This window comes from Saccostrea echinata, unplaced genomic scaffold (assembly GCF_033153115.1).
Source record: "Saccostrea echinata isolate AGI-Se365-2 ecotype Australia unplaced genomic scaffold, CSIRO_AGI_Sech_v1 ptg000002l, whole genome shotgun sequence".
Taxonomy (NCBI): Eukaryota; Metazoa; Mollusca; class Bivalvia; order Ostreida; family Ostreidae; genus Saccostrea; species Saccostrea echinata.
In genome coordinates, this window is record NW_026889751.1 from 20,243,120 (window position 1) to 20,387,298 (window position 144,179).

General features: G+C 33.9%; 5 protein-coding genes across 10 annotated transcripts; 2 read left to right on the forward strand and 3 right to left on the reverse strand.

Moving 5' to 3' along the window:
- Window positions 1-21,478: 21,478 nt before the first annotated feature.
- LOC133174100 (neurexin-1-like) lies at window positions 21,479-79,966 on the reverse strand. Of its 6 annotated transcripts, XM_061309143.1 has the most exons (21): window positions 79,868-79,966; window positions 76,627-76,832; window positions 74,218-75,345; window positions 67,173-67,322; window positions 65,006-65,166; window positions 64,523-64,549; window positions 58,208-58,369; window positions 53,442-54,231; window positions 48,223-48,440; window positions 47,853-47,964; window positions 47,414-47,491; window positions 45,541-46,296; window positions 44,446-44,565; window positions 43,491-43,678; window positions 42,384-42,558; window positions 28,809-28,910; window positions 26,806-26,905; window positions 26,677-26,710; window positions 25,860-26,519; window positions 24,799-24,980; window positions 21,479-23,574 (listed from the first exon to the last, which is right to left on the reverse strand). In XM_061309143.1, the coding sequence occupies exons 3-21, from the start codon at window positions 74,945-74,947 to the stop codon at window positions 23,145-23,147; spliced, it is 5,175 nt and encodes a 1,724-aa protein (XP_061165127.1). In that variant the 5' UTR covers window positions 74,948-75,345; window positions 76,627-76,832; window positions 79,868-79,966; the 3' UTR covers window positions 21,479-23,144. The 6 variants fall into 6 exon arrangements, with proteins under 6 accessions (XP_061165127.1, XP_061165135.1, XP_061165140.1 ...); XM_061309151.1 differs by lacking the exon at window positions 64,523-64,549; XM_061309156.1 differs by lacking the exon at window positions 47,414-47,491.
- An 18,811-nt stretch (window positions 79,967-98,777) lies between these two features.
- Window positions 98,778-102,392, reverse strand: LOC133178114 (complement C1q-like protein 2). Its single transcript, XM_061312870.1, has 3 exons — window positions 102,221-102,392; window positions 99,317-99,661; window positions 98,778-98,824 (listed from the first exon to the last, which is right to left on the reverse strand). Exons 1-3 carry the CDS (start codon window positions 102,321-102,323, stop codon window positions 98,778-98,780), a joined length of 495 nt encoding a protein of 164 aa, XP_061168854.1. The 5' UTR covers window positions 102,324-102,392.
- Window positions 102,393-107,211: 4,819 nt separating this feature from the next.
- Window positions 107,212-116,514, reverse strand: LOC133201243 (uncharacterized protein CXorf65 homolog). The gene is made up of 5 exons (XM_061337040.1): window positions 116,200-116,514; window positions 115,341-115,427; window positions 112,334-112,450; window positions 107,709-107,804; window positions 107,212-107,422 (listed from the first exon to the last, which is right to left on the reverse strand). The coding sequence occupies exons 1-5, from the start codon at window positions 116,222-116,224 to the stop codon at window positions 107,286-107,288; spliced, it is 462 nt and encodes a 153-aa protein (XP_061193024.1). The 5' UTR covers window positions 116,225-116,514; the 3' UTR covers window positions 107,212-107,285.
- A 2,661-nt stretch (window positions 116,515-119,175) lies between these two features.
- LOC133201254 (cdc42 homolog) lies at window positions 119,176-123,664 on the forward strand. Its single transcript, XM_061337052.1, has 4 exons — window positions 119,176-119,457; window positions 120,872-120,930; window positions 121,942-122,139; window positions 123,224-123,664. The coding sequence occupies exons 1-4, from the start codon at window positions 119,307-119,309 to the stop codon at window positions 123,422-123,424; spliced, it is 609 nt and encodes a 202-aa protein (XP_061193036.1). The 5' UTR covers window positions 119,176-119,306; the 3' UTR covers window positions 123,425-123,664.
- Window positions 123,665-142,352: 18,688 nt separating this feature from the next.
- On the forward strand, window positions 142,353-144,071 carry LOC133201264 (uncharacterized). The gene has a single exon (XM_061337062.1). It carries the CDS (start codon window positions 142,374-142,376, stop codon window positions 144,060-144,062), a length of 1,689 nt encoding a protein of 562 aa, XP_061193046.1. The 5' UTR covers window positions 142,353-142,373; the 3' UTR covers window positions 144,063-144,071.
- The last annotated feature ends 108 nt before the right edge of the window (window positions 144,072-144,179 follow it).

Below are 144,179 nucleotides of genomic sequence, written 5' to 3' on the forward strand. Positions count from 1 at the left end.
GACTGGATAGTACTTCGATATCTTAACGTTTGATTGACAGGATGTAAAATAGCAAGCCTGTCTGAGGCAACAGGATATAGAGCCACTTAAGAGTCGGGGATCCCTGTAAAAGTTTGATTTTATTCTTAAAACCAAATTTGAGGTAAGCTGTATCATTTTCTTTTCATATATTTCTGTCTCTTATCCCCTCCCTAATCTAACGAGAGAAATTAGAGAATGTAAATATGAGCATTGAATTCTTATTTTTTGATGTCGTCGGTCATATAACAGCACCTGTTAGTGCCGAAAAATTATCATGCCGCACAAACTCGCGGTATTCAATTTGTCGGCACAGACAGGTGCTGTTATAGGGCTGACAACATCCAAAAATAAGAATTCAATGCTTGAATATCTTTCTCACATGATAACTCTTCGTACCTTGTATAAATGACATATCCACATTTTGTGTCCAAAGATAGAGAGTTATGCTTTCCTGGAATCCATGTTCAAGAGCAGACTATCTTGCAGGATGACAAGTTTGAAGATACATGTAACAATCATTACGACCAAACCTGAAGTGAGCGTAAGACACAAGCTCTACTCCTTTCATCTAAAAAATTTTAAGCTTTGTCTCATTTGTTGAGTCTTGAGTACTCTTTTTTGTTTAACTTTTCCATATTCTGTGATATCAAGCAGATGTCTAGACTAGCCTAGATCCTATGTTGAAGAGCAGACCACCATCTTTCAACAGAGTGCCAAGAGAGAGTTTGATCTTTAACCTAACCTAGAAGTGATGATAAGACACAGACTCTTGTCTTTTTATGCCATTAATATGGACAGGGCATACATGTATGGTATTTGTCATCATGTCAATCTTCCATCATTCTGTCCTTCTGTCACACTTTTGCGTTTAGCACGGTTTCAAAGAAACTATTTACATTTTTATCAAACTTCATGTTAATACATAATGGTGAGAACCATTCATCTGAATCAATATTTTTTGACTTGCCCTTTCCTGTGACCTTGACTTTACTTTTCAAAGAGTTGTATTTAGTTCAGTTTCATTCAAAGAAACTATTCAAGATATTTTTATCAACCCTTATGTACTGATGCATGTTGATGAGAGCTATTCAACTGATCAGATGTTTTACATTGACCTTTCCTTTGACCCTGACTTCACTTTTCAAAACAATGTGTTTAGCTCAGTTTCAAAGAAACTATTCAAGTTATTTTTATCAAACCTTGTATGCTGATACAAACTGGTGAAACCTTGTCAACTTCATCAACATTTTTACCTGGACATTTCCTTTGACCTCGATCTCATTTTTCTTAAATATTTGTTTAACTAAGTTTCAAAGAAACTATTCAAAATATTTTTATCAAACTGCTGGTACATATGAATTAGAGTTATTCTACTGGAAAAAAATTACCTTGACCTTTCCTTTTATCTTGACCTCACTTTTCTTGAGTAGTGTTTGGCCCAGTTTCATAGCAACTATTTAAGATATTTTTATCAAACATTATATGCTGATACACGTTGATGAGAGCTATTCAATTTCATCAACTCAACATCTGCTAGAATTGCTCCTGATGCTGGATCTGACAAACAATAAGTAGGTAATAGTTTTTGAAGGAGGTTCATTCCAAGGTAACTATAAGCCCTTATATTGACCAAACTTGGAAGCATGCTACAACTTAAGATGTACACTACCAGACTTGCTTTAGATGCTGAATCTGACTTGCATTTTCCGGATAAGTGACCAGTTTAAAGTTTTTAGATCTGGTTCAATACCAAGGAACAGTAGGACCAAATGCATGCATGGATGATACATCAATAGATGCACATCACCGATCTACTTCGGATGGTTGATTTGACCTTCATTTTCTGAGTGATCAGGTTAAAGTATTTCGAGTACGTTCATTCCGGTTTAATTTTATGCCCTCCCTAGAGTAAGCATGCTTGGAGCTTGGATGATACATGTAGGGATGCACACTACCAGACTTTTTTTTGGGGGGGGGGGGATGCTGGATCTTATCTACATCTTCTGGTTTATTTCTCAGTTACTATAAGGCATGGGCCAGGAGTTTATGGGTCAGGGGACGCAAACTACCAGACTTGCTACCAGACTTGCTTTGGATGCTAAATCTGACCGGCATCTTCTGGATAAGTGATCAGGTTAAAGTTTTAAAAGCAAGTCCCACTATGCTTATATGATAACATAATCCAAAGGGGTTAAGAATCAAGCTGTAATTATGGCACATTTGGAATTTTATCTTTTACTGATGCTTAATCCAATTATTGCACTTGTTTGACCTCTTGACTCTATATTACCAGAAGAATGGTTAGGAAGGGCTTAATTCCACTGTGCGGAATGAATCTAATATTCACCCTGAAGGAGTCCGTAGAAGAGGGATCAACTGCAGTCAACAAGGAAAAAGAGTATGATATAAACAATCTTCATTGTCAGGACACGCTATTTTGTCAGGTTGGGAGGGGGGGGGGGCGTAAATTCCACAATAAAAGTGGTATATGACAATTATAGTGAGATTCCGCTATATTTTCAGCCTTATTACCCTCGATTTCATCAAACAACATGCTTGCTGTTTAAAGCACATGTACAAATCATGATGGGTATAAAAATGGACACTAAATTGGCACCCTTACATGTTATGAATTTTTAATTATTAAAATTTTCTGCCGATGCGTTTAATAAGGAAAGCACACTTTTAAAACTGAAGTTACATTTCTAACTTAGCACCAGTGATTTCGGTAGTATTCAAGAAAGACTGAATCTCAATTTCTCTCACACATGTGCACAAATTAATGCTTGTAATAACTTTCAACCAGCATTGAAAGAGGTACGTTTGTCGAATTTGCAGAAAAAAGGATGATTTTTGTCTGCATGGTAACTATGGTGGGACTACAATGGACGATTAAAGATTTACATATGAATACATAGGAAAAATATTTAACAATCTTCTCAAGAATATCAAAGCCATGATTTGTCTTATTTATATGGAAGCATCCTTGGGTATTGTTAATTCAAATTTTGTTAATTCAAATTTGTTCAAATCATGACCCCCTGGGGAAGGGAGGCGACACAACAGGTGATCAAAGTTTTAGTTAGGAATATATAGGAAAGATCATTTAAAAATTTTCTTCTCAAGAACAACAAAGCTATGATTAGTCATTTTAATACGGAAGCATCTTCAGGTATCAGTAGTGTAGATTCAAGTTTGTTCAAATCATGATCCCCGGGGTAGGGTGGGGTCAGAAAATAAAACTTATAGGGAAAAATCTAAATGGGGGACAAATTAGAACTTAAATTATGAGTTGTACTGAATACTTGACTATTTATTAATTAAATTTTTTTTTGTTATAATAAAGAGTGAAAAAAAATCTGATATAGAACAGTAGGGTCATGTTTACTCAGGTGAGCGGTGTAGCCTATGGGCCATTTATTTGTTTTTACCTGGTCTTAACTGGGTCTTACTAAGACCTTTTGACTTTCAATTTACAGAATGTTAATCAGCAGATCCCATCAGAAACAGCAGGATATGGAGCAACTTTGTTTGTTTGTTTAACGTCCCTTCGAGAATTTTTCACTCGCATTGAGACGCCAACACTTGCTGGTGGAGGGCTGCAAATTTAGACTTGTAGTTGGCACTTATGGCTTTTGAGCAATGAGGGATCTTTTTTGTGCCAAAACCTACCGAGACATGGGACATCGGTTTATACGGTGGCATCCGAAGGACCACTCTCCACGTTCAGTATTTGGATTCGAACCTGCGACGTTAGGATCAATTCCGCACTCCGCGACTCTAGAGCAAACGCTCTAACCACTTTGCCACGCGGGCGTTCGAGTCACTTAGGACCATACATGTAAATGTTATTAGTGAATTACATCTGTGTTGTTTTATTGTATACAGTTATTATTTTACATATTAATATGGGCAAAAAAAGCAAAACTTGCATATACCAAACTGACAACTAACTTTCACTCATGTCGTTTTTATTACTGTACACATTTACATGTAATTATTATGCATATTTATACATGCGACAGAACTTAGCAACAGTCAACATTGCGTGATGAAGGTAATATTCCAAAAAAATATATTGACTGCGCTTAAGCTTCACCTTATTTGTTTTTGTACAAAACTTTTAGTAAAATATAATAAATACTACATGTAGTTGAGAGTAACATTGACAGTTTTCACTCCTCGAAAACCATTGTCAACCTTGGCTGCACCTCCATTACAATTGTTTTCGTGGGGTGAAGGTTTTCCGTGTTACCCTCAACTACATGCTGTATTTATATATAGTTAACAGAATTTAACAGTGTGGCATTTATTAGAAATTTGCAGTTACCAAACTTGTAATTATATAAATTGTATACGGCATATAATTATTTGATGTTCTTATGAGTATTTTAACATTGCCTCTAACCCAACTTGCATTTACCAAACTTGCACTGAAACTGTCTAGTTACTGTCTTATAGTAATTTGTAACCTTAACAATAAACTTCCATTTCCCAGACTTGCAGTTAAATTATTTAGTCACTGTCTTTATGTAGCTATTTGGCATCTAATTTAAAATGTTCATTTACCAAAGTTGCACTAAATTATTTAGTTACTGTCTTAAATTATTGGTTATTGTAAGAACAATTTAATTTTCCAAACTTGCAATTTCTATTTACTATTTATTTCTATAGTTATTGTTAATTGTAATAATATTTAAACATCTTGCATCTTATCCAAACTGGCATTTTACAAACTTGGTCCTTTTTTGGTTTATCTTGTTACATGTATTTATAATTGTTAAGAGTATTTAAACAATTTGCATATAATCCAAACTTGCACGTACAAAACTTGCACTGAAATTGTTTATTTACTGTCTATATTTTTTTGGTATTGTTGTTAGTATTTAAACACATAAGGCATCGAATTCAAACTTACATTTACCAAACTTGAACTTGTATTGTTTATTTACTGTCTATAGTAATTGTTTATTTTAACATCCTACAACTCATTTTAACTTGCATTTACTGAACTTGCACTTCTATTTTTTATTTTTTACTTTCTTAAGTAAATTTAAATTTAATATTGTTATGGGTTTTAAAACTTGTGGTATCTAATACAAACTTGCATTAATTTTATTACTCTCTACAGTTCTTTGTTATTGTTATGGCTATTATAAATGTCTATAGTAATTTGAGATTGTGATTAGTGAACCATTTAGGATTTAATCCAAGGTCGTAAATACACTACCAAACTTGCACAGAAATTGTTAAGTTATTGTCTATAATAAATTGTATTATTATAAATATTTAAACATTAGTATTAAAACATTTGGCATCTTATATACAGAATTTGAGCTTCAATTGTTTATATAGTGTCTTTAGTTATTTAAATTGTTTGTTTAAACAGTTGTCATCTGATATAAATTGCATTTATCAAACGTGCACTTTTAATGGATATTTAATTACTTTCTATAACTATATAGTAAAAATTATGGTATTTCAACCCAAGCTTGCAAATACCAAACCTGTGATTATTTTGTTTATTTAGTCTATATGGTTGTTTATTATTGCTATGACTATATATTATAAATGGCAGTTAAAATAAACCTGCATTAACCGAAATTGTACATACATTTTATTACTTAAACTTAGTGTACATAGCAATAAGTAATTGTTAGATGTATATTTATGCAAGTGCCAATTTGAACCTCAATTGTTTGTTTACTGTATATAGTTATTTGATATTTTTACAAGTATTTAAACATGTGGCATAAAATCCTAAACTTGCACTTCAATTAATAAATTACTCTCTATAGTTTAATGTTATTGCTCTTAGTATTTAAACATGTTGAGTGTATTCAAAACTTGCAGTTACAAACCTGTAATTAGGCCATTTATATACGGTTTAATGTGAGTATTTTACCATGTAATCCAAACTTGCATTTACCAAAACTTGCTCTTAAAATGTTTAGCTACTGTCTATAGTAATTTGAAATTGTTATAATCATTGAACCATTTGGCATCTAATCCAAACTTGCAAGTACTTTATCAAGTTGCACTGAATTGTTCAGTTACATTGTACTGTCTCTGATTATTTGTTATTGTTATGAGTATTTAAACACAAGGCTTCTAATCCAAACTTGCAAGTACTTTATCAAGTTGCACTGAATTGTTCAGTTACATTGTACTGTCTCTGATTATTTGTTATTGTTATGAGTATTTAAACACAAGACTTCTAATCCAAACTTGCAAGTACTTTATCAAGTTGCACTGAATTGTTAAGTTACTGTCTCTGATTATTTGTTATGGTTATGAGTATTTAAACATAAGACATCTAATCCAAACTTGCAAGTACTTTATCAAGTTGCACTGAATTGTTAAGTTACTGTCTCTGATTATCTGTTATTAGTCCCCTACCGGTGAAACCGGATTGGGACTAGAGGTTTCCTCTGAGTCTGCCCGTCCGTCTGTCTGTCTGTCTGTCCCTCTGTTAATCTAACCCATTTGGTTTTCCGCACTTTTTTCCTTAAAGGCTTACAGATAATGAGCTGATTTCTGGTATGTGAGTGTATCTGGATGAGTTACAGATCAAGATTGCATTTCGTTTCGCTTCATTGATTTTTGACTTAATTATGACCTTTTCAATTTATTAGGGTTTTCCGCGATTTTTTCTCTAAACACTTGCAGATATTGAGCTGATTTTTGGTATGTGACTTTACTTTGATTACTTATAGATCAAGTTTGCATCAATGATTTTTGACGGAATTATGGCATTTTCAATTTTTAACGGGAACCAGATTACACTTGCCGGTAGGGGACTAGTATTGCTAATGCAATACTCTCAGAATGCTTGTTATGTGTTTTTAAACATAAGGCATTTAATCCAAACTTACACTCACAAATTTGAATTTATATTGTTTATTTAATTTAGTGTCTTTAGGTATATTAATTGTTTCTGATATAAACATGCATTTAATAAACTTTTATTGGATATTTACTTTCTATAGATATATGTTTTTGTTATGAATATTAAAAATTATGGTATTTTAACCCAAGCTTGCTATAGTACCAAACTTGTATTTATTTTATTTATTTACTCTATATGGTTATTTGTTATTATTATACTTTCATGTTAAATACTAAAATCTGATTGGTTTAGACGCATTTAACAATCCGTAATGTTACCCTCAGCGTTAGCAACACACTTGACAACGGGTAACATTACGAAAATATCACATGCGTTCAAATCATGCGCGTACGGTTCACCGTAGAATTCTCAAAGCGTCGGTTGTGCGTTTGAAAGAAGCCGAATAAACGACGTCAATAAAAGCTTGCGTCCGATGTAGCTTACTTGAAAACAACAAACGACAGACGAAACATCCCTGCGAGTGCAAACTTTAGATGACAAAGGACTTTTTGATAGCAAACAAACAATAAAGAGGTTGGTTAATCTTTTCCGAAGCTTTCTTATCGAGAAAAATAGAAGCGGGGAGTTTGAAAGCTTTCTAAGCGTGAACTTAACGACGATCTCCGAATTTTTTTATGACACCCGAAATCAATAAGACATTCAGTATAATAAAATAAATAGTGCACGTTTTTGAGGGTAACAGTTGAAATTGACACCCCTCGGAAAACCATTGTCAACCTCCGCTGACGCGTCGGTTGACAATGGTTTTCCTTGGGGTGTCAATTTCAACTGTTACCCTCAAAAACGTGCACTATTTATATATTGCTAAGAATGTTATAAATGGCAGCTTAACCAAACTTGCATTTTCCGAACTTGTACATACATTTTATTACTTAATAAATATTAATAAGTTATTGGTATGAGTATATAAGGTTTTTGTTTTTATACAAACTTGAATTTACCAAACTTATGATTATAATAATTCTTTATTTATTTATAAAGTGTAGATAGTCATTTGTTATTGCTATGAGTACGTCGGATATCTTATCCGAACCTGCCCTTACATTGTTTATTTAATATAAAGTTAATTGTTATTTTTATGAGTACATATTATATCCAATTCAAACTTGCAAAATTCACGTTTTATTCACTTGATATGGAACTTTATTGTGTAGCCTGTAGAGCAAGCTTCGGGGCCACCAACATATGAAAATCTCAGCTTAAATCTCAACCTCAAATCATAGATTTATGCCTCAGCTGAGATTTTCCCAAAACACCATGCCACCAACATTTCTAAGATTCGTCTCACGTAAGCTGAAATTTGAGAAATATCTTGGACTTATTCTTGTTATATGCGACTTTTTTTCTTATTATGCACGAAGTCGATGAATCAATGAGTGAATGTACCTTTCAGTTAATTTTTTATGCAATATTTTGATTTACATTCACGAAAATACACGTTCTCCACTTCGTCTTTTATGAGGCCACCTGAGTCACTTAACTGGCCTATTGTTATCTGTTTTTGTCCGGTGTCGTGCAACGTTCGTTACATCCGTCGTGCTTCATACCTTAATATTTGAACATTTTCATCTTCTCTGGAACCGGTAAACCTATTCCAACCAATTTTGGCATAAAGCATCTATGGGTGAAGGGGAAAAAAATTTGTGAATTTCATGGTCCCTGCCCCCTCCCTCCCCCCCGGTTTCTGTGGGATGGGGCTTTAACCACCAAAATTAACGCAATCTTTAAAAATCTTCTTTACTCCTGGACATCAAGCACTCAAACATTTGGCATGATTGTAATAAGCATTGAGTCCTCTACCCAAATAATGAAATTCATGGCCCCAGGATCAGGGGTTCTGTTGATAGGGCGGGGCTATATAGATCATTTAGTGAAAGTGCATTATTCCTTTGAAAATCTTTTCTTTTGGATATTTAAGAATCTAGCTAATAACATAGTTATGAGGAGCAAGGGTGCCTCTTCCAAAATTGTGACTTTCATGGCCCCTGGGTCATGAGTTCTGGTTTTAGGGCTGGGCTTGATTACTTAGTGAAAATGCATTAATTCTTTGAAAATCTTTTCTTCTGGATATTTAACAAACTAGCTAATAACATAGTTATGAGGAGCAAGGGTGCCTCTTCCAAAATTGTGACTTTCATGGCCCCTGGGTCATGGGTTCTGGTTTTAGGGCTGGGCTTGATTATTTAGTGAAAATGCATTAATTCTTTGAAAATCTTCTCTGCTCTTGGGTATGAAACAAACTAAGTACATAGTTATGATGAGCAAAGGTACATCTTCCTCAGGGGTTTTGGTGTTGAGGTGGGGCTCTATTGATTATATTTACATGTATATCGATCTCAGTCCTTTCAAAAATCGGTCGGAAGACCTACTGTTTATTATAATTGCATGTATTTTTTTTTTCAAAGTCACATTAGTTTCTCAACCTATTGCTAGCTGTTAATGTCCATGATCACCCGTCGTTTTAAGACTCCTGAGCCACTCAGGTAATATTGTACTATCTGTTTTGTCTGTCTGTTTTTGCGTGGTCCCACGGTTATAAACTTTTGAACATTTTCAGCATCTTCTCTGGAACTGCTGAACCAATTTCAACCAATTAATGGGTAAAGGGAAACCAAAATCATTTATTTCAGGGTCTTTGCCTCCTCGAGGCCTGAGAAGTGGGACCAAAATCATAAAAACTAATGCCAGATAATTATAAAAAGCTTTAAATCTTCTACCGAATTGTGAAAATCACGGCTCATGAGTACAGGGTTTTGGCTCCAAGATGGGGCTGAGTTGGTCGTATAATGAAAATGCATTATATCTTACAAAATTTTCTTTTTATGAACAGGTAGCTGAAAAACAATTTGCATGATTTTAATGAGTGCTCGATCCTGTACCATAATTGTGAAATTCTTAAGGGTGGGGCTTAGTTGTTTATTAATTGAAAACATGTAACAACTTTGAAAAGCTTCTCTACACATGGTTCTAAAATTAGGCAAACTGTTTACATGATAAATGAACACGTAGATCTCTAGATATACCAATATTGTGAAATTCATAGCCCTATACGGACCATGGTCAAGGCCCCAAGGGCTTAGTTGGTCATGTGTAAAATTAGAAATGTAAATATAAGTAAAATGAATAATTCTAGCCTAATTTCATTTTTCATTCTCAAAAATGCCCTATAAAGTGACAAAAAGGATTTATAAGGGAGTTGGCAAAACGGAAGAAATTTGACCATCATAGAATATACAATTTCTATATATTCAAGAGAATTTGATTTATGCAACATTTACAGCCAAAAAAAGTGCATAAATACATACCAATACAGACATCAGAATTTTTTTTGTAGCATGTGTCCTTAAAACGAAATAGTTGTATGCCCTTTAACAATGAACCTTTTTTACAGTAGCTTGCATTAGAGGCCGTGCCAGGTATGATATTTACTATTCAGGTACTCGGATGTCTGTGGTTTGTAAAATTGTTTCTTCCAGCTATATATTTCATCATCATTACAATGCATTGAGTTCATTGTGGTGACCAAGGATACTTCTTCCAAAATTGTGAAATTCGTGGTCTCAATGTTAAGGGTCCTGATGTTGGGGGGGGGGGGGGGTCTATTGATTATATAGTGAAAGTGCATTATTCCTTTGAAAACCTTCTTTTCTGCTCCTGGGTATTAAGCAAAAAGTAAGTGGATAGTAATAATGTGTAAGGGTGCCTCTTCCAAAATTATGAATTTCTTGCCCCTCGGTCAGCGGATCTGGTATTAGGGTAGGGCTCTACTGGTTATATAGTGAAATGAATTGATTCTTTGAAAATCTTCTCTGCTCCTGGGAATTAAGTGGTTAAACTATTTTCATGGTTATGATGAGCAAGGGTGCCTTTTTTTAAAATTGTGAATTTCTTGGCCCATGGGTCTAGGACCTCTGTTGCTAGGGTGAGGCTCTGTTTATTTTTAGTCTACTGAGAGAAGTTATTTCCCTTTGCTATTCATCTGTGATAATTAATCACTGTAAATAACGTAATTGAAAGCTTAATTGAATAAGAGAATTGTACATCAGGATTTTGAACATTTATAATACAAAACGTACTTTCGTAATTTTTAATGGTCAGATAAAGTTGTAAATATTAGATAAATGAAGAGACAAAAATGCCTTATCTTTGTACATCAAAACATGAGAGGCCAGTGTGAGAGGGAATGAAATTGGATTTCTAATAGTGCTCATACACTATTGATTTGTTTTGTCAGAATGGTGATAGTGACAAATGAGGCAAGTACAGTTTAGTGAGGGTATATATATAGGGATCAGCTTGTCCATCTGTCTGTGCAACATTATCTGGGCTATAATTTATCAATTAAGAATCGTTGAAAGCTCATACTTGGTACAGAAAATGTTTATGATCCCCAGATTATGTCATGACCTTGATGCAAGGTCATATTGGAAAGTTCAAGGTCAATTTCAGAAAAAGTATAGTATTCTAGTCTGAGCTATAACTTTGTAATAGAGAATCATTGGAAGATCATACGTGGTACAAAGATTATTCATGACCTGAGGATGTGCCATGACCTTGACCAAGTCTCATTCCGGAAAGTTCAACGTCACAGGCAGAAAAGTATAAAATTCTTGTTTAGGCTATAACTTTGTAATAGAGAATCATTGGAAGGTCATACTTGGTACAAAGATTGTTTATAACGTAAGTGTGTGACAAGACCTTGACCAAAGTTCATTGTGGCAAATTCAAGGTCACTGGTATAAAATGTAAAATTCATGACAGGACTATTATTTTCTACTGGAGAAACATTGGATATTAATATTTTACTAAAAGTTTACTTATGACCAGAGGATGTGTCATTTTTTTAACGAAGGTCTCTTTGGCAAGTTTAAGATCACATTTACCAAATTTGAGTGGGCACACTGAAAAAATTGTAGAGGGGTATTATTTTGTGATCTCGCTCACAGTACCCCCAGTTTTATATTTCTATGGATCATTTATAATATTTTATGAGCTCTACTGGTCAGAGACCAGAAGAGCTTATGCGATAGTAAGGTGTCCGTCCGTCTGTCTAGATGTCTGTAAAAATTTTTCAAAATACTACTCCTACAGTTTAGGTATGATTTTAATATAACTTGGCACACAAGTAGATTACACTAAGGTACATACTTCTGTTTATAGGGTTTTGAATTTGATAAACGATGTTGCCATGGTTACTAAAAATAGAAATTTCTGTGAAATACTTTCAAAATTCTACTTCTCCTACAGTTTTGGTCTGATTTAAATATAACTTGGCACACAAGTAGACTACACTAAGATACATAATTCTTATTCTCGGTTCTTGATTTCAATGAAAGGTGTTGCCATGGTTAATAAAAATAGAAATTTCTGTGAAATACTTTTAAAATCCTTCTCTTCCTACAGCTTGGTCTTACATTAATATAACTTGGCATGCAAGTAGCTATAGACTACACTGAGATACATTATCTTTATCGGTTTTTTTTTTATTTTGATAAATGATGATGCCATGGTTACAAAAATCGAAATTTCTGTAAAATACTTTCAAAACGCTACTCCTCCTACAGTTTTATTCTGATTGCAATCAATCTTGCCGCAAAAGAGACTAAAGAAGGATGATTATTCTATTTATTGCTGTTGCAAAGTGCTACTTTTCTCTTCCTTTGTTATAAGTTCAAACCAACAGAGTCGCCCGCGTGGCGCAGTGGTCAGAGCGTTTGCTCTAGAGTCGAGATTTGATCCGCTCTAAATGGATCGCTACACAAAGATCGATCTTTGTGTAGCGATTTAGTTGGAGCGGATCAAAGAGCTTATTTTGATTAGATTAAGCAATTGTAAGCCAGGGTTGCATCAAAATATCGTCAGAGGTGGGGTAAATTGAAAATGTACTCTCTACTCATGGACATGCAAACTCTTTAGGCCATCTTTAGCATGTTTAAAATAACGTTTGTTTGCCCTATCCCGACTTAGGATTTAAAAAGATGGGTCTGTAGATCGTTAGGATTTTTTTCCACAAATTTTCTACATCGATGCTGAATGTTCAAAATCTATTAAAAATTGAAGATATTTCTAAACTTGAGAATAGTTGTGGGGATGAGAAAATTCTGGAATTAATGAAAAAAAATCGTTTGCTGGAGGTTAAAGAGTTCTGAGTCGGGTCATTTTTAGCCAGTCGGTCGGGAAAGGGCAAACAATTTTTTAAAGATGGTCATACATGTACGTAGAGAATAATATAAGTCGAAATGATCGGGAAGTCCTAACGACGTATTTCTTAAGCATTTTACCCTCGACCTCTCGGATATTTCGAAGTTTTTTCCTCTTTCCAATCGAGTTCGAGAGAACAAGGTTTGACTTTACCTTATTATATTAACCCGAGGAACCAATATCAGCCAGAAGGCCGAGGACTGATATTGGTCAAAGGCTGATACTGGAAGTTGTTTTTTTTTTTTTTTGTTTAACGTCAATTGAATATGATTTTTATATATCTGAAGCTATAAGCATTCCTGCACGCCTTCTTCACCCATCTCCTTCATGGCTCCTTGGCCAAGGGTTCTGGAGTTAGGGTGGGGTTCTATAGATCATATAGTGAAAATGTATAATTTCTTTAAATATCTTCTTCTCTGCCCCTTAGTATGTAGCAAAGTAAGTGCATGGTTATGTTGAGCAAGGATGCTTATTCCGAAATTGTGATAATCATGGCCACAGGGTCAGGGGTTCTGGTGTTAGGTTGGGGCCCTATTAATTATACATGTATAGTGAAAATGCATAAAATCCTTGAAAATCTTATTCTCTGCCCCTGGGTATTTAGCAGATAAACTACATGTAAGTGCATGGTTAAGATAAGCAAGGATGACTCTTTCAAAACTCTGGAATTCATGGCCCCAGGGTCAGGGTTCTGGTCTTAAGGCGGGGTTCTGTTGATTTCATAGTGAAAATGCATAAATTCTTTGAAAGTCTTCTTCTCTGCTCCTCGGTATTAAGCAATCAAAATAAGTAAATGATTATGATAAGCAAGGGTGTCTTTTCTAAAATTGTGAAATTCATGGCCCTTAGGTCAGGGAATCTGGTGTTACGGTGGACGTTTATGGATGACGTTTACTCAAATGACAAAAACTCCACTAGTAAGAACATAAAACCACCTACTGCACATTGTACAGCTATGATTCTTGTGTTATTATTCACTTTCAAATAACTAGGTCAACGACCTACTTTTCATGCTAGTGGCCCCTGAGTATTTCTTGAAAAATACGGAATTTTTTATTCTATGACCCATATTTTCTTTAATGACAAAATATTGCAGGTAATAAAACTCTTGATAACAAATTATAAAAGGAACGGAAAAGTTTATTTACATATAAATAAACACTTAGAGTTTGAACCATAAACTAGCTAATTATTTCAGTCCGAATTTCCTCTGTCAATTTTCTAATTTTTATCCATTTTTAATCTATTATTACAAACATCTGAATGATAAGAAATCTGAATTATTTATAGCCTCAGTTAACTTTTGTTAATTGCCCTTATTCTGCTGGTATTAAGATTATATGAGGTCAATGATCAAATTATTGAGATATGTTGTCTGGAATGTTTTTTGTTCATATTTTTGAAATTCTTTAATCCATGTCATTCAATTATTTGAAATGATACATGAGCTTTAACACACATAAAATTTGCAAAATGATGTTTAAAAAGACATATAATCTTCACTTTAAGAATAATATTGCAAGAAAAAAAATGTGACAAAAATGAAAAAGTTTTAAAATTTAGTCCGAATTTTCTTTGCATCACAATATATTTACTTTTGTTCTTGAAAATTTTCCTCAAATGATAAAATATTAAATTTGTAAATTGATATTTAGTTATAACATGGTTATTTAGTTCATTTAGAGCAATCTTTGATTTTATATGTTGTACTTTATAGCATTCCGTTTTTGTCATCTAAAACCCTAAGTAAACGTCATCCTTGACGCACTTTGAAAAAATATGATTGTGTAAAATAAAAATTCTGGACTTAGATTTTAGCAATAGACAACTTTATTATACCACCCCGATTGAAAAACCCATATTGAAGGGTATCTATTTTTTAACCGAAACTCCTCCTATGCCACATAATAAATTTTTAATGGTACTTTCAAGGAATCTCTATTACATAGTGCCATTTTGCACCTCCTATTATACGTTTTGATCAAACACTTATTTCGGGTCTCCTATGGCAAAACATGGACTTTGCCATTATAATCATATGGATGGCCGAGGGGTATCATTTTGTGAGCTCAGTCAGTCAGTGCTCATAGGACCTCTAGTTTTGATTTATTTCTTTCGAAAAAAAACTGATGAATTGATCTACCCTCATCGAGAACGAGAAAACAGGTAGAAGGTCCCTCAGCCCACCTCTTTATTTACAGGGTAATAAAAACATGCTATTTGACATGTCTAACGTTTTTAGCTCACCTGATCTGAAAGCTCAAGTGAGTTTTTCTGATCACATTTTGTCTGTAGTCAGTCCGTCCGTCTGTCTGTAAACTTTTCACATTTTTCGACGACTTCTCGAGAACCTCTGAGCCAATTTCAACTAAACTTGCCGTAAAGGGAATTCAAGTTTGTTTAAATGAGGGGCCACGCCCTCTTTCAAGGGGAGATAATAAAGAATTAGTGAAAAATTAATAGCATCTTTTTAAAATCTTCTTCTCAAGAACCACAGGGCCAGGAAAGTTGAAACTGATCATGTGGAAGCATCCTCAGTGTAGATTCAAGTTTGTTCAAATCATGACCACCGGGGGTAGGGCGGGGCCACAATGGAGGATCAAAGTTTTACATAGAAATATATAGGAAAAACCTTTAAAAATCTTCTTCTCAAGAACAGCAAAACCATGATGAGTCATATTTATATGGAAGGATCCTCAGTTAGTGTAGATTCAAGTTTGTTCAAATCATGACCCCCGGGGGTAGGACAGGGCCACAATGGAGGATCAAATTTTTACATAGAAATATAGGAAAAACCTTTAAAATTCTTCTCATGAACAGCAAAGCCCTGATTGGTCATATTTATATGGAAGCATCCTCAAGTAGTGTAGATTCAAATTTATTCAAATCATGACCCCCGGGGGTAGGGCGGGGCCACAATGGAGGATCAAAGTCTTAAATAGAAATATATAGGAAAATATCTTCTGATGAAGAACTGCAAAGCCATGATTAGTCATTTTGATATGGAAGCATCCTCAGGTAGTGTAGATTCAAGTTTGTTCAAATTATGAACCCCAGGGGTAGGGCGGGGCCACAATGGAGGATCAAAGTTTGACTTAGAAATATAAAGGAAAAATCTTTAAAAATCTTCTCATGAACAGCAAAGCCATGATGAATCATATTTATATGGAAGCATCCTCAGGTAGTGTAGATTCAAGTTTGTTCAAATCGTGACCCCTGGGGGTAGGGCGGGGCCACAATGGAGGATCAAATTTTTACATAGAAATATATAGGAAAAATCTTTAAAAATCTTCTCAAGAACAGCAAAGCCATGATGCGTCATATTTATATGGAAGCATCCTCAGATAGTGTAGATTCAAGTTTGTTCAAATCATGACCCCCGGGGGTAGGGCGGGCCACAATGGACTATCAAACTTTTACATAGAAATATATTGGAAAAATCTTTAAAAATCTTTTTCTCAGGAACAACAAAGCCCTGATTGGTCATAATTATATGGAAGCATCCTCAGGTATGTAAATTCAAATTTATTCAAATCATGACCCCCGGAGGTAGGGTGGGGCCACAATGGAGGATCAAAGTTTTACATAGAAATATATATGAATTTTAAAAATCGTCTTCTTAGGAACAGCAAAGCCCTGACTGATCATATTTATGTGGGAGCATCCTCAGGTAGTGCAGATTCTATTTTGTTCAAATCATGACCCCCGGGGGTAGGACGGGGCCACAATGGAGGATCAAAGTCTTAAATAGAAATATTTTGGAAAATATCTTCTGGAGAACTGCAAATCGAAGATTTTACATAGGAACATATAGGAAATCTTCTTCTCAAGAACTGAAAATCATGTTTAGTCATTTTGATATGGAAGCATCCTCAGATAGTGTAAATTCAATTTTGTTCAAATGATGACCCCCCGAGGGTAGGGTGGGGCCCAATGGGGGATCAAAAGTTTTACATAAGAACATATAGAAAAAATATTTCTTCTCAAGAAGAGAAAAGCTATGTTTAGTCATATTGATATGGAAGCATCCTCAGGTAGACTAGTGTAGATTCAAGGTTGTTCAAATGATGACCCCTTGGATAGGGAGGAGTCACAAAGGGGGATCAAATTTTTACAAAGGAATATATTGGAAATTGTTTTAAAATCTTCTCAAGTACAACAAGGGCATTTGTTATATTAACATGGAAGCATCATCAGGTTTTTGTTTGTATGTTGTTTAATGTCCCTCTCGAGAGTTTTTCACTCATATGGAGATGCCACCACTTGCCGGTGGAGAGCTGCAAATTTTGTCCTATACTCGGCACTTACGGCCATTGAGCAGTGAGGGATCTTTTTCGTGCCAGCACCTACTACGACACGGGACCTCGGTTTATACTGTCTCATCCGAAGGACCGGTCTCCACGTCCCACAGTGGGATTCGAACCCGCGACGTAAGGATCAACTCCTTACTTCGCGACTCTAGAGCAGACGCAGCAGCATCAGGTAGTTTAAAATTCAAGCCCCCCCCCCCCCCCGTAATCTTTTCAATACTGAACTGATTTGTGCTTTTGCCTAGCCAATGTGCTCAGGTGAGCGATGTGGTCCATGGACCTCTTGTTTTGATATCAAATTACAGAATCAAAAGTAATCTGACTGCATAACTTTTGTTTATAAGATTTTTTTGAGAAAATTATTAGTAAACGAGGATAAGCTTTCAGTCGAGTGAGTAATTAATGTGGCTAAGGTTTATTTTTCTTACTATCGAATAAATGAGTCAACCATTGCTTCATATATGTTCAGAACAGATAGATTGATGAATATGATAGATAGATTGATTAGAGAGAGAGATTGATTAGAGAGAGAGAGAAATTTTCATGGTATGGAAAAATCATAATTGCCCCCTTTTCCCTAAGAAAAATGCGATGCTTTAAATGAGTCACATCTGAACTTATAACAAACTGGATGAAATTAAAAAAAAAAAGAAAGAAAAGAAACGAAATAGTGCTATTAAACAATCATTCCTCAATTATTTCTAAAAAGACCCATTTCCGTTTTATAAATTTACAAGAACCTTTTAGAACAAGACAACCCATAAAAGTCTTTAAAACGTCTGTATACAATGTACGTGTATATCTCAGACCCTGAAGTGACGTCATCACGGAAAAGTTATCCAAACAGGTTCTAATAATTATTTATCATTGTTAAAAGACGATGGGCGTGTTTGGCGTGTGATCTGCAGGAATTATGTGTACGAAACATTTATAGTTTAAATGTCCACGATTTGGTTGGCTGACCACAGCTGGACAGGCTTTAAAAAGCTACGCACATAGGAAAATGTTCTATTTAGTTTGAAATAACATGTCAAATTGTAATATTTAGGTCCGCTTATCTTAATAAACAAACTTTAACAAAGTAATGGTTCACATAAAAAATAAACACCTACAAGACAATAAGGGTATAGTTAAATGCAATAACAGGTACATGTGTATATTAAAGTATTAGTGGGTTGGAAGAATTGCTTTCGCTCTCGATGCAACAGAACCAGAATTTATCCATTTTTAAAATAAATCGGTACAAAAAATTAAACTGACAAAAGAATTGATTGTTTGCATTAAAAAAATTAACGCTTCATGCGAGGATCGAACCAAAAATTCTTCGACTCCATTGCACTGGACGGGTAACGCATATTACTGAGCTATCATCACTACACATACAACTTGGCTTTTGAAAAGACAATGAAGCACCGCATTAACACATTGGAATTTTTTGGGGAAAAAGTTCATTTTTTATGGTCTCTGAGTCTTCTCTCAATTTTTTACAAATGATTTTTTGTTTCTTTGAATAAGAATGCATACAATTAACGTTTGAAAATCATGGAGAGATGACCCAAAGATAGCAAATGTTTAAAAATACGTGTTTAAAAATGTGACATTTTGTACCATATGAATCATATAGCCTATTTTCAAGTTATTTTTTAGCAAAATGGTGGCACATTAATAGTCCAAATTAAGAGACTAATGATACTAAGATGACTGACTATCAAGGCACATAGGCCTCTTTAAGAAATTTGAGCATTATATTTTAGCTTTTCTAAAATAGCAGAATATCTATAGACAACGGGAGTAATACTTGGGTATTTCATTATTCATATAACAAGAGGCCCATTAGCCACAGTGCACATTTGAGTCGCACTGGCCCTGCTGTTCTTCATCACAAAATTAATGAATTCATTAAAATTCCATCAAATTCAACCCTATCCCCAAATGCCCAACTTGAATCAACACATCCTCGGGAGGCTTTAATATTGTTTTGACTAACATGGCCTTGCTGTTAAAAAGAAGTAAACATGAACTTGGTGAAAATTTCTCCCTGATTTAAGCCGTACTCTAACCGCAGGATCTATTATTTGAGGAAAAAAAAAGATCTCTGGAATGTTTCCATGTGGATACACTTTTGTGTGGCCCTGCTATTTAAAAAAAATGTTTAAAAATAAAATCCTCAGATTCCTTTTGAAATAATGATCCCCTATTGAACACAACCTTTAGTTACTCACATGATGGGGTTGGTGTAGGGGGTGCTGATTTGAACCAACTTAAATCTGCACTACATACGTATGATTGTTTGCATCTTATATCACTAATCATAGCCCTATTGTTCTGGAAAATATTCTAAAACATCTTCCCTTTATATTCCCATGTAAAACTTTGATCACCAATAATGACCCCACCCTACTCCAAGGGACCATGATTTGAACCAACTTAAATCTGCACTACCTATGAGTGATTGTATATTACCTATCATGGCCCTGTTTTTTGAAAAGATTTTAAAACATTTTATCTATAAATTCCCGTGTAACACAAAAGCCTTTAGCTTTTTTTGGCCCCACGCTACACCAAAGGGGCCATGATTTAAATTAAAATGGTCTGAAAATACTTGCAAATTTATATTACTAATCATGGTCCTGCGATTCTTGGGGGGGGGGGGGGGGGATAAACAAAAAATCCAATATATTCCCATCAAACTTGAATCTACACTTTGTCAGGAAGCTTCCACATAAGTTTCATCTTTTCTCTGGCGCAGTGGTTCTTGAGAACATTTTCAAATGACCCCACCCAGTTTTCACTATTTCTTAATTATCTCCCCCTTGAAAGAGGATTGCGTTAAACCCAAGGTTGCGTTGTGGCAAGTTTTGTTGAAATTAGCCTAGTGGACCACAGACAAGGGACAGATTTCGATGACCAGTGCGATAATACAAAACAGGTAAGTAACGGTTGACTACACAGTATATTTAGACATAATTTCCATTTATTACAATTAGTATGTACATGTATGAGCGGAATGTGTCATAATTTATGACTATGACCTGTCCTTAAAAAGTTATCTCTAATTGTTCAATAAAAATCGATTTTTAATCATGTATCCGGTAAAAAAAAGTTTTTAATTGTTATTCGATTTCTACTTATTAAAAAAAAAATTCCACCGCAGCATTTTTTGATATTCTTAGTATCTAATTTTTTTAATTTGAAAAATTTGCCTGTCCCCATTGACCCCAGAGCAATTGGCTACTGCTTCTAAAAGTAATAAAATTTATTAATTTTTCTTTTTGTAAAATCCTTTTCGACTCTAAAATGCTCTTACAAAATTAATATCAAAGAACTTAAAACGTGCTGAAGAAGACTTTCACATGTACAAAAGTTATTTCCCTTTGCGGGGTCAAACGGGGGTCAACCGGCGTAAGGCACTGTTTTCCCTCTATAACATTACCAACTTTATGTATAATGTCATACAATTTTAATCTGCATGAATATGTTCATTATGTTAATGATGTTGCCCCATGCTATGGCAATACAGGAACGGATCAAAATTGTCCTATAGCGTTTGAAGGTTGAAGATATTTACAGGCTAGTTACAAGGAATGTGTTACGCCGACAACGGGAGATAACTCTTTAAAAGAATATGAAATCGTCTATTGGGTTCTTTAGGGGATGAAATACCTTAAGTGGTCAAATGCAAGATATTCACAGTAGCCATATCCCAAATTTTGTTGAAAGGGGCCCTATCATTTCAGAGTTCAAAAGTTTACAAACGATGCAGAGCAAAAAAGATAGAATTAGGCAATAACATGCACTTCAGAAAAAATATGCAGTAAAAATAGGTAACTATTATTTTGCAAAAATAAAGACATTTTTAAATAAAACTAGACTGGATGTGTACAATGGATAAAATCTGACTACAGTTGGATTGCCCCTGACTGAAAAGAATCTTCTTAGTATGAAGTTCCTCTAGACTGGTTTTTCTCTATAATGGGTTGAACTTGCTGAAATGAATTTTGTTATTTTTTGTTTATTAAGACCAAAAAAAAAAAAATGTTTTTGTAAACAGTTTTATTTGCATTTATATACAACTTTGTTCACATTCTCTCAACAAAACGTATGGCACAAAAAACTCTATCATCAACAAAAACATTACGAAACAGTGGCCAAAAGACAGGTAAAATTATCACGCAAAGCAAATCAAATATTGCACTGGGAGCATTACGTCATGATTGTAACAATGACTCTATCATACACAGTGTTAACGATCCAGTATATAAAAAACACCTGCTGCAGCTACAATGATATAATAAAACAATTATTTCACACACCCCGGTACACATGGAAGGGAAACCTATTTACAATATTGAAATTTGTTCATTTCTGGTGTAACAATCAAATCACAAGATAATACATAATTTTTGGGGGTTCTGATGAAGGATAAAGTATTACAATTCTAAAATTACAATTTAAAAGAAAAAAACAAAAACTAGATGAGTTCAAATATGTGTAAATTATGAATAATATCTATACATGTAAATAAATGTACAAAATACGCTGAAAATGAGACTTCCTAATACTGAAAGTTATTACAGAGAGAATAAAGGTATGTAATCTCAATTGAAAGGTAAACTGTATCACTCTATAAAGGGAATAGGCAGTCTTTTAAAGAAAACTCAACACTACTCACTAGGAAGTTCTAATTACATGATAATTTAATGCAGTAAGAGTGATTTGCCTTTTGATGTAAATTATTTTTTACACCAAGATAAAGAAATTGAAATCATGAATGTACTTTCCCAATCAAGTAAACAGTGATTTATGTTCACTAATTGAAGGGAGAAATATTGCAGGTACCTAGGTGTAAAAAGAACTAGAAAAACTCAATATGTACATTTTTGCATGATAAAATTCTCTCAAAGTTCAAAAAACATTTTTCGTTTTTGGAGCTTCTTTCATGACATCTGTCTTAAAAAATTGAGAACAGCAAAGATGACTAATATACAGTTTAAAGACATATAATTGTTAAAGTTACGTAAATAACTTGTTAATAATATTTACACATCCTTTGGAGGTCAATCCATGTCAATTGATGGACTTTAATGTAAAAGCCTTTGATGTTTTACAAATAATGTGTTTGGAATGAATTTTGATCTCTCTCTCTCTTTACATATAAGCTAGGAATGCATGTTGTACATGGTCCAAAAACTATTTGGCAAAAGAATACTGAAAAAAAACTATCACTAACTTCATAGAAAAAATGTCGTCCAATCACAACATAGCTTAGAGCCGTGCTAGTCACACTTCACTGAAAGCACCGATATGGTCCACACGTCAAAGCTGAACTCGTCAGCTCACAGTGGCAGTCTCCAAATCACTAGGATCATCAGAAAAGCCAAAGCCTGTGTATATTAATTCTTATTCTCTGCTTAATATATATTTTCTCTTCAATCATTACAATCAAACTTTGCCAATGCTTCCAAACTGAATAAAGGAAGATCTGATTCACAGTATGGTACACAGTGTAATAAAACTGGAAGTCCACAATGACTGGAAATGTCCAGTTTCTGTAGAGCCATTATTGTATCTTTCAATTATTTCTAAGATTTTAAATGCACTGGTTAACTATACATATTTAATTTCTTTCACATCTGGTCATCCACGAGACCACCTTCTGATACAGATTCTGCAGAAATTCCAGGCTTTGGTCTTCTCTGACTTCACACATACCATTCTTTAACATCTTTCTTCTTCCCCGACTTTCCACCTCCACTGCTGTGGTTTCCTAGCAACGCTCCATGGCCATTACCCTGCTGCTGTTTCTTTTCCAGAAATGCAAAGTTCTGACTTTCGTCCACTTTATAAGAGCCTTCATCACGACTCCGGAATTTATACAAAGCTATAATTAGAATTATCAAAGCCACCAACACCCCACCCACAATGCCAATAATAAGGGCAAGGTTTGGTGTCTGTGTCACTTCCTGTTCACGATTTCTATTTGCAGGAATTAGAGGATATTCTGTTGAAGTTTTGCCATTCCCTTTCATAGGCACAGAAGAATTCTTTTTGTCCGTATTTATCAAATTAGTACTCTCTACTTGATTATCACAATTTAAGGAATCTTTTGGGGAACATGGTCCAACATCAGTGCTGTAAATAATTAAAAAAACCCAGTATTTTGAAGCAAACTCTCATGAGTAAATCTTCTGAACATGATTAATGTTTGTATGTGCATGTGTACAACTAGTGTGGGCTGAAAGAGATACACATGTATAGTCTCTCTTCTTGTATTGTATTAAGAATTGAAATAAATTATCCTCTGATAGATGACTTTACTGTGAATTTACATTTAGACTTCCATGTAGTAAACATCTTTTCTGAAGTTTTTTTTTCCCAGAAAAGTGAGTTTGTACTTGTATAGTACATGTGCTTAAGGCTTGTCTTTGTGGAGAATTATCCAAAAATTTACTTTTTCAGTTAAAGAGTGTAGGTTTCCATGCTTGGAGATATTACATGGTTTATGACAAGTTTACTTTTTGTGTGAATTTAACTGATGCAGAAATGTTTACCTTTTCAGTGGTGGTTTTGTGGTTGGTTTGTATGTAAATGTTACACTTGTGGAAATGCTATGAAGAATGGTTTACCTTTTCAGTGGTGGTTTGATTTTATGTAAATGTTACAATGGTGGAGATGACATTATCTGATGCTTTACTTCTTCAGTTATAATTTTATGGTTGATCTGCATATGTTACACATGCATGTGGAAATGTTTTTATTTGATTGTTTACCTTTTCAGTGGCAGTTTTGTGGTTGGTTTGTATGTAAATGGTACTGTTGTGGCGATGACATTATCAGACAGTTTACATTTTCAATGGTGGTTTTTTGGTTGGATTGTATGTAAAAGTTACATGTGGAAATGCTGTTATCTGACAGTTTACATTTTCGTTGGTGGTTTTGTGGTTGGTTTGTAAATGTTACACATTTGAAAATGTTGTTATCTGATGGTTTTCCCTTTCAGTGGTGGTTTCGTGGTTGGTTTGTATGTAAATGTAACAGTTGGTGAAATGTAATTTGATCGTTTACCTTTTCAGTGGTGGTTTTGTATTTCATTTGTATGTACATGTTACACTTGTAGAAATATTGTTTTTTGATGGTTAACCTTTTCAGTGGTGGTTTTGTGGTCGATCTGCCTATGTTACACATGTGGAAATGTTATCTGATGGTTTACCTTTTCAGTGGTGGTTTTGTGGTTGGTTTGTATGTAAATGTTACAGTTGTGGAAATGTTATTTGATGGTTTACCATATCAGTGGCAGTTTTGTGGTTGGTTTGTATGTAAGTGTTACAGTTGTAGAAATGTTATCTGATGGTTTACCTTTTCAGTGGTGGTTTTGTGGTTGGTTTGTATGTAAATGTTACAGTGGTGGAGATGATGTTATCTGATGCATCGTCTGAAGCACAATCATCCTCATCATCTACTGGACACTTGATTCCTCCATCCCCCGACCCTGCTGGGATAATTATGTCATCTGTCACGCCCTCCAGAGGAGTGCTGTGCTGTGAAATTAAATTGAATTCATTCATTGAATTGACTGCCCTATGTTTATTAAGGTAAAAGCAGGGAATTTGGTGTGCTGTAAATTTTCATTAACATATTCATATTCTGCATAAGGGTTGAAATTTACATATAATTTTTTTCCTTGGTATCTAAATAGCACATTTGAATTTGTGCAAATATAATGTTTGTCTTCAGCATAAATACTAAAAACTGGTACATATAATTTATTTGCAGTTTTTTTAATTTAAAGCACAAATATAGCAAAAATTTGTATAATGAGTTAATTTCCCCTTATACAGTAATTAATAGGATGAATTTATAATAATATAGTTGCATTCTCCCCTATTCTCACATAAACAAAATCTGATCACCTTATTACATGCAGTAGTTAAATGTACAAATTCACTACATTAACAAAAAAAACCTTTCAAATATCAATAGGCAAACTCTTCACATATGTATGGTTATGTCTACTCATGTTAATTTCTTTAATTGATTGCATAAGTTAGGACTGAAAAAAAACAAACAAAAATGTGCTGTATGAGAGAGAGAAAGAGTGAGAATATACTGGCATAAGCCCACGTACATCATGCATCAAAGAATGGATACTAGCTAACAAGATCTGATAAATTTACTAAAATGAAAAATTCATGAAGAGAGCAGCTGATGCTATAATAGGATGGTGATTATTGGCAATCCATTCCGTGTTATTGTGCACTAGAAAACATTAGTTCCTCATCTGCCTTCAGTCATCCAGGATTAGGCTACGTTATCAGTAGCTGACATCCAGTGTTAGTTTCCCAATCATCCTTTACAGTTATCCAGCATTAATGTTTGGTGTTAGTAAAAAACCCCATACCCAGGATCCTCCCACTTACTATTTCAGTGATGGGGATGTAAGTAACGTGAGACTCCCCTTTTCCCACAACTACCCTCTCACCCTCATCCCTGACAATTTTGTGGTTTGACAATGGCCTCAGATGGTTGGACCTGGATGATGCTTCAGGTAACTTTCTTGGAATCACATGATGGATGGAGTCTCCAAACTGACTCTTCATTTTCTCATATCCCGAATTCCCATCTTTCCATTTCTGGTTATTCTTTTGTGGGAGGAAGGAATTCCCATTATCCGATTTTGGGAAGAGGTTGATTTGATGACCAGATTGTGCATAGAGGAAAGGAAAATCTTCTTGACTAGTCCTTCCCTGGTTCCCGTGTCCTGATCCTTGGTAATCGGCAATGTTATCAAAGTCAGCATCATCACTCATGTAATCCATCAGAACATCCTTAGGTTCTTTTTTCACATCACCTGACAGTTTTAGTTCCACTGAGTTCATTAATGGAAACTTTACAACACTTTCTTTCAGGTAAATTTGTTTTTTTGTGACATCTCTTTGTTTTTGCTGGGGAAAATCTCTGTTAGTTTGATGAGATGGTGGTAGCAGTGTATTGTCTTTAGCAGAGGCTGGTTTCCCTTTAGCATTTCCTGATTTAGCACCATTTTTGTCAATTTTCTGTTCATTATTTTTACGATCTATCTTGAGAAAGTGACAAGAATGTTTTCAGATAACTCAAAATATAACGAAGCGACTTTAAAAAAAAAAAAACTTTAAAAAACTAAAAAAAATTATCAATTTTCCATCAATAAAACAAAATGTTTGGGAGACTTCCTTACGCAGATAGAATAAAACATACCCGTATTCCTTCTGTAGATTGCATTTCATGTTTCCTACAAAATACAACATCAGTGATTCAAATGAGCCTTAACTTTTTATACCAATTTGTAAATGACTTTGAAATGAGATAAATTTCTCATATCCTTACCTGGTACTTATAGGACAGAGCTGAACACTACCCCGAGTAACAACGAAAGGATCTAATTCACAGGCAAGGTCAATCACTCTTAAACCATTAAACACCAACCCTGGACAAGGGAAAAATCACTGGTAATTAAAAATTATGAAGCTCAATTAAAAATAAGTCTTGTTCCAATATGAAATGTTCCGTAAAATGCATTACTTTAAAATGTTATTGTTGTATGCCTTTCATTATAATCATAATACAGGTCAATAGCAGTACTCCAAGAATTAGTCTGTTATTTTACATCTCTAGCTGCATCATCTTTGCAAGTTTGGTATAATTAGAGTTTACATCCACTTAGCAAAAGACTTTAACCTGGTCACTCAAGTAAAAACAAGAGGCCCATGAGCCACATCGCTCACCTGAGCACATTGGCTAGGCAAGAGCACAAATCAGTTCAGTATTGAAAAGATTACTGGGGAGGGGGGGGGGGGCTTGAATTTTAAACTACCTGATGATGCTTCCATGTCAATATAACAAATGGCTTTGTTGTACTTGAGAAGATTTTTTAAAAAATTTCCCATATATTTTTTTGTAAAAATTTGATCCCCCATTGTGGCTCCTCCCTATCCCAGGGGTCATCATTTGAACAAACTTGAATCTACACTACCTGAGGATGCTTCCATATCAACATGACTAAATATAGCTTTTCTGTTCTTGAGAAGAAATATAATATTTTTTCTATATGTTCTTATGTAGAACTTTTGATCCCCCAATTGGGCCTCATCCTACCCCCTAGGGGTCATCATTTGAACAAAATTTAACTTACACTATCTGAGGATGCTTCCATACCAAAATGACTAAACATGATTTTCAGATCTTGAGAAGAAGATATTTTCCTATATGTTCCCATGTAAAATTTTCGATCCCCCATTGTGGGGTCATCATTTTAACAAACTTGAATCTACACTACCCGGGGATGCTTCTATATCAAAATGACTAATTATGGCTTTGCAGTTCTTCAGAAGAAGATATTTTCCTATATATTTCTTTTTAAGACTTTGATCCTCCATTGTGGCCCTGCCCTACCCCCAGGGGTCATGATTTGAACAAACTTGAATCTACACTATCTGAGGATGCTTCCATATAAATATGATTCATCATGGCTTTTCTGTTCTTGAGAAGAAGATTTTTAAAGGTTTTTCCTATATATTTCTATGTAAAACTTTGATCCTCCATTGTGGCCCCGCCCTACCCCTGGGGGTCATGATCTGAACAAACTTGAATCTACACTACCTGAGGATGCTAAAAAATTGTCAGATGCAGAATCAAAGGCAAGTTTGATAGTATGAAACCCTGAATGCATCATCTGTTATAGTTTGGTCAAGGCAGGGCTTATGGTCAAGACTTCCTGAGATAATTATCTCAGGTAAGCTATTGACTAAGTGCTTACCTGAGATAATCAAGTGCTAACCTGAGATTATCAAGAGCTTACCTAAGATAATCTATAGCTTACCTGAGATGATTCAATGCTTACCTGAGATAATCAAGTGCTAACCTGAGATTATCAAGAGCTTACCTAAGATAATCTATAGCTTACCTAAGATGATTAAGTGCTTACCTGAGATAATCAAGTGCTAACCTGAGATTATCAAGAGCTTACCTAAGATAATCTATAGCTTACCTAAGATGATTAAGTGCTTACCTGAGATAATCAAGAGCTTATCTGAAATAATCAAGAGCTGATCTGAGATAATCAAGAGCTTACCCAAGACACTCAATAGCATACCAGAGATACTCAAGAGCTTACCTGAGATAATCAAGAGCTTAAATGAGATAAATAAAAACTTACTGTAGATAATCAAGTACTTATCTGAAATAATAAAGAACTTACTTTAGATGATCAAGAACTTACCTGAGATCTGAGATAAACAAGAACTTACTTGAGATAATCATTAGCTTACCTAAGATAATCAAGGGCTTAAATGAGATAATTAAGAGCTTACTTAAGATACTTAAAGGCATACCTGAGATAGATCCAGTAAAGGCATTCTGCTGTCTTGCATTTCCATTCCCACCCACAAGAATCTTGGACTGATTATTGAAGACACTCCACTGTTGTTCATTTTCTAAAAAAGAAAACATCCTATAACTGTATACACTGTAATGTCTTGCTGAACATTTTGGATTTTGTTAGTTTTGTCAGAATTATCTCCCTTAACTATGTACCCAATGCAGTCTTCACTTTCCTTAACAATAAAAAAATCTTTAAAATGAAGGAAATGGGCAGACAAGGTGTGCAAAATGCCTATTATAGCTTCCAATGTATAAAAGTCATATTCATTTTTGTGAATTCAGTAGAGTTAAGTTCTTATAATTGAAAAAAAATTGTGGAAAATTCTGATGACAAAAAATCCTTCTAAGATTTTTAAAAAATGTGGTATTAGGGTTCCAACCCAACTAATAAAAATCATCAGTATCAGTTTTCTATTTGAGACCAACAAGCTAACCACTATACTATACCACTCCGAACAAATGCCAGCATTTAACTTAATGTTCGTGAATAAATTGACTTCAAATATTTCTCCGAAAGATGCAAATGTTGTGTCATAAAAGTGTATTTTTGAGGTAAAGTGGGTCTTTGCTCCATGTTTTTGTTAACTGAAGAATGTATATTTTTACACATACTTTGACAGAGTATAATCTTTCCAAAAAATGGAGCAAAGACCCACTCACATGGAAAAAGTGTGTTTCAGTATGAAGAATTGATCATTTTTGCTCTCTTTGCTGTATGTTTGCTATTTCCTAGACCAATAATTCCAATTTTTGTTACATTGTTGCGATTTGTGGAGATTTTACTTCAAGTATGCATTAATGTTAAATGAAATATGAAAGAAAATTTTGTGATAATTGAGATTTGATTTTTCTCTTTCTTGATTGAGGCACAATAAGCATTTTGCTTGCCTTGTTCGCCCATCTTCTTTGTTAGGAAATGTGCTTTTGACATTCAAAAGTGATTCCTTATCATAGAAATTTTCGGATAGTTTATTTACCTGCCAATTCATTCACTGAGAAAAGCTTGGACAAAAAACCTGATGCATTAAAAAAGAGGACGTATAATCAACAATAAGAAACAGCTGATATATCCATCAAACACTCTCACTCAATAACTTATGCTATAATCAATGTACAGCATTGTAAAACAAAATTGAAATACTGGTTATCTGCCAATCACACAAGAAGTTTAATTTGTTATCTTTTGACTGAATATTGCAACTGGTATAAAATTGGTTATTAAACTAAGAATGAGTGAATTTCCATTCTACTGCATAATCAAGAACAGTAACTTCAATATAAGGAATTCAGCCTGATAAGGGATAAACTGACATAGTCTTTCCTTCAATTTAAATCTAAGGAATAAAATGTTAAATTCACTGCATGTTTATATATCAACCATTTAAGTTGCCAAACTCTATTAATGAAAAATTCTTTCATTACCCAGCTTAAAAAAGAAAATTGAAGTGGATACTTTAAGTCACTTTTTGTGCACGAGAATATTATTTTTGCGTTAATATGGCCTTCCGTTTAAGAAAATTTCATTCTCGCATATATTGGTATTACTAAAGATTACCAAAAAAAAAAAAAAACCAATTAACAGAAATTGTCAAAATTTTGTCACGCATACAATATTACTGTCTTGTGAAAATTTGGTGATTTACAGTGTATCAGAGATTGTAAAGCATGCAAAACCTAAAACATGTCTGAAGATAGTCAGTGAGGTAGGTGAGACTGCTTTTTATTTGCAATGTTTCATTTCATGTATCACTATGGTACAGTACGTGGACTAATCAAAATTCCAGGGAGATTTTTGAAACAACAGAACATAGATCATACAGTGTATAAACATATGATCACCATGGTTTTAATGATCACCTAAATTATATCATTAAGTAATGAAAGAAAAAGTGAGCAAGCTCACATACCCCACGCTCCCCCAAAACTCGACAATGCAACATGTACTGAATAGCACAGTGCATTTTAAATACACAGTATAATTCAAAAAGGGGCATTACTTGCAAAAAATCATCACATCAAAACTTCTTGCATATAAGGACATTTAAATCTTTGTATGTTACAATTTAATTGGGCTGAAGTTTCTAGATAAATAATGGAATAAAAATTTCTTGGTAATATACAAATCTATACTTTATGTCTGAAATACCTACAAAGTTTCAGGAAATTCAGTGCAGGAGTTATGCTGACAAACTGTTATTTAAATTCCTCAGTGATTTCGATTTGTTAATGAGTGTAAGTCCATGTCCAACACATGACAACTCACACATTTAAATAATTGATGGAAACAAAATTATGATGTAGTCATATGAATTTGTTTATATACTGTACATATGAAATTATTTAAGGCAAAGTACCAATTTGACGGGTGGGGGGGTTGAGAACTATCCAAGATTCAAGATTTTGTGTGTGTGTTAAATCATTAATCTTTTGATCTCAAAATCAATAGCGGTCTTTTAAGGTCATTAAATATTTCACATAAAATGTCATTACAAAGGCTGATTCCAGTGTGGATTTCCTTTATTACCTAGCTGGAAAGTTTCTTCAATAATAGGCAAAACTCTTAGGGCAAAAATAATGGAATCGGAATTTCCTGGTAATATGCACATCTACACACTGTGTCCTAAATATCTGCAAAGTTTGACGAAATTCTGTGCGGCGGTTTAAAAGGAGTTGCGCTGACAAACTGTTCATCTCTATATTCAAGATATGGCCAAAAATCTAAGTTCAAAAGTGCCGAAATTCCCAGAAAAAATAAAGGAATCGGAATTTCCTGGTAATATGCACATCTACACATTGTGTCTTAAATATCTGCAAAAGTTGACGAAATTCTGTGCAGCGGTTTAAAAGGAGTTGTACTGACAAACTGTTCATCTCTATATTCAAGATATGGCCAAAAATCTAAGTTGAAAAGTGCCGAAATTCCCAGAAAAATAAAGGAATCAGAATTTCCTGGTAATATGCACATCTACACATTGTGTCCTAAATATCTGCAAAGTTTGACGAAATTCTGTGCAGCGGTTTAGGAGGAGTTGCGCTGACAAACTGTTCATATCTATATTCAAGATATGGCCAAAAATCTAAGTTCAAAAGTGCCGAAAATCCCAGAAAAAATAAAGGAATCGGAATTTCCTGGTAATGTGCACATCTACACATTGTGTCCTAAATATCTGCAAAGTTTGACGAAATTCTGTGCAGCGGTTTAGGAGGAGTTGCGCTGACAAACTGTTCATATCTATATTCAAGATATGGCCAAAAATCTAAGTTCAAAAGTGCCGAAAATCCCAGAAAAAATAAAGGAATCGGAATTTCCTGGTAATGTGCACATCTACACATTGTGTCCTAAATATCTGCAAAGTTTGACGAAATTCTGTGCAGCGGTTTAGGAGGAGTTGCGCTGACAAACTGTTCATCTCTATATTCAAGATATGGCCAAAAATCTAAGTTGAAAAGTGCCGAAATTCCCAGAAAAAAATAAAGGAATCGGAATTTCCTGGTAATATGCACATCTACACATTGTGTCCTAAATATCTGCAAAAGTTGACGAAATTCTGTGCAGTGGTTTAAAAGGAGTTGTACTGACAAACTGTTCATCTCTATATTCAAGATATGGCCAAAAATCTAAGTTGAAAAGTGCCGAAATTCCCAGAAAAATAAAGGAATCAGAATTTCCTGGTAATATGCACATCTACACATTGTGTCCTAAATATCTGCAAAGTTTGACGAAATTCTGTGCAGCGGTTTAGGAGGAGTTGCGCTGACAAACTGTTCATATCTATATTCAAGATATGGCCAAAAATCTAAGTTCAAAAGTGCCGAAAATCCCAGAAAAAATAAAGGAATCGGAATTTCCTGGTAATGTGCACATCTACACATTGTGTCCTAAATATCTGCAAAGTTTGACGAAATTCTGTGCAGCGGTTTAGGAGGAGTTGCGCTGACAAACTGTTCATCTCTATATTCAAGATATGGCCAAAAATCTAAGTTCAAAAGTGCCGAAAATCCCAGAAAAAATAAAGGAATCGGAATTTCCTGGTAATGTGCACATCTACACATTGTGTCCTAAATATCTGCAAAGTTTGACGAAATTCTGTGCAGCGGTTTAGGAGGAGTTGCGCTGACAAACTGTTCATCTCTATATTCAAGATATGGCCAAAAATCTAAGTTGAAAAGTGCCGAAATTCCCAGAAAAAAATAAAGGAATCGGAATTTCCTGGTAATATGCACATCTACACATTGTGTCCTAAATATCTGCAAAAGTTGACGAAATTCTGTGCAGCGGTTTAAAAGGAGTTGTACTGACAAACTGTTCATCTCTATATTCAAGATATGGCAAAAAATCTAAGTTGAAAAGTGCCGAAATTCCCAGAAAAATAAAGGAATCAGAATTTCCTGGTAATATGCACATCTACACATTGTGTCCTAAATATCTGCAAAGTTTGACGAAATTCTGTGCAGCGGTTTAGGAGGAGTTGCGCTGACAAACTGTTCATATCTATATTCAAGATATGGCCAAAAATCTAAGTTCAAAAGTGCCGAAAATCCCAGAAAAAATAAAGGAATCGGAATTTCCTGGTAATGTGCACATCTACACATTGTGTCCTAAATATCTGCAAAGTTTGACGAAATTCTGTGCAGCGGTTTAGGAGGAGTTGCGCTGACAAACTGTTCATATCTATATTCAAGATATGGCCAAAAATCTAAGTTCAAAAGTGCCGAAAATCCCAGAAAAAATAAAGGAATCGGAATTTCCTGGTAATGTGCACATCTACACATTGTGTCCTAAATATCTGCAAAGTTTGACGAAATTCTGTGCAGCGGTTTAGGAGGAGTTGCGCTGACAAACTGTTCATCTCTATATTCAAGATATGGCCAAAAATCTAAGTTCAAAAGTGCCGAAAATCCCAGAAAAAAATAAAGGAATCGGAATTTCCTGGTAATATGCACATCTACACATTGTGTCCTAAATATCTGCAAAAGTTGACGAAATTCTGTGCAGTGGTTTAAAAGGAGTTGTACTGACAAACTGTTCATCTCTATATTCAAGATATGGCCAAAAATCTAAGTTGAAAAGTGCCGAAATTCCCAGAAAAAATAAAGGAATCGGAATTTCCTGGTAATGTGCACATCTACACATTGTGTCCTAAATATCTGCAAAGTTTGACGAAATTCTGTGCAGCGGTTTAGGAGGAGTTGCGCTGACAAACTGTTCATCTCTATATTCAAGATATGGCCAAAAATCTAAGTTGAAAAGTGCCGAAATTCCCAGAAAAAAATAAAGGAATCGGAATTTCCTGGTAATATGCACATCTACACATTGTGTCCTAAATATCTGCAAAAGTTGACGAAATTCTGTGCAGCGGTTTAAAAGGAGTTGTACTGACAAACTGTTCATCTCTATATTCAAGATATGGCCAAAAATCTAAGTTGAAAAGTGCCGAAATTCCCAGAAAAATAAAGGAATCAGAATTTCCTGGTAATATGCACATCTACACATTGTGTCCTAAATATCTGCAAAGTTTGACGAAATTCTGTGCAGCGGTTTAGGAGGAGTTGCGCTGACAAACTGTTCATATCTATATTCAAGATATGGCCAAAAATCTAAGTTCAAAAGTGCCGAAAATCCCAGAAAAAATAAAGGAATCGGAATTTCCTGGTAATGTGCACATCTACACATTGTGTCCTAAATATCTGCAAAGTTTGACGAAATTCTGTGCAGCGGTTTAGGAGGAGTTGCGCTGACAAACTGTTCATATCTATATTCAAGATATGGCCAAAAATCTAAGTTCAAAAGTGCCGAAAATCCCAGAAAAAATAAAGGAATCGGAATTTCCTGGTAATGTGCACATCTACACATTGTGTCCTAAATATCTGCAAAGTTTGACGAAATTCTGTGCAGCGGTTTAGGAGGAGTTGCGCTGACAAACTGTTCATCTCTATATTCAAGATATGGCCAAAAATCTAAGTTCAAAAGTGCCGAAAATCCCAGAAAAAAATAAAGGAATCGGAATTTCCTGGTAATATGCACATCTACACATTGTGTCCTAAATATCTGCAAAAGTTGACGAAATTCTGTGCAGTGGTTTAAAAGGAGTTGTACTGACAAACTGTTCATCTCTATATTCAAGATATGGCCAAAAATCTAAGTTGAAAAGTGCCGAAATTCCCAGAAAAATAAAGGAATCAGAATTTCCTGGTAATATGCACATCTACACATTGTGTCCTAAATATCTGCAAAGTTTGACGAAATTCTGTGCAGCGGTTTAGGAGGAGTTGCGCTGACAAACTGTTCATATCTATATTCAAGATATGGCCAAAAATCTAAGTTCAAAAGTGCCGAAAATCCCAGAAAAAATAAAGGAATCGGAATTTCCTGGTAATGTGCACATCTACACATTGTGTCCTAAATATCTGCAAAGTTTGACGAAATTCTGTGCAGCGGTTTAGGAGGAGTTGTGCTGACAAACTGTTCATCTCTATATTCAAGATATGGCCAAAAATCTAAGTTCAAAAGTGCCGAAAATCCCAGAAAAAATAAAGGAATCGGAATTTCCTGGTAATGTGCACATCTACACATTGTGTCCTAAATATCTGCAAAGTTTGACGAAATTCTGTGCAGCGGTTTAGGAGGAGTTGCGCTGACAAACTGTTCATCTCTATATTCAAGATATGGCCAAAAATCTAAGTTGAAAAGTGCCGAAATTCCCAGAAAAAAATAAAGGAATCGGAATTTCCTGGTAATATGCACATCTACACATTGTGTCCTAAATATCTGCAAAAGTTGACGAAATTCTGTGCAGCGGTTTAAAAGGAGTTGTACTGACAAACTGTTCATCTCTATATTCAAGATATGGCCAAAAATCTAAGTTGAAAAGTGCCGAAATTCCCAGAAAAATAAAGGAATCAGAATTTCCTGGTAATATGCACATCTACACATTGTGTCCTAAATATCTGCAAAGTTTGACGAAATTCTGTGCAGCGGTTTAGGAGGAGTTGCGCTGACAAACTGTTCATATCTATATTCAATAGGGCTGGGACGATACAACTTTTTCTATATCGATACGTATCTCGATATTTGAGCCACGATACGATATGTATCACGATATGTTTAATTGGTTATAAATTCTTTTTTTTGTATTGAAATGAACAAAATATTTATTCACAAATAAGAATAATTTATTCAAAGAAGTTGTATATCTGTAGTAAAACTGAATTATTTTACACAAGTGGTGTTAATTATTATGTATTTCATATTTATATTTATATTAAGCATATTTATCTTATTTATCCAACCCAAAATGTTCAGTAAACAAAGAAAAACATAAGTCAGAATTTTAGGGGCGATATTTCGATATTTCTTCATATGTATCGATATCCGTATCATCCTCACATTGAATCGATATTATCGATATCTCGATATATCGTCCCAGCCCTAATATTCAAGATATGGCCAAAAATCTAAGTTCAAAAGTGCCGAAAATCCCAGAAAAAATAAAGGAATCGGAATTTCCTGGTAATGTGCACATCTACACATTGTGTCCTAAATATCTGCAAAGTTTGACGAAATTCTGTGCAGCGGTTTAGGAGGAGTTGCGCTGACAAACTGTTCATATCTATATTCAAGATATGGCCAAAAATCTAAGTTCAAAAGTGCCGAAAATCCCAGAAAAAATAAAGGAATCGGAATTTCCTGGTAATGTGCACATCTACACATTGTGTCCTAAATATCTGCAAAGTTTGACGAAATTCTGTGCAGCGGTTTAGGAGGAGTTGCGCTGACAAACTGTTCATCTCTATATTCAAGATATGGCCAAAAATCTAAGTTCAAAAGTGCCGAAATTCCCAGAAAAAAATAAAGGAATCGGAATTTCCTGGTAATATGCACATCTACACATTGTGTCCTAAATATCTGCAAAAGTTGACGAAATTCTGTGCAGTGGTTTAAAAGGAGTTGTACTGACAAACTGTTCATCTCTATATTCAAGATATGGCCAAAAATCTAAGTTGAAAAGTGCCGAAATTCCCAGAAAAATAAAGGAATCAGAATTTCCTGGTAATATGCACATCTACACATTGTGTCCTAAATATCTGCAAAGTTTGACGAAATTCTGTGCAGCGGTTTAGGAGGAGTTGCGCTGACAAACTGTTCATATCTATATTCAAGATATGGCCAAAAATCTAAGTTCAAAAGTGCCGAAAATCCCAGAAAAAATAAAGGAATCGGAATTTCCTGGTAATGTGCACATCTACACATTGTGTCCTAAATATCTGCAAAGTTTGACGAAATTCTGTGCAGCGGTTTAGGAGGAGTTGCGCTGACAAACTGTTCATCTCTATATTCAAGATATGGCCAAAAATCTAAGTTGAAAAGTGCCGAAATTCCCAGAAAAAAATAAAGGAATCGGAATTTCCTGGTAATATGCACATCTACACATTGTGTCCTAAATATCTGCAAAGTTTGACGAAATTCTGTGCAGTGGTTTAGGAGGAGTTGTGCTGACAAGAAAACAGGACTGACGGACTGACTGACTGACGGGTCAAAAACATTATACCCCCCGCAACTAGTTGCGTGGGGTATAATAAGTATAACATTAATTAATTTCCTCAATTCAAGCAAAGTCATTTACAATTTTTGAACTGTATCCAAACACTGCATGCAGCTAAATGAATATGGTTTGCCGTGTGCATTTAGAAATGAACCTTTGGCATACATGTATACATGGAAGTATTCTGGCATGCATTGAATCTTGCTAAATATACGCAATCACAATTTTTACTATTTATTCTCATTAGGCAAGTTAAAATGTGTTAACATGCTAGCACTGTGTAAAACAGAAATGACATGTGAACTGTTGAAATACAGAATGTGTTGCATGCAAAAAGGTGCGTGAGTCACAGTTTACTTTAAGTGATATTAAAGTATATATATGTGTTATAATGAGGTTGATAAATACCATTATAATTTATACACTGTCACATCCACTCTTGAACACATTTAGATATCTTAATTGAATACAAATCAATTTGTACTTCACTCTGTATTATCTGAGGGAAACTTGCAATTGGTCAGAATCAAAAAAAAATCTTTATGAATTCCTTATATGTAAGTTATACTGTACATGTACACAGAACAAAATGAAACTTTACAGCACTATGATATACTTTTGTAACAATTTCATTTCACCCACATGGAACACAAAGAAATATAGGGCATTGCCATTTGACACTTGAAAAAAAAAAATCTATACTAGTATGTCATATTATAATCACTGTATTTGATATTTCAAGTATACTACATAAAATAATTAATATATTTCACTTTCTGCCCCAAAAACAATACAAACAAATAACAAGAAGTCTGTGAGCCGATGCTACATGTAATTAGTAATACCCCTGAGGTGAATATACACTCTCGTGAATCCTATCATATGGCATGCTTAAACTAAGAGTTTGCTAAAATTTCAAGCATCTGCCTTGAGTAGTTACTGAGAAAACTGTGACAGAAATTTGGTACGGACGGACACGCAAAAAAAAGGAAGTTGACATCAGATTTGTAAAAAAATGAATCCCAGCATTTGGCATGACTATACAAAGATTGTGCTAAAATTTCAAGCACCTGCGATGAGTAGTTGCTTTGAAGACTGTGACATAAAATTTTTACTGACAGATGTACAGATAAACAGGAGGTTGAGATAAGATTTGTACAAAAATGATTCCCACCATGTGGCATGCCTAGAAAAAGAGTGGGCTAAAATTTCAAGCAAAAGCAATAAGTAGTAGCTAGAAAACTACACGGAAAATTTGGTACAGACAGACACACGAATAAACAGGAAGTTGACATTTGATTTGTACAAAAATGAATGCCACCATATGGCTTCAAGCGTATATGTGTTGTGTTGTTGCTGAGAAAACTGCACCAAAGAATTTGTTATGGACAGACACACAGACAGACACCAAGGGTAAAACAGTATAGTAACCCCCTCTCCTTCAGAGCGGGTGTAAAATTAGAAGTACATACTTCAATATACTTATTAAAAAATTTGATCAACTACTACCGGTGATCATTTTAATTTGATATTTCTACAACAAATGTTTTATTTTTATTAAGTTAACATGCCAGAAGAAAAAAGAAACTAACTTGAAGTCAATAAAAATATAATCAATCGATTTCAGCAGATACATTAAAAAAAGATTGGAAATTACAGTATAACTTCATAGTCTCTCTGTTCACTAATATAAAATTTTGCTTTCATGATAATGGTTATTCAAAAGAAATCTTAATCATAATTGAAATGCAAAAAATACTGTGCAAAATTTAACACCAAAATTGCTTTTTTAGATGCAATTTTTCAGGGAATAATAGTCATTAATCTCAGTGAGAGTTATCTCTCTTACTAAAGGGTCAAAGAACCTTGACTAATAAAAATAATGACATCTGAAATTTACTCCCAGATTTCCTTAAGTGAGAGCAATTAACCTTCTGCCTCCTACTATGTAATTGTTCTATGATAATGACAATTTTCTAAAAACATAGGTAATCAAAGATTACTAAGCTCACCTCGACAAATGTTATCAATAAGTAAGGCAAATCTCGCATCATATTTTTTCCTAGTTAGTGTACATCCCAAGATTAATATCCATCAATATTAGATTCAGAATCCAAAGCATTAGTCTGGAAGTGTCCATCTCTAGATACATCATCATCAATGCTAATTTGGTTAAAATATGGCTAAAATTCATTCATGTGGAAAATCTAGGTCAGATCCAGAATCCAAAGCAGGTTAGTTAGTGTACATCCCTAGATGCATCATCCATGCAAGTTTGGTCCAGGTAGGGCTTACAGTTCGATGGGAATGGACCTGCTCCAAAAACTTTAACCTGGTCACTCATCTGGAAAATCTAGGTCAGATCCAGCATCCGAAGCAAGTGTGGTAGTGTCCATCCCTAGATGCATCATCCATGCAAGTTTGGTCCAGGTAGGGCTTATAGTTACTTGGGAATGGACCTGCTCTAAAAACTTTAACCTAGTCAATCATCTGGAAAATCTAGGTCAGATCCAGCATCCAAAGCAAGTTTGGTAGTGTCCATCCCTAGATGCTTCATCCATGCAAGTTTGGTCCAGGTAGGGTTATAGTTACTTGGGAATGGGACTTGCCCCTAAAACTTGAACCAGGACGCCGACGCCAACGCCGGGGTTATAGCATAAGCTCATCTCGACTTTGTCGAGGTGAGCTAAAAAGGATAAAAATAAAAATGATCAAAATTCATTCAAATTCAGTTTACCATATGGGGTAAAATTTAACATAAAGACTTGTTGAAGACGAAAATCTTATGAAGGAAACAGTGGTTAATCAACTTTCAGAGTTATCTCTCATAGAAGAGGCTCAAAGCACCTTAATCCATAATGTTCACCCTGGTCAGACTGGTATATGTTAATATCAGCGAGGCTGTACCCAATGTTTCAACTCAACCAGTAGCTTTGAAAATTCCCAGAGACATATTTGATTCTGAGAGGTCTATTCTCACAAAACAGTAAATGCTAATTCATCATACTCTGACCTATCCCAATGGACCAGCCTTTAAATGAATTGTTTTTACAGTAGGTAAACAGTTATCAGAGTCCACAAATATTTACAGAAGACACACACATCCAGCTGAATGTTTTACAAGTATTTTCTCTGCATACACAATATAACTTTCCAAACAAAATCATTAAAATATTGACACTCGATCAAGATAAATGTACACATATATAGAACAAATCTATTGATATAATTTTCAATTTTTCACCAGTTCACTGCTGGAACAAAAAGAGTCAGTGACTGGTGAAAATAATTTAGCAATCAGACAATTTTATACAACCTCAAAATGCCAAAATCAAAGCTTTTCTTTAAATATATAAACATGTATAGACTTGTTCAATATTTTGTGCAGGGATCATGTCTGAGAAAAAAAATTGGTCATCCAACTTTAACAATTATCATGTCCAATAATTATCATAACTGAAAAATCTACTACAGTATACTTAAGTTAACTTAATTCTTTGACATAATTAACTTATAACATAGAAATCTTTTTTGTCAACATAAAGCAATAAAACACAGCAAAAATGGTTAAAGAATATTCTTATAGTTACAAACACCCACATTCTTCACTCAGTACCAGAAAACAAGAGGCCAAGGGATGTATTGCTCACCTGAAATCATCTTTCTCTTTCAGACAAACATGTAGATAAATGAAATCCCCTACTGTACCCCCAGCTTGAAGTTCATGACTTCAACAATTTTAATTTACATTATATTGAAGTTTGATGTCATGTTTACACATGTAGTCTTACAGTTCTTGTACATAACTACATTTGTATGTTTCTGTATAAAACTTTGACACTCTATTGTGTCTTCACATTAGCCCCATGGTAAATGACCTGAATAAATCTAAATCTACACTAAATAGAGATGCTTGCATTTTAAAATTACTGTAACCCTGCTTTTCTTGAGAAGAAGACGTAAAAAAAAAAAACCCCATCTTTCTTAATTATCTCAAACTGAAAAGGTGTGGCTCTTCATTTAAATGAATTTGAAATTCTATCCCCTTCACACAAGGATGCCTTTGTCATAAGTTTGATTTAAACTGTCTCTGTGATTCTGGGGAGGAAGAAACAATTGTGAAAAGTTTCAAAACACAGAGACATACAAACATATGCTGGACAAAATTTGATCAGAAAAGCTCACCTGAGCCTCTCCCACAGGTGAGCTATATGCATTAAATTAGTCTTAACTGGATACAGTAAAACTCAGATACAGTAAAACTCGGTTATTAAGAACTCACATACAAGGAATTCTTGGTTATAAGGAATCTTTAATAAATTCTGTAAAAGACTTTTTACTATGTTTCTTGTATGGATATAAAGAATTTCGGTTACAAGGAAACAAAATTTGAGGTCCTACTGATTTCCTTATAACCGAGTTTTACTGTAAAAGGAAGTACAGATATAATTAAACAGCTGTTCTGTACAGTGTATATATGACCATGTTCTACTTTACAATTTGTTTCATAAAAATATTTTTGGGTGCCCAATCTAGGATTTTACAATTTGCTATTTGTACATGTATGAACTTCAATCTTATTCAATCCATGATACAGACATGCAAAAAGAAAGAAATGTCAAACTCCTTAAAGAGCAGGCAAATATTTTCAGCTCCCATTCCTCTTTGGCAATTTAATACAATATTATATTATTTGATAATTCCCTTATAACTGCATTTGCTTTTATTATTTTATTCTTAAATTTCCATAGTGGTGATCATGAATTGAAGGATTCTACAATTTTCAATTTGTTAACTTTTTTTTTTTATTAATGTACACAGACTTGCAGTGTCATCTAACAATATGAAATATACATAGAGAAATTAAACCAACTTATACGTATATATAGCTAAGTTACCTATTTCAATCAGACCTGCTTCCAGTCCTTCATTCAAGACTATAAATACTTTATATAATGAAAAACTCATAGAAGTACCACTTACTGCTGGGGTTTTTCCTGATTACATCGAAGTCGTCAATTTTTAGTGTGGCTGCTGCCCCATCACGTGTTACCCTGACGACATGGTAGTCACCATCATTAACTTTGATGAAATGGTCTCCAATAGGAATGGTCATCTGTGATCCCATGTTATAAGAGACGAGCACTGCACCATCAACCTTAACAGAAGAAAATCCCAAAAGTTATGAGACAAGCATTGTAACATCAACCTTAACAAGAAAATCCCATGTTATAGGAGACAAGCACTGCACCATCGACCTTAATAGAAGAAAATCCCATGTTTTAGAAGACAAACACTGCAACAGCAACCTTAACAGAAGAAAATCCAATGTTTTAGAAGACAAACACTGTACCATCGACCTTAACAGAAGAAAATCCCATGTTTAAGAAGACAAACACTGCACAATCAAACTTAACAGAAGAAAATCCCACGTTACAGGTGACAAGCACCGAGTTATCAACCGTAACAAAAGAAAATCCCATGTTATAGGTGACAAGCACTGCATCATGATTGATCTTAACAGAAGAAAATTTCACATACTAGAAATTTTCATACTAGATAATTTCAGTGCTCATAATTTGTTTAATGTACAGTAAAACACACTTGAGTGAATTGCCAGGGATGAAGAATTTTGAATTGTTATTAATATAATTCAATACATTTCATTAAGCTCACATTCTAAAACCACAGGGAATGAAAACCACTTTGCTGTAAATGTGAATTTATTATAAGAGCGTGTTCGCTATAACCTTGTTTTACTGTACGTACTCTGAATTTCACACTGATATTTTAAATTTAAAAAAAAAACTATTCTAAACATTAAAAATTAACTGAGTTGCACAATGAATTTTCTTTTTAGATATAGTAAAATGTGGTAATTAAGAACTCGCTTATAAGGAAATCTTGGTTAAAGGAAATTTGTTGATAGTAATCCACTAGAAGACTTCGTCAATTGTTCGTTATAGAGATTTAAATAATCTTGTTTATAAGGAAGCAAAATTCAAAATCACAATTATTTCTTTATAACCAAGTTTTACTGCAATGATTATTAGAGGGCCTTAATATTTAGAAGTTAATCCCATAACTTACAATTTCCACTTCTAGGAAGTCTGTCCCTGTCTCACTCTCCACACGGAGAAGAGTGACCTGTTTATCTAGGTCAGGGGTCGTCCTGAATCCGAAGGCCAGTCTATCACTGGAGCGGCTGGGGAGGGAGTTTGGGGGGAAATAGTAGGTGATCAGACCTGGGCCTGGACCAAACTTAACAGTCTTGCTCTCTGAAAAACAATAATAGACATATGCTCTAAACAAGGAACTCAAGTTTTACTTGTAGATGCTCAAGTTTTCTGTGGACATCTTCTCACTAAATATTGCAAAGAATTTACAGGAAATGATTCATACAAACATATACAATTATACAAATAAAAGAAGAATACAAACCCACTTGTAATGCTATAATGAGATTTCATATGAAAATCTGCAAGTTTATATCTTTTTACATTAATTCTGACTTATAAACTTCTATGTTATCTTTAAATAATAAATTTCTTTTATGTGTTATACTTTGTGAACACGTCTGTCATTAACATACCTTGTGAACATGTCTGGCTGGTGTAGGAGGTCATATCACAGTCACACTGGTTAACATACCTTGGAAACATGTCTGTCATTAACATACCTTGTGAACATGTTTGTCATTAACATACCTTGTGAGAATGTGTGTCATTAACATACCTTGTGAGCATGTCTGTCATTAGCATACCTTGTGAACATGTCTGTTATTAACATACCTTGTGAACATGTCTGTCATTAACATACCTTGTAAATATGTCAGTCATTAACATACCTTGTGAATATGTCAGTCATTAACATATCTTGTGAACATGTCTGTCACTAACATATCCTGTGAACATGTGTGTCATTAACATACCTTGTGAGCATGTGAGTCATTCAAGTACTTTGTAAGAGCATGTGCATCATTAACATACCTTGTGAACATGTGTGTCATTAACATACCTTGTGAACATGTGTGTCATTAACATACCTTGTGAACATGTCTGGCCGGTGTAGGAGGTCATATCACAGTCACACTGGAAGCTGTTCCACTGTTCTATACAGTATCCTCCATTCTGACATGAGTCAGATCGACAACTATTACTGGGGCCTGTTATACATAGAAAATATTAGGTACAATTCTATAATTATATATCTATATCCAAACTTTTCTGTATATTGAAAGTGGGGGGGGATCAATTTGGTGAGCACAAGTCAGATTTAAAAAAAAAAAACAATCCCTGCATGGAGTTAGTTTTTGAAAGATTTTGTTAATTAAAGACATTATGGCTACATTACAAATGCAAAACATTTCATCCTTATGTACTTTATAGTTAAAATAAAGAAATGATCATCAGAATAGGTCATCCATAGCAAAGATATCCTAACTGAGTTTGATTTATTCATGATGTGGTCAAATGTCAACTCTAATGGTGGTGAATGTAATTGAATCATCTCATCCAGGTTAACTTATATGTAAAATTGGATGAAGTAATCATATAAAAGCTAGGCCATCCTCAATAGTGATAAATATTTTACACCAATTTCAAGGACAACTCCAATGATGTTATTTGAAAAGTCTCATATTGATTTACATGTACCTATTTGTGAAGTAAGGAAAAAATTGAAAAAGCTCATACTCACTTGGGATATTTTCTTTTTTTTTTTTTGGTAGCCAACCTTAAGGTCATACACATCTACATGTTTGTCTAGTTCAAATACATTGGTGGCAGTTGAAGCATTCTCATGATTTACATTTGTGTGAAGTTTAATATAAAGATGATAATTAAACAGGGCCATCTTCATAAGAAACAATCTGTTTCATTTACTATCTTCAAAGTTGAACTTCATGGTGGCATTTACCATGACTGTGTGAATACAAGTATATTATCCTTAACAGAAATTTTTTTAACAGATTAATGTCAAGGTCAAAGGTCAGATGGGAGGAAGAATGACAGTACACAATCAATCCAGACACTTGACTTCAGTTTGTAATTTGATTAATATAAATAGAATGGTAGACAGTTCTAAAAACTGATACATATATTTCCCATAGTAATCAAACCGCTATTGTTTTTACTGTTACCTTGACAACCTTCTTCCACAGCATAAATCTTCAGAGCCTGTCTCACCAGGTTAGGGCCCTGTCCGTTGAAGTCTACGGAGGCCATACACCCCTGGAAGCCATGACGGGAAGAGTACGGCATATTGTTGTACATGGATTTACTGACTCCTCCAACATACAGATTTCCAGTCAGATCCAGATGCACGCTAGTTGATCCGGACAGGTCACTGATGGTGGGGTGTTCATCGTCCACTCGGATCTGCATCTGTTCCAAGCCAGGTCGTTGTATGGAGACCAGGTGCCACTGGTTGTCGTTGAGTCGTTGTTGAGTGTTGACCACCACCCTCTGTGATCCACCCCCCATATTAAACAGTAAATGAAGATACCCATCCTGCAGCTCAACAGCTATGAAGTCCTGCCCCTGTCCACCATTATACATTAACAAACCATCTGATTCTACAGTCTTAAACTGGAATGAAATGGAAAACTGATTCCTGGCTTGTAATTTTGGAAGTGCAACATAAGAATCTTTTGATTTAAAAGTCACAGTGTCTTTCAACACTGGTTTGTCACTGTCAAACTTGGCTGTTATATTGACATTTGGAAGCGAGTTTGCCTTGGCGAGCTGAATAATCTCTTTGTTGTTAAAGTACAGTTGTTGCATAGATCCCACAAATCCCGGGATCTGGCGTAGGTATAAATCATCTAATGGCATAAGGCTTCGTCCAGCCTCCATCTGAAGAAGGTTCATAGACTGCTGCACTCTGGGATATGTGTCTAAAGCAACAAAGTAACTATATTTAAAAATTTATTAAAATCAACACAAATGTTTGAAATTTTGCTTATTTGATTATATATCTTTTGCATGACATTAAAACCGTATTTATCTTGTATTATCATCATATTGTAGTACATGTATATGTATCCCAGACCACTGCAACATTTTTATTCTTCTAAATTTATAGCTTTTTTCTATTTGACTATATCTTGGGATTATATTCACTCATTTTTCCTAAGAATTAAAACTAAAATAGTGTACAGTGATCACAAGTTGTTTGAATTCTTTATGTTTTACATCTATCAAGGTAATTTTTTCAGTCTAAGATATAGCTTTGTCCTATTACTTGTACATTCTCATGCAATTTTTCTCTCTCCAAAATCTTAAAAGGGTAATGACAATTGAAATACATTTGATGAACTATTATACAAAAAAAATCTTAAAACTTATTTGTATGCACAGTGGCACATTTTAACTTGCATAATCTTTTCCAACTCAAGTGAACATGATGTATTATCTTTAACAAACATAATGCGACATTAACACAATATTTACCATGCAGTCAATCGTTACAGCAGAGGAAATGCAATTATTGGAACTTTTAATGCATAGCAATTTAACAGCATAAGGCAACACTGTGTCGATTATCATGAATATTTGCAAATTATTAAAGATTTGATATAACCAGCAAGACAATTTAATACTTCTCTCCAATATTTGAAAGCACTGAGAAAAACATATCAGCTAGTATTGAGATGCTGAAAGGGTGAAGTGACTATTTAATATACTGTCTGTGTACTTGTCTTTGTAGTCAAAAATTGGCATTGAATAATAAATACAGGTCAACAGCATTTGGTACAGTGCTACTGTATGATCTATGATTAAACATATATACTTCATGAATTATTTTGGTCATGATTCATGGATTTATTAAATTAACTTACAATGCGAAACATGTTAATTTCACTCAAATTAGTACACAAACAGTAATTAGGAACTAGCGAAAAAAGTTAAGAAAAAAGAGGAAGAGAAAGTTACGACTCTCCAAGGGGAAGGAACTGTGTAGGAGGAACGAAGTGTAAGGGTGCCTCTAAAGGGAAACACACACATAATTACCAGAAAGCATTGGGCCAGGGGAACCTAGCAACAAGATTTTTATGTTCATGACCTTCACATAGGAGGAAGAAAACGCTACTGAAAAATAGAGAAGAATAGATCAATACAAAGTCTGCCTAGAAGGAGTTAGATCACCGGTCTGGCTGCTAAAGCTACAGACTAATGTGTCATGTTCAATCTTTACATTATTACTGCTATTATCTGATTTCTGTAAACAGACAAGGCTTAATATGAATTCCTCATGGTTTTTTTTGGTTTTGTTTTTGTAGCGAACAAATTTTGATCTGGTTATAAAAATGACTCAAATAAGGAACGAATTGATACAAAGTAAGGCATTCTAAAGGAGTTTGTTATTTTTAGGATTTTATCTTAGTTGATGGTATCTATTAACAGTGCAATAAAAAAAGATAAAATTAGCGTGAATGGGACATTAGCATACCTGCACTTGGATCGTTATTGTCCACTTTCAGAGTGACTGTATCGCCGCGCCGAGTAAAGTACACTGTGTGCCAGTCACCGTCATTTAGTTTTTCTCGACCAATTGTCATTTGCTACAAAAACCGTATTTTACTCTTAGCAAAACCTAAAATTATTTTCTTTTGTTGTAGTATTTTAAATAGTTTAAATTTCAATAAAATGTCAAAAATAATTAACAATTAAATTTTACATTTAATAATTGATATGAAACTCCTTTTTAAACTTTATATACACAGTCATATAATTCATGATTAAAATCAAATACAAATATACAGTTACTAAGATTTTTGTAGAAGATAAAATTCCATCCCACAAATACTTAGATCCCCCACCTCTCTCTTTCCGTTGATGTTGATCTCAAGTTTGAGTTTTCCCCTGTCTAGGTACAGCATCAATGAGTCCGCGGATTTCTGGGAGGAAGTCACCAGAAGGAGTCCAGATTCTCTCTCCGTCTGGAACCGGAGAGAGACATCCTCCACCTCGGTCTCAGACTCCTCGGGAAACACGACCTTCATGTACTGACCTCCATCAAAGGATAGGCTGGCCGCCACTGGAATTAAGCAACATATTTTTTGAGAAGTTTTAGTGTAAATTATTCAAAGTTGATGATTTTTAAAAAATTTTTAATTTGTCATTAAATTTTGAAAAGTATTATAAAATTCAGACACTGTGTTATATCAAATTCATAGTACTATTTTTTGCATGTTTCATATTTCAGCAGCTTATTATATTATACATGTATATAAGCTCTGTACATGGTGAGCTTAGATTAATTCAAAATAATTATCAAAATATAAATATGATTTAATGATATGATAAATGTAAATGACTAAAGAGCTTAAATTTGAATATACACTGAAATAATTTAAACTTTGCAATATTTCTCTGTACCAAGCAAGTTTAGTTTCTAAGCAGTCATGTTTGTCTTATGATAGTTGAAAAGATATACTCGTATTGATTCAAGATTATGTAACATTTCTAAGAGATTGGAATCTAATTGGCTCAAATAGTCTAACAAATGCCATACCATTTGATTTCTCTTGATTTCCATACCATTAAGGGAATCAAACATTTCAACCTCTGTAATGTCCCATGTTCTCAAGTGTCTTAATCAGCTTTACCAATACATTAGTACACATGCAATTTGCTGGTTCTATAGAATTATAGTGGGTGTATGTAGCTTTGAACCTAGATTAAACGGACATCAATATAGTTGAAATTGTGCAGGCCTAATTTCTATAAATACTAATACTTGAAGACCTAAGCATGATCTCCCATTAGGGCATTGACTAGTATTTTTACTCCTTTGGTGTATATAATTAACTTGCAATAATTACAATAAATATAACTCCATAAAAAATTTGGTTACCATATTTGGCTGAATATAATACACACTTTTTTTCTAAAATAATTTTCTGTGAGAAAGGGGTGCGTATTTTACACCACAATGGGATTTTGATAGGTTTTTCTTTCAGGTGAAACACGGCTGTCATACTCACATACCGTAGTACCGTAACCGATTCAATGGGTGTTAAAAATATTCTTGATACAAGCTGACTAATTCATGGACATACCAATTTCTTATAGGCCTGAATAAGTTATTTTCAGGCTACCAAAAAAAAAAAAAGAAAAAAAAAGAAACTAAGTGCTAGGAATGGAATTGAAAGACATTATTCACTGGCAGACATGAAAGTTCTAGAAGACTGCAGCATTCTAAAATTAAATAACTGTCTGTGTTTTTCATTGGTAAGTCTTGGCCTACACCAAACCTCGGAGATAAATCAATAATGGAGATGGGGGAATACTTTGTTAACCAATTTCCATATATTTTGTAGATTACTAAGAGATTAAAGAAAAGCTGACAGAAATAGGAAGAAACCTTTAGAGACACCCTGTAACAAGACTGTCTTTGTGAGTACATGAGAACTTGGAACAGACTTAATGGTCCTATCTGGTTCCTTGTTCAAACCTCAGCACTAACAATCAGCTAGAATCAGATATTAAATAGTACATCCTCAGAAACTGCTAGATTGGATAGAGTACATTTCAGCACTGATTAATCTTCTGAATCTCGGACAATTTTTCCCTGCGTTGACATTTAGGCATTAGAAGAAGAGGATCCTAATATACAGCTAATGGGGATGGAAAGGGCATTAAACCAAATCAAGCCTACTAAACAGATGCCAAGTCTCTGATTTGATGCAAATTCCGCTTACAAATTTGTTGTTCTGAGCTGCTAATGAGCAGTATAGTGGAGAGTTCTGGTATCTTATAAACCACAATTCTATATAATCTTGGCATTCAATATCAAAATGGGAAAGATGGCCTGGTAATTTTTCCAAATCAAAGATTTATTGTGAAATCTAGAATTTCTTCTAAAATCTACATTTTATAATGAGGGTTATAATAATTACACAACTACCTAAACCCAACTGTAGATCATGTAGATGTATTACTGAGAAATCTTTTCTTCAATGTATGTAATCATTTGCTTGGTTCATTATGAGTTATACATTATTCTCATTCACAATATCTAGGATTAATATTTCAAAGTACAAAAGCCTCAAATTTCATTCCAAATTTATGTGGAAATAGCAGTTATCAAATCAGATATCTCCAATGATCCTTACCAATGTATTATTAATTAAGTATTCATTAAAAATCATCCTCAAAAACTAGATGTATGTCCATGTCATATTCATGGCACTCCTGGTACAAAAAAAAAATTCCTACCGACTTTCAATAAAGAATCTTGCCCAGGATTCATATGCTGGCTATATAGACTTAGTGACTACTGTTTCACAAACAATTGTCACTTGTAAATGGATACTTCTTCAGAATCAGCCAATTGATCCAGAAATGAAATCTACTGGGAATTCTTTATTTTGGCAGTAACTATCTTTTTGAACTACATCAACAACATCTATGTAGGAGCATTGTACATTTTCTGTGTTAATTAATGGTTAACCTTATATAGAAAGGACCTTCACCCATTCTGCTCTCTGATCAAAGCTGTTGAGCTTCAACCAGTTTAAACTGTAGGAATATGTCACTATGATACTTTCTACTGTTTATTTTAAATTCTTCAAAAATATGCACAATACAGATGGTCAATGCTTTGGGGTGCACATTCAAATTCTCTCCATGTTCCTTAACAGTTTCTAATTCATGAAACAAGAGGCCCAAGGGCCTTGAATCGCTCTTCTGATAAACTGTACAACCTATCACTTCTATTTGAAGCCTCCAAGTATCCTGTATATTTAGATAAACCCTTGAAATTCCAAAGGTAGGTCATCATGATCTACATTTTAGATGAAACACTCTGGGAACCCAAGATGATTCTAAGCCAATTAGTACCTGAGAGTTGGTCATAGTGACCTACTTATCACTTGTCATTCTCTGAGGACCCAAGATGCATTAACTAAGTTTGATGATTCTAAGCCAATTAATACCTAAAATATTTTCAAAATTATAATCATAAAATTTCAAAAGTAGGTCATAGTGACCTACTTTTCAGATGACATACTTTGAGGACCCAAGATGCATCAACTGACAAAGTTTGATGATTCTAAGCTACCTGAAATATTTAATTAAAGCCATAAATTTTCAAAAGTAGGTCACAGTGACCTAATTGTCAGTTGTTGTACTCCAAAGACCCAAGATGCATCAACTGACAAAGTTTGATGATTCTAAGCCAATTAGTATTAATTAAAGCCAAAAAATTTCAAAAGTAGGTCACAGTGACCTACTTTTCAGTTGACGTTTTTTGAGGACCCAAGATGTATCATTGTCATTGTGACCTACTTTTTAATAAATATGTTTTATGGCCCCAAGATGCATCATCTTACAAGTTTTATTGATTCTAAACCTCTCAGTATTCGAATTAATGACCTTAATTGTTCTGAAAAAGATTAGCCATAAAATTCAAAAAGTAGGTCAAGGTGACCTACTTTTTAGTCGACGTACTCCGAGGACCCAAGATACATCAACTGACAAAGTTTGATGATCATAGGCCTTAAATTCTTCAAAATGTGCCTCTAAATCATTTTGCAAAATGATGGCCACAAAATTTAAAAAGTAGGTCATTGTGACCTACTTTTGAGTCAGCATGATATGAGGTCCTTAGATGCATCAACTGACAAGATTTGATGATCCTAGTCCTTATAGTAAGCAAAATATCAACATTTTAATAAAATGTAATTTTTGGTCATATTTGAAGTGACCTTGAGACCACACCCTTTGCCCCAGGGTAAATCCCCATGCAAATTTTAATTTACAACATATCCTCATCCTTTTGTGTAAGTTTTGTGATAATCTGCCCAGTGGTTCTTGAGAAGAAGATTTTTTAGCAACCAGTACTTTTGTTTCTATTTTCCTAATTATCTCCCCTTGTTTAAGGGTCACAAACCTAGTTTTAATATAAACTGAAGCCCTTGGGCCAAGGATACCCTGTGACAAATTTGACAATAATTGGCCAAGGGGTTCTTGAGTTATGGCCCATATCCTAAAAAGTTTACGCACACCGCACAAATGGACATAGCATTAGGTCTTTGAGCCTTTGGCTCAGAATAGCTAAAAAAAAAGTCGAACAGTTTTGACCCTACTGTTCTGTGTTACTATGATGATCCCCATAACTGTACAACCCACCTGTTTAACAGGTCGAGACCACTAGATTTTCTGACGTCAGCATAAATTTGCATGTAAATTAGCTATCTGTTTACTTTACCCACTGATGAATGAGTCGCAATGCATTATAGGCTACTACAAGTACTCAGTTGTGTTGAAAAGAAAGGGCAACTTGAATTGTCCCTTGGAAACTCATTTTCAATTCTTTTTGAGATTTATGAACAGAAATATTAAAAATGATGTATAATCTTTCATTTCTATGCTCACATTTACAAAATTTGATTTATGAAGCCTTATATCAACTTAAAATACATCGGCCTATAAACAATTGTTCAAAGAGACGTAGATGCTATCGTGTCGATAAAGCATCGAGTGTTTTTTTTTTCACATGATATACGTGTACATATATAGTTTTAGACAGCAGTACAAGGTGCGCAATTATTATTTAATCCCTCAATATTTTCAAAATGTTTTAATGTACATGCAAACCTCAAAGCTTTAACTAGTACGGAATTTGAAGCAACTATTAATCATCTAAAACAACTCCAATATTAAATGTGAGCATGGAGCAGTGTCTTTGGAATATAAGCTTTCAATTTCAGCCTTATAAAGTAAAAGAGAAGCTCTACGGTTTTTCCAGTGACAAAGTAAATATTATGCAGTAAACCGACGAAAACCACGCATCGCTACTGAATCGTAAACAAGTAGTAGACTGTCATGCTTTGGGATTCATTCAATTGATTGTAGAATGGGTGTGACGAAAACATCGTCACGTGTTGAAAATTGTCTTCCATATAAGGTAGTGTACCCGACCTGTTTAACATTATGTCTGTACTGTGTTGTGTAGTACTCACTATAATTCCCATAGCTGTACAATAGTCACCTATAAGACTTAGTATTCTCTTTTCAGAGATTTTTCACTCACCTGACTGACACTGTGTGCCCCTGTGTGAAGTACCCCGACAGTCACACATGTATCGATTCCACCCCTCTGAGCAGACCCCTCCATTCAGACATGGTCGAGTCAAGCACTTGGCCCAGGGTTCAACCTTGCACTCATCCCCAATTCCCGACCGGCTGTTCTTTCTTGCCACCATCAAAAGGTCCACTTTATTTCCATTTACCACTAGATCTTGCATGCATCCTACATACCCATACCCCAGGGTCCCTGCCCAAAGGTCCTTAGGAATGTCATCATTAGAGGTTCCAAAACCTCCCACATATAGCTCCCCGTCCAAGTTCAAATTTGTACTATTCCCTGGCACTACGTAGTCTTTTGTTTCATTGTCCAGTGTAAAAGAGCCCGATTTTCCAGAAGCATAGTGTTTCAAGGACACATGGTGTTGCATTTTATCATTCACTTTTGTGGTAATTCTATCTTTGAATGCACCAGAACCTAAATCTATAATAAACCATAAATAACCATCAAATATCTCGAAAGCAAAGAAGTCTGAATTTCCTCTGCGACTATTGTAAATGACCACTCCTTTGTCCTCACTGGTCTGGAATGTGAATGAGAGGGTGGCCCCCTCTCTGCTTACCTCCCATCGAGGGAGGGGGATGAAGGACTCAGAGGTTGTGAAAGTAATGGGTTTGGTTTCCACAACATCTTGACATTGGTTGAAGGTCATTGCTCCCTCCACTTGGACAAAACTATTTTTGGTGGAAGCCATTTTGCTCAGGTCAAGCTTTAAGCCATCAGCGGTGTAAATAACCTATAAATATTGGAAAACCAGTACATAATGTAATATTTCACGAACTGAACCCAAGCCAATGGATCTTGTATGACAATTTAAGTTAACCTCTGTCACATAAATACGGAAATGGTTTCCAGTTGTCTAGGATATTATCTTATCTAGGATTATTTCTGTCATTATTTTGATGTAAGATGGAGAAAAAGTGACAGTAATATACTGTTCTAAGACACAGAAGACTAAATAATCATTCGAAATAAATAGTTTTATTTGAAAATGTGATACTTCATTTCTTTTACAAGTAAATTATTAGTGGCAAATTAACAGTCCAGCGTTAATACAATTCCAATGCTGCTGTAAATTTTTGTGACCTTGACCTTTACATATGACCGTTATCTGACAGGAACCTCTTGACTGACTGTACATAACTTCTTTCTATCCTGCATGAAGATTTTAATTTTTTTTTCACAGATAGAGTTATGGACATTAATTAAGGCAAAGCTAGATCAGGAACAATATATGTGGTGATCTTCGATCTCAAGGGAACAGAAAAGGAATATAATGATGTCTCTCTCAATAGAAATAAACTATTAGCCAAAACAAATATTTGATGACTGAAGGAGCCAGTAAACTCTCTTTTTTACATTTCTTATCCAATTATCAGGAAATTGCATCAACTTTATCAGGGAAAACATCGATTATTTTTACATAGATTGTGAATTCCATTGAGCTGACATTCTTTAAACACATAAACCCAGTTTAATCTGAGAAAAGTTCTTCAAAAACTGTACATTAAAGGGTTGTAAAATCTTCACAGTAAACATTACATTAAAGGATTGTAAAATCTTTTCAATAAACTGTCACGTAGAACAGAAGCTGATGAGCACAGAGACAGTGTTATGATCACCATACAAGCAAGTCAAAATGACAGGAACGAAACTACGTTCTCCGGAAAAAAAATCAATGACTAAGATCTAACATTATTACACAATGTCCGGAAACCTTGTCAGTATGTAGCTCTACATCGGGGAGTTTTGTCCCCGATACTCTAAATAGATCAGCTAGCGGCAGGCTTATAGGCCTATTTAAGCCCAGCTCTCCCAAATTAAAACCTTCACATTGCACGTCACTGACTTAGGTACATAAGATATGAACACAGTGATTTCTTCTTATTGTTTATGACTAAGACATTGAACCTGCCCATCGTGTTCAAAAGTTTCAATTCTGTTCAAGTGCATATACCTTTAATAAAATGGTTTAGATGAAAATTAATAAAATTCTTCGAAAAAAATGGAATCTGTTGTTGTACCAATATTAGGGATGGGTATCACCAAAAATTTTGTATCGCGATATATATCACAATTTTTTTCTAAAAAATAACACGATACTTTTGCACATAATTTTTACTATGAATTTGAATGAATTTCATAACTTTTCTAACAATTATAGTGCGAAAACATTAATAACTTCACTTTTTTTTTTTTCATTTTATTTACATATAATTAATAAAGCATGTTTGGATGCTAGGATTCCTTTGTTTTACAACCGTTTTACAATTCCTATAATTGAACTTCAAGAGTTTGAACAAAAAAATTAGTTATTCCTGGAATTAATAACTACATACTGAATACCGGAATTTTAGTCTCTGTATCATAATAAAAAAAATCACGATATACCGATATACAGATAAAATCGCACATCCCTAAGCAATACGGTTGCTAAAATCATTTAATTTTTTTATTTATTTATTTTAAATATCATAAAGAGAATGCTGATGATAGATCAAATAACAATTTGGCCTTCAATTATGGCAGTATAGACTTTCTAAAAAAAGACAAGACTTCTGATCTTCGGAAAAGTAATAACCTGACTAGGTTTCCAATTAAATAAAGATAATGCACTTTTATTTGAATAAGAGATTGCAACAAATACCACAAAGCAATCAAAAAGGTAATTTTACGCCTTTAAAATTAATAAATGCCTTTCCATCTATTTACAAAAGCAGAGTGGAAATCAATTTCACTTCATATTTTAATTAATAAAGTACAGGTATTATCTCTGCCACCCTAAGGGATTGTAAATCAATGAAATCTACATATGAAAAGAAGAAACGAAAAAAAGCATGTAAAAGAGTTATTGTGCTAATTCGTAATTAAATTTTCTCTCCCTTACTGTCCTTACATTAACTTAAAATACTACATGTACTTTTAAGATGAATATCAAATTCTGAAGCTAATTAATACATTTATAGGCATTATTTCTTATCAGATCTTGTTAGGCCTTGATTTAATGTTACATACTATAGTTATACCAGTAATTATATAAGCTTTACCAGAGTAATGAAGAATCCATTCCAATAAAATTAAGGCACAATAAAAGTAGTTTTCATTTTATTTCATTAATCTCTTTAATATAATAAAATGTTTTTAAAATAATGTACTGTAGCACAGAAAAAACATCTTATTTTAGCAAGATAGGTATTTGGTATTTATAAGCAAGACAAAATGTTCATGAATTCAGGTTTTTTTTTTAATTAAGAGAAAAATTTTTGAGAGCAGACCGTTTTGCCTAATTATGCAATCATAAAGTTCTCGCAAATAAAAAGTGATTTACAGTATTGATGAAAATCTAATTAAGGAATTAAATTTAAGATCACTATTGTAACAATATAATCAAGACAATATTATTTTATTTTTTCTTTTTGTTTTTTTTTAATTTCAACTATTCATTACAGGGCTATCTCATTTCCCCCAACCAAATCTCTTTTACCAGCTGGCTTATCAAAAAGTTTGTGAACAGCTAGGACCATAAAATGAAAACTGCATGCTTAAGGTACATCAATCCTTTCTGTCTACAGAATAAACTTTATACAAGACTTATGTTTTATATTGGAATAATTTGTCCATGTTTTTGTAAGCACTATAGCTAGCATAGCCAGGCATGCAGTGCAACTTTAAAATGTGCCGTATATGTATTTCAACTGCGAGTCTAACAGATAATTTTTTTTTTGATATGAGCAATTGTCAGTTAATTCTCTCACTAATTCACTTTTGAGTTCTATAAATTTTACAATTTTTCTCTTATTTTGTCACTTTTCTGAAATCTTATTGTAGATTTAAATTATCTGTTCATAACAGAAGACCACAGATTAAGAGAGAGAAAAGGCATATTTAAAGCTGATTCGCTGTCAGAGTATCCAAAGTCTGTAGTCACGTTGAAAAGTAACAGTAGAAATTGAATTCCGACAAACGGATTAAGCTGACAAAGCCAAGCAAGCGATCTTTCTCTTTCATATAGATTCATTAAGTATATTGTGTTTTGAAATCTGCTGTTCAAGAAAATTTAAAATTATGTAAATAAGTCAGGTTTTGGTTAGTATTCAACTCTAGGGTATCTTGTCAAGAAAAATGCATCGAGACAGGTGGAGCAGAATTGAGGAGCATGCAATGACATTGTCAAATGTCATAAAATTCAATGGCAGCTACATATGTACTGGCGATCGCGCGATAATGTCTTTTGTATCTGATAATAAATTGGCAAATTATCAATGTATCAAGCTAAAATTTCCAAAACTTCTTGAATTCTTGTTTCATTTGCTTATATATATATAAATTTTGTAAGCAGAAATTTTATCACACGTACAAATCCACAAACTTTTTGATAAGGCCATCCTTAAAAGAGTGTTTGCTTGCCCTCTCCTGACACAGGATAAATATTGAATAAGTAGGTAGGTTGAAATGGATGCTATTTATACAGAATTCAAGGCATATCTATGGATAAAATCTCTTTTTTTTTTTAGGCATATTAGACAGGAGGCAACTAAATGAAGTAAGGTTTCTGAATCCTTTATTGTTGCACATGACCAGAAATTACTTAAATGTAAAACAATGGGTCACTAAAGCAGGTTTGACTGTATTCTAAATAATATAAATATATTCAATAATGAGACTAAATCCCATGTAATTCCTTGACCATTTTATTTCCTGGTTCAACCAACCTTTTTCATACACCCTTTGAAGTTGTTAGTGACAATGATCCCCTGTCCGAGTCTTGTGGCATGGGGATGTCCTCCGACATACAGCACCTTACTGTCCAGCATTGTAAACACGCCCACCATGCTGCGCTCTGTAGTGTGAATCCCATCCACAGTGAGTTGTACCTGTTATCCAAAATTAAAAATCATAACCCTATAAATCAATGACTTTCAAATAAAATCAGTCTATAACACTATAAAAATTTAGAGGTTAAAATACATAAAGATGGTTGTAACTAATTCGAATTCACATTCAGTAGCCATGATATTAGAGATACCAAACAACTGCATTCATCATAAAGCATTTCTTGACATATATCACATGACCTGTCGTGGTTCACAAATTAATTCTGTAAACATGCTTTTTTCAACGAAATCTAAATTTCTCTTCAATCTACAGGTAGAAAATTAAAAGGGTTTCTTGGATCTCCATTGCATATTAATTGTCTAAATTAAATGCATTTAATGTATTCTAGCTGTGATAAATTTTCGTGTTAAATTTGTGACCAATTACATAGCATTAATTAATCCCACGTATTCAGTACGTATAAACATGATAAAATTACTGAAACGTTTACATTTTTTATAATATTCATTTAAATAAATTATTCAACATATTATCAATTTGTTAATGGATTGATCTATGAAGAATGCTATTTTGCATTATGTACATGCTACTAGTGAAAATAACTATATAATGGTAATCTCATTTTTGTATTAATACAAGAGGCCCACGGGCCTTATAGGTCACCTGAGTATCATGCAACAACTTCGCCACAATGGATTCATGTTTTAAACCAGAGGCCATGAAATTCACAATTTCGAAAGAGGCACACTTGCTCATCATAATTTTACATTTAGTAAGCTTACTTAATACCCAGAAAGAGAGCAGAGGATTATCAAAGAATTAATGCATTTTCACTATGTAATCATTAGAGCCCTGCCCTAACACCAGAACCATGATGCAGGGGCCATAAAATTCACAATTTTGGAAGAGGCACCCTTACATATCATAACAATACTCTTAGTTCATCAGCTTAATACCCAGGAGAAAAGAAGAAGATTTTCAAAGAATTATTGCATTTTTACTATGTAATCATTAGAGCCCCACCCTAACACCAGAACCCCTGACCTAGGGGCCATGAAATTCATAATTTGGGAAGAGGCACCTTTACTCGATCATCATAACTATGCATCAGTTTGTTTGTTAAATACCCAGGATCAAAGAAAAAGATTTTTAAAGAAATAATGCATTATCACTATATATTCAACAGAGCCCCACCTTAACACCAGAACCCCTGACCTAGGGGCCATGAATTTCACAATTTTGGAACAGGCACCCTTACATATCATAACTATACTCTTAGTTCATCGGCTTATTACCCAGGAGAAAAGGAGAAGATTGTCAAAGAATTATTGCATTTTTACTATGTAATCATTAGAGCCCCGCCCTAAAACCAGAACCCCTGACCAAGGGGCCATGAAATTCACAACATAGGAATAGGCACCCTTATTCATCATAACTATGCCTTCAGTTTGTTTGCCCTGGATGAGAGAAGATTTTTAAAAGAAATAATGCATTTTCACTATACATGTATATTCAACAGAACACTGCCCTAACACCAGAACCCCTGACCCTAGGGCCATGAAATTCATAATTTTGGAAGAGGCACCTTTACTCATCATAACTATGTATTTATTTTGTTTTCATAATATCCAAGAGCACAGAAGAAGCTTTTTAAAGAAATAATGCATTATCACTATATATTCAACAGAGTCCCAACCTAACACCAGAACCCCTGACCCTTGGGCCATGAAATTCACAATTTTGGAAGAGGCACTTTTTCTCATCATAACTATGTACTTAGTTCATCAGCTTAATACCCAGGAGCAGAGGAGAAGATTTTTGAATAATTAATGCATTTTCACTATATAATCATTAGATATCGCCCTAACACCAGAACCCCTGACCCAGGGGCCATGAAATTCACAATTTTAGAAGAGACACCTTTCCTCATCATAACTATGCATATTGTTTGTTTCCTAAATACCCAAGAGCAGAGGAGAAGATTTTTTAAGAATAATGTTTTTCACTACATATTCAACAGAGCCCCACCCTAGCACCAGAACCCCTGACCCTGGGGCCATAAATTTCACAATTTAGGTAGAGGGCTCAATGCTTATTACATTCATGCCAACAGTTTGCCTGCTTGATGCCCAGGAGTAAAGAAGAAGATTTTTAAAGATTGCATTAATTCTGATGGTTTTAGCCCCACCCCTCAGGCCCCAGGGGGTAGGGGTCATGAATTTCACAATTTTTACTCCCCTTCACATATAGATGCTATGTGCCAAATTTGGTTGAAATTGGTTCAGTGGTTCCAGAGAAGAAGCTGAAAATGTTCAAATGTTAACGCACGACGGACGACGCACGCCGACGGACGAAAACAGATAGCAATAGGTCACCTGAGTAAACTCAGGTGACCTAATAAATACCAAATAAAAAAATTATGTAACTACTGTGGGGTTGGTTCAAGGTTTGAATTTGATCCTATTCGCAGAAATCAAAAATTTTCTCAGATTTCACCCTATTTCTGTCCTTTGGACAGAAATACACTGTATCTCTTTTTCAGTGTATTCTCAGTTCTAACATGAAACCTTTTCATTAATTCTTATTGTCTATAAATATGACTGATTTCTCCCAAAATCAATTGAAGCAATACACAGGGGGAAAGAATGCACACAGAGAGCAAAAATGAATAGAAATCCCAGAAGTCCTCAGTCAACATGGCTGACAGAATGGAATCAGATCAGACCAGTACAATTATCACTTAAGTCCATTATAGCACTACACTGATCAACTGGAAAATTAACCAAACACCCCTCATTTCAAGTCAGTGGCCCCTGAGTAATGAAAAAGACCCAGTCTTTAGTCATAAGGGCTTATGAAACATGCAAATATCAATTACATTTCCATCATCTGACCACAGTAACGTAGAGTCCACTGTTTTATTGGACTTTAACATTGAAAGGGAGATTCAGGATAGACTTGATTGACAAATCCTAAATGATATCCTAGCTGGTCTGAAAAACAAAATCTGATTATACTTATTCTCACAGACGCTATATTTTTTACCCACAAAATGCCACATTCCACATGATTTTTTTGATAATAAAGAGATCAAACCTCCACAAAAGGTTAGTTTTATTTAAATTAAACATTAACCTTCACTAGTGGCCACCTACAGAACAAACAGAAGCCTTTATAATAATGAAAAATGATAAAATGGCTGACAAGCTTTCACTGACACGTACAATTCTGATTAAACAAACTCGGAGGTTCTAAATCCACACAACGCCTGAAATGTCAGTTTAATTTGCTAGTATCTTTTAGTTAAATATCAAACAGAAATGGCCAAACAAGCTCTAAATCATATATAAAAAAAGTACCATATGTGAATAATTCTCAATGTGGAATTGAAACATACTTTGCAACCTATCTCAGGTCACCAACCAGTCACATATCACACAACCACGCTATCTGTGAGCACTTATCAAGAACAATCTATATCAGCTCACTAATAACTAACCTGAAAATAAAAATATACTATACTATCTCACCTAACTAACCAGATAACTTTATAAGAGTTATACTATCCTATAGTTAACTGACCAGGCACCTGTCAAACAACCATGCTATCTCAGCTCACTACACTGGGCACCTAGCTGTCAAAACATAGGTAATCAAAGATTACGAAGCTCACCTCGACGAATGTTATCTACATGTAAGGCAAATTTCACATCATATTTTTTTTCTAGTTAGGGAACATCCCAAGATCAATATCCATGCAAGTTTGATTTAATTATAGACCTGCTCAAAAAACTTTTGACCTGTTTAGTAATCAAGAAAATTTTGGTCAGTTCCAACATCAAAAGCAAGTCTGGAAGTTTTCATCCTTAGATGCACCATCTATGCAAGTTTAATCATAACAGGCCATAATATTATATAGCTACTCCAAAAAAATTACCCTGGTCACTCATCTGGAAAATGTACATCAGATTCAGAATCCAAGGCAAGTCTGGAAGTGTCCATCCCTAGATAAATCATCCATGCTAATTTGGTTAAAATATGGCTAAAATTCACTCATGTGGAAAATCTAGGTCAGATCCAGCATTCAAAGCAGGTTGGTTAGTGTACATCCCTAGATGCATCATCCATGAAAGTTTGGTCCAGGTAGGGCTTATAGTTACTTGGGAACGAGACTACTCCTAAATCTAAACCTGGTCACTCATCTGGAAAATCTAGGTCAGATCCAGCATCCGAAGCAAGTGTGGTAGTGTCCATCCCTAGATGCATCATCCATGCAAGTTTGGTCCAGGTAGGGCTTATAGTTACTTGGGAATGGACCTGCTCCTAAAACTTTAACCTGGTCACTCATCCAGAAAATCTAGGTCAGATCCAGCATCCGAAGCAAGTGTGGCCATGTCCATCCCTAGATGCATCATCCATGCAAGTTTTGTCAAGGTAGGGCTTATAGTTACTTGGGAATGGACCTGCTCCTAAAACTTTAATCTGGTCACTCATCCAGAAAATCTAGGTCAGATTCAGCATCCGAAGCAAGTGTGGTAGTGTCCATCCCTAGATGCATCATCCATGCAAGTTTGGACAAGGTAGGGCTTATAGTTACTTGGGAATGGGACCTGCTCCTAAAACTTTAACCTGGTCACTCACTGAAAATCTAGGTCAGATCCAGCATCCGAAGCAAGTGTGGTAGTGTCCATCCCTAGATGCATCATCCATGCAAGTTTGGTCCAGGTAGGGCTTATAGTTACTTGGGAATGGGACCTGCTCCTAAAACTTTAACCTGGTCACTCATCTGGAAAATCTAGGTCAGATCCAGCATCCGAAGCAAGTGTGGTAGTGTCCATCCCTAGATGCATCATCCATGCAAGTTTGATCCAGGTAGGGCTTATAGTTACTTGGGAATGGACCTGCTCCTAAAACTTTAACCTGGTCACTCATCCGGAAAATCTAGGTCAGATCCAGCATCCGAAGCAAGTGTGGTAGTGTCCATCCCTAGATGCATCATCCATGCAAGTTTGATCCAGGTAGGGCTTATAGTTACTTGGGAATGGACCTGCTCCTAAAACTTTAACCTGGTCACTCATCTGGAAAATCTAGGTCAGATCCAGCATCCGAAGCAAGTTTGGTAGTGTCCATCCCTAGATGCATCATCCATGCAAGTTTGGTCCAGGTAGGGCTTATAGTTACTTGGGAATGGGACTTGCTCCTAAAACTTTAACCTGGGACGCCGACGCTAACGCCGACGCCGACACCGACGCCGACGCCGACGCCGGGGGTATAGCATAAGCTCATCTCGACTTCGTCGAGGTGAGCTAAAAATCATGATATCTCAACCTACTGACCAAGCACCTGTCAAGTAACTATGTTATCACAGCTTATTGACCAGACACCTATCAAACAAACATGCTATCTGAACAAACTGACCAATACACCTGTTAAATAAGCATGCTATCTCAGCTCACTGACCAGACACCTATCAAACAACCACGCTATTTCAACCTACTGACCAAGAACCTGTTACACAACCATGCTATTTCAGATTGCTAAACAGGCACCTGTCAAACAGCCATGCTATCTCAAATTCACTGGCCAGGCACCTGTCAAACAGCCATGCTATCTCAATTCACTGGCCAGACACCTGTAAAGCGGCCATGCCATCTCAGTTTACTGACCTCAGGCACCTGTTAAACAGCCATGCTATATCAGCCAAACACTTGTCACACACCCATGCTATCTCAAATTACTAATCAATGCTGCCAAAGTAGCTATCTTATTCTTAGCTCAGTGACCACACTCCTATGAACTAAGCCATCTCAACTTAATCACAATTTATTTGTCAAAGAATCATTTTATCTCAGCTCAGTAAGCAAATCTTTCATACCTCTCCAACCAGACACCTGTCAATGAAACAAGTATGGATATCTCTAACACCTGACTGATTAGCAGGAACATAGCTTAAATATACCAAAGCTGATGTACCTATACTGAACTGTTTTAGCCCCAATTAACAGACAAACTAGGTATCTCACAACATTATGACTTGGAGGTCAATATTTTCATCAAATGGTTCGATCAGCATTCAACAACACCAATATCAACAACAGTGAGATAAATTTGCATACTGGCAAGACAAGCCTAGAGGAAGGGGTTTCATGCACATGCTACCATGGTAACTTACCATTGCCATGGTTACTTACTATGTACTTGGCATTTCCTATTGTCAGCTTTTCAATAAGTAAAGAAACTGAACTCAATAGAGAACACAAAAAAAGTCGATTCAAAGAACAGGGTTAGAAGTGCAGAGTGTTGGTAGTAGCTGCAGAGTGTAATCTAATCTAATCTGTGTATATCTATAAATCGTGCTTAATACTTAGTAGCTTCAAGTCATTTCTCAAATTCTCGAAGAATTTCATTGCAGGCTTAACTTTTTTAAAACTAGTCAGTGCTAAAACAGTAGCATTTTATCATTAATATGACATAAATGACCATAAAGCTACCAGTAATATCATAATAAAAACATTTCCCTACACATTCAACTATGAAATGGTGCTAAAAGCAAATAATATACCAAAAATAAAATTACATCCAAAATATTACATGACTGCAAATCCTATTTATTATTATGTCTGATTCCTATTCTTGCAATATAAGACATATATTTATGTCAATGGTAGAGTTACCTTCCTTGATTGTCTGGTTAACAGTAGGTGGTGCCACTGGTTGTCATCGAAGCGGTAACCACTTGGACCTATATCTAACTTAGCCTCTCCACCACCCAGGTTCACTATTACCATGACTCTCCCATTCTTCAGAGCAATACTAATGTAGTCACTCTTTTCTCCTGGAAGGTAGTTTATACATGTACAGTAAAACATGCTTATAGCGAACAAGCATATAATGAATTGACACTTAGAGCGAAGTGATTTTCATTCTCAGTGACTTTAAACTGTATTGTGATACTAACAGATATAACAAATTACATTTATTATGAATCAAAATCATCTGTCCCTGGCACTTTGTTATTAAGCGTGTTTTAATGTATTCATTTACGAAAATAGGAAATGGGCAAAGACAATAATAATAGGTAATCAAACACAATGAAGTTCACCTCAATAAATGTAATTGATAAGTATTAAGGCAAAAAATCTCCTACCAAATGAATGTTCATTGGCAAGATCTATTAGCTACACTCGTTCTGCATTACAGACTTTTCCTTAAACAACTTATATTCATCTGTTATGCAAATTATCTCAATGAAGTCACCATGCAGCTGTCATTAATGACCAGGAATACCCAACACATTAGACAGTGATTCCTTGAAAAACTTCACTTGCAGCAGTCTTAAGCAAGACCATTCATAAGTATCACTAGATGCATCATCAATACAAGTTTGGTAAGGGCAGACTTCAAGTTTGTTTGCTGTTTAATGTCCCTCTCGAGAATATTTCACTCATATGAAGACGCCACCACTTGCCAGTGGAAGGCTGTAAATTTATACCTATACTCAGCATTCAAGGCCATTGAGAAGTGAGGGATCTTTTTCATGCCAACACCTACTGCGACACGGTATCTTGGTTTTACGGTCTCATCCAAAGGACCGGTCTCCACGTCTCGCAGTGGATTCGAACCCGCAACTTCAAGTATATTGCCTCAACATCGTCAATCTGCCCACTTATTAAGACAATATACATGTAGAATTTCAGGAAGTCTGAAGCAAGTCTGGTGCTGCTATATCCCTAGATGCATTACTCATTCAGTTTTGGTCAAGGTAGGACTTACTTTCATGTCTTGCTCCTAAAAAGTTCACTTGATTATTATGGTGGAAAATATACAGTAGTTCTTATTTGGCATACAAAGAAAGTACTCTGATTGTGTGCACAGGATTTCTGGATCAGAATTAAAGATATACTTGGGAATGATAGAACAAAACTGCAACCCATTACATCATTGAACTGGCCAGCATAATGGTATCTGAATAGTCAGGTAAAAAATAATTATATCTGCTCTTTTATCTGAGTACAAGGTATTAAAGTACTTGAATTACCAGTTACCACTGCTTTATAAGGCATATATATACATGTATATAACTGGTATATTGATTAAAACTATAAATAGCTTTAATCAATATAAATTTCATTTCATATGAAATTTTCATTGAAAAGAAACATATATACTCAAGGAAATTTGAGAAAACTAGCTACTGTAACCTAAATGCACCAAAACCTTTGATTATAGTTATATGACCCTACCTGATTCGTTGCAATTGTTAACAAGTTCATACCTCATAAAATACACCAAGTCTATACCAAAGTTAATTAGAAATAAATCAACTGGAATATCATACGGGTCTGCAGACTTGGCACTATTATTGCTGTAAGTTGGTAGATCAAGGGATCTGAGCACTATAGTACAAAACTGACTTAAAAACCTCACAAAAAGGGTAAAACATTGACTTAAAAAGTTCCTGAAAGTTAGGATGGCCAAAAATATGTTTCCTGTTCTTCCCCTTTAAGAGGCATATGTATCATACAAGATTTTTGCATGATGTGAAACCAAAATAAGATTGAAATTGATGTATTCACATATTTGTTTTGAATATATGTTTAATGTGATAGTCTGAATGACTTTCACATATTACATACACGTAAAATTTTCTGGAATATTTTTTTGGTTTTTGTTTTTTAAAAAGACACTAATGAAATCAGATCACTGTCCGTGTCTGGTGACTCTCATTTTCATATTAAAACATGTACTTTAATAAAACATCACAGGTCCTATAATCTGGACAATTTTTTTTCTTTTAAATTTCATACTGGTGTGGGTATCTGGTTGGAGTCTGGTTTTTACCTGTGTAGAAGAGGAAGCTGGTATGGTGTTTGGTTCTGAAATAGAATTCCACCCTGTCTGTCTGACTACTGATGGGATCCATGCCTTGTGCCATGAAATCATAGAAGATGTATTCCGACCCAAAGAAGGTTACCTCTGACTTCTTTGATTCTGTATGGAAAAAAAAATTAATCAAAACTACTATACCTTTAATCAAACCAATTATCTAAAAATAATGCAACATTTGTTTAAAAAAAAAAAAAATTCACTGCAGTCATCAATAAAAAAGTAATGAGGTGAAAACATTTTTGGTTAATTAATAAAAAAATACATGTTCTTTGAAATTGCAAATTTGCTCCTTCAGATACTAGATCTCTTCCTTGTCTTTAATTGTAAGCAATTAAATGCACATTTGATAAACCTTATCACCAATTCCCAGCAAGATGCTGACTGACAGAAACATTTTTGTGGCTTTCTTTTTTTGATAAGAAACCTCCCTGCGAAAAACGACGACTATTAGCTTAATTCATGTTCCTCATCATTCTAAAATGTAAACACTTCAAGATAGATTGCATGACATATTAATTTTCCCTCGAATCAAAAATTTCATTCTTAGAATATAGAGGATGTCAGAAAATGAATTTCCAAAGATAACAAACTTCAATTTTAACTGGGGAAAATCTCTGGCAGACTTACAATGACGTTTTCATATTAAACCACGCTATAGCCTCTGAATTATTTGTCAGATAGGCATCAGGAAACATGCGGGAGAAAAATATGAATTTTATGCTTCGATTTAATCTTTTATTTCTGGGAAAGAATAATCCAACAAACATAAACCTGAAAGCAATTTCCTATAAATTGCAGATAAAACTTCAATCAAATTTGAACATCAAATACTGTTTGTAATATGTATCGGAATTAAAATTTATCATTTTGTCTCTGTGCAGAGATTATAGCACTGCATGAATTTAAACTAATTCTTAATTGTTCGGTTGATCATTCTCTTTGATTATTCATAAACATTACACCCAAAATGAATTTAATTTTAATGAAAAATGATACTCCAGTATCTCACATAAAATGAAATTTTTATAGATGTACATTGATTTTACTTTTCTTTTTAATTCATTTGCATGAACAATGAGTATAACTTTATACACACACCTTAATGCATAGCTGAATTCATTGCTCACTTCAAGATGCCACTTAAAAATTTAAATCGAAGTCAGAGACAATGGCTGTTTTAAGATAAAATCTGAATTTGAATTTCAATGCAACATCAGTTTAAACAAAACTGCACCTTTCTCCTCTCTTGAATTATGTAACAATGAAAGAGATAACATTGCTTCTTTGATAACTTTGCATTTAAAAGTTCTGATATTTTCAGATGTGTATTTAAAGGGGCATAGACAATCACTCTGCATTGCTGTTTTCATTAAAATTTTGATTTCTATTTTAATTTGAAAACTATATAGCTTCAGGTTAATGATTTGAACTTAAATGAAAATTCTTAATACTCAATGACAACAATATTCATCAATGGTGTACTTTCGGTTTTGCTGGGACTCAAACTCAAGATCTACTGTGATCTGCTAATTATGCTCTCTCTAACACTTCAACTTGTTCTGTGTAAATGACAATTCATTAATTCACATCACACAATTTAAGATTTTAAGATGAAACACAGGCAATAGCAAGGAAACAATTCCTGACAAACTCTGGTGGTTCATGAATAGATTATAGAGATACACGTACATGGGGATAATTTGAGACATATTATTATTGTGCACCATACCTTTGGGGCAATGAAAGTCAAAAATCAAAAAATTTGTTAGTCGGGGCTTAAAGTCAAGTTATTCCTCCTTTTGACTTTTCTGTGGTCAAATTAAGCCTTAAAAGGAAAATTTAAATTTTTACAAATGAATTAAAGGAATTTAGTGAAATAAAAGTTTGGAGCAGTTTTTATATTTAAAACTTCAATGCAGCAAATACATTTATGGTATTCACAAAATCAAGTGAGCTAGTGTTAACGTTCCAACTAACAATACTCTCAGTAAACCAATTTTTATTTGCATGCAACAAATTTCAGCAAGTTTAGCACCCTTCTCCTATAGTTCCTAATATTTATTTAATTCATCATGTATTTATGTGTAGAATAATTCCTCAGTCACGAAAATTAGTGGTGGGGGATATAGATATATTTCAAACTGACAATTTGTGAATAAAAGTAATGTCGCAAATAATCATAATAGTTGGTCTGCAGTATAAATGAATTAACTGAAGGAACACTAGTATGACGTATGTCTCTCATGATGACGTACTGCATGAGAAGCCAAACATGTTTTGTTTCTACTTTTCTTTCATCCTCTTAATAGTTGAAGTAAAACACGTACAGGCCAGATATTGAAGTAAGAATTTGTTATCTAACATCACACTAATTAATTGTAAATTAATATCCTTTTGTTACAAGTGCTGCCTCTGAAACCATGCAGTTTTCAACAGTGGGACAATTAACCTTTTCCATCTTTTATCCCTCACGTGAAATATTTATTGATATTTTAAAAAATCTCAGAAAAAACATGCTATATAGCCAATTGCAATTGATCATAAAAAAAAGAACCGATTCCACAAAACTACTGGACCTGATTAAATTGTACCGTTTTGTTTATCACATTTTTTTTCATGTGCGCTGTATCAATACCATTGTGACTCCATGAATTTACCAACAATTATACTCCCCATCCACAAACCTCATCAGCAAACATCAAAGACCCCCACCAAGAGTAAATATAATTAATATCTCTCATTGATAATGAACATAATATCAGTGTGTTTATTGATTTAGGCTCTCTCCATTGTGGTGTTGACTATTACATGCAAGTGTATAAGGCCAAACACTTTGAAATCTTGGGGTCCCTTTTTTCAGGAGGTGAATAGTGTCGATAGTGCCGAGAACTTGCTTGAAATCCACTCGATAATGACGAACTTTTAGATCCTCCAGGCTAGTATTAAATCTGCCAAATTGCCTTAATGTTGCTAGTTCATGATCAGGTTAACCAATCAAAAACGGTGCACAAAAGAAAAAGAAGGAAAGTGACCCTGAACTAAGTTATGGGTACTTTGAGTCACCGCAATGAGTCATAACTTGAAATTCTTTACATCTTCAAAATGGAACAACTAAAATAAAATTTTATCCTGTAAACAGACAGACAGCATGTAAATATTTGAACCCAGTATAAACTGCTTTGTAGTAGTTTTGGGAGAATTTCATCTATAGCAGTATAATTACAGTCAAATCTCGCTATCTCGAACTTGAAAGAACCAAGAAAATACTTAAGATAACCAAGGATTTGAGATATATCCAGGGTAAAATACTTAAGGAATAAGTAGTTGGGACTTCAAAATGACTTCGAAACATCCATGGTATTCAAGACATCGGTGTTCGAGATACCGAAGTTCTGCTGTATTTTATATTGACGCTCCATGATGACTCACAGGACAACTTGATCAACAGAGGAGGAAGTAGAGAATATTACAAGTGTCTATCATCTTTCTTACAGCCCACTCACTCCAAAAGTACACAAAAATAAGTCTGCCAGTAAATAAATGACATTCTATAATTAAACTCTTTCAAGTCCCCATTCATTTCCTTAATAGCAATGTTTAATTCTCTGCTAGAACAGACTGAATAATAATTTTTTTTCCAAATCCAGACCCTTTTTAAAAAAAATCGAAAATAGTGACCATGCTTCAGATCCTTTGTGTTGAGCAATCTTTGAAAATATATATCAACAATTTCATTAACAAGGAATATCATCATATGAGTTCTGATAGTATCTTGTTAACCTACAATCAGGTACTTTACACACATTAGCCAACAAGAAATCTTTTCACATATTAATATCTTTACCAGCCAATCAGATTGCTCAAAATCTAAAATGTCTTTAAGCCAACTGGATAAAATCCCCATAAACCAATCAGATATCTTGTAAAAAATGTAATAACTCAAACTGCCAATCAGGTGCCTCGATCCTAACAAAATTAACATGTTGGCACTTTATCTTGGAGGGCTCCATCAATCAAAATTATGGAAAATTTAAAATTGTTAAAACAAGTAGTCCATAGGCTACAATACTCACCTGAATCGCAAAACTTGCTCTCTTTCTCTTGAATAAACATTGTGAGTTCCTTTTAAACCCTAGGGGGGGGGGGGGGGGGGGCTTGACATGAAGAAAATTGAATGTAAAAAAAAACATTGGGATGATTGAATATTGACATCATTTTGAAGAAATAAATGGATTTTTTTCCTGTTTGTGTGTGTGTTTTTGTTAGTTTGTTTTTAGGAGTAAAATTTTGAACCCCCAGCTGAGTTTCCATCCTAGCCATTTTGATCCATGCCCATGGTTGTAGAAAAAAATTTAATGACCCATCCATGCAACTTTCATTATTTCTTAAAGTTAAATTATCTTCTAGATTTTTAGAATACCCTGACTTAGCAATCAATAAAGTGTGTGTCTGATGCTCTTCAGTCAGGTGAGCCAAAAATATGAACATTTAACAATTTACATAGACTGTCTGTACGAGAATTTGTATGATATTATGTATGCAATTAAACCTGCATGTCACTTTGAAGGACATTTTGTGGAATTCTTCCCAGGTCTTAAATGTTGTTGCTCATAGAGTGCAGTCCAATTAAAAAATGGAACATTGTGGAAAGAAGTGGGAGATGTGTCCAACTCAGTTTCCCAGCAGATCAAGTATTATTTTATGACATAAAACAGTTCAATGGCTTAATCTTTAGAAAAGCAGTTATAATTCTAAGAAACAAATTGACTAGTGTGGAATGAACAAATAATCCTGTTAAATAAAATCATTTAATGGCTTTTTGTGAAATACTGCTTTGAATGATGTGGAAAGCAGATAAAATGTTCAGTGTATCAGCTCTATATTGTCGGAGAACAATATTGCATTCTCTCACAGGTAATCAATCATTTGTATTTGATGAAAAATCAAAAAAATGAATTCTAGCTCCAAAAAATTTTCAGGAGAACACATACAATTATAAATCCATTTCATGCTATCTGATCACAAATAGGGTTTGGTAGGACTTTCAATTGGTTTCCCATTTCTTCAGCAATGTAAAATTGATTAGATGACAAATAAGATGAATATGACAAAGAGTGTTCTGGTCTAGTTCCATGTTTGGGGGGTTGCCATAATTAAAGCTATGTTCAATAACCTAGTGTTGTTCTTTTTCGGAGCCGAAAAAAAGGATAAAAATCAGTTATCCAGTGTATTGAACATTTTCTCATCACTAAAATGTTTTGATGCATTGGCCTTGCAAATAATGACAGAATGACATAAAAAAAGAAAGAGATATTACAGAAATTACAGCGATATTAAACATTAAACTGCAGGAGTACAGCACTCAATATCACTACCATCAGGGTATTAGGAAGAAAATTTCTCCGAAATCATAGTTGTAAAACGTAGTCGGCAAGTTGACATGCAACTGTTCGATAACCTTCAGGGGAAATATTAAAGGATGTTCGCAAAGAATTATCTCTAGAAAAAATCATGATGAGGATGCACTCAACTACCTTTGAAAGGATCACAGCTAATTTCATGAAAATGCATTTAGATAATTATTTCAATAATTGCCTTTTTTGTGGCCAGGCAATCACATTTGATTCTACATTTTCAACAACAAAAAAACCACCTCTTGCGCATACTTTACATTTGCTCCTATTATCAATTAAATTTCTTTGTTTAAATTAAGTTGAACTTACTACAAATACCTTTTCAATATATTTCCTTAATAATAAATTTTTATATACTGTGGAGTCATATTTTCCCCTTTTTTTGTGCAGAGGAGGAGTGGTGGTGTCAATTTTTGTGGATTTTGTGAGTATACCCACTAACCCACAAATTTCCATTCTACATGGATATTGTTCAAATTAGGCCATTCCAAGTTTTTTCTATGTTTAGCGTCCACCCTTCTTTCTAAAACCTACCTACCTATTCACAAAAAAAAACACACAAACAAAAAATTAAAACACAAGACTTTATATAGTCATAAAATGGACATCATTCAAAGGTTTCATTTTGTTAATCTATTTCTACTCGTAGAAATATCTATTCTTCAGCAAAATCAAGGTTATAAATGCTTACAATATTCCTAATATGGCATACTGTAGACAAATATTTAGAGAAAATGACGGAATTCAGGGATTTCGACCAGAATAATCAATTTCAGGACACCTGATTTTGTTTGTTTTTTCTGATATGGGGTGTCAAAAACCAAGGCGCACGCGGACGCTAAACATAGAAAAAACTTGGAATGGCCTTAGGCTACATTAACTTTCATAAAGAGACAATTGCCCACACAAATAATGCTTCCAAAACCCAAAAATTCAAAGCAATCAATAAAAATTGGCCCCTCAAATTAAAATGAATCTACAGCATTGATAATCCCTTTAATCTTACCAGTAAACTATATAATGCAGGATAATTTTTATCATTTTATGGATTACCATGCATAACTCCCACCTCATATAAGTGATCATTTCTTCCATATTTCCTATTTATCTTGGAATTCTTTTACAGAGAAACAGTTTTTTAATTTAATCATTATGGATTATACGTAATACAGTATATTTGAGATTTTTTTTTTGCTTATAACCTCATTGTTGAATGACCTTGAAATCTTGTATTAATTCAAAACTGAAGATCAAATCCAATAATTCTAGCAAATTAAGGATGCTAAAAGTAAATCAAACCAGAAACTTTGCAAGTATTGTGTATATTGTGTGTGTAACCCCAAACTGACCTTTCCCCATTTCCATGGCAACAGTGGCCATTTTGAATATTGCACGCACAACTTCACTTTGTGGTTATTATAATTACTGAAAAGTTTCATTAAGTTTGTCAAGCCATCTGTAAGAACTCTTGCGGTCAAAATTAGGTGGAACATTAACAATATGTTCCCTAACTTCATTCAGAGTGACATAATAAATCTAAACCAAATACTGGTACACAACCCTAAATCTTTAATACAACTTACCAATTTCACAAAACTTTCCTTCATAATCAGTCCTGCTGCAGTCACAGGTGGTCTGTGTATCTCTAGTGATGCAAACCCCTCCATTTTTACACAGGTGACGTGAGCAAAGATTTGTCTCCCCCACAATTCCACTAGAATCCAGCATCTCTGGCCGAATCAGCGACTCCCCACAATTACTGTACAAAACATTACGAACATATCCATTCAGGAATGGTTGGTATATAACATGCTGCAAAGTCAGGTCTGATTGTCTGTCATTGTAAAGTGAGGGAAGACCTCCGATAAATACAGGACTGTTTCTCCCACGGCCAAATTCTAAGTTACGTCCATAAAACTCTTGGGACGTAGACAGTTGATCCACCGTTAGCGTCACTGTCCTTCCCTGTCTAAACATACCAACCTTGTGCCACCGACTGTCATTCAAATTGTTCCCTAAATTCAATCTAACCTGGCTCCCCCCTAAATTGACCTTCAATTGAAGAGCCCCAACCAGCAGGGATAACTCAAAGTAATCTGTAAATCCCCCATCGTCTGTGTAAAGAAGTAGGGCACTGGCCATGGAAGTTTGAAATTCAAAATGCAGCGATCCATTTTGACATGGTTTCCATTTCTGGAATTTTGCATAGGAAGAGGAAGATCCTTCTAGCTTGAAGCTTGATATGGAGGACAGAGAAACTAAAAACAAAAAACCATGAAGAACACAAGAGGTGGAGTATTCAGGCGACATCATCACTGATAATGAACCTCACAGCCTATCGATTCTACAAGTCTTTTTTCAAGTCTTAATTATTTTTAACTGCTGCAGGAAAAAAACAACACAGTCATCTTTTTTTTTCTTCACTTGGAATATAATTGGAGTTGTTGAGTAATTATTCCTATTGATTGTATTTTCAGATCAAGGCTCACTATCTATAGTATATCCAGGCATGATGTGGATACTCCACACTCCACTTTGATTGTGTAACACTACAAGGACAGACTTGCTTTTATCTGTGCGATTCCTTGAGGCCTCTGCTCATGACACGGAATTCAGAGTCGGATTTCCTCTTGTGGTACCACATCTATAAGGCATGTTGTCTCTTTACCATGCATCAATTATTGACAGTTTCACACTTTAATGTGATGTACCTGTAAACATGAAACAGAAAAATCAGTTGACTCGTACTTTCTAGTTATGGTTATTGTCACATGTATATCTCTGAGGAATTTCATAATTAACAAGGTGAGATTACATGGACACATTACAATTAATTGATATACCATCACCATAGTTCCCATAACATTGTCACACAGAGATTGTAAAGCACCAATGATCAGGATCCATTCTTATGTAACCATATTCTTGTACTTGTCTCATGCTATCAGAAAAATTACCGTTTTTGAAAAAAGGAGGTACATAAAACATCTTTTTATCTGGTATTCTATTGATTTATAGAAATGTGATTTTTAAAAATATTTGAATTGACCAAGAGAACAATTTTGACAGACATGACTTAGAGTTTATGTTCAAGTAATAATGGTCCTTGTCCTAAGTCCTTTTCTTAAATAGGTCACTGAATATCTAATAGAACATGTTATGGACTTCCATAATAGATAGAATTTGATCCCTAATCAGACCCACTAAATCAGAAGGTGAAATACATTAAATTCATTCCATTTATAGACAGGGATCTGAAAAATTATGTCTTTTACTGAACATTGAACCAAACTGCTGCTTTAGTCGTTGACGCTGTAACAATTAAGTGTTTGGGTCTTAAGGTCAAAGTAAACTATAGAAGTCCTCAAACACTGTTAGTAAATGAATAAAGTTAAGCTGAAACAACCTAATTCAGGGAATTTATGTCTCCTGCATAAGGATAAATGATTATTTAATATATTATCCAGAAGCACAGTAACAGTATACAAGTTTGTGACCTTGACCTTTGACCCTCCCTCCTCAAAATCAATAGGGGCCATGTTTTACTTATACATGTAGACAGTATAAATTGAATTTAGAAACCATTCCATACCATATATGACCCTGACCTTTATTGCTTTAAGTTTTCACCTTATATGAATTTATGACCTTGACCTTTGGACTTCAAAATCAAAAGGATCTTCTCTGAGCGATAGGGAGAAAGACAGACAGATAGACTGAGCCAAAGTAATATCTCTCCCTTATAGTAAAACAGGGGAATGTAAAAAGAAGAAATTAAATGTATTTATTTAATAACAGTGGAATAAAATAAAGTATATCCCTTGGCTCTTGTTGTTTGAAAAAAAAACATGCATGAAATTTGTCAAAAGTATATATAGAAATTGTTAACAAATCCTAAGTGTGAATTCTATTTGTGGAACCAGGTCCAAAATTTACAGCACCTACATGTATCATCCCAGAATTTTTGCAGAGATCTGTGGGCAGATGCTTACCCTTTGCTGTGTTCAATCAAGAAATGTCCGATTTTCTATTGATCCTAACGTTCCGTTACTTTGAAGCTTTCCTTAGTGCGAGATGTCAGATTCATCTGGGCTTTTGGTTTATTAGATTCTCTATAGAAATAAAGGATATGCCATCTTCCAGCACATTGTCAGCTTCCTCTAATGGTGTAAGCAAGGCGCATTATCTTGTTTGTGACCTGCAATGCAATCAGTAAGTGTATATTAACGTATTATCAAAGACTGGTCCAAAAATCTTACTTAAGAAATGTGTGAAACCAGAGACCAAAGAGATTTAAATTTACTAGTCCACTAGAAAAGACTTCATAAATCTAATTAGAGAAGCCTATGCAAAAGTGATGTTCACACATATAATGTGTTAATATGAATTCCTACTGTTGTTCAAGTGTGAACTGAAGAGAAAAACTATGAGCGCTCCTGTACAGTAATGAGCGCTATATGATTACAGAAGCTTGAAAATACATAATCAAAGTGTTCGATCAGTATTAGTGAGAAAAGTCTTGAATCTACAGAAGACACTTTATGACACCTTAAGTTAAATCTAATATCACTTCTAAACACCTTAAGTTAATTTAATATCACTTCTAAAATAAAAAATTTCAAGCATAGCTAGACCATGATTATTAATTAATAAAAAAGGCATATTAAACTGGTATCCCCTTCTCCTGAATTACGGTAAATAAATCATACAAATTTCAATGGACTTCAATATCTCTTTGGGAATTGCGGGTCTTCAGGAGAGAAATATCGTTTCACCATAAAAACTCCCACTTCTCTCACATTTCTTGGCCTGACTTCATATTAAACAATGCGATAAGGTTACACACACCCACCTAAGTTTTTTAATCCATGCATTCTGACATATATGGTACTCTTAATCTAATAACTGTGTAGCATTTAGTAGTCTGTCCTTTATCATTATCTGAATGCTTCTTGACAAATGTACTCGACTGAATTATTAACAGAATATATTGTTGTTATAAATTCAAATATCACACCTCAGTGCTCCGAGTCACACTTACTATCAGGTCGCTAAAAGGCGACCCAAAAACTTTTTTGGTCGCAATTTCAGAATTTCTGGTCTCAATCAAAAGATATTTAACTCGCGATGTATATGTACATGCATGTATAATGTCTTTTTTAAATCAATTTAAGATTACTTATTACTGTGATTTACTGGGCTGAAAGAACCACTTATTATGAAATATTATTACATAGAACCACACATATGGTTGTATACAGAAGAACACAAGTGATTTATCTTAGAATTAACATTAAATCCAATAAAATTCCTACAATTTGACTGATGTGTGCATCAGGTAGAAACTTTGAAATAGGACTTTGTCATCTATTTTTCATGTTTTTCACGTACCTATAAACATATAATAAACAGTTGATTTTAAAATCATCAAAACATGGTGATATGCAAGCATTATTGACCAATGCTCCTTTAATAAGTTGGGTTTTAAGAAGTCTACGACATTTGGCAGCCGATCATGCAGTCACAACATTATGTAATCTCAGTCTTTGCGACGCTTTACAAAATTTTATAGGGTACAAAACACAGTTTTATGTATGACGTTATCATGACGTTCCTAAATGAGGGACATGCTAAAGTGACCCCCATAAAGAAATATGAAGGCTTGTTACATAGACATCTACATATCAATTGAAAGATAAAATGGTGAATTTTATAAATATAAAAATATTCTGCATTCATAACTTACTAATAAGGTGTATTTGACACATGAATCATGAGGGGAATAGGGAAGTTTATATGTCTAATCATAGTTACACCTATGCATTTTTAGCTCCCTTTAATCACAAACAATGCAGGAATCAGAAAATATAAGTGCTATGCATTTCACAGAACAAGTCCTTATAGGTTCCTTTTTGTTGTACTTTTAGGGTACATTTTCAAGTTTTATAAAGAGCTACTTTACCTGCTATTCAAATCATGCAATGTGATCTGCATGTGTGAAAAATGGGAGTTTTTAGTTATAAATTCTCCCACTATTAAAAAGTCACACAAAAATTAATTCCCAAAAAATATTTGTATACTTTTTTCATTAATCTTAAGATAAGACTCTACTTTATGCAAATAAAAATTAAAAAGCTGCAATTTTCATGTACATTGCATAAAAATAGCAGGAAATCCACAAGATGAAGCTCTGCGATTCAGTTATATGTTAACTGAAAGGTGACTAGAAGTCTACTAAAAGGTGAATGAATGGCAGAGCTCTGCCATTCAGTGACTTTTTCAGACCTTTTCAGTGACCATTCGGTTGACTGAATAGCATAGGTTCATCCTGTGATCCCTACCTCTGAGAAACCCCCCCTGGATTTTATATGAAACTGTGTTTAGCTACCTTAGGAATGTCTTCAAACATTTTCTTGATAGCGAATCTTGGAAAAAAATAATCTCGATCCTAATCATAAAAAAATGGATCATTGCTGGCCCATATTTTCTCAGTAGTGAAAATGCAAGTTCTATTCGCAAAATAAATTTTTGGGTTGCAAATGCGACCATTTTAGTCACAATTTGGAGCACTGTCACCTTGCTAGTATTATAATTTTTCATGTTTTTCTTTTTTTTTTTTTAAGTATGATAAAATCTCAGTGGTAATCATGGTAATCCAAAAAATATATGAAACAATTTATCATAATTCACTAATGACATAGATTGTATTTAAGATTCCACAGTTGTACCTTTTATATGAACATACATGTATACTGGTCAATCACTAATATGACATCGCAAAAATAACTTAATTATTTGTGAAAAAAATTTATATAATCATTTACAATATTTAGTAGTAAAAGAATCTTGATGAACATATGCATTAATAAATGGACATTTTTACACAATTTTATCACACAGATAATTTTTCACAATTCATTAATTAATGTGCATTCTTCCTGTATGACAACTAGCTGTGCAGTGCTAATTAATGTACAATAATCATCCAATGCTTAATTAGATAACCAACAAATTCTCCCATTAAAAATTATTAATTTTCATACCTATACATCTTTTTTTTTAGAGTATCCATTATAAACCATTAAGCAACCTAAATACTGCATATAACTGGATCACAATAGAGCTAATATAATTGAGAGTATCCTTTCTAATCTGTGAAAAATGACTGAGAAGCCACAGCAAAATGATTCCAAACTCAGCAACGACATGTAGAGAGAATAATGTCAATCTTACCAATCAGTGCCGAGTTTAAGCCTTCCCCAATCAATGACACAGCATCGCTGAATCAGACACTATTTACTACAAGGAAAAACAATGTTGATGGCAGTGGTCCACGATTGGATGATTCAGAGGATAGCAGAGAGGGGCCTATTGACCAGTGCAGAGCCTGCATCACAGTGTAGATATTGTCCTACCACAGTGCCACTTCTAAGCGAGGTGGTAAGCATGTGTAGAGAGAGAGAGAGAGAGAGTCAGGAGGAAATTTTTGCCAATACCATTACTGTATATACCAAGAATAAATCAGGTATTGGAAACTCACTTAATCTTGCATAAACAGTCGGCATTATCAATCAGGCATCAAGAGGTGACGTATAAGACTCCAGGCTGGCCCTCACTCAATTCCACCTGTCTAACGGGGAGAGTTCCATGAAATACCTCCATCTGACGATTAATTGTTAATTAAACAAAACTCACTGCTCAAAATCACCTGCTTTAGAGTATTCTAAAACTAATCAATACAGATTCTCCAATGTGTCTTATATATACCAGACGTAACAGCGCAGTTTCAGTGATAAAGATGTATATGACAGCAACAAGAAACTTCAATATTTCTTTGTCAATTCTACTCTGATGTTAATTCTACAGTGATGCTGAGTCAAATATTCTCAGATTTCCAGAGGATTATGTCAACCCTATCACATTTTGTCACCCAGTTCATCATTCTGTAAGCCTTAGACTATAATTAAATCCCCACATGAAAAATCCACTGCACTTAATCCTAGCCTGCCCTAATGAGAATCTGAGTGACATTAAATATTTCAGATGAAATCGGGAATGATCTTTTTTTTTAATGATTAAACTCAGCTTTCAGTACATAATATCAACTAAGATCATGTACATATTTTTCTAATGAGACTCTTCACTATATATATGAACTTCAATCAAATTATATCTATTTAGTGTATTAGTACACTAACAATTAAACAACATGAAAAAAGTTGAGTTGGTTTTCGAGCATTAAATTAATATACATCATGTGCCCTTTTAAAAGTAAAGTTGTGGGGTGCCTCTGGGTGTCTTGAACCATGGTTCCTCAACTGATGCTTATCACTGCTTAGTCAGGTTTAATTCTGTATAGAATGCAAAAAGCTATGTGCTTTTATATTCATTGTGGTGATATTTATGTCTGTGTATAACTTTCTTAATACTAATTTATTTTACTGTAGACTAGTGAGATAAAAGTCTGACTTCAAAATAAAAAATTAAAATGTTAATTTTCAAAAAAAATTCAAATACTGAAATGTTACAGCTAGGCTAAGCACTCTGCAAGTGCATTTTAATAATTAACAAACTCTTTTAGTACCTTCAGAAACAAAAGCAAAACCCTTAACATGGCACACATTTTCATTACCAATTCTGTCTGATTACAGGCTTGGAACAATTGACCAAGATCTTTCAGATAATTACATGTAACTGCACTGATGTCGCAATTTAATGTGCAATTTTTACTATCAACAGTTCCAGCACAATGGAAGCATTATGGCATTTTAATGCATATTGATTAAAGCTAGCACTCAAAAAGGTAAAAATAAAGAGTAAATATTTTATCTTACACTCCAAAAACTTGGGTAGGAATGAAAGTATTTACACAATAAAAGTTATATCAGAGCTAAACCATGGAGATTCAAATCTGTATGTTGCATCTTCTTCATAAATAATAAAAGCAGCAATTTTCAACTCAAAGGAGTGTTTTTAAGGTTCTTTGATTTTTAATTTGATCCAGGGATTAAAACAAATTCTTCCTTTAATTATCACTGCATGAGCTAGGCTTAATTACCGAGATTTGTCAGCTAAAAGTCTACACGAGGAAAATTTAGCTTTAAGTATTAAGACTGTTAATATATCTTTTTTTACTTAGAAATTAAAACTGCCAATTTTCTAAGACTAACATTTCTTTCATTTCCAAGATTTTTTTTTATGTGTGTGAATTAAGGCTTAGAATTTGCATCTTCTGTCATGAGTCCATTTATTCAGGACAAAATCAGTTTGATTAATTCTCTTGCTTTTCACATGACAATTTTTTGAAACTGGATTTGAAAGATTTTTTTTTTATTATTTTTGTTGTTGAAATGATTACCTTTGAAAAAAAAAAGCTACAGAGAAAAAAAGTAAAGCATTTCATCTCATTGCAATACATTTATAGCAGATACAACCCCCTCCACTTCACTTCTGATTGAAAAGCACTCTGTAAAATTATTTGTCCTTCCACAAACTTTACCAAGTTTACAAATATGTGGGAACAATTCACATCGATATCTGTGCTATTATAGAGAATTCTGTCATATTTAAACAAGACAGAAAAAGCAATTGTTAAACCGCTATCTGACTGTGACTCGAGATGGATTAGATTCTATAAAAATACAACATTGATCAGAGCTTCCCACACAAACTTTAATTCAATACAACATACCCATACATTAATTTTATACTGACTTCACCACCCAGTGTAATGTGTACATTCTTAATTTGAATAAAATTTATGAAAATTAATGAGTCAATGTGCTTTAAATTAAATTACAGATTTTCATTTTCATGAAAGATTAGAAATGATTCATATTTCCATGTAAGCACAAAGAAATTTGTGAAACATGCATGGAGAAAAGAAAAATTCAATCTTGAAATGCTAAATGTGCAAAGAAATCTATGATTTTTCACGAGGGGGAAAAAATTTAAATCTATAACATTTGTTGATGCATGTATCATCTTCATCAATACTGTAAAATAAAAAATCTCAAAACTGAAAGTGGAAAGACTCCCTTAGGATTGGTATAAAGTGGGAGTCGCCAATAATTCAAGGACATGACAGAAACTTTATTCCTTTCTTTTTTCTCTCATTCTGCAGTCAGCTCTTTTTTCTCTCATTCTGCAGTCAGCGTACAATTATATGCAATTCATGCAAAACAATCTATCAGGCCTAACGAAAAACAATACCAAGGGGATGCTGGTATGTACAAAAACAAATTTACTGGTGGATGTCGATAGAAAACTTGTCTTGAAGACTATTGTCAGATCTAAGAATTAAGTTTTTGTCATGCAATGCACGTCTCGGAATTCCTCAGAACAGAGACGGGCTATAAAGCCCCGCAAACAAGCCCGCGTAGTCCGGAGTGAAGACACCGTATTGATCAGAACGAAGACAAGAAAAGGAATTTACAGAGTTCAGTCAGGCAACATAGTCTTTGATACCACAACTCATTGGGAAATAGTGTACATTCCAGGCAATTACAGCTGGATTATTTTAAGTCAACCTACAACACACTCAATCATGCAATGGTTTAATTAAAACATTCTTTAGTATAATGAACATAGAATTATAGTATATCAATATTCTTTTTTTATGCTTATACATGTATTTTGCACAACTATGGGTTAATTAGTTGGTAAGTGGAGGTTCTGTATATAAGGACTTGTACTAATATTAACACATTGGTACACAGTAGAGTCATCAATAATTACTTAAATCCATGCAGCAAATTCAATTTTGACCTGAAATGACATTTAATTCATACAGGTTCATAGAAACTTTTTGTCAATTGCTAAAATAAAAAAAAAACAGGTAGGTCTTATATAGCTGTTTCATGCTCATTATTTTTTTTTTTTTACATTTAATTTTTTTAATTTTTGGTTCTTTGCTTCTTCTGTTTCTCTGTACTGCTGAACTTAATTTGCTACTAATACTAATAACCTCTGAAATATAATTATGGCAAAATCTATAACACAGTGACACCTCTAGATCCCTGACACTTTATCAACTGCAGCAATTATTTAATATTTAAACGGTGATAATTTACCCATTGTGAAAACTGATCCAAAGCCTCTCTAGCTAGTACTGGTTTGTAACACATATACTTAATCCTACTGGACCTCTAATTTACTTCTAAAAATTGTACCTAAAGAAAAACTACAGGGCAAAAGACAGGTGTGTTCCTCAGGTGTTAATGACCCTGGCATGATTAATGATGACCAATAGATACTGTGGAAGGACTAGATGCCAAGGGACCCGCTATCACTTGATTTACCTCACTCCCACCTATCATTATAGCATCCATTATTGATGAGGATGCTGTGTTTTACTAGATATATACAGACCAGCAATACATCAAGTGAATATCAAATTAAAAAAGCACAGTTTTATAAAGCAGAAATAGACAAAGATGGAGAAATAAGGAATTTAATTACCACTCTCAGATCCATAAATGTTAATGATTTTGACTTAATTATTTGTTCTTTTTTGGTTCTTTAAGATTAAGATGAACTGAACTTTTGCTTTTAATTGGATCATAAAGATCTATATATTTTTTCATTGATTTTTTTTTTTTTATCTAACACAAAATTGTCCAAAGCTTTAGATAACTCAGGATGATCACTTACACAGATAAACATTGACATTCAGTAATTTAGCGTACTCTTACTATATAGCTTAATTCATATTCAAGTAATATAAGGCATTCTAAGGTAACAATGAACATCAACATTTTTGGCATGTTAGCTTTAATAAACTAGGGCTAAGAAGCTATAACATTGTACTATTAAATGTGAGCATCATGATCAAAGACCAAAGAAAAATTCTATAGTGCTTAAATTACACAAGCATTCTTTACAACAGAAATAGAAATCTAAGTGAATCTTATCAATGACTCAATCTTGTGAAAAATAGTTTTAATATGCATAAAACAATGATAGGCAAACCTCGAACTCAGATTGTTGTAAAAAATAATGATAAAACAATTAAATGGCAAACCTTATGCACATCTGATGCTTTTAACTTTTTAGTAGCAATTGATATTTTCTTGTGAATTTATCCTCTGATAAAAAAAAAACACCTCGTTCTAAGAGACTTTTTGTATGTTCGAAGAAAGTAAGGGTCTTGTGTAAGATGTCATCACAGATAACTTGTGTGATGATTATCAGAACCTGCTGTCATCACCCATAAACATAAAACGCCCCTAATGTCTTTAAGAGTCTGTCGAGATAAGATTCCGGGGAATCAATCCAACACTTGTCATGCTATATAGAACTGTGCTGTTTTCACCATTAGAAAAGATTACCGAGTGTGCCTGTTTATCCATTCAAACTTACAACAAAGCCCCTTCTCTCCTTAGGACATAACACCTTGCCGTCTTGGGTTTTTGGGATTTCAGACATAAATCGCACATTTTTGTCAGCATTTACAGTACATTAAAGGATATTTTTTGTCTGACATAAAATGGATACGAAGGCAAAAATCACCATAGAAATCAACAGAGGAAAAACAGAAAATAATTTCACAAATTAAGGAAAGCACTTGGGAAAACACATATTTCTTAAATTGGAAATGCCTGAACATGCAAAGAAAATGAAACTTTATTTCCCCCTACTATAGTGCACCCAGAGTCTATCAAAGGCTTTTTCTGTCTGATGCACTGTTTGGACTCTGTATAAACAATTGTTTTGATGTTCTTATAATGAAAAACAACTGCAGTACATTGCACTGATATATTGCTTATTTATGGCTCTGACCATAAACTTCAAAGTTTATAAACAGACCTTGAAAGTGCAAGGTCACCTAGAGCAGGGCCAAAATAGGAATTATATATCTTTGAGTACCTTTTTCACTTCCTTAAAGAGTGAATGCTTGACGGGGAACTTCTATGAAGTGCACATTAAATAAAAATGATCTGAAATTGTTAACTGGAAAGAAAATAATTGACAACTTCATTAGATTTCCAAATCCATTCTCAGATAAATTTATGGTCATTTATTATTCAAATTTTAATAGAAATCACCCAATCAAAGGACCTAGAGTGTAATTTTTTTTAACAAGCCTCAATTTTAAATTTTAGCTTGTGGTAGTCCTTGTCCCATATGGCAAACCGACCACAAAGGTTACCAACACTTTACATATGGTCTATGCTACACTGTGTACTTGAAACTTTGGTGATTACATCATCCAATACACTGTGAAAACAAGATGTGTTTGAGAAACACCGATGCCCCCATATGACAGCTTTTGGCAAAGGTTGAAGTTTCTCAAATGCAAGTCAAACTCCAAGGTCAAGGGATGAAAAATGTTGTTACCCAAAAAAGGACTTATGTCAATGAATGAATATACCTGTGAAAAATGAGAGCACTAACCATTCAAAAGTTATGACCAAGGTTTAAGTTTTTTAAATGTTGGTCAAACTTGAAGGTCAAGACCAAAAAGTCAAATTAAAGGTATCCAGCGGAAGGCCTTGTCAAAAGAAATACACATGTGAAATATTAAAGCCCTAACACAAATCGTTTAAAAGTTATGGACAAGGTTAAGTTTTTGAAAAGTACGTCAAAGTCTAAGGTCAAGGTCAAAATTGCTGTTATCCAAAGGAAGGCCTTGTCACATGGAATAAACTTGTGAAATATGAAGGCCCTAGTGCTTACTGTTCAAAAGTTATGTTCAATGTTAAATTTTTTTTAAAGTGGGTCAAACTCAAGGGTCAAGGTCAAAAGGTTAAAATACTTACATCCGTAGAAAGGTCTTGTCACAATGAATATAAGTGTGAAGTATGAAAGCCCTAGCACCAACTGTTCAAAATTAAAGTTATGGCCATTGTTAAAGTTGGGTAAATTCTTCCAAAATTGAGTCATACTCCAAGGTCAAGAGGTCAAATAGATGGTACCCAAAGAAAGGCCTTGTCACATGGAATACAAAGGTGAAAAATGAGAGCCATAGCTTCAACAAATCAAAAGTTATGGGCAATATTAAATGTTTCTGCGGACAAACAGACAGACAGACAGACAGATAGGGCAAAAACTACATGTATATATCCCTGAATCTTTGATTACAGGGGCATAAAAAACAATGATAAAATAAATTAATGGACATGCAGACTTTTATTTTTAAAACAGAATATCCTGACTGTAATTTAGAAGAATGTTTATAATCAGTAAAAATTGATATTTTTGCTATTTCAAATTTTACACAGAAATTAGAAAAATATAATACCATTAACAAACCTTAAAGTTTATTTTTTCTGGAGAAAAGAAAAAAAATTTTCTCACCTATGGTTATACATGTACTGTATAGATTGAAAATTCAACATTTTAATTTTTAGGAATTTCAAATTTATATTGCTGGCACTTTAAAAGTATACATGAAATTAACCAATTCTTCATTCTTTTATGAAAAATGTGAAAAAATAAAAATAATCCCAGAAATGATTTCACAATATGTTCAACAACACAAGACTCCTATGTAGATCTATGGTGTTTGATGGAAATCTTACACCCACTGCCTGACCTGCCTTCAATCTTATAATATTGATTGACTATACCACCTGATGTAAGCCTCTATAGGGCAAGATTTGACAATTCTAATCCAAGACAGATTGAAAATGCAATTCATTAATCTTATCTGCAGCATTCTGTATGCATTAATGTGTCAATACAAATACACACTTGATCTTGTTTTGCCATATTTCTGACTATAACTGATGCATTGTTTCACTCGAGTTAAGGTTTTTTGAGCCACTACACACTAAGACACCTTTAGAAACTCTGAGTGTCCGTAAAAGTAAAGTACTGCACAAAGCTGGCCAACATTATAAATATTTAATGCTGATCAGACGCTGACTCAGACTGGGGCACCCTCGGCACACCCTACTGAAAAATTAAAATTATTTGAGGTATCATAAGTTTTCACTGACCTCATACACTGATGTAATAAAGGTAAAACTATGGTTATTTTTTGTGTTTAAGTCCCCTCTACCAATTGTCCTTGACTTGCTGGGGATCTCAGCAGTATCCAGCCCCCTTGCCACCTGATACCCCCCTTTCTGCAAAACCCTGGATCCCCACCTACTGATCTAAATTTTTTCTTCTCTTTTGCTATAATTTATTACATTTACTATTTTTTTTTTTTGGGTAAATATATGTGGTCAAATACAAATTCATCTAAATTTAAGGATTACTCTGCATGAATTAACAAGGAGTACTAGTGCTTTAAAACCTCACAGTCATAGAATCAATATTAATATTGTACCATTATAAGTAATAATCAAGTCTTCTGTCACAATACATAATTATAATCATCAATATACCAGGAGCATTCTCAGGTCTTGTCCATGGAGTGTTTCGATCTGAATTCTATATTCAAAGCAATTGAAAACTGTGCCACTGGTAAATTAAAATTAGACCTATACAGTCGCTGTAATTGACAGCGCCCAGTTCCTGCTATTCCTGCATAAAATATTGACCAGACTGATTGGAATGTGGAGTACCATTATTACAGAGTTCCAACTCTGCACTAAATGTCTCACTAATTGCTTTCTGATAACGACAGGCATGAATTTCTCAGGCAGATTGCTGGCATCTATTAAAACTATTTCGGAACCAGGAACACTGATACCCATGCTTAAATATTTAAAAATGTTCACTCTAGGAAATACTATGTCACACATTGAGATAACCTTATTATTAAATTTACATAAAAAACATCTTATCTTGGTTATTGTGACATTTTTGTGAGGATTCATTGATCCATATAAAAACAGAGTGTATACAGTTTTATGACTGACATTTGAGACTGAAGGAAGTCTATGTACCGGCCCTGTTGTAATGTCCAGGCACCTTGTCAATAAAGATAATCTAGTGCCAGAGGTATCAATCAAGCATATTTGGATCCCATAAGAGGACCCATTCCCGACTGAAATAAGATGTGTTTGTGAAACACTGATGCCCCCATATGGCAGTTCATTGCCGAAGTTAATGTCTTTCAAAAGTAGGTCAAACTCCAAGGTCATGAGGTCAAATATGGTGGTACCTGAAGAAAGATCTTGTCATAAGGAATACAATTTGAAATATATGAAAGCCCTGGCACCAACAATTCAGAGGTTGAGGTCTAGGTTAAAGTTTTTGCAGACAGACAGATGTGGACAAACAAATAAAAAACTATGCCCCCGCATCTCTAGTTACAGGAGCATAAAGTAAATTCTCTCCAAAAATTTCCAAGATAAAAATTAAAATGTAAGCAATTATAATTATTGCTTTGAAAACTGTAGCACAAAGTCTTATTTTTTAATGCTGATGATTTTTTTCCCAATCCAAAAGCTCTTGGTGCAATGAGTTAGGCAGACTACAAAACACAGCCAGTTTTAACAGCTAAACAGTACACAAAATACCTTGCCTAACCATATCTTCATCACTGATCTTGTTTTTTGCACTTCTGACAACAAAGGATTCAAATTTCAATTTCATATCATACCATGACGGGTGCTTAATATTTAATGACATCCATCCCCTGTGCTTGTTGCTACATATTCAGGAATTCTGTGATTCACAGATACATGTACACAGGCCATTCATCAAGTACAAAGCCCTAACTAGAGTACAGGGAGTCTGCTTATCTAGTCCACAGCTCCACGGTCCTTCAGTGGGTATTGACTATTCATTACAGTTTCCCACATTGATTGTTTAATAATTAATCAATTAATAACTGATGATCATTGATCAGACAATGGAATCAGCTACAGTTCCAGTCTAACAATTTGTACTTGTCATACATTTTATTGGTAATTCTATACCTCTGAATGTAAACCTATGCTCCCAGCCATGTAATATTCATAATATTCAATCAAAATTTATCAAATAAGTGATTTTTTATTCTGCTTTTTTTCCCCCCTTTCTAGCTGCGTTGGTATATTTACATCTTGAAAAGACATTTTTTAAAAGACCATTCACTGAATTACAATTCAGGTATATAGCTAAATGACATTTTAGACTTTTATACTTGCTTACAGCAAATTCTCTCAGCATCCTTTTTCGCAAATTAAAATTACTTCAAAAAGTACAAGATAATTTTTCTTTCTGGCTAATCTCTCCACAACAATTTTGCAATGACAAATGAGTGTGGTATATAAAAAATCTGTTAATATTAATAGCAATTGTAAGTTCAAAATGAAGACACAAAAATCAAAGAAATTCTAGTTTATGTCTTTCCAAATTTGTGCATATGGATTTAGAAAGCATACCTTTAACTAACCAATTAGCCCAGTATGTAAACTCACCTTCTATACTATGGCTAAGATTCATCACTGAAAGGTTTCAAGGTCACCATTACTCCTGGTTCATAAGATCATCCATTTCCATAGATTCCAAAGGTTACGACCTTTTGCAGCACAAAGAATATTCCAAGACAGACAAATTCTTTATCCTCCTTCACAATGCTGGACTGCCTGAGCCCGACTGTGATGTCAACATGTGGTCCAACTAAGATGCAAATGATGACGCTCTGTCAAAATATACTTGGAATGTCAATACAGTATTGTATTGATTGCACACACAGGCTAATTAAACAGTAAACACTTGACAATGATATGGTTTAGGGACTAAGAGGACCACATTGATTCCTGATCACGATTTACGTGGTGGCATTCAAAACGCCCTGTCATAGAAATATTCTGATACAATAACAGTCAATACTTTATTTAATGCCCGAATCCCTTCATGTTTTAATACCTTTAGAGTAGGCTTAAACAATTTTTGATATCATGATGTAAAATTGGTCTGTTAATGTGAGAAGGCTATAATCATGTTTAATTATTAGGGGAACTTTAATTTCATCAATACTGTATTGTGACATGTGAGCTTCTATCCAATAAATATTGATAGTTGTTTGTTAAGAGGACAAAGAACATTTAAATCTTTCTCTGTCTGTAATAATACATCGTTTGCCTTTGACATGTGACAAATTGCACCATATGTTATATGCTATAATAGTAATACTTACTTTTTAACATACAAATAAAATATCTGGTGGATACCTTTTTAAAAATTTTGTATTGAACTACTATACATAACTGAAGCCCAAACCTTGCCCTATAACTTATATCAGACCTATCATTGATAGATTTGATATCAGTGTGTTGTAAATTTTAACTACATGTATTTAATGATACAATTAATATATCTAATAAGTATACATTTTTTGAATGTACTGACAAATTTAATTCTCATTGTTTCAACATAACAAACTCTCTTTTTCTTTTATTTATGTGTAGTTTTTATTTACTTAAGGTACAAGAGCCTCATTTTTATTAAGTCAATCTGACAGTCTTCAGTCTACTTTTGTAAAATACCACCTGTTTCTAATCTTTTAGAAAGCTCTGTATTATATTGATAATATAATTGACTCTTTTTGTGACTTGATATATCAATATAAAATGTTTCTTTAATGACAACTTCAATATACATGTATATCTGTAATTAAGGAGTTTTTTTTTTACAACAGCTGTTACATTCAGAGTTGTTTTTTTTTTATATGAGCTTGAAGGCAATCTTAATAAACGCTGAGCAATCCATCAGATATATGTACATAAGAAGTGGAATTCAGTTATAACTTGGAACTCCACTAAAGCAATACATCTGGCCATCTTTATAGTTGTAGTCTGAGCGAGAGTCTGATATAAAACATGGACATCAAGGACTTTTTACTTAATCATAAGCATTTCAGTGGAATTTGGCATCACGATACATGTAATTTAAGATTTAAGAGTAATTTTTCTTCTATTCAAAGTAGTAAATTTAGTTACTTTGTGCAAAAGCTTCTAAAATGTGAGTAAAACAATAATTATGACCTTGCATGGTCATCCTTTCCTAGCTGTTACATGTACATGTTAGTTGGTCCTGACCCCGTCATCTCTCTCGGGACTCAGGACAGCTGTAAAGTTACGGAGACTTGGACATCAAGAGGAAGCTGAAAAAAATCAATGTTAACTAAATCCTCCAAAGTATTTAATGTGTCTATTCACAAGCTGTATGTACAATAATTAAATTATAGTAATTAAGACATATGAGAAGTTTTTACAGTTGGTCTCTGTACTGTATAGCAAATAGAGCACCAGTTTGTATAATTTGCAAAATGTTGAATATTCCAGTACATAAACTACTGCAATGAACACTTTCATGGTGCCCTTTATTTATATGTCATCGTTTGAGAGTAATAGGTCTATTTCATTAAGATAATTACATACTAAAATTAGAGGTATTGTGAGTGCTGAGCTCAGTTTGAGTACATGTATAACAGTAAAGTCCATGTTTTGCTATGGGAAAACCCCAAAAACCTGTTTGCATGATCAAAATGTGATATAGATGGTGTATTAAATGGCACTATGTAATCAAGATTCAGTGAAAGTTTCATTAAATTTTATAAGTGGTTTAGAAGGAGTGGCAGACAAGAGATGGGTACCCCCAATATCATAGAAAGAATGGCAGTCCCCATGTTTTGTGGGAAATCCCAAATATGTGTCTGATCAAAACATAAAATAGGAGGTGCAAAATGGCACCATGTAATCAAGATTCTGTGAAAATCATTAAATTTTATTCAACAGTATAGGAGGATTTGCATATAAGAGATGGGTACTCCCAATATTATAAAAAGAATGGCAGTATCCATGTTTTGCTTTTGGAAACCCCAAATATGTGTTTGATCAAATCATAAAATAGGAGATGCACAATGGCAATATGGAATAAAGAGTCCGTGAAATCTCATTAAATTTTATTCATTGGTATAGGAGGAGTTGTGGATACATGTAGGAGATGGGTATCCCCAAGTGCAACAAATGGACTCACAGATGGACTGAACAAATGGACATTCCCATCACTATACATGTATATATTATACCCCTACCTTTTTTTAAAAGTGATGAATAAAAAATATTTATATTTGTAACAACACCTTACTGCTAGCTTCTTCATCAGTTCACCTCACATCTCCGGATATCTGAATTTATCTAATATCAATGTTAGATATTTTCCCTCAAAGAATTTTTTAAAGCTCCATGATGGATGTTGGTCTGTAACATAATTAAAGAATGGCAAAGTCCATGTTTTGCTATGGGTAACCCTGAATATCTTTCTGATGGAAACTGTAAACTAGGCAGTGCAAAAATGGTACTATATAATCAAGATTCTGTGAAAATTTTACAAAATTGCATGCAGTGGTGTAAGAAGAGTTGAAGATAATTGATGGTTACCCAAGTTTACCAAGAATGGCAAAGTCCATGCTGTTGAAAACATCATATATCAGTTCAATCAAAAACTATAATAGGAGGTCACAATGGCACTACATGTATGTAATAAAAGATTCTGTGAAAGTCTTAATAAATTTTATTCTAATGGTATAGGAAGATTTGCAGATAAGAGATAGGTACACCCCAATGACATAGAAATAATGACAGTGTCCATGTTTTGCTATGGGATCCCCAACTTTATGTCTGATTAAAATGTAAAACAGGAGATGCACAATGCCACTATGTTAAAATGATTTTGTGAAAGTTCCATTAATTACTGGTAAATTGCATTCAGTCAACTCAAGAGGAGTTGATGGGGGATGGTTTCCCCACAAGTGTAATGGACAGATGCACAGACAGACACCCCAATCACTATATACCCCCCCCCCCCAGCACTTTTCAATTGGGGGTGATGAATGATACTGCAAAAGAAAAGGAGAAATGTGATGGACCATACAAGTATTAACTCGAGACTCTTAATTGACCTCTCTGGCCACTGGCTTAATCATATAATAAACCTGTATGATAGCCTCATCCCTCCTGTCCAATTGTTTTCAACTCATTAAGACAACACTCCAGGCTCATTCCTGGCAGGTTGTGCTTAAAATCACTTAGCCTGGTCAAAGCATTAAAAAGAGTGCCATTATGGTCATTGTGTTGAACATGTTGATCGAACTACAAGGTAGAAGAGATTTCTAACCCAGACGTCCTGAATGCTCGACGGGGGCTTGTTAAAAGAGATATTTTATAAAAAGTAATATACTATAACAACTAAGTTTTAGTCGTTAGTAGATCTAAATGAATTTTATCGCCTGGACCGGAATTACGTCTGGTGTGCTGGAGCAACACAGCAAGATCAAAGCCTCCGAGCTTCGGGAGAGACATCCTTTGGACACAAAACAGTTGATACCCCAGGGAGAACCAGCTCGACTTTACCATTTCAATTTCACAGTGATTTGGACTATATAATAAATAAAAACACTTGTTGAAAGTCCATCCCGCCTGCTACGGCAGCATCTTCCAAGACTGCATGTTGAACCCGATTTTAGATCATTGCACATTGAACCCGATTGTATTTTAATGCTTTTTTTTCCATTTTTATTTAAAGGGAATTTAAAAAGTGTATAACTATCTTCGATATTCATATTAATTTAATAAATCACTCTGGTAATGGGCATACACAGTAAACACGTAAAACTCGACAATGTCATTTGATTTTTTTTTTCAAAATGTTTAAAGAAGTTGCTTACTCTGCTTTTAGCTTCAATATTGCTCTTTTGGGGGAAGGGGGGGGGGGGGGTCGGGGTGATATATACCAATGTTTGCAATTGCAAAGTTTCTAACCCCTCCAACAAGTAAACTGCTTCTTATCCACCGTTTATTCCCCGACGTTGACCCTGATCCTTGCCTGTCAAACATCAGCCTTAAACATGTAAATCTATGTAGCTCATCATTCTCATTGGTTAAGGATATCTGCTCCTCAGCCAGGAGCAATAATTCTTAGTATTACCAATTAATTGAAAAAGTCTTAAGAAAGCTTGAAACCTTTTCATGCAACGATTTCCATTTTTAGAGAAATCAAACTTCCTTTAATTTAGCCTTAAGATATCAATGCTTATTACTCTGTAGCATGATGCGAACTTGGAAGAGAATTGTGATGTCGTAAAACTTTTAAGTATTTTTTTTATATATATATAATTTGTATTATTATCTATATAACAATTGAAGTTCTCAGAAGAAGTAAATTAAATATAAATGTATTTTTAACAAATGCAACATACTTGTTAATCAATTTCCTTTAATAATAATAAAAAAAAAATCCCGCAAAGCTGCCAGTACTTTTATCACGGTTCCTGAAAAGATACATGAGAATATTGATAATTTTTTCTGTATAATATGATTAACTATGACGACTGAAAATACCTTGGGTAAATACATATTATTTTATGAATTCAGAGACATTTTAGTGAGCATTTTCAATTACTTAACTGCTGATTTTCAGAACCTGGGGATCAGAATATATATCCTAAGCTATGATTTCAGCTTTAAATAAGTCCGCATATCGTCCTCTGTCAAACTCAAGTACGCTGCAAGAAAGATAATCCAGCGTAAATTGGCGGAGTTATACTCATTCATTATTCCATAAAATGTTATTAGAAGGTATTTTCACCAGTGTTGTTTTTTCCCCCATGAAAATCTTGGAAATGTAAGAACTTAATTTTTTTTAATATGTTTCAAAGAAGAAGTAACCAGAAAATAAATTCGAGAATGATATAAGTTAAGATTACACTTGTGTTCGTGTAATTTTGCTCCGTTTTTAAAAAGTAACATTTTTTTTCATGAAATTTCATCATAACAGTTGTATATTGCATGAGGTAATCTACGTCTGGAGTGCTGGAACAGCTCAGTAAGATCATCCAGGGGGACACCTTCTTGAAGAATAGTCTTCTACTGTTTTTTTTTTTTTTTCATTTAAAAGACTGCCCCCTCCCCCAATTTTATTGCGGTATGGTCAAATTCTGACATTATTACATTCACTATCAGTAGGGGAGAAAAATCAAATTACTGCATTCATGAAAGTCTTGAACTAATGAATCCCAAAACATGTTTTTATTAAAAGGAATATAGAAAGCATTATACAACACAGTAAGAACCTCTATTACAACCATATGCCAGGTCATGTCCATGCTAGTAAGACTAGTTGATCATTTTAAAATAATGAATTACAGAGAACATGTATAATTGAAAGTTTAAAAACAATTGTGAGTACAGTCGAAGTTAGCGTACGTGTCTCTGTTAATTATATAGATCTTAAAGGGGACTGGGCACAGATTTAAAGTTAATATTTTCTCAAATTTTCTATATAATATCATGACTTATATGTTGCTAAAGCATTTCACACGGAAATATAAACAAAGCTGACTCTTATTCGGATAAGTGATATCACCTATTCAAATCAAATAGGTGATATCACTTACGGTATTCGAATAGGTGATATCACCAGTTGAATAGGTGGTATAACCTTTTCGAAGAAGTGGTATCACTTAATTGCAGTAAATTCCTATCCCCGGGGGTCATGATTTGAACAAATTTGAATCCACACTTTCTCCTAATGCATCGATATTAATATGATAATCATGGGTTTACTGTTCGTGAGAATATTTTAAAAGATTACTATGTAAAACTTTGATCGCCCATCGTAACCCCACCCCACCCCTGGGGTTCACGATTTTAATTAAGAAAATTAAATTTACACTACCTGGAAATGCATCGATTGAAATATGACCAATCATAGCTTTGTTGTTCTTGAGAAGAATATTTTTAAAGCCCTTTCCTATGTACTCCTGTTAAACTTTGATCATCGATTTTGGCCCCATCCTAACCCTAGGAGGTGATGATTTTAAGATTTTTAAGTCACCTGAGTCACTCAGGTGACGTATTGCTATCTGTTTTAGTCCGTCGCCGTTCGTCCTGCGTCGTTTGTCCTGCGTTAACATTTGAATAGTTCAGCTTCTTCTCTGGAATCGCTGAATCAATTTCAACCAATTTTGGCATATAGCATCTATGGGTCAAGAGGAACAAAAATTATGAATTTCATGGCCCTGCCCCTGGGGCCTGAGGACTGGGGCTAAAACCACCAACATTTATGCAATCTTTCAAAATCTTCTTCTTTACTCCTGGACATCAAGCAGTCAAACTGTTGGCATGATTGTAAAAAGCATCGAGTCCTCTACCAAAAAAATTGTTAATTTCATGGTCTCTGGGTCAGGGGCTCTGTTGATTATATAGTGAAAATGCATTTATTCTTTGAAAATCTTCTTCTCTATTCCTAGGTATTGTTTAAATTGTTTAAACAAACTAAGTGCATGGTTATGATTATAAGCAAGAATGCCTCTTCTAAAATTGTGAAATTCATGGCCACCGGTTCGGGGGTCCTTGTGAAAGGGGGGGGGGCTCTATTGATTATATGAAAAAGTATAATTTCTTTGAAAATATTTTTCTGCTCCTGGTTTTAAAGCAAAGAAAATAAGTGTATATCTACGATGAGCAAGGGTTACAGAAGTTTCATAGCCCCTGGGTCAGAAGTTCAGGCGTAAGGGTGGGGCTCTATTAATCATATAGTGAAAATGCATTATTTTTTTTTAATAATCCTTACTGCTCTTTAGTATTAGCACATAAACAAAGTGCTTTTACTTTTTGATATATATTGTGTAAAATAACGAACAGTAATCAAGCTCAAAAGTCCATTGGAACATTACAAATTGGGAACAGAGCAAACATGCACCTCTAAAAACACCGGAGGTGGGATCAGGTGCTATGGAGGATCGAGTAAACATTCTCTGTCGACCGGCCATAACCGCCGTGTACTCCTTCTCATGACCGGGTAAAGGGAAAAATTCACAGGTAATTCAACATGAAAATTGTGACCTAACAATTTGTATGAAAAACATCCTAGTAACTTTAAGTAGGAAACTATAGTTAACTATCGTAAATTTTTGTTAGAGTTGCTACATAAATAAGGGAAGTTGACGATAGATAAGTTGAAATTATCATGTTTGTAATACAGTTTAGTTATAAGCTGGCCATTATCATCTTTCTCTAGTAAAATATCCAAATATGAAACATATGTGTCCGACTCTATGGTGTCAAAGGTCAAGGTAAGAAATTCATGCAGACATTGCAGATTATAACATTTTCCAGAAGATATCTGTAGTTTCCATTGAATTTTTTTCATACATTGCAAGGTCAGAAGTTCATGTAATGCAACGAATTCTAGATGATAACTTTAGTTTTCTTTGATTTTCATTCAATGAATTTAACATAACAACTCCCTATGACCTAAAAAGGTCAAAGGTCAAAGTCAGACTTTTTTTCGTTTCTGAACTTTAACTTAAATTAATCACAACTGCATTTGGCCTTTAAAAGACTCATTTTGATTTGGAGGTCAAAAGGACAAAGGTCAGGGTCAGAAATTCATATGCAATTCATATTGCCAAAAAAAAAAAGTTTCCAGATCCTTTTCAATAAAGTTATATCATTACTACTAGTCTCTTAAAGAACACCACTATCAATTTTTACGTCAAAACGTCTAGGGTCAAGGTAAAAAATTAATGCAAAAAATGGTTTTCAGATGATAACTTTAGTTTTCCTCTGATCTTTTACTATGAAATTTTATATCATAATTCTCAATGTCTTAAAGAAGAGTCCTTTTGATTTTTAGGTGAAAAGGTCAAGGTTAAAAATTCAATATCGCATAAAATGCTTCCTGGTGATAATTCTATCTACCTTTGAGGTTTCTAAATGAAATTTTATACCTTTAGTCAATTACTTTAAAAGACTTCTATTAATTTTGAAGTCAAACGGTCAAAGACAAAGGTCATAAATTTATATATTGCATATTTTCAGATGATAACTTTGGGTTAACCTAAAAAACCTATTGACTTTAAAGTCAAAGGCTGAAAGGTCAAGGTTGACTATTTTCCTTTCCACATCTGCATATTTTTTCCCGTTCTTCCACCCTCTTCTTTTTACCTTAAGGGGGAACACAAATTCTCTGAATTAGCTTTTTTTTTATATCAACTTCGGAGTAATTGTGTGTCGAATAAGAATGTTTTTTAAACAAAATGAGTTTGCAGATGAACAATTACAAGGTTTTTAAATTTACGAATTCCTTTTTTATTGAAAAAGCAGTTGTCTAAAACGCCTGGTCTTTAATTTATGGTGGGAATGTTTGTAGTTTTCAAGGGAAGAAACAACCCTTAAAAAGTCGCCTGCATGGCCCAGTGCTTAACTTAGCTAATTTCGTACATAATGTAAGGACTAGATTTTTACACCACTGGTTAGAATCCCACTGCTAGACGTGGAGTCCAGTCTTTCGGATGATATCCTGTAAATGTAGGTCTCATGTAGAAGTAGATACTGGCATAAGATCCCTCATGTACTGCTTAATGGCTTTAAGTGTAGAAGGTTTACATTTGCAACCTCCGAACTTAGTTGAGTGAAAAGTTCTCGAAGGGATGAAAAGTGAACAATCAACCAACCAACCAAAGAAAAAAAATCAAGATGGCGGAGATATAACATTATTTAGCATTATTCGTTATTCATTGTGTGAAGGAAAATAAAATAAATGTATGTGTCCTGCATGATTCGATTTGGATTTTAGCTGCATGCTCTGCTTAAATGAAAAAAAAAAAGATTTGAACTGTGTGATAATGACCTAAAGTTCTCATTGAAATCTGCTCCATCAGTGCACGATGACGTTTTTCATTGATGCACGATGGCTTTTATTTCGTACATTTCATTATATACAAAGCAATATTTATTGCACTTTATTATATATTTTGAACTAGAAATCCACTGAAAAAGCAATTATCAGAACCTCTCAGGTTTGAAGGATTCATGATGGTTTTAACAAATACAAGATCCCCTACAATCAGCTGAACGACGACGCTGGACGATGATGAATAATTTTGACCGTACTCTAGGTAATCAATTATCAACTCTTGGTTCCCATTTTTCGCTAGTAGAAAATATGACGATTTTCCGTTGTTTAGGTATGACACAGTAAATTGATATATACCACTGTTTTGCACACGAAAATGACCAAAGTTTTTATTGTAGGCGTTTCCTCGATTCACAAGAATTTTGTCAAACACAACTGTCTGTCCATTCGCTAACTCCGTGTCATGCGACAGGATTGCTGTAAAAGCCACCGATCCTCGACCTAAATGTAAGATGAATTTAATTGTATACAAAAAATGCAAGACAGATTTAAAGTAAATATGGAAATGAGAGACGTCATTTAATTTTTAATAATGACTGGCAGAGTTTTCCTTCTTTTTCATTAGACAATAGTCCCCTACCGGTAAAACCGGAGGAGACTATAGGTTTCCTCCTCGTCTTTCCAGCTATCTGTCTGTGTATCCATCTAGCTGTCTGTCCGTCTAGCTGCCCCTCCGTCTGTCGGTCAGTCTATTCCACTTGGTTTTTTGCACTTTTTTTCAAAATGCTTGCAATTGCAGATATTGAGCTGGTCTTAGGTATGTGAGTGTATCTTGATGAGTTACAGATCAAGTTTACATTTCGCTCCGCTTCAATGATTTTGACAGAGTTACGACCTTTTCAATTTATAAGGGTTTTCCGCATTTTTTCTAAACGCTTGCAGATATTGAGCTGAATTTTGGTAGGTTTATCTTGATGGGTTAAATATCAAGTTTGCATTTTGTTCCCCTTCAATGATTTTTTATGGAATTATGGTATTTTCAATTCTTGATGGGAACCATTTTACACCTGCCGGTAGGGGACTAGTTAATTTTGATTCTGATTAGTTGAACGATTTATTGTAATAGTAAGATACTGCAGTGGCTTAAAAAATAAAAAAAAAAAGAAGAAAATTGAAAAAAGAAAACAAAATGTGTTTGTGAAACACTGTTGCCCCTGTATGGCAGCTTTTGGCGAAGGTCAAAGTTGCTCAAATGCAAGTCAAACTTCAAGGTCAAAAGATAAAAAAAATGTTATAACCCAAAGAAAGGACTTGCCTCAATGAATATACCTGTGAAATATAAATGCCCAAGCACCAACCATTCAAAATTTATGACCAGTGTTTAAGCTTTTTAAATTTGGGTGAATCTGCAAGGTCAAAATTCAAAGGCCTTTTCATAAGAAATATTAATGTGAAATATTAATGCCCTAGCTCCAACTGTGCAAAAGAAAGCCAACTTTTAGGATTTTCAAAAATAGGTCAAACTCCAAGGTCAAAGTCAAAAGATCAATTTGTTGGTATCAAAAGAAAGACCTTGTCACAAATAATAAACCTTTGAAATATGAAAGACCTAGTTCTATCTGTTCAAAAATTATTTCCAAGGTTAAAGTTTTTTTAAAATGGGTCAAACTGTAAGGTGAAGGTCAAAGGTAAAAAAAAATCTTTATATCTTTGGAAAGGTCTTATCATGTGAAGTATAAAAGTACTAGCACGAACTGTTCAAAAGTTATGGCCAAGGTTAAAGTTTGGTAAATTATTGCAAAAGTGGGTTAACTCAAAGATCAAGAGGTCAAATATGTTCGTACCCAAAAGAAGGTCTTGCCACAAGGAATAAACCAGGTATAAATATGAAAGCCAATGCTCCAACCAATCAAAAGTTATGGAAGCTTTTGCTGACAAAAAGACAGCTAGACAGACGCAGACGGACAGGGCAAAAAACTATATACATGTATCCCCGAATCTTCGATTACGGGGACATAAAACAATTATTGACTGTGTTTTCGGGAACATTGATCATTTTAGCCCCCCTAGAAACAAAAATATTGCGCCGCATCGGGCAATTTTTCATCCATCATGGGCTAACATAACAAATGTTTGCCCGCCACCACAGTCAATATTTGTATGTTAATAACTTTTGATGCATCAAATTTCTGCATTTCAACTAATCTGCTTTATGTCAATGACCAAATTCACTTTAAAGATCATTACTAAGACTTGCATTAATAGAATAATATTACAGTTACTGAATAAGAAATCCACTAAACACGCAATAGTAAGCTAATCCGTCCAAATTCCCTGCATTAACAGTTCTGACAAACAAAACATCATCAAACTCCATTTGAACAACAAACATCTTAGCAGATGACGAAAATTGATCTGCTTTAGTAAACAGTGTGGCCAAATTTTGGTTTCCATTTCTCACAATCACAAACGTAGTCTCTTTGTGATCATTTAATAATGACACAGAAAACTGGTACAATCCGGAAATTGGGGCCCGGAAGTGTCCGTAGGTTTCATGATAAGCATTGTCAAGATTAAGGATGATTTTGTCGAACACAACTGTTTGTCCTGCGCCCAGTTCCACAGTATGAGTAAGTATCGCCGTAAATGCAACAGGATGTAAGCCTTAAAAACGATACATAATGCTTTGAAAAATTGAAAGCAAAAATATGGCTAAATAAGTGCTTCAGTAAAACATTCTTTCTTTTCTCTACATATCGCCTTTTTCATATTGAAAAAAATGTTTAGTCCTACTCAAAAGTTGAAACGATGGTTTATAAAGAAAAAAAAAAAGATCTAAAACATTCTAATGTCTGAGTATTTGTTATGCCGCGGGTCAGAAACGGACGATCTCAATGCGATATTGATTGATAACGATGGAATGAATTCTATACATGTATAATGGCACAAATACAGAATAATGAAAGAGTGCATATAGGTACTGGGTATAGCGAATATTTTTTATTTCAAATTGAAATTCACAAATTGTAATTATGAAAAAACGTTAACAATTTTTAATACCTGTGCTAGTCGCCGCTATACGAGAGGTTATATTCTTCAATCCATCAATTTCTGCATTCAGGTTTTGGTTTTCAGCAAGCACATGTTGGAGGCTAGCATTCATCTGCTGAACAAGTTGTTTCAGTTGTTCGACATCATTTCCATGTGTTGATAGTAAACTGTGGACTCCATGTCCACACGATAAAACAAAAAAACAAAAAAATGTAATGTGCCTCATGATGTACGCAGAGGTTGCAATGAAATAAGGAAATTTATTTCATTATCTTTTATATGGGACCGTTGTGAAATGCAAACACAAAATAAGGAGATGTAGGATTTTTTTTCTTCAAAAAGAATATACATATAACTGCTGCTTTACATTATGAATAGCTTCGTAGCCTAGTATAATTGGTGATGTAATCATTCGCTTTAATTTCTTACCTAACGCAAACTTTAAACCTTGCCATCTCCAGTCAAAACTTTGTCAAGAATCTTCTGTATACAGCTCCACACTTTTTCAGCTCATATGGTTTTTTGCACAAAGTAGGTCACATATTTTTTATAGTAATAATTCACATTATCAAACAGAAGTACGAAAAATTAGCCACGAGATGTATTTGGTATCTCATGTCAAGGGCATATGCCCTTAAAAACATTTTCTTAAGTTTTCAAAGTCGCTGTTGTAAAGGGGGGTTTATCAATAAATGGTACGATGTAACAAATTTGATGATTCTGCCATAGGTATTTTCAAATAGAATTAATCGAGTTTTCTTTAATACTTATTGGTTGGATGTTTTTAAATTGAAATCTTTAAGGTGAGCATTCTTCTAAGTACTTCGCTAATTTATCATACTCGTCTCGATTTTATCGAAATGTAGTGCCGAAAAGGGAAATAGCTGGAGATGGAAACCATGCCAAAAGGTATAGAATAATATAGCATTGTTTATCTTTAAATATGATAAATTTTTATTATTGAAAGAAATATTCTTTTATATACATGTATAAGGTTTGAAACTTTGTTATTTTGCATTAGAACGGATCTTTCTTGAAGCTGGATTTCAGATAGTTACTATGAAAAATGCCAGATTTTTAACATGGAAAGCAGTCGAACAGATAAGAAATACTAGTAGTGTATTATCATCTTGCGTTACGGAGTCAGGTAAATGTTCAGAAAATAGAAGAAACAATTACTGTGTCTAGATAAAGAAAAAACGCGTCACCCATAGTCAGAGAATCTTAAAAAATTTAGCATTGCAGGAAAAGCGAATCAGTTCGAAAGTTGAAGATGCAAAGGATTGTAAAATGAATCAAGCCAAGACTATATCCAAGTCCTACCAAATATTATTTATGAATTTTGTTTTTGTTTTTTTTATAAGTGAGATAGAAAAAAAAGATAAACAAAAATCACCTTTAAATATATTTTGTTGTCTCATTACATAATATCACATTGTAACAATGTGACTTTTATTAATTTTTGCAAAAAACTATGTGGGCTTAAAAAGTGCGCGGAACTGTATACTAAACGATTTGCCTTCCACAAAATTTTGTCCCCATGAACCAGTAAAAGTTGTCCACGAACATTAAGCCCCGCGAATTAGGTGATTCCAGAGTATTGTTTATAATAGAAGTACATGTACCCCATTTAATGGTAAAGAAGTTTTGTATGAAGTGTCAGGCATAGAATATGGTTTCTGATCGTACCTTGCTCTTTCTCTTGAGTCACATATTTTCTCTATTTGCATCAGTTATAACATACCAATAATACAAGAAAGCTTTATTTTTGAAATGAAGAATGTCTCTGAACATGACTGAGAGACAGGTACAGAATGGGATTCTACCTGACATCGAAAGAAAAGAAAGATTCAGCAAGAGTTACCGAACAAAATCTTATTAAACTGAGTTCATCTAGAGACATCAGTCTGACTAAAGCCAGACCCTACTGTTGCACTTCGTTGTATAGGAAGTGAAATAGTAGGGTCTGGTTTTAGTCAGAATGCTAGAGACACCAAACACAATTCAACAAAAGGCTAGAAAAAAGTTCTGCTAGAGGATCTAAACCAAATATAAGGGAAACAATATTATTCCGGAGATTGTAAACATGACTGTCAAAATTACAATGTTTTATAACTTTTATTTCTTTTGCAATATCTCAGAGACTTTAAATGAGGTTTAATCAGAGGCTGAAAAGAGGATACTTAAAAGATGCAAACCAAAGCTCCGAATAAGATTTTGCCAAAGATAACAATGAGCAAAGTAGATTCAACAACAGAGTTACTTATTGTAAAATAAAGACCGAAAGCTCCAATAATAATTAAAACCTTATGCTAACTATGTACAGTCGACCATAGATCCATAAAAGACACAAATGAAGACTCTAAATGAAGTCCAGTCTATTTTCAATTGTCAGTTTTTCCATACACTTTACCATGTTTAATTAATTCAATGGATTTCGGAATATATACGTGAGTTATATTGTTTCACGATTTTTTTCTTCTAATCACTCAGGTCAATCTGCTCTATTATAACCGTGCAAGCTGAAGCTAAGTTGTCACAGCATAGTTTTCGATAAAGCACCCAGTCAAATACTAATGTTTGTGAAAAAAGAGACACTTAATTAAGCAGGTTTGGGTTTCTCAAGTTACTCTGAGTAACAATTATTCATTGGTTCATTATTGGTTCAGATATTCATGGGCTCCTTCCGCAATTTAAAAGATCTCCCTAACCCCCAACCCCAACCCCACCCCACCTAAAAAAAACAACTCGAACTCTTTTGCCACGTTTCATATACTCAATGGAAAAAAATACCCATGTAAAATGTAGATGTGAAAGTAATGTGAAAGTTATCGCTCTTGAATAACATATCTTTGGGAAATCTGTTGGTTTTAAAGAGCATTTTCTATATGTTTTCTTTATGTTCTTGTAGTTGAAGCTAATGTGCGCGGGATCTGGTGTTTTAGAACATTTGTGCATGATTTTGTTTTTAAAAAATTCAATTATAATACTTATGGAATACATGTATGTATAAATAAAGACTCCTAAAGCGAATACCTTAACACATATTCTGAATTATACAAGTTTATTTTTCATGATAGATCCCCCATTCAATTATGAATGAAAGAGAATATTTACCATCATATTTATTAGACAGTGTTAATAATAAATTGCTAGACGAGTAAAATTGTTAAATTTTCCTTTAAACAGGTATTAAGTTTGGTTTAACTGCTGTGAATGTCATTTATGTGTAGCAGATACACGTGAAGAAGAACAATAACTTTTTCAGGGACCAGGAAATCTACTTAAAGTTTTGGTTTTGTTTCTTTTGCACCGGTCAAACCCTGATGATAAATATTGCATGGTCCCTCAACATACAAAGTGTAACAAACCTATCATTTCAGTAGCATGCAATCCAAATACAGTAGATTTTGTGGTCAGATATTCCTGGGTCTTCATCTGGAGTATTGACATGACATACATGTATTTTCCTATGTATGTATACACATAAATTACACATGGCCAATGAAGGATGATACTTCGTGACTAATGTGTGCAGCTCAAAAAACTTTTTACCAAACATTCTTTTGTGAACAAATTAAATGCACTTTTTCTACTTTGAAAGAATTAGTTCCTAACCTTTATGCACAAAAACAGTCTGAATGCATCTAGGCATAATATGAATTAAGTTTTCAGACAACATTTTGGGAATTGAATACTATGTTGTTAGATTGCCTTTCACGTATCTTTTTGTTTGTATTTTTACATATTTTAAGCGAATAAAGAAGACCCTTGCTAAAAAAAAACCAGCAACTAAAAAGATACGTGGAAGGCACTCCAGTGGGAATGATACCCAATTCGAAAAGTGTTGTCTGAAAACTTGACTCATAGCATCCACTGACACATTGAAACTGATATGAATGCAAAAAAAAAGGGGGGGGGGGAGGCAACTATATATCACAAAGTAAACTATCAATTATCATGATTTATTTGTAAACTTTGGTAAATTACAAAATTCACGACGTCTTTGTTTGCGTCTTTAACAGCATTACATTTCTTTCAAAAACACAATGTTTGCATTTAATTTGTTAAGAGGATTTTTGAACTGTATACGGAAATGAGGACAGGTGCAAAATACTGCACCTTTTCTAGAGTTGTTGCTGGTCTTATTTACAATTCCAAATTTTTAGTCATAAATGTTATTGGGAATATTACTTTGAAATATTAATCAATTCCATCGATGAAAATTCTTTCAGAATCTGTGCATCTGGGCGATACTTAATATTTTAATTAAAGAATAAAATAGTACAATGTACACGTAAGGGGAAAGAGACATGAGCAACGTTAACCACTGATTCTGTTCTCTGGAGAAGAGCAGGGCTGTTTTATCTTCTTACACTAACTAAAGTCTTTGTTAAATTCTTCGATGTAACGGATGTTTGCCTAGATGCTTCACTTTAATTCCACGATTCAGGAAGACAACCAAATGTTGGATTATATTAGCTTACCTCTAAAGGTTATATTCTATAGTAATTAAAATCTATTGGAATTTTCAGGGCTATTTTTTGTTAATATTCACGTTTTATTAAATATTTTGGAAACATGCATTTTGGAAATGTCCTTAAACATATCTACATTTAATTCTTAGTGTTGTTTTGGTTAGTTGTCAGTGTGTGGATGTGTTAGTGTGTGTGTGTTTTAGATTACAAAACTTCAATGTTCTACTTTGGACATTACCAATCTGTTCAAATCTGTGGGTGATAGTCAACTTCAAATTATATTCATTAATAGAGCGTGTGTCTGTTAATATATATAGTTGTGTTAAAATTTTGGTTGTATGTGTGTCTGTTTGTGGTTTTCTTAATTTTTTTGTGTTTTGTTTCCTGTTTGTGTTTCATGTGTCTATTTTGTACTGTTGACATACTTATTTTCGATGGCCGACACTGAACTCAAGTTTTCCAAACATTTCGGCGATACTCTGAGTAAAAAGTCACTGAATACAACGAAATTCTGTTTATTATAATTTACTTTTGAACAACATACTCAAATACACACAGACATTTACAATAAATAAAACATTCTAAATTACACTCTGTCAGGAAGTCTTTTTCGCGCTAGATTTGGTATTCTGTCGTTTGGTGGTAGGAGGAGTTTTCCCGCCTTTTGCTTTCACTCTTCGATCGTCTTCACGTGCCGAACTCTTACGTGACTGTGGCCGAGGGTTAATCAGTTCTGGAAAGAAACATCAAAATATTATAATCATTACAAATAAAAAAACAACATTAAGTTATTTGACGGATAAATTATAATAAGAAGACAAATTTGCTCCAAACTTATCTAGTAAACTGTTCATATTTCATAGGAATAAAGTGATATATCATGCTGTGCAAATAAAGTGTATTGGCACTCAGACTTCACGTGTAAATAACTCTGAAACTTACGGCTAAATAATAACAAAGCATCGTATTAAACAGAGTGTTATTAGAAAACTGTCACTACAGAGAGGATTGATGCTCACCCATAAATTCTTGATTGCCCTCCATGCTGGCTAGGAGTGGGATAAATGTCAGCCTGTCGCCCATTGTCGAGTCGTTCTCGTCTCCATACATGTTACCTGTAAGCAGATCCAACACTATCATCAACTGTTCTAACAAACTTAGATAAAATAATTTTACGTTTTATTAGTAGCATACAGGGCACGGATCTTTCAAACATCGACCGTTCTCTTCAATATTCATGCTAAAATTTCCTTAGTAGATAGAGGGACAGAAGTAATGAATTTGATATAATGATAACCATGAAATCTCCAGATATCTTATTCAAACTGGTCAATGCAATGTCTCAATAATTCACAAATATCTGAAGAACAAATTCATAGTACCCCTTGTTATGCAGATTAAGAAATAAACCTCCAGAGGAAATGATACCTGTCATTTTAAATAAATTCATAAAGAAGCCTGAATGATGTCAGAACTATTAAAATTTAATTGTAAATAAGGGAAAAATGGGACATTAATATTTTGAATAAAGTAGAAAGCCCATACTTTGACGCAATTGTGAGATTTCAGGAAGTTTAAAAGGGTGGAACAACTTACTTTGTTGTGATCATCAATATATTGTGGTTTTACTTACGCATATCTTGAGAGTGGTTTGTTAAAAAAATACACACATACACAAACTAATGTGTATGTAAAGAAATAAACAAAAAATAACTGCAAAGCCATTATAAAATATAGCATTTTGTAGTTAATTAAACCTTCACAATTTTAAACTACAATAAAACTATGGTTAAATCATTTCAGCTTCCATGTACAAAATTTTACGATCAATTTCCATTTCAAACGTTTTTTAAATAATAATTTTTACTATCAAATCTTTTCTTTAGAAATTACAGCCTTCATACTCCCATCAAAGTTTCAAAGTATCTGCTATTACAACCCACATACGCCAAATTAATTTTCAAAGTATTAAATTTTGGAAATACAAGGCAACATTCGCCGTCACAGTTTCAGATTAAATCAGAGTATCAGAATAATCAAAGTGTAAAATCAAGTTAACTATGACTAACCTTGAAAACTAGAAACGAGTGCTCTAATTTTTTAACATATAAAATATATGTGTATTAAGCAGTATATAATTATGATTGATATCTGATTAAAATGTTGATCATATGCTTAAAAGTACATAAGATAAATGTTCATATCTGTAACATATATATTTAACGAATTTTAGACAAAATTCTGCTGCAACTTTTTATGCCCCGTATCGAAGATTCGGGGGTACATAGTTTTGCCCTGTCCGTCCGTCTGTCTGTCTGTTTATCTGTTTGTCCGCAAAAACTTTAACATTGCTCATAACTTTTGATGGGTTAGAGCTATGGCTTTCATATTTCACATGCGTATTCCTTGTGACAAGACCTTTCTTTGGGTACCATCATATTTGACCTTTTCACCTTGACCTTGGAGTTTGACCCGGTTTTGCAAAATTTTACCCAACTTTAACCTTGGCCATAACTTTTGAACAGTTGGTGCTAGGGCTTTCATACTTCACATGTGTAATTCTTGTGAAAGGCCTTTCTCTAGAGACCAACAACTTTGACCCTTTGACCTTGACCTAGGACTTTGACCAACTTTTGAAAAACTTAAACCATGGCCATAACCTTTGAACGGTTCGTGCTATGGCTTTCATACATCACATATGTAATCCTTGTGACAAGACCATTCTTTGGATATTAACAACTTTGACACTTTGACCTTGACCTTGGAGTTTGACCTACTTTTGGAAAACTTTAACCTTGGCCATTACTTTTGAACAGTTGATGCTTGGGCTTTCATTCTTCACATATGTAATCCTTGTGACAAGACCTTCCTTTAGATACCAACAATTATAGCCCTTTGACCTTGACCTTGGAGTTTGACTTACATTTGAAAAACTTTAACCTTGGCCATATATTTTGAACGGTTTGTGTTAGGGCTTTCTTATTTTACATGTGTATTTCTTCTGAGGAGCCCTTTCCTTAGGCACCATTAATTTTGAACATTTGACCTTGACCTTGATGTTTGACTTACTTTTGAAAAACTTTAACATTTTCCACATCTTTTCAATGGTTGCTGCTAGGGCTTTCATATTTCACATGAATATTCCTCTGGACAAGACCTAACTTTGGGTATCAACATATTTGATTTGCATTTGAGAAAGTTTAACTTTCGCTATAAGTTGTCATATGGGGGCATCAGTGTTTCACAAACACATCTTGTTTGTACAGTTAACGTAATATGTGTTACACATGTGTTGCAAATGGAATTTGCAAATAACGAAAAGTAATCATGCTCAAAAGTCCAAAGAAACAATACAAATTGTAAGCAGAACAAACATGATCCTCTGAAAACAAGGTGGGATCAGGTGCCATGGAGGAATAAGAATCCTCATTTGACCGAACACTTCCACCGTGTGCACTTTGTCATGATCGGGCAAACGGAGACATCCATAGAAAATTCAGTATAAAATTAATGTCCTAACAATTTGATGAAAGACGAGTCAGTCAATATTCGACCCTTACAACAGATTGCATTTGCTAACAAGGTCATTGTGTCGACCATAGAATTTTCAAAAAATGACTTTAAACGAGATTTTAAATACCCATTTATTAACATATTATCATGTACGAAGAACCTGCTCTTGTGTATCGAAACAACAATAACCATGGTATATTGTTACATAAAGAAGGGAAGTTGACAAAAAAATGAAGTTATCACGTTTATCACTAAGCTTTCTATGCCCCAATATCGAAGATTCGGGGATATATAGTTTTTGCCCTGTCTGTCTGTTTGTCCGAAAAAACTTTAACCTTGCCCATAACTTTTGATTGGTTTGAGCTATGGCTTTCATATTTCACATGTGTATTCCTTGTGAAAAGACCTTTCTTTGGGTACCACCATATTTGACCTTGACCTTGGAGTTTGACCCAGTTTTGCAAAATTTTACCAAACTTTAACCCTGGCCATAACTTTTGAACAATTGGTGCTATGGCTTTCATACTTCATAAGTGTAATTCTTGTGACAAGACCTTCCTTTGGATACCAACAACTTTGACCCTTTGACCTTGGAGTTTGACGTACTTTGAAAACTTTAACCCTGGCCATAACTTTTGAACATTGGTGCTAGGTCTTTCATAGTTCACATACGTAATCCTTGTGTGAAGACCTTCCTCTGGATACCAACAACTCTACCCCTTGATTTTGACCTTCGTGTTTGAACTACTTTTGGAAAACTTTAACCTTGGCCATAACTTTTGAATGATTGGTGCTAGGGTTTTCATATTTCATATGTGTAATCCTTGTGACAAGACCTTCCTTTGGATACCATTAACTTTGACCCTTTGACTTTGACCTTGAAGTTTGACCTACTTTTGGAAAACTTTAACCTTGGTCATAACTTTTGAATGATTGGTGCTTCGGCTTTCATATTTCACTTGTGTATTTCTTGGGAGAAGGTCTTTCCGTGGGCACCATTATTTTGACCACTTGACCTTGACCTTGATGTTTGACATACTTTTAAAAAAACTATAACCTTTTCCATATCTATTCAATGGTTGCTGCTAGGGCTGTCATATTTCACAGGTATATTCCTCGAGACAAGACCTTACTTTGGGTACCAACGTATTTGATTTGCATTTGAGAAAGTTTAAAATTAACCTTTGCTATAAGTTGCCATACGGGGGCATCAGTGTTTCAGAAACACATCTTGTTTTATCAATGTCTTTCTCTAGTAAAATATCCAAAAATGAAATGCGTCCGACTCCGTGATGTTTTCTATTTCGATTTCAATCGGATATCTCAAATCAACGTATGATTTAAATAAATATTGTTAATTTTTCAAATGTCATCAAAATCTCTATATGATGAATTGCAGGTTAAAGCTAGAGATTTCTTCTTTTCATGTAGAAGTTTTTGAATAAATTCTGCTTTTAATTATAAGAATGCAAAAACAAATCTGCGAATAATGGGGCACAATTCGTAATCATGTGAATTCCAACAAATGATTTGAAAACCTGGTCTCCAAAGAATAATATAAGTAGATATTGCCAATGAAGAACTCAAAACAACTTTTAAAGTTCAACTTCAGAGTGCTTGACAATGTGTGTAGACTCGGAATGATTTTTCACAAAGTTTGTATATGACCAATGACTAAAAAGGTAAATTTGCGAGTTTTGTTCTTTTTAAGAAAGCGGCTGTCTATGATGTCGAATAGTCTGGTCTTTAATTTATCGTTGAAAATGATACGTTTTGATGCCATTTATTTTGGGGAAAAAATTGATTTCCAATTTTGTGAAATTTCTTTTGGAATTTCTAAGTATCCACATTTGATTAACATCACTTCTTGAATGTGTTGTTTTACAGTACTGTTGCACTTTATCTTTCACTGCTATTAATATTTTCGTGAGGAGTAAAGAAAGAGGCTAGGTAGAACATTTGCTAGCATCCCTTTATGTATCTTTGTAAGGATTTTTATTATGTTTTGGAGTCCAATATTGGTAATTCAAAATCAATATGTCTGTTGGTAATATTAAAAAAATTTAAAATTGATGTTTTATATAGCAATTTTAAATGTTTCTTATTTAGCACTAAGACCTTTTATCCTTACCGTCGACTTTGAGGAGGATCAGTGTCTCCCGTTCCCTCAGGTGATCTATTCCATAATCGTAGGGGTAGTTCCTCAAGTGTTTGACCACCCCTTTCTCATCAGAGAGTTCCACTATGTCTGAAACAGTTGTGCAAAGTAAAATAACATCATAAATTAATTTGTAAAATGTATAATTGTTTGTATTCATTTTACTTTTTCTGGCACTTCATGGCCGTAGGAACGGGGGGGGGGGCACGGGGGGGAATGCCCCCGATAATTTTGCCGATATATAGAATACTATAGAAAATATAGCTACTATATGCTTGTGCGCCCTCAATAATAACGTCTGATGACCTTTTTTGCTTGTCAACGAATTTTGGTAGTTGATAGTCCCCCCCCCCCCAACTGAAAATGTATAGTTGTCCCCCCTCAAAGTGAAAATGCTTCCTACGGGCCTGCACTAAACATCTTTAAGTAATTTTTAATCTTTATGCTCTGTGATGTAATTGGGATAAGTTGCTTGAGTTTCCAAAATGTACAATCCTGGAGTAAACATTTATAGCAGAGGTTGTTTCTCAAGATTTAGGAAAGGTTAGGATTTACTGCTCAGATGGCTATACTCATCTGCAAAGACCATGTTGTGCTCAAGCATTAAAAAATAACACTACTCGGTGGAAAAACAAGGTGAAAATGAATACTAAAACAAGTATTAGCTTTCCTAAAAAGCTTGTCTGACTTGAGCAAATTTCTTATTGCGCGAAGAATCAAGAAAAGTTAAACCCATGTGTAATTAACATGACTCTGAGCAGAGACATATATGACTCTGCTCTAAGTCTGGAAATGAATCTTTCTGCTAAGAAACAAGAAAAGTTCAATTCAGTGGCATCAGCATAAAAATAAAACTTGGACATGAATTTATTCTATGTAAACTCTATTATTTGTCATTCTTTTTTAAGGCCGTAGGAACACGGGGGGGGGGGGGGGGGTCGGTAACTGTGCCCCCCTCCCCCAATAATTTTGTTGATTTATATATAGGTACTTTATGCTTGTGTCCCATAAATCAGGTAAATATAAATAGCGTATGATAAATTTTTTTAATGCTTGATAACTAAAGGATTTTTTCCCTGATAGTGTCCACCTTAACCCCTCCACGTTAAATTTCTTACAAAGGACCCTGTTCATGGATACAAAGATGTAACCCGTTACAACACATAAAAATCTAAACTTCAATTGGTGTACAATTTTGATAATAATAAAAAATAAACGTGTTACAAATGAACTACCATTTTTGCATTTTAGCAAAATAATGTTCATTAACTATATCTTTCACTTTTATATTTTTTTAAACTATGAATTTAATCAAACGTCTGCAAGTTATGAATATGTGTAGATTTATAAGAGTTCCAAAGGTAGAGAGACTTAGTATATGCATTGAAAATAAACATCCACTAGTTAATCTGATAAAAGATATTTGACAAGTGTTGACCTGACCAGCTTCATTCCTGCTGTTTTGCTTGACATTAATGATATGCATTCTAGAATGGCCAAATGTTATGTAACCTGTAATGTATAATGTGATAATAATGACATCAGCTCCAATGTTCTGGCTTGGTTAGGCCAAATAAAAAAATATGTGTGGTTCCGGTTACCCGACCTTCCCTATTTTATACCCCCGACCCTAAACTTTTTTTGGGCAATTTTCATATTTTTTCCGGAATTTTCCCAGATTTCCATGAATGGCTCCGGTTTAAGTTTTAGTTTCAGCAATGGTGGCCTCCTTGCAAAACATAGTGCTAGTATTTAATAGTGTTAAATCCAAAGCAAGCTAGCATGTAGGTGTCCCCTACCAATATTGACTAGTATATTATCACACCACATCTAAATGCCATTTGAAAAGCAGTGATAGGTATTATTTAGAAAAATTAAGAAAATCATTTTGTTAAAAAAAAAAAAAAAATCCCTACCTACCTACCCTAATTTTTTCGGAAGTGTAACCGGAACCACATATATTTTTTTGTTTGGCCTTAGGTATTTAGCATGTTTCCTTTACTCCTCATGCTCTCCAACTGATAAGATAGTATGAAGTTTCCAAGATCAAGTTATCACAATAATTCTATTGAACGACTTGACCAACAAGCCTTGGCTAAATCTAGTACTGTCTGACGCCATGACGTGAGTGAGGACAGTCAACTCGTTACAATTTCCATCCTAGTATGTGATTCAAAAGATTGCTATCTTTTTAAAGTAATTTTGTCAAAACACATAGAGCTCTTTCTAGATTCTTGACGTCGTTAAGTTAAATGAATGTGTTGTAATTTTTTGTAAATGGAATTAACCACTAGTAAACAACACTTTTTATATGTAATGTCTCCCTATCACTAAAGATATTATTGAAGGTATTCTACTCAGATCGATTCTGTTTGTTCTTTAATTTGATCCTGAGGAATAATTATTGTACAAAGTAACAAGGAATGTTATCATCAATGTTTGATAATACGCCACCCACTTCAACAAGATCGTCAAACCTCTGATCGAAAAACTAATGATCGACATACTTTTGAAAGATTGAGGGACTCCTTACCTTACCTTAAAGGACATTTTAATAAAGAGGAATAGTTGTGTGTCTTGAAACACAAAACTGCAATAAATTGATGTGATTTGATCGTTCAAGGCCACGAAGGACACACAGAAAAAACCTAATTAAAGTTATAGCTGAAAGAATACGTGCGCACGACTGAGGGATCCAGTATCTAGACAAGACAAGATAAACTGTGTAATATCTACAAAAAGGATCTGGTATCTTTTAATAACCAGCATTACAACAATCAACTGACGCTAAACATTGTTATCATACATCTTAATTAGAAAAAAGATTTAAATATTTAAAACCACCTGTTAGATAAATAATGTATTGTAGCCTGTCTGGTCGTACCTATGTACGTAAGGGTTCTGTGTCAATATTTGACAGAGCAGTGTAGAAAGCATTGTTTGACTTGGGGTAGAATTTTTTTCCTATATTCTGACTTACCATCTCGCTGGCAATCACACCGTTTCTTGATGTGTTGAAGAAGGACGTCGTTTCTGCAGTTAGCATTGAAGAGACGACTTTGCTCGTCTATTTAAAAGAAACATAATAAAAAATAATTTGCATTTTGTTTTTTTTTTCTTTATATTTTAAGCAATTTTTATACCTGTGTTTTATGAATGAACGTTTCAGGTAGAAAGTGCACTTGAAACTGTGAAGATAGCAATAAAACAATTGACAAATGAGAGTGAATTTGTTCGTAGATGTGTTATAACACACAAACCACTTCTTACACTGGGCAATAAAACAATTAAGTGTAAAAAGGTTACGATCGATGTGTATTTGATAGAAATAATCCACTCGGACTACATTTTCAAATGTTATCAACTGACTGAAAAGGTAAAATTGTAAATGGCAAAACCAATAAAAAGGAAAACCGCGACTTATCGCCTTAATATCAGTATTTTATTGACAACATGCGAATACACCTAACAATTCACACTCCATCATGGTAATGCTATCCTAAAACCTGCGTCTTTGTTAGAAATTAAAATATTATACGAGCTTTCAATGTAACTCAGTTTATGAAAACCTGACAGAAATCGATATTAAATAAATGAATTATGAAAACACCACTCGTGTTCTTTTCAAGATGCAAAATATAAAAGGGTTCGAATAAAGAACGTAATTCTGGGTTTATTCAATATGTTTGAGGCATTAAACAAGAAATATATTGATTACAAATAAGTTTTAAATAACGTCTATGGAAAGCTTAAATGAACTCTGATTAGCTAATTCATCGTTTTTTTCCCGTGATGTCAGAAAGACTAAAAAAAAAAACATATATACGGTAGATACTTGCCCCCATACTTAACTGTCACGAACATTCCTGTTAAATTCTACAAAATCTTCACTTCTTTATGGCCAGATTTCCACAATATAGACCATTTTCAGTTAGTAAGATTAAATTCCCAGGGAAACAATTCCTATAAAATCACAAAACAACTGTAAAGAAAATTAAAAAGAAAGAAATCGAAAGTTGTGATCCAATGTATATAAACAGTTTTCCAAAGAAACACGTGAAAACCGACAACGTAAATAAAAGCCCCGAGTTGAAGTGAAGCGAAGTTGGAAACAAAACAGCGAGCCTTCCGCAGAATGAACACGCTCTGGGGATAAGACGTCCTGTTAAAGGCCTAGGGTGATTCTCCCGATAGAGGCGTGCACGTGTCAATTCGCGCAGATATTTAAACTTATAGCTCGTAATTAGTGTATGGTCAATTAAATTTACTGGAGAGACAATGGGGATAACATTTGGACATTTTAATTGTTTTGTACGGTGTGGAACCTAAAGAACGTATGTATTACAATGTATAGGAATGAGAAAATAGGTTTTGGTAACCAACATATATCTAAAGGCCACTTCGGTTCAGTTTCCCTTTACTATATTTGTATTGTAAGGCGGAAAAGAACGTTGACCCTAATTGATTTCTTCTCAATCATTTCGAATTCTCTTGTTCCATTTTTATACCCCCAGCTTGAAAAGTGGGGGCTATATAGTTTTTTTTTTTTTACAGAGTGGCATTGTGCACCTCCTATTGTTTCCATCGGACAGATATTGGTGAATTCCCATAACAAAACATGAACATTGCCATTCTTTTTATAACACTTGGGGTACGATCCGCAATTCACAGGTTTACGAATATAAAAAACAAGTTTTTAAATATGAATTAAAAAAAATATTCAATATAAATCACAAGTTTTATCAAATATGGTACAAGTTTTATCAAATATGGTACAAGATTTCCATAATTATGCAACATTTTACACTCCTTAATCAAGAACAATTCTCTATTTATCTACAAACAAGTTCTATACCATGTATCAGGTACAGAAAATGGTTATGATTGAACTTTGCTCTTTCTTTATCCACCCTTTTTATATTTTCAGAAATAATAATTATATTTTTCATATATGTATTCTAAGCTTTAACTTTAAAATTACTCCCATCTGAATACATATATATACTTTGTTGTTTTTCAATAACAAAGAAAAAATCAATTGAAAGTAAAAATAAATGAAAAATATCAACTTTGTTCTTCAAGCAGTATCATTATGCAGTGTATAATGGAAATACTTAGATTATTATAGTAAAAAAGAACTTTATAATTTCGAATTTGTTTTCTGAAATACAATGGGACTTCAAGCAAAAATTATGAATAAAGTTTGATCTTATAAAAGTTAAATTACAATTATTCATAATTATGCATATTATGCATATTTCGAGTTTCTCAGTTACTTCATTCAAAATTGTCGGTTGCTATTTATATAATAGTGTTATTATTTGGATGTACTATGCCGAAATAGTAGTCAGGGTTTGACACATGGTGCACGAGCCGGAGGCGAGTGCACTATGTGTCAAACCCTGACTACTATTTCGGCATAGTACATCCAAATAATAACACTATTATAATTATTATGCTGACTGTTGTTTGTATACGACAATTTAATTAAATTCTCAATCCCAAACCTGTTTGCAGACGTTAAATCTAAATGAAAATTTTCTTGAACATTCTTTAATCAAGCGTTATATCAAAAAGCGTTTTATTGACTCCGAAGAACCAGTTCATGTTACGTTGCAATTTTGGTTACTGATAAATTCGATTATTTGTTAGAGAATTTTTCTTTAAGATCCTTATCAATAATATCAGTCTTTTAGAAAATATATTCATTTATTTCTTGTTTTGTGACAAATGTATAAAAACTACGTTTATATACTTGAAAATACATTCCGTAAAGTAGCGGTGTTTGTGGCGTAATCGGTAACGCGTTGGACTGACAGATCGTGAGTTCGACCCCCAGCGTGGGTGCTAATTACATTTTCTCTAGAAAAGACAGCCGTGCACTATTTCGGCATAGTATGCTTACGCTATATAAATCCTTAGAACACTATGCGAAAATAGTTGGGTATTGATTATAAAGAGACAAACTGACAGGAAGCATAATAATGTGTATTTCCCCACCTGCCCTCAATTATTCAGAAGTCAGAATTGAAAACTTTTAAAATATGGAGACAAAACATATTATACTTCGAAGTATTATCCAAAAATACAAAATCTATGGCGATACTTTAATGTAGAAAATTACGAGTATGTACTTGTGTAAAGACGGGCATGTGAATATCCTTCCTTTTGACATTGACACGTTTTCTTCACCATGATGTAAACCTGACATCGTTCATCCTCAACACAGATATAACAGTTTACGGATGTGGATACTCAAACAGAAAATACACAAATTATATCTGGTTTTAAACAATACAAATTAGACATTGGGATTGTCTGTGGTTTAAACAAAATAATCAAACACCAAATTCGACATCGGGTTTGTTAGTAATGCTGGATTAACTTTTGAAGTCATTTTTTAGTTTAGTAACCTGTGATGGTGACATATAGACAGGAAACTGAAAACGACAGGCAACTGACCTATGTATGAGTACATGTATTAACATTTTTTGGTGATTCATAAAACGGTGCTCGTCTTTAACTTCTGTGTACATAGCAGCAATGATCAACTGAATCACGTTTCCTTTATAAAAAGAGAACAAAGACCATGAGCGGGTGCATAATTCTCTCCACCCTTTCACTCGACAATGAGTAACTTATAAATATATAAAATATAAAGTCAGTATTATAAATAGTCATTAGAAATTAATTCGATCTCTTCTTCGGCAACGTATTGACAAACATGACCTCCAAATTATAAGTTCTTTTGTTAAAAGTGATAAAAACTGCTGAGACAAATAAAACACTTTTTTTCGCGGAAACTGTCATTTTGGGCTGACGCTGCAGCCAATCGCTGGCCTTGTGAGTACCCGTCCCCTTCCTGTTTATGTTAAATCAGTATTCTCGCGTGTGTGGAAGTGAGTGGAGCATGTAAAGGTTTACTGGAGCTAACAAAGGTCCCAAAATGAAACAGAAGTATACCTTCTGGGATAAACTCAGTTTGAAATGTGTTCTGGTGGGAGATATGAGCGTTGGCAAGTCCAGCTTAGCTGCTAGGATTTCTTCGAGAACATTTAAATCGGACTATTCTCCAACTCTGTTTGACAATTATTCAGGTAGACTATTTATGGATGGTTTCTAGACTTCCCTTAACGGATTGTTTTGTGTATGATGACAGTTTGTATTGCTGTTTGATTTAAAAATCAGTGAAACGTCTGTGTTTCCGTTTCATTTCTTTGGCTATATTGGAATTTTAGCCGAATGGCATGAAAGACTTTTGAAATTGAGGAAAATAGAAAAGTAGCGTGTGTGAGATATTTCAAATCTTTCTTCTTAGATTTACAGTAAACTATTCATTCGATATCAGGGATCTTGAAAAAAGAAAAAAAAAAAGAAAAAAAGAAAAAGAAAAGCCAATTTATTAGTAATAGGGCGTTTATCTTTTAAAATACCTGGATGTGAAGGTTTTTGAGTTATTAGGTGCATACTGTGGTTAGGGTATTCGTTCACCTGTGCATTAATTAAGTGCGAGGTTGTGGTCTGGTAGCATTACCTGGTCGTCCCCTGAGTCAATCGTTTATAACCTCCTCCTATCGTTATTAAAGGTTACAACTGATTTTAACACTGTTAGGTAACCAAATCCTGCAGGCATGACTTAATGATATTCTTTACGTTTCATTATTTTTGTGTATTATGAAGATACAGTTCATATCAGGTCATGAGAATAAGAATTTAGCAAAAAGGAATATGTTTTGAAAGTTTACTTGAATTTATTTTGATGCATTTTAAATCAAACATTTATATCGAATTCGAAAATTTGATACATGAAAAATTTAAAATGTGTTCGGATTATATTCAGTTGCATTTATAAATATTCAAAACCATAATGTACATGTATGTACATGTAGGCCTAATTAATATAAAGTTTTAATTTTAAGATCGAGGGTATACTTGAACGTTGGTTTTCTCTCTATTAGGTACTCCAAAGATAGTTTCCCTAAACCCCTCCATAACCCTGATATACCGTAACATTTTCTCTTAGCCTAGAATGGCACTCAATTCATTACATAATTTTAAATGCGATGCAAATTCTATGTTTCCGTTTTTCTCGATCCTACTTTTTAACAATACTTGATTTCGTATAGATAATTATAATGTTACAAAAATATTTCACCCTTTTTTGTCAAGTCTTTAAGTAAAAACTGAAACCAGGAAATAAATTCAGCAAAACAGCGTTTACTTATACGCTTTATGTAATATAGACCTATTTTTTGCGTTTAAATAAACATCGGCATAAAAATAAAGTTAGATTAAGTTATTGTTAATTGTTGGAAAATAGGCTATTAAATTAAAAAAACGCACTGTATGTATACGGTACTGTATAATCATTGTCTCTATAATGTTCAGCCAAGAAATATATATACATCTTTATTCTGTTCTTGATGTTTATTAATTCAAATCTCAATTATGAATATAGGTTTCTCGTATATCCTAGATATTAATTAACTGACCTAATTTATCCCTTTTCAGCCACTGTGACGGTACAGGGTATCCCGTATCATCTGAATATATTTGATACAGCCGGTAAGGTGGGTATAGCTATATAAAAATAATTGTAAAGATTTAGAAATCTGCATGTAGCATGTATTATTAATAGTATTGTCTTTTTTATGCACATTTTTCAACAACAGTTCAACACGAAATCAATCATTAGTGGTGTATTCAAAATTAGATATTGACCTTGAAACACTTAATTACAAAAATAGGGATGTTGAATTTGTATCTAAAGTAAAGAGAGATGTTGACAACAGTTGCTTTTTTAAAATTGCATCAGTTAGCGAGCGCATTTGAAAACCATCAACTACCAATATTCAGCGATACAAATCCAATTGCTCCTGTATTATATTGTTTTTACCTAATTTTGGTTTGTAACTATCTGCACTATCGTACTGATATTATATTCAATCAATCAAAGCATAACTGGTCATCTTAATGTCAGTTAATGATTCTGTGCAATGTAAGCGTTTTACGTTTCACGGAATTCAAAGAACATCTGGCGTCTCGTTAAATAACGAAATTTTGAAAAGTCAATTGCAATAAATTATTTCCGTAAGTTTTAACAATACTTTTTTTAACGCTTTAATAAGCGTTGTTTAATTTCAGTACGATTTTTATAATTTCCCTTAATTAAAATAAAATCCCTTTCCTGACTTGATTCTTCACTTCATATTGAAGCTGTGCCTCGTATTCGTGAGAAAATGGTTTTAAGAATTTTTTCTGTACATTTCTATGTCAATTTTGTACCCCCCTTTTTTGTTTACCTCTGCTTCGGAGGACCAATATTTGTTGTTTCTGGCTTGGTGGTTATTCGGAAGATGCTTTAAAGACCCTAAACTGTTTTTTTTTTTTTTTTTTTTTTTTGCCAAGACCCCTTTTTTTTAGAATAAAATTGAATCCTGGGATGCTTTGTGGCATATTTGGTTGAAAATTACACACGATGGACGATGACGGACGTAAACATATATAGCAATAATTAGTCAGGTGATCTCAAAATTACATTAGTTTTACTGAAATGTTCTACATTGAGATTAATATTTCAGGAGGACTTCACGAAGGTCAGAGTGTTGTCATACATAAATAGTGATGTGTTCTTGGTTTGTTTCTCAATTGATGACGTCAAATCACTAGTTCACGTTCAGGAATCATGGGTACCGGAACTACGTCAGCATTTACCAAACACACCTTTCGTACTTGTTGGAACGAAATTAGATGTACGATTCCAAAAGCCCGATATTCAGGTCAGTGAATTACTCGAGTATTTCTTATATGAACAGAGATATACGGAGTTTGAAATATTTATGCAACTTTAAAAGTTCGCACAATTCAACAGTCATAACCATTCTAGATCATTTATTTCCTACACTATTTTGTTTTTCAATATACCAAACTTGTTCTATTAATTCCTTAATATTATTTATGAAATTTGCATCTTTTTTTATAAGTATATAAAGACGTTAAAATTTCATCAATGTCAAAAAAGTTTAAACTTGCAGAGATTTTCCAACAATTCAATATATTCACAAAATAAAATGTAGAGTCCCTATAGCACCCATATACTTTATCTGGTTTGGAAAAAAAATTAAATGTCAAAGATATGACGTACGACCAGACATGAACCTGAACAGACGAACAACTGTATATTTATTGGTCAGTGAGGGATAGATACAGGATAATGCCTTTCTGGGTAAACCTAGTGTATGAACCTTACGTTGTAGCATGTATTCATTAAGGGTTACTAAGGCCTAGATAATGTATTAGGAAGTATTTATACTGAACAAAATTAAGTCAAATTCGAATACTTAATAAACCTTTATTCGCCGTTATGTGTACTCTTGAGAAGTCATTGGCACGTTCCGTACAAGATACACTGTATATATGAGCGCCCTTCCGCTCAGAGAGCGATTTCCTTATTTAATAGCCTTTTTCCTTTTTTCCAGGAAGGAGATCCAACATTTTAGTTTGATAACACCACAGTTTCCTAATTTCTCAAATTGTTTAGTACACACAATAAATAAGATGAACTCTTCCATCCCAGTTTTTGGCTAATAAAATGGAAGAGATCAAGTTCTGCATCAAGCTTCAGTGCATAATAAAAAAAATATCCTGACCTTGGACGATATAATGACAGGCATGTCGTTCCGTGTCCGTTTTCTTCTATAATAATTTACGGGACAAAAACTAAAACGGAAGACCATGGAAGAGGTGATGCCAAAACCCGGATGCTTATTATGATTTTGTACAATACCTTTAGTTTAAAAAGGCTATGTCAGAAAACAGATTTTCTTTTTTATACATTAAGTTTTTTTGTTCTGCTATTTATAGGTTGTCAGCAGTTCTTATGTGTCTACAAAACAGGGTACAGAGTTAGCGACGTCAGTAGGGGCCTACAGCTATGTAGAGATGTCCTCTCTCAGTGCAGATGGTGTAGACGATTTGATAAATGAAATAGTGGCGGCCGCAAAAGCTGGCTGGGAAAGGAAATGTGCTCAGAAACAGGAATGTCCTTCTTGTGTAATTATCTGAGATAACATGTAATTCCAAAGAGACATCCCGGTGCTATTTTTGGAAATGACGATCCAAATGTCATTTCCATGTTTGACCCATAGTGGGGTCGTAATACTCAGATTTTTTGTATCTGATTTTGTTTGTCTTTCAAGTAATTTTTGAAGTATTTGATGTGTATTTGTGAGATGTGCTCATTGTTTAGAATTATTATTTTTAGTCGTTAAATTAATTTTGAGATTAAAAATGAATACAATACCATTTTGTGCGTTTAATCTTTTCTTGTAAATGAAATATATATATATATATATATATATATATATATATATATATATATATATATATATATATATATATATATATATATATATACTAGGTACAACTATATAAAACGGGAATTACTTGTAAAAAAAATCTAGAAAGGGTTTTCAGCTAATTTTAGATAAGCCTGTTTTGAGATAAAAAGGTAAAGAAGTGTCAAAATGTCGCCTTAACGCAACAAGTTCAAATAAATATTAATCAGTAGTTGCTTTTTCTAATATTCAATCTAAAGCTGTTTTGTGACATTTGTCATGTAATCAACTTTAGATTAGAAATTAGTAAAGAAGATACTACTTATAAGTTAACTACTATTTTCCTTTCTTAAATCGACACTGATTGATATTAAGCGATTAGTTCAATTCTCATATATTTTTTTTAAATCCTCGCTTACTTTTAAATTTACGATATCAAATTCTAAAACCTAATATTCAACGTCAATTTCTGCACTTTGAGTTGGCTTGGTTAAGCAGGAGTTCCCTAACAAAAACTTGCTATAGTTAACTATGTAACTTGTGTCCAGTCGAGCGGTCCATATTTTCATGAAGACACGTACCCGGTTACACCCGAGAGTTCTAAATTGTTTCTTGTCTACTTGGGTACAAACCTAATCAATATATTTACTGTGATTATTCAAACAATTTACTTAACCAATATATTTATTATGATTCGCAAAACTAATCAGAAGAAAATCAAGAAACAATTTATCCCGGACCTCCAGTCCTAACCCTTAACCATGATCTCCAGACAACTGGCCTAACCAAGGGTCCAGGTTACTGACTAGACGTCTTTAATCACCTGACCTCAGGATCATGAAACATCTTAAGCTTAAGTCAAAAAAATGTATATTGCACTGAAATGATTTAGAAGGGTACATTGTAGCAGTCAAAAATGAAAATGCTTTTTCACTTTGCATCATTAAACTGCTGTTGCATGCAAAGTAAGAGTTTTGACTCACAAGTAGTAAATATTTTATGGACGACTGGAATTTTGACTTAAGTTTAAGTCTGTTTCATGATCCTGAGGCCTGGTGTCTCCAGCTCACTTTGACACAAAAGTACAGACTTATTCAGCCTTTATTTCTTATGCCAAAGCTACGGTAGTCGACCAGTTGACACATCCTATGCAATAAGGCTTACGTGGCCCTATAGTACATTGTAACCCTTTTACTAGTGCTTATTCAGCGCCCTCACTACTCTACTACCCTAACCTGGCCCCTTCTCTATACAGCTGCAGCAATCTGCTGATTTTGCAAACACCCGCTATATATATATATATATATATATATATATATATATATATATATATATATATATATATATGCCATTTGCATAAATGTCCATTTCATGGTAGGGGAAACAGATTATTCCATATCAAGATCCCTAGCTTCCCAATTACCATTTATTGGTATATATGTAGATCCTTATTCGCTTGAATCAGTTTTTGCAATGTTGTGTTCACTGTATTATTATAGAGTCTATTTAAATTCCCTATATAATTCATAATTAAAAAAAACGCAAATGGTTCATAACATTTCATACGGTCACCCGCGTGGCGCAGTTGTTAGAGCTTCAGCTCTAGAGTCACGGAGTAAGTAGTTGATCCTTACGTCGCGGGTTCAAATCCACTGCAGGACGTGGAGACCAGTCCTTCGAATGAGACTGTATAAACCGGGGTCCCGAGCAGATGCCGGTGTAAGGACGAAGAGTGACCCCCGCCATAGAATATTGACCGTGGATCATTTGTCTACGTAGAAATTTGTTCCCCTGGTCAATATTCTACGTAGAAAAATGACCCCCCCCCCTTTTTTTTTTTTTTTTTTTTTTTTAAACAAATTATGGCCTTAGTATGTAATTCCATATACGACAGCTAACTGCTTACTGCCAACTGCTCACTGCTTACTGTTAACTGCTAACTGCCTACTGCCACACATATTTGAATAAATTTTCATATTTATATTGATATTTATGTGAATTTTCATAAAACCAGGTGCGGATCCAGGGATTTTTTCAGGGATCCACCCCTGTAAAAAAAAATCCAACACAGAAATTTCTTGACAAAAAAAAAGAAGAAGAAAGAAACAAAAACATAAACTCCTTTCCTAAACGTTAAAAAAACCTATTTCGTGTGTGTGGGGGGGGGGGGACTTCTTATGCTTCATATCTTCATATCTATGACTTCATACCAACTTAACACGAATCCGCGTTTTCTAAGGGGGGGGGGGTGTCAAAGGTCACTTTTAGTTGGTTTAGTATATACATTAAATAACTCTACAAATTCTGAGGGGGGTCCAGACCCCCCCCGATCCCCCACCCCACCCCCTCAAGATCCGCGAATGAACATAACTTATTTGGGAAAACAAAGAGATATAAGTCTTTATTTAGAGAAAATTTTTCACTACAGAAATTAACGGAAAATGGAATTTTTTTTTCAAAACATCTTTCCCCGCGAAACAACAAATCCTTTTTTCAGTTTTTATTCATTCCAAAGGTTTTGTTGTCTTACAGGGGGGTGGGGGTGGGGGGCGCGTGTTTAAAGATTTAAAACAGGAAAATAGTCATTTTATTACCCATTTCAAATGAGATAACAAATAAAAATGCACTTCATCACTTTATCGATCTCATATGTTGAATTTTACATATAGTTAAACACACGGTGAGATTTAAGGGTCATTTATCAATTTTTGTGAGTATTTGAAAATCTCGTGATGTTTTCAGCCTGATTTCAATTGATAAAATTTTCTACCCCCTTATGAAAGGAGTTGTAAATAAGAGCAATTTAAAACTTTTTGTCACTGGTTTTAAATTAGTACTTAATACTAATGAACTTTTCTTTGCATTCAAACAAGTTTTAATGTCCAAATTGCCATTTATATTGAATTAAATGGATGGAAAATGTATGCGGGAATCGAGAGTTAGCGTGCGTAGTTTTTACAATAATAACAAAATTTGGCGGATTCAGGAATTTTTAAACTGTAAAGGTGAGGAGGGAGTAAATCGGAAAAAGGAGTATTTCCTCTTAAAAGCAAACATTTAATTTTTGCATTTCGTTGCAGGCAAATAATTTGGTAGCTTTTTTGACGCGGGAAAAGGGGGGGGGGGTCACATACGACAAAAGAACAAACTTATAGAAGCGTCTTGAGTAACATTTGTTGGTATATGCATTTATACTAGAAATATTACTGAAAGTTTTAATAACATAACTTTTGCCTAGTGTAAAATTAAACTGAAAGTTTTAATAACATAACTTTTGCCTAGTGTAAAATTAAACTGAAAGTTTCAATAACATAACTTTTGGCTAGTGTAAAATATGTAGTAATATCTTTCGGTGTTTCTTTTTACCCTAGGAAACGTTCCTATGTGTGGGAATTTTTATATGTGTCTTATGTTCGTTTTAATAGCTAATGTTAGATCTGTAAAAACATTGGGGGGGGGGGTTACCCACTAAATTTCCAACATATACTATGTACAGTAGTGCTCCCTCAATAAAGACGCCTGTGGTTTTTTTTAAATTCCTTCTCAAGGGAATTATGTTGGGTTGTAACCCCCCCCCCCCCCCACCCCAAGCACTGAAATTGATTTTCCTTGCCCGAGATAACTGTTTTTACATAGAGTAAAAGGCCTTCATGATTTTTAAGAAGTATTTCCGATATAAATGCATATACCAACAAATGTAACCAGAGATCCTACTAAAAGTCCCCCCTCCCATTTTTTTCTGACGTATATAAGCCTTTAATACCCTCCTCCCTATCAAAAAATCTATTGAATTATTTGCCTGCAAGGAAATGTGGGAATTAAATGTATTGTATTCAAGAAGGAATACGCTTTCCTTCTATTTATTCCTTCCTTGCCTTCACTGTTTAAAAATTCCTGAATCCGCCAATTTTTGTTATTATTGTAATATAACATAGGGTTTATTCAATTAAGCATGCGTATTAAAGATATTAAGGTATTCAATGTGTAACGACCATATTTTGTACCTAATAAATGAATGGTCCGAAATAATTAATCATAGTAGCATTTTGAAGATGTTATGAAATAAACATACTCCACCAAAGGAATTTACAGAATTCTAATTATTGTCCAATTAATTGCACCTTAAATTTTGCATTAACGTCTATGATCAATGCATACTTTATAAGATATTGTAAAAAAGTAATCTGAATTTCATACAAATCTCTTGGTGAAAATATACATAAGCACTCTTTTTATTAAAATATGAAATAAAATAAATCATTCACCACAGATATTTTGACAAAATTAAATTTTTCTTCTTTCCATCAAGGGCAGAATGCTCTTCAAAAATTTTCAGGTGCAAAATGATCAGCTTATGTGTTATCAGTCATGTGAATTAGGTTCATTTCACTTTCATCGTTATCAAGCAATGTATTTTTAACTAGTTTAAAACGATTCAAAATTGTTCAAAACTCCTTCGTAATACATTGAATACCTTAAAGATAACAAAACAGGCAATATCATCGATGAGCAGTGGCAGTTGGCAGTAAGCAGTTGGTAGTAAACAGTGAGCAGTTGGCAGTAAGCAGTTGACTGTCGTATATGGAATTCCATACCTTAGGGTCATTTTTCTCCATGTGGATTGTAGAAAAATGACCATGTAGAACAATGACCCTGTGTCATTTTTGGATACCAGGAAAAAAAAAACTGCATGGTTTTGGTAGGAAAATTCTTGTTGGGCAAAAACACTGGGGTTAAAACACGCAGCCTCATGATATGAAGAGTTCATTTCTAAAAGCTTTAAAGTTTAAATGACAAAATTAAAAGGTTATACTATACTTACATTAATAATACAAGATGTTTTATCCCCATTAAAGGAAAGACTAACAAAGTTATAATGATAAAACTTTTATCACTATTAGAGCAAGAATACGTGGTCGTACATTCTTTTTATTTGTTTTAGCACATTTAATAAATATACGTTTTCACAGTTGTAATTATTTAAAAAATCAAGATCATTTTCTTAGTCGGTGTAAGAAAAAGACATATATAAATAAAAAAAAATGTATAGCTTCCATAATTGTAATCCTCTTTGGTTTTACTATGGGAAAATAATGTGCAACAAATAAAAATAGTTTTCCTTTTTTCTTTAGAAATTATAAGAAAGGCTAACGTTTTGGAACCCTACCCAAATAAATTTGCGTGAAAAAAATGGAAGATTGATAAGAAAATTCGATCTCGTAAATATCTTTGATTTTCTATGAATAAAGTCTCAAACGTTTTCTCATAAAAATATAGGGAAATATTACATTTGTGAAAAATTTTAAAATAACACAGAACTAAATCAACATGCCTCTGACCTTCGATATCAGGGTCACAAAAAGTGACTAGCTCAAAATCTTTACCAATGTTTTTTGTCGTTTGTTAGTGTCAACAAAGTTTTTAACAAAATGAGGCTTTTTATATTAAAAAATTGATTGCTTATAAAAAAAGAAGAAGAGGTGTTTGGTATAACAAGACACACAAGTTTATATAAGGTAGTATCGTCTTTCCCCTTTCTAGTTACATGTAAAAAAAAAAATACCAATAGAAAAAACAGAATGTTGCATTATGAAAAAAGCTTCTCAGTCTAATTTACATAATATTTTCCTGAGTATGACTGGCAATATTAGCACATTTGAAGTTGCGTTTGCAAAAAATATATAACTGTACAAAAAAAGTATTGTAACACATTGTGTTAGAATCAAGTACCATGCGAGATTCGTATAAGCGTATCTAAAGTGGCGAGTTTTGAAGGGGTGATGGGGTTGTAATCCACTCTTTGAATTTGCTAGTAGCCTATAGGAAAAAAAATTCCCTTCTCGCCATGTACGTCTTTCCAATAAACAAATTAATTAAGCGTTCTTGCTGTCCGAAACGAGGTTTTTAGAAAATAGGATAAAAGTGAAAAGAAATATTTTCCTTTCACCGAAAAATCCTCTTAGTATAAGGATTCTTTTTTACATAATGCATATGTGCATTGTAATGCAGGTTGTTTTAAATTCATTAAGATTTACAAATTTCATCTCTTTAACGTTACATGACTTGAAGAGGGTGGTATGCGCGACAGAGACAATGTTGTAACAATTTTTAAGCACAAATTTTGCATGGCTCTCTTTTTTATTGAATGGCTCTACTGCTTAATGGAATGATTGTAATTTTCCCAGAAGCATGGCTAAGGCCTGTTATAAGGTGAACATTTACTCAAATTACACTGATGGCCCAACGGTAAATCATTAACACTATCCATTCAAAAGCTATGGTTAGTAGAGTAGAACCATGCATTAAGTAAAGGTTACATGTAGATTTTATTAACAGTACCCATTTGAATAAAGCAGCAAACGAACATTCATATGCAATGAGAAAATATGACATACTGGGTAATGCGTAGAATAACGAAGGAGTTATGATGCAAATGCATTTTGGCTAACATTCAACGCAACGACAACGATTTTCTGAACTGGACAAAAATTATAAAAAATATATAAGTAAATAGAATGCATGCAAGGGAAACGGATAGTGAATGTCAAACCCATATTACATACTTGATCAAATAAAGAATAATTTATAGACCTCCTCTCAACATGTGGATAATTTAGATACTTTTCATAACGGTACAACAAATAATAAGTAATATCCAAATGGAATTTCAAGCTGACATATCATCTTCCTTGCATGTTAGTAAACACATAAGTATTGTTCTTCGAGCATATAAAATTCTTCTTCATTAAGTACGCAAACAAACAAGGAAATGATCTAATTGTGAACTGAGAAGCATTATTTTCTATAATGTGGAGTTATCGCCCGTATAATTTTAAATTGCATTCATTTTTTGCATAAATAAACAATTCTGCTAAATTCATTTTAAAGTAAAAAGATCAAGAATAAACATTTTATAATTTATTCTAAAATAACGATAAAAATTTTCTCCATTATTTCTTCATTATTTTTAATTTTTTATTTTATTGTAAAAAACTATGAAAAATGTATGTATCAGGCATATATATAATTTATTTTACAACAAGGTCTAAGTGTTACTGAGACTGATAAACAAAAAATAAATAAAGAGAGAGGAAGAGAGTGGGGGAGAGAGAGGGTGGAGAGAGAGAATTAGTGGAGAGAAAGAGTGGGGAGAGAGAGAGGAAGGGAGAGTGAGGAGAGAGTAAGTGGGGAGAGAGGGAGACAGAATGGAGAGAGAAAGAGTGGGGGAAAGAGAGAGAGAGAGAGTGGGGAGAGGCAGAGAGGGGGAAGGGAGAGGGGAGAGAGTGAGAGACAGGGGAGAAGGGAGACAGAGAGTGGGAAAAGGGAGGGGAGAGAGATGGGGAGAGAGAGAGAGTGGGGAGAAAGACAGAATGACTGGGGAGAGAAAGGGTGGGGAGAGAGCGAGTGTACAGAGAGAGAGAAAAAGAGAGAGAGTAGGGGAGAGAGAGAGTGGCGGGAGAGAGAGAGTTAGTGGGAGAGAGTGTGTGTGGAGAGAGTAAGTGGGGATTATAGAGAGGAGAGTGTGAGTGAATGAGTGTTTGGAGAGAGAGGGTGATTAGAGGAGAGTAATTGCAGGTGGAGGGGAGAGAGAGGGATGAAAAATTGTGGTGTTACAGTTTCATGTTAAAGTTATGTCAGTATCTTTTGCATATACAACTGAGCTGTCTTTTGCATTTTTGATGTTGTAAATTTAGCTTTTCTGGTATGGGTACTTAAAATTTACTCTTATTTTGACCCGCTTGATATCATACTTGTATATTTCTTCTACTTGTATAAAACAAGATATTTAACTTGAATGTGTTGCAAGTTAACTTGAATGAGTTCACACATACATATATAGTCATGGGAAGTAAAAAACAACAACAAACAAACAAAAACAAAAACAAAAACAAAAACATACCGCATACATTGTATATGATGATAGTATTAGGAAGTGGTGTTAAGGAGGGAGAATGTACTTTGCTCCCAAGTCAATTTGAGAGTATAAAAAAATCGGGAGACGCAGTTATCTCTAGGCTTTCGCCGAACCCCCCCCCCCCCCCAACCATGGGATGACCGCGTATCTCATTTCTAAAGGTTTTACAGTAAAATTTGTCTAATCCGGACACTACTGATTCCATTGAAAATGGCCGGATTAGGCAACATTCCGGATTAGACAACATTTAAAACAAATGAAAATAAGGAAATGGACTTCAAGTTAACATCATATTACGCAAGATTTCGGATTATACATCCGGATTAGACAAGTTTTACTATAGTTAAAAAGTAGGGAGTCAGATTTCTATGGGGGTCATTTTTTAACGTGTGTGGAGTCGTAGAATTACCAGCCTGGAAGGGTTTTCTACGGTGGAAAAATGACCCTGCTTGCCGTAGAAAATTGACCGGGGGTCACTTTTTCACGTAGAAATTTGACACTCCGGTCAATATTCTACGGGGGTCACTTTTCGTCGTTACACCGGCACGAAAAAGATCCCTCACTGCTCAAAGGCCCTAAGTGCCAAGCATAGGTAAAAATTTGCAGCCCTCCACCGGCAAAAGGTGGCGTCTCAATATGAGTGGAAAATTCTCTAGAGGGACGTTAAACAACATACAAACAAAGACTACAAACCCACTGGGTTCGAAGCCATATTCACCGGAGGGTTAGTGCGCGTGCAGCGGCGATTGCCAAGCACAAACGGCACTTCAAAAAAAAAAAAAAAAAAAAAAAAGTTGTAAACGTTGCAAAGGCCGGATCCATCCATGTATTAGAGTAGAAGAAAAACGTTAGGCAGGCCTATCGCCGGTTTATTTTCCAATCAATTCGACGGAAAATGATGTCTTACACACAGAAATTCTATAGAAAAAAAAGCTGTCCACTACTTCTGCATAGTATGCTTATGCTTCATAAATATATTCAATGTTTTGTAGTTGAATATAGAGTTTTTTCTCATTTATTTCCCAGACCTATAACATTAAAGATTATACGAGTTATTATACGAATGGAGTTTATTTCACGAGTGGGACAGGGTTTCTTAAATATATATTTTACGAGTCCAAACCACGAAAATATGAAAAAAAAATTCTGTCTCAAGAGTGAATTAAATTCCACATTCAACTACAAAATTTTGATTTTTTTAAAATTACATTTTCGTTGGGTTTCCCTTTGCCTCTGTCTTTCTAGGCTGAAATGTCATATTTGAGCGGTTGAGACGTCATAACTAAGCAATTGTGAGATAGAAAACGTTGTAAACATCGATTTCAACATATTGTATTTGGAGAAATTTTTGCAGTTTTAGATACTTTCAGGTAGGGGTGAAACGATACATCTCCCTCACGGTTCGATACGTATTGTATAATTTTGTCTCGGTTCGGTTATTTTCGATACGATACATTTTGATAGAAGGAAACAAATTCAACGTTGTTTTATGCTTTCTTCTTCTAAATCTAGTCACATATTTTACGAATTTTATTTGCAAATTGACTAGAAGAAATTGATTAAAATTATTTGACTGTCAAAAATTATTTTACAAGCTATCAGTCATCAAAAATTTACGTTTTCTATACTTATTTATACTGAGTAACGTGTTTTGCCTTATGCCAAACCCGACTGAATAACGATCCCGATCGAAAAATGAACCGAACCGAAAATTAGAGATTTTGCACCGTGTATCAAACCGAGAAAAAATACCGCGGTGAATCGATACCGCGGTGAACCGTTTCACTCCTACTTTCAGGATGGTTTAATTACTCATCTTATAACAGGCCAGGGAGTATTTTATACAACACTCTTTGTGAAAGGAATGGTAATGGAGAGTTTTGTCGCATTTGTGATATTTTTTCACACTGTGATAGAATATTACATATATTTTGGTATTTCACAGTGTGACAAAATATAACTTTTATTCAATAAATAAATTACTTCAAAATGTAATAAATCGTTTGTACACTATACGAATTGGGTATCAATTATATAGAGATAAACTTACAGGAAGTATAAATCGGTAAAATGTGTATCATCTCTTAGATATTACAGCTGTTTCAAACAGCTGTAAGGTGATGGCGATTGCAAAGTCGAAGTTTAGATAGATTTATATTCAAGGTGAACTCGTTTTTATCTTAAAACGTTTTATTCTCTTTAGTTCTTCATATCTTATTCATATAAGTTCGCAATCATTTTTAAATAATGCAAATTGATTTTTTTTTTTAATATCGCGTACCGGAAGGGGGATAGGTTGTACAACTACAAGGACCTAGAGTGAACTATAAAGCGGGAAATCGGCAAATATCTTCACAAATAAACGACTTATAAACTACAAGGACATTTAGTAGTATTAATATACAAGCATCCTCAGTGCAGATTAACCGTCATGGTAGCTCAGTCGGCAGAGCGCTCGCTCTGTGATCGGAAGGTCGTGTGATCGAATCTTGGCCCGACTGACCTACGTCGATAAAAAAAAAAAATAGGTAGCAACTATTCCTTCGTCAAGCACTCGGCATGAGATGAGACCTTAAAAACCGAGGCCCCGTGTCACGGTAACAGTTGCACGATAAAAAACCCTCACTGCTCAATGGCAATGAGTGCCGAGTAAGGGTTAAATCTGAAGCCCTGCACCGATCTATATGAGTGAAAATTCTCGAACGGGACGTAAAACAACATACAATCAATCAATCAGTGCAGATTCAGTACAGTATACAGAGAACAAGTTCCTGACCTCTCTAGACTTTTCGTATAATTCCGGGATGCCTCTACATTTTACATAGTTAGAAATCATCACTTCCATAGTTTCAGTGCTGAGCTAGTATCGAGGACGTTTTGGTTTAATACATATTATTTACGGCAAGTGCCACTCGGCAGATGTTCAATCATTTTTGAAGCTAGATCTCACCTGACAACGGAAGTGTAGATATAGATTATACTCAAGCGTTAACCGAGGCACCCCTTGAAATCTAAGATGGCAACTGTCATACCTTCACTCTTTTTATATGCAGTTATATGATATTTTTAAAACGTGCTAATTTCAGCCATTTTTTATTTTTATTTTAACGGGTGTATTCAGACAGAGCAAGAAAAAATAATACACAAAATATACCCTCCAGAAACCAAGCGCCTAGTAAAGTCAACTCCTTCAATGTTACTAATTCAAGAATTTGTTAAAAGAATGGAAACCTTATCATCCTAACTAACCCCCCCCCCCCTCCCCCAGCCATCCACCTGTCACCCCTACCCCAAAATAGGATTTTCGAGCTTGGATAATTTAATTCCTTTTGTTTTTGCTTGTCAAAGACTTTTCAGGTAGGTTGTCAATTATTTTTCCAGTTGCCCCCTTTCAAAAAACTTCACGACGTGCCTGTGTTTATGTCTGTTAAAAATGAAGACGAACATCTGTTTACACATTTTATCATTTGTTTGCTGTTATTGACTATTGTCTAAGCGAGATAACCGTAACACTTGTTTCTGTGTTCTGTTTTGAAATAAACATTATACAACTTATAAAAAAAAAAAGAAGAAAGAAATGAATCATTCAGCTCATAAATAGTTCAGAATTTTATACTGAGGATAATTTGTCCATCTAAATCACGATTTTACATATATTATAACGTGTATGTTTTAATTGGCGGTAGGTAAAAATTTTTAAAGTGTCTGTTTTGAGAATGTGGCAACTTCCGTTGAAGGCATTACAGGTGGTGTAGATACAGACATTGATAGTTCAGGTCCTTTTTTCTAGCAATACTTTTCAACCCTACCCATTTTCTCTACATTAGATAACATAAAGCCAAATACCTTTTAGTCGACCGTATCCTTGCCTAGTAATTTTAGTGTAACAAACAAGTTTTTACTAATCAAATTTTCCTTATTGTTAGCAAGTGTCTACAGCAATTCAATGTTTAAAAGTTAAAGCTATTTAGATCATATCAACATTTTCAACTAAGATAAATATTACTTGATGTAAAACAGTAAAGGCTGTTGACTCGTTTTAAAGGTTTTTTTGTTTTTTATATAACTCTATATGTAAAAATTTAATTTCGAATGTGACCCCACCCTACCCTAGAGGGCATTAGGATGTTTTATGTAAATTTGACTTAAAACTCTGTAACTGTCTAAATTACAAAGATTTTGTGAAATGGGTAAGTGATAAAGTTTTATTTCATAATTTATTTATATGTGATTAATACAAAGATAAAAAAATCCTACATCAATTTTTCCTTCCCTTCATCTTTACTATATCCCCTCCAGCTTTGTTGTGATTGGATTATAAAACATCAAAAGGTATATAGTTAAGACATAATTCAGAGAGCTGAAATTACGGCCCAGGAAGTTTAAATACCATAGGTAGGCAGGTCATGTGACCTGAATTCCAGTAAAGAGCCCAGCAGCCATTACTGTCTTTACATCAGGTAATGTTTAATTTAGTTGAAAACTTTGATTTTGACTTAGTAATATTGAATTTAGTATATTGAATTGCCCCAGTATTTTGCTTTTAGTGAGGAGAATTTGATTCATGTAAACCAAGAAATAAAATTTTAAAGAAGGCATGTCTAGGTACAAAATGATATGTAAATTAAAACACGAGACAACTGGCTTTAATTTAGACCTTGACACTATTCGAATGACCTTAGTTTTTTTTAGACTAAATAACCTCTACAGTACAAAACTTTTGTCTGTGCTAAACTGATTAAATGAAAATTATATCTTAAGTATGAGTATCTGTACCCTACAATCCAATCAAAAGTAGGAAAAGCATTTCTTAGTACTTTCTTAATAAAAACTAGTACAGTGAGCACTGAGTTCACAAAAATGACCCCCCCCCGTTCCCATATGAGTTTAATGACAAAGTCCTTTTTTGATATGGAAACCCATAATATCTGTCCGATCGAAATATAAAATAGAAGGTACACAATGACACTTTGTTATGACGATTCTGTGAAAGACTATTAAATTCTGTTCAGTGGTATTGGAGGATTCATGGATAAGAAATGGGTACCTCCAATGTTTTAGAAAGAATGGCAGAGTCCAGGTCTTGCAATGGGAAACCTCAAATATTTGTCTCATCGAAATGTAAAATAAGAGATGATGTACACAATGGCTTTATGTTATGAAGTTTCTGTGAAAGTCTCAGTAAATTTTATTCTGTGGTACAGGAGTTGCGGAAAAGAGAAGGGTACTCCAAATATCATATTAGAAGACGGGTAGTGTCCAGGTTGTGTTATGGGAAAACCCAAATATCTGATCGAAATGTAAAATAATAGGTCTACAAAGGCACTATGTCATAATAATTCTGTGGGTGTCTCATTAAATTTTATTCAGTGATATAGGAGGAGGTGTGGATTTAAGGATACACCAAAGGTTTCCAAATGCCAGAATTTGATTTGCATGTAATTCTCTCATTATTAAAGATAACATAATAAAAGTATATATCATTTGAAAGCTTGTTAAATTTACTATTTAATAGCAATTCTCTGTAACCACTTAAACTTCTTTGCCACGCATGGTCACCGATTTTGATGAAACTTTGCCCATTATTACAACTTGACTCCAGAAACATATATCAAACAAAATTTTGTTGCTATGTGTCTTGGTTGCCATGGTAACAGCCAGAAAAGTTGAAAAAATTGAGATTTTCAGCTACTTTAAATCTTTATTAAGCCTTAATAAAGACTAAGAAAAACAAACAAACCATTCTCCCAAAAACATGACACCTTGTTGCCACTTATGCTATAAAGAAACTATTTAGAATTTATCTCTAAGTAAGTGGTAACCATGGGTACATTAGGAATACATTTTAGATGCTGAAAAATGCTGAAAAAGGCTCTATAGTCACAAATGACAGATGTTACATGATCAAACTCAATCAGCAACGTAAGAAAAGCAATGAAAAATATTTGACCTTATGTAATTAAGTATTGGCAATATTATTCTAAAAATAACTTTCATGGTTGCCATGGTAACACAGTGTCACCATGCAAAATCTGTTGATATGATTGGGTTAATGCTACTATCGTGAGGAAAAACAATAAAATTCATGACTGGCATATATGCATCCTTAGGACCTTGCAACACCGAACAACATAAGGAAAATTGAGATTAATTGTTACTTTGCAGTGTAACCATGGAAACAACATACTAGTTGTTTAAAGTGATATTTTTTTGCTGCTTTAGGAATTTACTAACCTTTTAATCAAAAAACATATTATTTGAATCACCTTGAATAGTACTTATCTCGTAGAACTAAAGTTGAATATCATATATTGATAAAGGTTGTTGAAAAATACAACACTGTTGCTATGGTTACCAAGAAGAGAAAATGTTCGATTTTGTTAATTTTTTGTCAATATTAGACCCTATGTACCAGCTTTTTGCATCCAGTTAGAGATTGGGTGATAGTCAAAATTGAAAGTCAGGTTAGTTGTTCACATATATCAGTCATTAAAGTTTTGGGAATCTACATACAACGGTACGTATCCAAGGAAACAGATTATTTTTCAGATTTTTATGCATGTTTTTTCGCCTTATTTCCATAGCAACGCACTATTTAAAGAATTGAAATTGAATTTTTTGAAATGTGAAAATTAGGGTCACACCAAGGCCTTTAAAAACTGATCATCAGTTATATAGAAATATGCTTTTTAAAAAGATAGGATAAGATTAAATCACTAAGAGAATAAATTTAAAATCCCTTCGTGGTATTAAAACCATGGCAACCATTGCCAACCTATAAGAAATATCATATTTTGTCCTTGGTATATGTTACAAGGATCTCTTCTCTATTATTTGCTTGCATTTCAACCTATAATTGTTTTTATTCTTAAGTGTATGACTTTATAAAATTAAATAAACAAAATTATTACTTTTGAATACTTTGTTTCCATAGTAACGTATGTTATAGATGATTTACCAAACATGTTTATCATGCATTTAAGACACCAGGCCTTCAACTTTCAGAAACAGTCATTGCCATTTGTTTGCTTTGCTGCAAACGTTAACTGTGGGACTCTGAAGATGTTGAAAAATGCCATTTTTCAAATTTTAGGACATGTTGCTATGGTAACCATGACACGTAGCAACCAGTTTTTGCCTGATTTGAGTTTACGGTATCAAAGACTTTTATCATAGTGAGTTTGGAGAAATTCTGAGACTATGCGTGCCACAGCTCCTATATAAAAGTTTAAGTCATTACAGAGAATGGCTCTTAATTATCTTAATTTTAACTTTAATTAATAACTTATTAAAACATTATTTAAATGTTAATGTAAATTTTAGTGCATAAATATTTTATAAATCAACTTTTTTGTATTTAACCCTTTAAGTGGTAATTTTGCCTCAAGGTAGATTAAAGATTGAACTTAAAAACTGTATCTCAGATTTTTGATAAATCTTCTAATTAAAAAGTTACAACCATTTGCCCTTCAATGTTACCAATTTATTAGCCTAATTTAACATTTCCCTCAATAATTCCAAAACTAAGCTAGATATCAAAAATCTGAGATATGGTTTTGTGAACACCCATTTGAGAAGTAATCCATCCAATTTTCAGAAAAATTGGTCAATAAATAAGGGAGCTAAATCCTTTGAAATAATTCCACAAACTGTCTGATCTTACTTTACGGAAGAGGGCAAAAACCCATTACACAACAAAATCTGCCAAAGCTAGGAATATATGACACCTTGGAGATTCAGCTTTGGATACCTGTCACTTAGTCATATTTTCCAAGAATGGGAGGTTCTTTTTTGTATTTAGATGCTTTTAATTTAGTAAAATAGGTTCAATTCTGAATCAGAAAGATTTCCCGGCAAAATGGCAAGAGCTAAGCTCCACCTCCTATTTTATGGTCATCAGTGATCTGTTAGATCTTCTTCTCTAAATCTAGAGTCCCTGTAGTTTAATTACTGATAACCTCTGTGTGGCTAGAGAAGAATTCCCCAAGTGGACACAGTGATTTACATGTATTGCGTCTTTCATGAGCAGGCAGTCATAGATCAAATCAGAAGCTTCAATAACAGAATATTCACATGTGGTAGTGTTTATGTTTCATTATTGTTAATTAATTAGAAAACCATTTCATAATTACCAAAAATTTTACATGCATTATAAAGCAGTGATTAACTTCTTTTTCTTAGCCAAAAAATCTCAAAATTGTTGAAAATCTTGAAAAAAAAAGCCCTTGGTGTATCCTTAATATGGGTACCTTCAAGTGGTACGGACGGATGAACAGAACAACGTACGGACGGACAGACACCCCAATCACTATATACATCTGTTCAACACCTCTACTTTTCAAGCAGGGTGTATAATTAAAATAGCTATAATGATTATAGAGATTATTACATTGCAATTTTAAAATATTCATCCTTATTTATGTTGAAGTACTACAAGAGACCCATGGATCACAATGCTCATCTGAGTCACATTGCCATGCTGTTCTCGATAAGATTTTTAAAAGATGTCCTTCCCTCTCCCTTCCCCACATTCTTATAAGTATGACCCCACTTTATCCCTTGAAACCATGATTTGGACAAAATCAATTAAATCCTCATTACATTAAGTTGCTTGCAAGTTAATTTGAAAAAAATTATTAAAGCTAGTTAACGTTCTTACGTAATTTTCTTAAAAGACATTAAAAGTATATATATATATATATATATATATATATATATATATATATATATATATATATATATATATATATATATATATATATATATATATATATATATATATATATTATATATATGCTATGTAAACTTCACTGATACCTCTATTACTGACTAAATTACAAGTATCTTGTAAAATGGGTTAGTGAAAAGGTTTACTTTATAATTCATTTGTGTGTTTAATAGACTGTTTCACGGTATTGCGGTACTGCCCTTTTGCAGGGCAAAATGATATATTTTGGTGAAATATGACGTAAAAGTAATTGTTAAATATACGTCATATAATTAACTTCGCCAAACGTTGTTATTTATAGTATCGCAGTTACCGTGAAGGTGCTAATACAAAGATAAAATTTCTTGTAAAAATTTTCCTTTTCTCCACTTTTCTTTACTATATCCCCTCTAACTTCGTTGTGATGGGATAATAAAACATCAAAAGGTATGCATACTATAAGTCACAATTCGGAGAGATAAAATTAATGACCAGGAAGTTAAAAATAAAATAGTAAGCAGGCCATGTGACCCGACTTCTAGTAAAGAACCCAGCAGCCATTACAGTTTAACATCAGGTAATGTTTAATTTAGTTGAATTTTTTTATATTGACTAAATAACTCATAAATTTGGTATATTTAACCATTTTGCTTACAGTATGGAAAATTGATTCATGTAAACTAACAAATAAAAATATGTCTAGTTAAGGAATGAAGTGTTATGTATCGGAAAATAGGGAACATCTGGCCTATATTGAAACCTAGAAACTATTCGAATGACCTTAGTTTTTTTTTTACACTTTAATAACCTCTACATTACAACACTTTTGTCTGTACTAAAATCTCAGGGTCAAGTACATGTCAGTTGATGGGAGCAACATTTCAGTGAGCTAAGAAAGAAATAACCCACACTCTAGTTAAATGAAAGTTTATAATTTGATTTGAGCTCTGTTCTGTACAAGTTATAACACAAAAGATACTTCTGCATCTATAATCCATTAGAAAGTAAGATAATCAATTATGAGTAGTGTTGTCAAATCGGACGATTTTTAGTAACCGGTTACTCGCTTACTTTTTTGATCGAGTAGCCGGTTACTCGGATGATTTTTGTTAGTTTTCATATCTATTATTTATGTCATCCTTTACCTATTAATAATTATTTATAGAGATTATAACACAGCAGTTTCAAAATATTCTTCCTTGTATTTAATGCACTCTTTCCAACAAGAGGCCCATTGGCCAAAATGCCCACCTGAGGGTCGTTGGTCCTGCACTGCTCTTCTTCGTTTGAGAAGATTTTTAAAAGATGTTCTCTCTACCCTTTCCCAATATTCTGATTTTAAATAATAATCCCATTTTCCCCTTCTGGAGTCTTGATTTGAACAATATTGATTGAATGCTCACCTCACTACCTTAAGATGCTTGCATGTTAACTTAATTTGAATAGTATGTTACTGTTATTCTTGAAAAAAAAAAGACTCTTAATTTCTTTATAGTCTTTTGCTAAATTTTCATCCCCCATCATCCCCCATCAGAGGGTCAGCCTCAGATCTCTTTAACTTGTCTTAAACTTTCTATCATAACTCTTCTCAAGAAGGCTTTTAATTTTTTTCTATATATTCTCATGTAAAACTGATCTACAATTTTTGAGACCATCGCATATAATACTAGGATGTGGAAATTACATTTATACACCTCTAATATTGCCTAAGTTTAATGGAAGAGTCTTGTAAAATGAATAAATGCAGAAGTTTTACTTCATATTTCATTTGTGCTTTCAACACATACAATTTCCTATATTAACTTTCACTTTCCTCAATGTTGAAACTATACTCTAAAATATCGATATATTGTGTATGGTACTATTTTTCTTAAATTTTCACACCTACTATATGTAGTGTATGGACTACTTTATAAGGAGTTAGTACAGCATGCCTAGAACATGTCCTTTTAGAGATTAACTAAAAGGTCTAGCTTTGATTGATATTCTGCTGGAATACTCAAATTTTATATATACATCTACATGTATTTATACTTCAGTGTCACAAGTTTAATCATGGACCCCCATACAAGTGCCCAAGACGTGATTCGATGTGACCTGTGTAAGACGGCTGTGGTACAGATGCACTGTGATACATGTCTTGTCAATCCGTGTAAGGCCTGTGTTGGAGAACACATTTCTGCTGATCTCTCGAAACCTCATAAAATTGTTAACTTTAAGGACAGAAAATCTACCCTCCTCTACCCTGGATGTAAAAGTCATAACAAAGAACAATGTACAATGTACTGTATTCAAAGTGACATTCCTGTATGCCCTAAGTGCATTACGTCTGATCAACATCTAGGTCATAAAATATCAGAAATTCTGAAAGTTGTGGATGAAAAAAAGAATATAGTCATAAAAGAACGAAATGAATTAAATGAGACAATTTATCCAATCTACCAGGACATTGCCTCTGATGTACAAAACAGAGTGAGTCAGTTACAAAAGGAATATGAAGATCTCTCAACAGCCATAACAAAACATGGAGAGGACTTGCACAGAGAAATTGACAATCTTGTCAAGAAACTTAATGCTGCAGTTGATGAGATGAAAAACACACAGTTATTAACTCTACAGAAACATCTGGATGAAATAAACAAGAAAATTTCTGACATCAAGGATGAAATCAATTCAATTGGAATTGTTATAAAGTCAATTGACATTTCAAAACTGTTTAGTGTCACATCAAAAGTACACATATACAGAAATCTTCCACAAAAAATAGTACCATCTTTACCTAAATTCATTCCAAGAAAAATCCAAGGAGAAGAACTTAGTAAATTGTTTGGAGCCTTGTCTCCAAGTTCATTAATATCAGAAGAAAACAGATACAGCATGAAGACATCTCAGAAATCACAAGAAGCTGAATCCTCTCCTCCAGTCAAACAGCTGCTTGATGAACCAGAGATTGTTACTACCATAGACACTGGGTATGTATACCTTTACAATGTGGCCTGTCTGAGTGATGAAGAAATCTGGACAAGTGGAATTGACTGCACTATGAAACTCTTAAGCATCAGTGAGGGATCACTGCTCAAGTCAATAAGAACCAAGTCAAAAAGGTGGCCATATGACATGGCAGTGACAAAAATGGGAAATCTGGTTTATACTGATTATGATGATAGAACTGTGAACATTGCAAAGAATGATAACATAGAGGAGGTGATCAGACTACAGAACTGGAGACCACGTGGTGTCTGTCGTACGTTCTCTGGTGACCTCCTGGTTATCATGAACAGTGATGATGACGAGCATTCGAAAGTTGTCCGTTACTTTGGCTCCACAGAGAAACAAACCATTCAGTTTGATGATAAAGGTAATCCTCTCTTTTCGTCTGGTAGTTACAAGAAATACCTAACTGAGAACAAGAACCTGGATATCTGTGTGTCTGACGGGGGAGCTGGAGCAGTAGTGGTGGTTAATCAGGCCGGGAAACTGAGATTCAGGTACACTGGACATACTCCTGCTCCGAAGAACAAATCATTCAATCCAAAAGGAATCACCTCAGACAGTCAGAGTCACATCCTTACAGCTGATGTTAACAATGACTTTATCCACATCATAGACCAGAATGGACAGTTCCTCTGTTACATATACTGTGGACTGAGTGGACCCCATGGACTGTGTACAGATACAAATGACAATCTGTTTGTTGCTCAATGGAGAAACAAACAAGTGAAGAAAATCAAATATCTGCAGTGAAATACAACACTATAGATCTAATTATAATAACAAACATTTTTTGCTGAAATTACCATTATATCAATTTACTGTATGCATATTATGTAAATGATATAACTATTTCTATGATTAGCAAAA

Coding starts and splice junctions, on each gene's coding strand:
- LOC133201254 (XM_061337052.1), top strand. CDS start 119,307: ATGAAACAGAAGTATACCTTCTGGGATAAACTCAGTTTGAAATGTGTT. Junction 119,458..120,871: donor TCTGTTTGACAATTATTCAG/GTAGACTATTTA, acceptor ATCCCTTTTCAG/CCACTGTGACGGTACAGGGT. Junction 120,931..121,941: donor TATTTGATACAGCCGGTAAG/GTGGGTATAGCT, acceptor TTAATATTTCAG/GAGGACTTCACGAAGGTCAG.
- LOC133178114 (XM_061312870.1), bottom strand. CDS start 102,323: ATGAATGCTAGCCTCCAACATGTGCTTGCTGAAAACCAAAACCTGAAT. Junction 99,662..102,220: donor TATAGCGGCGACTAGCACAG/GTATTAAAAATT, acceptor TCTTACATTTAG/GTCGAGGATCGGTGGCTTTT. Junction 98,825..99,316: donor GAATCCTTCAAACCTGAGAG/GTTCTGATAATT, acceptor CTACATTTACAG/GATATCATCCGAAAGACTGG.
- LOC133201264 (XM_061337062.1), top strand. CDS start 142,374: ATGGACCCCCATACAAGTGCCCAAGACGTGATTCGATGTGACCTGTGT.
- LOC133174100 (XM_061309143.1), bottom strand. CDS start 74,947: ATGATGTCGCCTGAATACTCCACCTCTTGTGTTCTTCATGGTTTTTTG. Junction 67,323..74,217: donor AGGAAAGTTTTGTGAAATTG/GTAAGTTGTATT, acceptor TTTTCCATACAG/AATCAAAGAAGTCAGAGGTA. Junction 48,441..53,441: donor GGGCACACAGTGTCAGTCAG/GTGAGTGAAAAA, acceptor GCTTAATTCCAG/TGGCGGCCAGCCTATCCTTT.
- LOC133201243 (XM_061337040.1), bottom strand. CDS start 116,224: ATGTTCGTGACAGTTAAGTATGGGG. Junction 112,451..115,340: donor GTGTGATTGCCAGCGAGATG/GTAAGTCAGAAT, acceptor CAACTGTTTCAG/ACATAGTGGAACTCTCTGAT. Junction 107,423..107,708: donor GGGCAATCAAGAATTTATGG/GTGAGCATCAAT, acceptor GTTTCTTTCCAG/AACTGATTAACCCTCGGCCA.